Source organism: Cupressus sempervirens, chromosome 7 (genome assembly GCF_028749045.1).
Source record: "Cupressus sempervirens isolate cs-2001-9-10 chromosome 7, ASM2874904v1, whole genome shotgun sequence".
Lineage (NCBI taxonomy): Eukaryota > Viridiplantae > Streptophyta > Pinopsida > Cupressales > Cupressaceae > Cupressus > Cupressus sempervirens.
The window spans coordinates 597,825,736-597,969,914 of NC_143124.1; the positions used below are offsets into that span (position 1 = coordinate 597,825,736).

The window sequence follows — 144,179 nt, forward strand, 5'->3', positions numbered from 1 at the left end:
ATTCCTCGACATCAAAAGGTATCATCAACATAATGCATCATGTATCAATCTAACATGGTACATGCAAAAGACAATGTTCACACAGTCAGTCACACATCAATAGAACAAGATCTAATTAAAGAAAACTCATGAAGACCAAAACACAAAAATTAAATAGTTGAGCTACACTTTGACTAAAGTCTAATTATATTGACCAAAAGTTCAAAATAGATAACTCAAGATGAAAAAAACTCATAATCGCTAGTTGACGTGCACCAACCAAGTCAATTGAGTCAAAGTGAGTTGACAACTTCCTAGAAAATAAGACTCAGTCTAGGTGGGTCGTGACACTTCCACGAAAGGGCTCATATTGCTAAAACATTTTTAACCAATTAAAATTTTAGAAAACTAAATTTAGAAAATTGTTTTGTTAAAAATATACAAGTTGACTTTATTAAATATGAAAATATAATATTATTAAAAAATATGATGAAATTTAATTGGATAAAATTATATATGTTAATCATTGGTTATATTTGTTCGATGTCTATAGTTCCAAAAGCCTACGATAGAAACTAAAAATATTGAGATATTTAATACTTAGCATAATAATTATTTCTTCAACTATTGTTTCTACTAAAGATAAAGTACTTAGCCACACACTAGCAATTGTTTTTGTTTTGAAATGGTAGGGGAGAGAGTGCAATAATGGTGTACTTTAAAATTTTGTTAATGAGATTGAAAACTAAGTGTGTCTAATGGTGTATGAACTACATAGTTAAGAGCACTTAAGGTAGAGTATTGAAATGAGTGACCTCTTTGAAAGTGCTTCACCCCATATTAATGAGTTTGACTCAAAAACTACACAAGCGAGTCCTAATAAATAACACAACAAATAATTACAACAAAATAATACTTCTCATATTGCAATATATTTTTTAAATGCTTGTGCACAACATAATTAACTTCTACAAAATCTGTAGAAATATATTTTATAATAAAAATATTGACACAAATAAATAATTTAGTTTAAATAATTATAATAAAATGATACATTTATGATTTTTTATACTTCTATTTTTTTTCCTTAAATAATATTTTTCAAAGTGTATATTTAGTGACAATTAAATTATCAACTCAAATAATCATGGCAAAACAACATAGATGAAATGACAATCTTTATTCGCACGGTTAATGGATGTGTCTCACTAATGGAGTTGAGAAATATTTGGAAATCACATTCTGAAGACACATGATAATTGTTTCCTTATATTTTAAAAAAGGCATACAATGAGTCAATGGGCCCTTGGTCTAGTGGTGAAGTTCAATCGTTCTAAATGAGCCCAAAGAGATTCTTTGAACCTTCAACAACAAATAAAAATGTGTGTACAATGAACAATCCTATCATACTTAGGAGGAGGATCTCAACTATTGATCCATATTTATTTTAAAATTCTATATATTATTATCATTATTCCTTTAATTCATATCTTGTTATCAACCTAGCCATTGCAACTCCTTTTGATACAAGTTACAATTAAACTACAACTTAAAAATATAACATCTGTGTTTAGAGGAAGCATTGAGTTCATCCTAGGGTTACTATTAGAAAACTCCAATTACATGAAATGCACAAATTTAATTATATTTATATTCTACCATCTGCTACACCATTGCACCTCCTTGTGATGGAAGTGCTAATTATGTGTTATTGTTGCATTCACTTTGCATGATTAACACAATTAGTTAATTGTTTTACATGAATCAAATTTTATTTTTTTAATCTAATTGACACCTTTCTAAAGTTTTGATATTTATTTATGAATTTTTTATGTTATACAAAATACTTATCTACAATGTGATTGGGTGAAATGGTTTGGTCTTATAGGATCCCTTTTTTTGGAGGCTTGAATTTTTTTGGGCAAGATTTTTAGAACATCACATTACAAAATTAATTTAAATATTGATAACATGATTTTAACTTGACAATTCCACTATTTTAAAATGTAAATCTAACAAATTTATTTTATAATGCACATAAAAAATGTAATTCCAAATATTTCTACCTACTTAATTCTTAATTGTCAAGATTAGATCAATACATAAATAAAAAACACTATTATTATCATATATCTCACATAACTAAACATGAATAGAATTTACTAATCATAATTAAATAGTAGCCATAATATTTCTTTGCCAATATTTTATCATTTCTAATCTCCCAAATTTGATTGGATAAAATAAAAAATTTAAATTCATTAACTATACTAATTATGAATAAAGCTTTATTAGCTAAACAGAGTTGGAGAGTCCACCATGATACCAAGGAATGAAGCTCTATTTGGAAACATAAGTACCTTTATGAGGCTCCTTCCTTTGCTGATTTTCTTTCCTATCCTATTGTTCCTTCTTCTTCTGCAATCTAGAATGTGGTTCAAGGACCAAAACATATTTTAAACAAAGGTTGCAAATGGAAAGTAGGTAATGGGAGTAAGATCAGGTTTTGGGATGATGAATGGCTTCTGGATCATCCTCTAATTGAGGATTTTGATGATAGAACTTTTGTAGACAGGTGCAAACAGGTTTATGGTGAATTTGTGGAGAACTATTGGGATTAGAGTAAATGGGTCAATATTGATGACATTAATCAAGATTTTTCTAGTATCCAGTTGGCCCTTAATGTTGTTAGCCTTTATCCTAAAAAAGAAGATACTTCGGTTTGGGGGATTAAACCTAGAGGATGTTTCAAGGTCTCTTTTGTGTTCAAATTGGAGGATAGAAGAAATACTCTTATGTGGGCTAAAGCATGGATTAAAGGGCTTACTCCAAAAATCAAGGTTTTTTTTTGGACTTTGCTTCAAAACAAAATCTTGACTTTGGATAATTTGCCAAAGAGAGGAGTCTACTTGGTGAACAAATGTTGTCTCTATAAGAAGGACTTTAAAGACAAGAACCACCTTTTTTAAACTGTTGTTTTAGCCAGAATGTTTGGAACCATCTTCTCAAATACTGGAATTTAAACTGGGTTCAACATAATGACATTGATCTTTGTTTTCAGGGCTAGACTTGTCCTATCAAGAATGATGATATTAGTTTTCTTTGGAAAATTTCTCTATCTCATCTCTGGTGGGGAATCTAGAAGGAGAGGAATGATAAAAATTTCAGAAATAAGGAGACTCCTGATTGGGTTTTAGGTCATAATATAATTAGAGCTATAAAAGATAATTTCAAAGCTAAGAGGAAAATGTCTAATGAGATTCAAATAAGTAATTCTATGAATGCCAAAGGTACTACTACAAAACAAAAGGATCAAAGACAGAATGTTAAGTGGAGATCTCCACCTATGGGTTGGATTAAAGGAAATTTTGATGGCTCTACCAAAGGGAACTCAGGAAAAGATGGATGTGGAGGTGTTTTGTGAAACCATTACAGTACAGTTGTGGATGTTGTTGTAATCCCTATTGAGAAGTCTACTAGTCATAAAGTCGAGGCAACGTCTACTTTTTTCACTATAAGGATGGTTGTGGAATCTAGTTTTTAGAATCTTTGGTTGGAAGGAGACTCTCTTAACGTCATTAACATGTTGAACAACAAAAGTTTGATTACCTGGAGTATAGAGGGAAGTAAATTGGAAATAAAACTTATGAATAAATTTGATAATGTCTATATTTCTCATATTTATTGAGAGGGCAACAAAGTTGTTGACTGGATTGCTAATCAAGTGGTTTATAGGGAAACTAGGTTGAGTTGGCAAGATGACTTAAGCAAGGAAGTTGAGCTGACGAAAACTATTAATTATGATATGACACATGCTAATGAAGGAAAGATCACACCAGATCAAGGAATTTATTAAGGAAAGTGATGAGTTTGTGGAATTTTTTTTGAGTATCCCTAGGTGGCACTTTTGTATAATTATGGATTGTACTTTGCATGCATGCAAGGTTAAAGGTTTCTTGTAAATCATTAACAATTTACTCTACTTTTTGGTGATCATTTTTTAGTCCAGTTATAGGTGCACATCCGAAGACAATATGGGAGGGGAACCAAGAAAGCAAGAATTGAACAATTGTAAAGAATAGAGGACGAATTTGAATGTTCGAGAAATTCTGAAAAAGGGAAGGTCATAGCTTATATTGAGAAACTTCAAGGGTATAAGCCACATATTATAGAGTCCTTCTTCAAAAATTGGATTGAGGGCAAGGTAACATTGCATAGGGTTAGTATGAGGTTGTTTGAGGAGTTCATTGTTGAGGCTATAGGTCTTCCAATGGAGGGTCTTAAATTCAACAAGGAAACTAGTATCTTGAATGTGACCTTCAAAAAATTCCCCAAAACTAATGAGGAGGAGAAAAGGCTAGAGAAGAATGAATTTTTTATGATCTAAGTTAGATTAAGGTTATCTAGAGGGATGTTCTTTCATGTATTCGTGAGTATTTTATCCTTGATGGTAGAGCAAAGAGAGTCCACAAGTTTTATTTTGTGTTCCTAAACCATTTTAGGTATAAAGATAGAATTTCCTTCCTACTCCACCTTAAGTACTCTCTGATACTAAGCCTCCAAGAACATAGGAAGAAGGAGTCTCATCTTGTGCTTTATGAGGGCTTAATCCTTCTTATTGAAAAGTATTATAAAAATAAGGCTATTAAACCCTCTCGGACTTTGGAGAAAAAAAGGAAAGTGTTTGGTAATGAACCCTAAAAAAAAAGGTTAAAAGTGAGGAAGGCACAATGGTAGTAAGTGTTGACATTTTAGTTAAGTTTGTTTATTAGTGGGGTAAAAGCATAGATCTGTGTCACCGTTTATGATACAAAAACCTGTTTTGGTCAAATCTCATTTCTCTATCAAAACTCAATTTTTTTCAAAAACTAAAAATACCCTTTTATAGATCTCAGATTCAATATCATCATTATATAAATTTTTGAGAGTTTTGATTAGTTATAATATGTTATAATCTCAAAATATTATAAGTCGATATTTCAACATTTCAAAAGATGCTCCCTAAAAAAGAAAAAAAAATAGTAAATCATATCAAAAAAAAAAAAAAATTATATTTATCTCTAAAGGAGAGAATCCTCTTCACGAATATGTAATTTTTTTTCAAGAAGGTATAGATTTGATAGTGAAGTTTTGACAGGAAAAAAACTATTGGATTTTGATAAGGTCAAACTTGAGTACTTATAACAAAGAAAATATACATAAAAAATAATTATTTCTTTTTTTGTGCACTAGCTATACATGTCATCTATAAGATATTTTCAAATCAAAACAAAAAAAAATGATTTGCATATACTTGTTTGATGGGAACCACACGCTATATTTTTTACAGTTAAAAAAGGGACTTCAAAATTAAAAAAAATGAATAAATTCTTATTCAAAAAAATTATAAAAATTATAGGCATAAAATTCATCCAATTCTACACATTTCATCAGTTTACATCATCTTCATATTTTAAACACAGATACCATTTTTTTTGTCATTAATGTTGAACTATCACATTCTGATATTTTGTTTCTTTATAAAAGGTGACATAGGTTTGTACTTTTACCCAGTGACACACATACTTATTCAGATGACTAGTAGCTACCAAGCTTATTGTATTGTTAATAGTGTTAACCAAGTAATTTAGGCTCTACTGAGTTCTACAGTTGCTACTAAGTTCTAGGAACAATATTTAGTTTTCACCGAGTAGTTTCTACCAAGTTGGTGATTATCAATATAAATCGAGCTTCATAGTGTTTACCAAGTTCCTCAATGCAAATTGAGTTCTCTATTGCTTATTGAATTCATAGCTTTAGTGATGTGAATCTAGTGTTGACCGAACTATGTAGTGTCAACCAAGTGATTCAATTTATATTGAGCTCATAGTGATAGTGTTGATCGAGCTATGTAGTGTTAACCAAGTGATTCAGTTTATACGGTGAGTTTCACAGTGTTCATCGGGTCACCAATGCAGACTAAGTTCAGACTACTTGGAAGTGATTAGAGTGAGCCAAGCTTCTATGTCTACTGAGTGCATGACAATACCGAGCATTGACAATGGTTGTCGAGTATCAAAACCTCGTTGAGTTTGTCTTCAAAACCCAAGTACCTGCAATTGGGCTGACTTTGTGTATTTTGGTGAAACTTGTATTGTAGCTGACTTTGATGAATTGTAAGTTAGATTGGTATATATGTAATGTATTGTATCACATCCAAAAAGATATAGAAGTATGAAAAAATATGTATTAAAGAATAGGAGTGCAAAGTAAAAAGCTATAGTAGTATAAGGAGCAACATAGATTTATCTATCACAGCAAGGTGATCATTACACTTAAAGGAATGTCATTCAGTAAATCAAGTTGTAGATTAGAGATCAACCACTGGTTCATCCTAACAGGTGGAACAATTAAATCTTTTCACAAAGTAGACTTAATAGTCTTTTGTAAATCTATTCATCGAGTGCATACTTCATTATATGCTTGTAAATCCTTGTGCAAGGTGGACCTAGTAGTCCTTATTACTCCTAATAGGGCAGATCATCAGAAGTGATCATTATAAGCCTTAACAGGCCAACTTTATACTACAGTACTAAAGCTTGTGGGTATCATCCCCACCCTAGTTTTACTTTCTATTTGGAAGGTTTCTGGGTTACCATATTGTGTGTCAAAGTGTTATGAATGTTTTAATACTTTCAATTTTTCATGCATATAATTAAATTAGAATACTCATGAAGGATTAATTGGTAAGTAAAGATTAAGTTTTACTAGTTACTAATTCACCTCTCCCCTCTCAGTAACTTAGCCTATCATATATTTCCAACAATTGGTATCAAAGCTTTGTGGTTCACAAAGAAAAAGTTTAACAACTTGAGTAAAGATCAGAGGTTATGGTAGTATTTAGACTTGATAAAGCTATTAACAATGAAAAGCTAGATTTGGAATTGGCTATTGGGCAACTTAAGAAAGCAAAGGAGAAACTCTCTCAATCCTTAACAAGAAGAAAAGATCTTGTAGTACAGATGAATGAAAAACTCTACATTGAAGAAAAAATTGAAGATATTCATTCAAAAAGTAATTCAAATGAAGCTAATGAAGCAATCAAAGAACTATTAGATAAGAATGGTACACTTCAAGAAGAAATAAGAAAGATGAAAAGAGAACAAGAAATTCGGTCAATAAAATTGTGTGAAGTCATGGAAGAGAAAAAAAAGATAAAAGAAGAGTTAGAAGGAAAAAATAATGAAATTCAACATCTATCCCTTCAATAGGTAGACTTCATTGATCACCTTACTAATGCAAATGAAGAAATTATGAATTTAAGATCAGAAAATGAAAGATTGCAGAATGATCTAAACACTGAAAAGAAAACCAATGAGAGGATGATGAAATCTTAAGAAGACATGAATTAATTGAATGAGCAAAGCCAATGCAGAAAAAAAGGCAAAGTAGGAGTTGGATATACAAAAGAAGGTGAATCATCCAAGCAAGGAGCTCAAAAGAATCAAAGACCTACTTGCAATCACTATGGTAAGTTAGGTCATACATCAAACAAATGTTAGAGCAATGGTAAAGCTAAATTCAATGGAAAATGCTACAATTGCAATAAGAATGGTCATAGAGCTAATGAATACAAAGAAAAATCTAAATTTGAAGGCAAATGTCACTGATGCAAGAAGCATAAGCACAAATCTTTTGAATGCAAAACTAAGATATTGAATCTAGTAGAACAAATTGTGATAACTATATTTGGTTAGGACTACAACACTTGGTGAAAATGTCACTACTGTGGAGAATTTGGACACATTGGAATAAATTGTGTAAAACCTCACATGAGGACAAGAGACACCACTAGAAGATGTTTCATTTGTACAGAAATTGGTCATCTTGCCAAGAACTGTATGAACATTGGAAGAATAAAAGATGAAAAGAAAGCCAAGGTTGATAACATAAGAAAGCAGATGAGACAGTAGTGGATTCTAAAATTTTTAGAGAATACAAGTTCGAGCAATGAAGCACATGTCACTCAAGAATTGGGTGACTCAATCATTTTTTCTTGATCTACCACAAGAACAATTAGAACTAAGATTTTAAAGTAGATATCCTATGTCAGTTCTAGTCAAGAAAGATCCATATCAACATTCAAGATGCAAAGGGATCACTGAGTGTCTAAGAAAATTCTGGACCTTATTGAGCTAGGTTGAGTTACAAGACTCTACCAAGCAAGGTCAGAAGTATCTAAGTCATTGTGTGGGCTTTGAGTCATGAATGACTTTATTGAGCAATTAATTCAAGCCAAGTGGAAGATAGTCTGTCATCAACCAAGCAAGTATACCAAGCATTTATGGTGATTGAAAGGTGAATTTTTTTGAGAAGGGCAAAATTGAATTCATTTGTCACCATAAATTTCCAAGAGTTATTTGTGAAGAGCGATTTCTATGCATCCAAGCGATCTAGGCAAATTATTGTTGAAGTTTTTTGTGTTTTCAAAAACCCTACTAAGAAATGGTATCCTCTAGTAGCAAGACAAAGAAAGGGTCTTAGATGTTAGTTCGAGGAGTTGAATGGAAAGCACTAGATTTCAAGTTGAGTCCAGCTATTGTGACAACTCTTGATCCAACAGGAGCTCAATCTCAAATTCCATCTAAGGTGCTTCTGGTAAATGATATTCACTCACATTTTTATTGTTCGATTCAAGATATAGGAACCCGAGAAATGGATGAAACTTTGGAAAAGTTGTGTGTGAATGGTGTGTTAAAACTAGAGCATCAACACCTAGAAGCCAAGAGTTTAACCCACATTCTGCACATGCCTCAAGAATTTCAGATAAAATGGATAAAGTTTATCCTTAGACATGTGCACAATGGGCAGTTATGGTTGGAGCAACCTATCTTGATAATGAAGAAAATGATTCATCGGATCACAGGACTTCCAATGTTGACAAAGGCAAAAACTACCAAAACCCTAAGTCGGGTGGAACTGGAGAAGAAAACCCTTGCCAGATGGGATGAAAGGGGTATGAAGATCAATTGTGTTACTGATATGGAGCTAAAGTTTGGAATACATGTAATTGCACACAAGATATATAGCTCCAATCAACTTGATATTGTATCATGTGAAGTAGTGTATCTCACTTTCAAGGTGGTGAAGAACAACATGTCCTTCGACCTTGCCAAGTTGATGTTGAACCAATTCAACAAAAACGTGGAAAGCATGATAACCTTAAAGAATAAGCCTTGTAAGTTTGGTTAACTTTTAACCTATTTATTTTTCTTTGTACAAAAGTTTTTCCCCTTAAAAGGTACAGTTGTATGGAGAAAAGATGTGCCTATTCTTTACCAAATCAATAAGTACATAGAAGAAATGGGTGAAAATCATGTCAGTATCATGGACAACTATTTTTATGCATTCAAGGATAAGCTGAACAATAGATTCAAAATTCCAAAGAAGCTTGTAGAAGACTACAAGGATGATATTTGTTTTATGGTAGATTGTGACAAAGTCTATATACAAGTAGTAAAATTGAGAATTGTATGGGTCAAGCCTCTAGGTTATGAGGTCAATATTGATGACACCAGGGACATTATTAAGGCATTGTTAAATGAACCTGTGGATCCAAAGGCCACATATTTTGGAACATTTGATAAAGCTAAAGAAAGAATTAAATTAGAGATAAAGCTTCCTCAGGCTGTCAACAAAGGAAAGAAAAGGATAGCTAAATTGAGACGAACTAGCTCTACTCTCCTATTGATAGAAGGTAAAGGAGATGATATAGAAGAATATGATGCAGAAGATGAGGCACAATTAGAAGAAGAAGAGCCAGTCAAGAAGAAAGGTAAGGTTATCATAACCAAACTTGCCAAGTCATCTACTGTAGTGTTTACAAGAAGAACATCTAGAAAGAACTGAAATTGGGTGAAGAAGTAGGAGATGTGATTTTCAAATGACCTCCACCCACATTTTAAGAGAAACTGAAAGAGATTGATTCTAGAGTTGGCATGGAAAATTTTAAATCATAAAGGTATGAAACCAAAATTGCACAAGAGAAGAAGTAAGTTGAAGACATGGTTACGTCTAAGATAGGTAAATGGAAATATTCACTAGACCAACTTGCACAATAGATTCCTAATGAATTAATGGAGAAAATTAAGCCAAGATGGGAACATGCAAAGAGAATTTCCAAAGATATATATGAGCAGACTTTGAGGCAACTCATCTCGAGCTTAAATGATAAAGAAGTGAAAGAATCCATCAAGCAAAATGAAGAAAAACTTACTTTGAAATTTAACACTTGTTTGATATTGATCAATGACATTGAACATATGGTAAGGAATGCCACCAATACATGGAAGAACATTTACAATCTTCATAAATAGAGGGTTTTTGTTGTTCATGTTAGTGACAAGGATGATGATGAAGATGACAAGGAAGAAGAGGACAAAAATGATGATAAAGAAACAATTGACAAGAATAAAGATGATGAGGAACACGAACAGGAAGCCACCAAGGAGAATCTCCCTGAGATTCAGAGCATTGAGGAAACTAACCCTGAGAAGATTGTAGCAACGGTTATAGCCTTACTTCCTCACTCTCCAAGAAAATCTTTAAAGCCATCTAGCTCAAAGAAAGCTACTGCCAAGTTGGTTGTGTCAAACACTACAAATCCAAGCACTCAACCGATCTTTGCACCTATTCAGCTCAGTACTTCATTGACTGAAGTGACCATCATTTCATCTACCAAGCAGTTAGTGCTTCTTCCTTCATCAATTTTGGTTACTCAGCGTCAAGGTATTTCTTCAATAAGTGCAATATCTACTTTTATTTTCAGTCCTTCCATTTCCACTATTGTCACTATTCTAAGCATGAAAATAATAAGTACAAAGACAATTGAGCAAGCCTCAACCGAGTACAAAATTTTCTAGCAAAGGAAAAGATAAGGAAGAAGAAATTGATCTTGATGAGGATATAGTTATCCCAAATTGGGATATCTCTACTCTAAATCCTGATCAAATACATATAGTAGGAGAGCTTTTGTAGAAGAAAGCTAAGCATCAAAGGCTTAGAGAAGAAAGGAATAGAGAACATCAAGTACTTGAAGATGCAAAGAACATTCTTGCAAAGGCACTCAGCACTGAGGCTGACACTTCTCAAGGGTAAAAGCATAGATTTGTGTCACCGTTTGTGATACAAAAACCTATTTTGGTCAAATCTCATTTCTCTATCAAAACTCAATTTTAAAAAAAAACTAAAAATACCCTTTTATAGATTTCAGATTCAATATCATCATTATATAAATTTTTGAGTGTTTTGATTAGTTATAATATGTTATAATCTAAAAATATTATAAGTCGATATTTCAACATTTCAGAAGACGCTCTCTCAAAAAATAAAAAAAAATAGTAAATCATATCAAAAAAATAAAAAATATATATTTATCACTAGAGGAGAGATTCCTCTTCATGAATATGTAATTTTTTTTCAAGAAGGTATAGATTTGATAGGGAAGTTTTGACGGGAGGAAAAAATTGTTGGATTCTGACAAAGTTGAACTTGAGTACTTATAACAAAGAAAATATACATCAAAAATAATTATTTCTTTTTTTGTGCACTAGCTATACATGTCATCTATAAAATATTTTCAAATCATTACAAAAAAAGATGATTTGCACATACTTGTTTGACGGGAACTACATCCTATATTTTTTACACTTAAAAAAGGGACTTCAAAATAAAATAAAATGAATAAATTCTTAGTCAAAAAAATAATAAAAATTATAGGCATAAAATTCATACAATTCTACACATTTCATCAGTTTACATCATCTTCATATTTTAAACGTAAATACCATTTTTTTTTTCATTAATGTTGAACTGTCACATTCTGATATCACTTTTCTTTATAAAAGGTGACACAAGTTTGTGCTTTTACCTTCAACCTCTTTTGGCTCAATTAGTAGAAGTGGTCTAGAAATTCAATGAAGATTTGAATGGACAAGAGAAATTGTTGCAAAGAGCAGAGAAGAAATTTGAAAATAAAGTATTGGAGCTAGTTGCACAAAAGATTGTCATACACCAAGTAGACTTGTCTACTATTCTTAGCTCATTGGAAACCTCTACCAACAATTTCACCTCTCTATTTTTTAAACTCTGTGATACATCCATCTTCATGTAGGAAATCAAAGATAAACTCTCCAAAATAGATGAAGATCTGAAGGCAAGTGTACACCAGCTGTCACTTGATCCAAGATGCAGTTTTGCTCATTACACAAAGACCATATTTTTTACTGATATGAAAGCAAAATTGCAAAGGGAAGAAGCCAAGATAAGGGCTACACTTGTAGATATACAAGGCATGATTCTTCCAAACATGGATGCATTGCAGAAACATATTGCACATGCTAAAACTCTCATCCATGATAACAACTTTTTCGTAGCTCATCATATGATGGAACTATCAAAAAAAGTACAGATTGCATTGCATGCAAGCATGGTGTTGCAAAAAAATTGGGACAAGATAATGTCACTAATTCTAAAGGTACATTCTAACTTCTTGTCACATTTTGGCATTACTATGTAGCATACACCTTTGGCATTTATGTTAAAAAGGGGGAGAAGATGTATATAACATGAAAAGTATATTGTAAAAGGGGAGAAGATGAAAAGATGTATATAACATGTAAAGTATATTGAATATACATGTATGGGGAGCATCATAATATTATACATGTATAGATATCCAGATTAACATCTCTTACAAAAGCAATTCTGAAAAACCTCAAAATAGAGCATGTTATTGAGTTGAAGGCACGAGATGGAGACTAAAGATTGTTTGAAACTTTTTTGAGAATTTAATTTTGATTGATAAGTATTTTTGTCACTAATGCCAAAGGGGGAGATTGTTGACATTTTAGTCAAGTTTGTTTATTAGTGACACACACACTTATCTAGATGACTAGTAGCTACTAAGCTTATTGTACAATTAACAATGTTAACCAAGTGATTCAGGTTCTATGGAGTTCTACAATTGCTACTGAGTTCCAGGAACAATATTCAGTTTGCACTGAGTAGTTTCTACCAAGTTGGTGATTATTAGTGTAAATCAAGCTTCATAGTGTTTACCGAGTTTCTCAGTGCAAATCGAGTTCTCTAGTGCTTATCAAGTTTGTAGCTTCAATAATGTGAATCTAGTATTGACCGAGCTATGTGGTGTCAACTAAGTGATTCAGTTTATATTGATCTCGTAGTGATAGTGTTGATCGAGCTATGCAGTGTCAACCAAGTGATTCAGTTTATATGCCGAGTTTCGTAGTGTTCACCGAGTCACCATTGCAGACCAAGTTTAGACTACTTGGAAGTGATTAGTATGGGCCAAGTTTCTATGTCTACCAAGTGCGTGACGATGCTGAGCATTGACAATGGTTACCGAATATCAGAACCTCACTAAGTGGGTCTTTAGAACCTGAGTACCTGTAGTTGGGCCAACTTTGTGTATTTTGGTGAAACTTGTATTGTAGCCAACTTTGATGAATTGTAAATTGGATTGGTATATATGTAATGTATTGTATCACATCCAAAAATATATAGAAGTATGAAAAAAATATGTATTAAAGAACATAAGTGCAAAGTAAAAAGCTACAATGGTATAAGGAGCAACAAAGATTTATCTATCACAACAAGGTGATTATTACACTTAAAGGAATCTCATTAAGCAAATCAAGTTGTAGATAAGAGATCAACCATTGGTTCATCCTAACAGATGGAATAATTAAATCCTTTCACAAGGTAGACTTAACAATCTTTTGTAAATCTCTTTACCAAGTGCATACTTCATTGTATGTTTGTAAATCTTTTTGCAAGGTGGACCTAGTAGTCTTTATTGCTCCTAACAAGGCAGATCATTAGAATTGATCATTATAAGCCTTAATAGACCAACTTTATATTGCAGTACTAAAGTTTTTGGGTATCATCCCCACCTCAGTTTTACTTTCTATTTAGAAAGTTTTTGGGTTACCATATTGTGTGCCAAATTCTTATTAATGTTTTAATGCTTTTAGTTTTCCATGCATGTAATTGAATCATAATACTCATGAAGGATTAATTGGTAAATAAAGATTAAGTTTTATTGGTTACTGATTCACCCCTCCCCTCTTATTAACTCAACCTATCATATATTTCCAACAAGTAAGAACACTAAAAAGGGTCATAAGCAGGAGATTAAAAAGAAGAATGTTGAGGAAGTGACAAATTCTGAAAATTTTGCTGAGGATGACAATAAGATAGAAATGGGAGACCTTAGCTCAAACCTAGAAGGCTACTTTGGAAGTAAGGGCATGTCTATTGGTAAGGACCAAGTGGAGGAGAGCAAAAATAGAAAAATTGAATCAAATGTTGAGTCTGAAGCTTTAAAGGATGATGAGGGGAAAGATTAAGTTCTTTCTTCTCCTCCTAATACTAAATCCAGCGAGGAGAAAATGGACATTGACACAAAGATTTTTTTTTTCATATTTGATAAATTAAATTTAAACAAATAATATTTATTAATCTATTTAAAAGATTTTAGTAAATATTATGTTATTTAAATTGAAAATTATTAATAATCTAATTTGCTCACATAAGATTATATTTTAAATCTCCACTTTTAACTATTATTTTTCTTTTCCTATTTATTTAAAAACTAATTATTATCTCATGTTGTGATCTCTATTTATTTAACTTTTAATTTTTAAAATTTATTTAGGTTTTAGTTTTTAAAATTTATTAATTTTTTTTTTAGATATTAGTTTAATTTTTCCTTTCAATATTATCTTTTTGTTTCTATAATTTATTTAGGTAATAGAATATTTGTTAGAGACGTTATTTTTTCATATTATTTTTTCTCATTTCTCTATTTTTTTTTTATAATAGATTTTTTGATGGGGATTTTTTAAATGATTATTTTTCCATATTTGATAAATTAAAATTTAAATAAATAATATTTATTAATCTATTTAAAGATTTTGGTAAATATTATGTTATTTAAATTAAAAATGATTAATAATATAATTTATTCACATAAGATTATATTTTTAAAGTTTTTATTATTATTGAGCCAATATGGACTTATCAACTGCTAGTAATATACACCAAATATTTAATTTGAACTTATTTTTATATTATATTGAATAATATATAATAGATGTAAATTATAAATCCTATAGCTAAAATTTAATATTATCTAAAAAAAATAATAAATTTATTTAAATATCTATTGTTTTTAAGTTAAATATTAAATATTAGTTTTAATTTATTTTTCTGGAATAATTTTTTTTTTCCACTAATATTAAGTGCAGTTAAATTTATAATAGATAAAGGTGGGGCTACCATATTTGCAGAATTGCAAAGTCTTACTTTTGCATAAAGCGAACTATAAAATTTGTTATTATTACATGTCAACATTATAATCAAGATTCATAATAGAAAGAGGATATGTGAAACTTAAAAAAAATCATAATAGAAAATCTCAAAAATATGAAATAAATTAATAATAATAAGAATGTTTTTCTGCGTTGTATTAGATTAATAAAATCAGGGGTTCATCTCTAAATGCTACCAAAGGTTTTGGACCCACAGCAATGTGAAGAGGTTGGAGATACGATTGTGGGTATTGCGGTCAATAGAGAAATATAAGACGAGCGCAAGGAAACGGGACTTGTTTGCTTTGCCTCGAAGGATTCGATTTCCATTTTCCTAGAAAGCAAATGAGTTAAACGAGAAGAGGCCAGAGGCTAGAGAGAATAATGGAGGGCGTAGACAGAAATAGAAACATGAATGGAAATAGGAGTGATTCACAGGACCTTGCAGACGACGCCGATTATGCAGCTTCGCAGCGGCAGGTTTAATTTTTCTTTGCAGCTTCATTTTCCATTCGCTTTACAATTGAAACTGTGACAGTACCTCCTGCTCTCGTCATTGCATTTATTTAACATCTGGACTCTTTCCTTTTGAATAAAACCTTGAGGAACGGCTGTCAGACAAACGAAAATGTTATTATATAAGACCTTATTATCGAATTTTTATTGCGCCCAGAGTTTTACAATGAGTTCACTCTTGAATCTCTTTTTTGGGCTGTTTTCTCACGTCTCATTGATTACCAGAATCTTTACGCTTCTGGATTGAAGTTTTTGTGCTTTTGTATAGCCAATTCAGATCGCACATTGTGACCCATCTATCACCAGGATGGAATTAACCTTGTTCAGGTTAGGAACACAATTCTGTCGAATTGTCGTTCTAAAGTCGTGGATTACGCGTTTTATGGTCAGGAAGTCAATGGGTTGATCTGCCCCGGGTAGACCATGTGGTGCATGAACCTCTTTACAATCTCGAAAAGAATTTACCTGTACTATTAATCATGTTTTTCGTGGCTGTTTGAGCCATACGTGAGAAATTTTTTTAGGGAGGGATGTTCCGTCCTCTTTTGAAAACATCCCATAGTGAAAGAGCGTTGGCCTTCTAAAGGCAGAGGTCTCTGCGGGGTTTACTGTCGTTGATGAAATCTCAACCTTTGAAAGGAGGCAGACTATCAGGGTCTTCGGGAATTAATGATTGCTTTGTGTGTAAGGTCCTACCCTGGTCGCAACTAGTTTTTTTTTTAATATCATCGGTTAGATTAGAAACTCAGTCTGAAATATGTTCAGACTCAACAAATTAGTTTGAAGCAACAGAATTACATAAAGAGATATTACATCTGATCTCTATCAGAGATTCTATACTTTTACATGGTATTAGAGCCATCCTGATAGAAAAATTCAAACCTCAGAATATCATCAATATCAGATTCTAAATATATTCAAACTCAAAATGGTGAATCTCGTAGGGTTAGAGAATAGACTTGCAGGAGCTTCAAATTTTGCATCGTGGAAAATTCGAGTTATGATTATTCTATGAGAGATGAAATTAGAAGAATATATAGAGTCAAATAAACCTATACCAGAAAATGATCCAGACAAAACAACATGGAAAAGGCACAACAACAAAGCCATGAAGATTATTATAGATTTTGTGAAGGATCACATTCTCCCCTCTATATCTAGTCTTAAGACAGCTTTTGAGATGTTTTCTACAATTAAGAATACTTTCGAAATCAACAACACATGTAGATTACTAACATTGAAGCAAGATCTACATCAAAATGAACAATGGAGAATCAATTACGTCTTATTTTTTAAGAATCTCAGAATTGAAAGATCAACTTGCAACTATTGGAAATCAAGTAGATGACAAAGAACTTAGCATTATAGCCCTAAAATGACTACTACTATCTTGGGAAACATTTATTCGTGGTCTAAGTTCTCAACCTGATCTTCCTAAAATAGAATTAGTTAAAAATGAATGTACGCAAGAAGAATCAAGATTAGTGTCTAGAGGAATTAGTTTAAATCAAGAGGGAGACATTCAAACTCTTCAAGCCAATACCCACAATAAAGGAAAGAAAGAGAAATTCAAATGAAATAGAAAGGAATTCAACAAATCACACAAGAAAAGAGATTGGTCAAAAGTATAATGCTTCAAATGTGACAAATTTGGTCACACTTATATCTTCTACCCAGAGCAAAAGAAAATTCAAGCAGCTCTAGCAGAAATCAAAGATGAAAAGGATGAAATCTTTGCATTCTATCTAACACTCTCAAGTGAATTGAACTCCAACAAAAACACTTGGATTATAGACAGTAGAGCATCACGTCATATCACATGCTTTAGAGATAAATTTGAAAGCTTGAAGGATACTACTCTGAAGAAGTAACCATTGGAGACAACTCTACACACCCAGTAAAAGGTATTAGAACATGTTCAATTCAACTAAATTCAAGTATTATTCTTCAACTTAAGAACGTTTTGTTTGTACCTGGTATAAAAAGAAATTTGGTCTCCGTCGGTCTTGCTAACCAAGGGTATCGAATCACTTTCCGAGAAGATAAAGTACTATCTTGGCCAAAGAATTCCAATATCAAGAAAGCTATATCCATTGGATTTAGAGATGGAGGTTTACATAAACTTTGTAATTATCAAAACTTAGCCCTAAATCATGAAGTATCCAACACAAAAGAAATATGGCATAAAAGACTAGGTCATCTTCGTTTCCATCTCTTATCATCTATAGGAAAAATACTAATAGTAATAGGGTTACCTAGTCTTAAACCTGATTATTTAGGCATTTGCAAAGGATGTGCCCTAAGTAAAAACACAAAAGGGTCCTTTCCCAAAAGTGAACACAAATATAATTCTATACATGAACTCATTCATACTGATCTATGTGGTTTTATGTCTGTAGCTTCCCTAAGTGTATGTCTTTACTATGTGATCTTTATAGATGATTGCTCTAGGAGAACTTGGATATACTTCCTTAAACAAAATGAATCAATCGAAGTATTATCCAAATTCAAAGAATTCAAAGCCCTAGTTGAAAACTAATCTGGTCAGAAAATCAAAACCCTAAGATCAGATAATGGAGGTGAATACATCTTAGAAAATTTTAAAGATTTTTGCATTTCTGTTGGGATTAAGAGAGTTCTTTGTACCTTATAATCCTCAATAGATTGGAGTCACAGATTGGACAAAAAGATACATTTTTGAATCAGCTAGAGCTATGATGCATGATCAAAATCTTCATACCTTTTTTTGGGCTGAAGCTTTTAATACTGGAGTTTATATTCAAAATAGATATCCTCACTCAATATTGGAAAATACAACTCCTGAAGAAGTATTTACAGGCAACAAACCAGACTTAAACCACTTAAGAATATTTGGGTTTCCTATTTATATTCATATTCCTAAAAAAGAAAAGAGAACTAAATTAGAACCATCTGGAAAGAAGGGTATATTCATTGGATATAGTGAATCAACCAAAGGTTATAGGATCTATGTCCCTGGACAAAAGACCATTGAAATCGTAGAGATGTAAAATTTGAAGAAGACATTGCCTTTAATCTTTCCAAGAACATTGATGAATCATACTTAGAACCTACTACTGAAATAGATGAGAATCCCTCAATAGAGAATAAGAGGGAGAATGACACTGAACATATTACACCTTCCATCCCAAATTCAGAGAACATTGGAAATCCTAACAATAAAAAGAGACCACTTTGGGCCAGAAAAATGATAGAAGAAAATCATATAGAACCTGATGAAGTATTTAGAGAAAACAAAAGAACAAGGGATCATTCATGCCATGTAGCTCTACTTTTTGAACTCATCAAAACAAAGCCTACAAATGTTGAAGAAGCATTATCATGCAAATCTTGGAAAGATGCAATGATTGAAGAATACCAATTTATACTAAAAAATGATGTGTGGGATGTTGTACCCAGACCCAAAGATAAATTAGTCATCTCTCCTAAATGGTTATGCAAAATCAAGCATGCACTTGACGGTAGTATTGAAAAATACAAAGCCAAATTTGTAGCTCGTGGTTTTTCTCAAAAGGAAGGAATAGATTATGAAGCAAATGTTTCTTCAACCAATTTGCAATGCTTATCCTTCATGCAACATTCTTTCCGCTTATCCTTCATGCAACATTCTTTCCTATCCACAAACCAGTCAAGCCTTGGACTGTTAATATTGGAATACAGCAGTGTTGCTGGGCTCCTTAAACATCTAATGACTTTTGTGGCAAACTGAAACTAACAGAATATCAAATCTGATTTCATTATTCAACAGTCCACATTAGTATACCGCCATGCCTAATTGCTCTATAAAAGTGATGTTTGCATTAGGAATGATGAAATTGTTGTTGGTATCACTATCTACAGAGTGTTTTCTTGTACTACTGCAGTCTTGGTCAGGTAAAATCAATACTGTACTGTCAGAATTACCTTGCAATGCTGGTTACTCTTGAAGCATCAATTTTCGGTAAAGAAAGAAGTAGAGGATCTTTTATCTTGATGACGTGAGGCAGATAATATATGAACAGGTCCCACTGTTAACTAAGGAAGCTGACAGGTAATGAGACACGCACAAATTTCATTATCACTCTGCTTGGTGCTTGATTGTTGATAATTTGTTTGTGATTATAGAGGAGCAAACTTGTTGTAAAAGAGATTGAAATTCTTTTCATAATGTGTTGTGTGGCTCGTCATCTATGGAATTCTTGATGCCACATGTATACGGTGGTAGTGATCCTACTGTCAGCAGCCAAGGAGAATCATCAGTCTACTTGATGACTGTATGAAGTCAAGTGGACATGGTTGCTTTTGTAGAGAGAGCCAAGTGGCTAGGTGGATTTTCATATGCCCTAGACTGGTGTCTACTTAAATCTAGCTGTATCATTGAAAGATAACTTGTTGTGGGAGTTCAAGATGCTTTTGCTTTTGTTTTGTCATTTGCATTTGTGATTTTTTTCATTGAATGTTTCACAAGTTAAATTTTAAATTTGATTACATTATTTTTTGCTGTTCATGTTAATATTCAAACAGCTGGACGGAGTCAATATTTTAGGTCACTTCCATGATATTGTCAAACCACCCAAAATGACCCATGATATTTTGTCTAAATACCAAAAGAGAAACCACAGAAATCACATATCTTTTGTGCCTTGAATTGTTTTAATGTTTTGTATATAATAAAAGTGGTACAATGATGATTAGAGGCATAGAGAAGAAAATCCCATAAAACAGATCCGTATCGAATATAACAGATAAGATAAGACAAGATAATACTATTAATGTCCAACGAAAGACCACAGAAGGGTCTATGGGACTGAGATCTTACAGCAAGAGAGCTGACAGAAGCAGGAGCACGAAACAGTGTCTGAGAAAAAGCAAGAAGCAAGAGGAGAAGTGCCAAGGCAAGGAAATGAACCCTTAATTTAGAAGATATATTCTAAAAGAAGATTCTACATTCAATCAAATTAAAGACTTAGAAAAGTGAGGAAATGAATTCATGGGATGGTTGAATATGTCATTGAGCAGGAATAAAAAATGTCAGTACATAGGATAACTATAGATATTGTAGTGAATATTTTACTATAGTAGACTTCAATTTTTTTAATCCTACAAAGTATGTTGAGTGGGAATAATTTGACTTAGAGTGGCCTTGTAAAACAAGGAATGTGGGGCAAGTATATTAGTGTGAGATGCACAAAACAAACAAAGTCTGATGTGATTAAACATAAGTGAAGGAAGATCATAGAAACAAGTGCTGCATGCTCTTGAGATCTCACCATTGGATTTCATGTTGAATTATTGGCCATGGATTTCCCTTCCACTTTAGAGTGAACTACAAATAAGAAGATCCTACTCTGTTTGAAGGGGGCTCTATGAAGAAGATTGGCTGCATCCTTGGCATTCTTGGCATTAGTCTACAAATTTTGGTCTAGGATCTCTTGTTAGTGCTAAATGGATCTTGCTGTGCCAATAATAATGTTGCCTCCTTTTCCCCAGCTGCAAGCAGTCCTTTACCTTCTATGGGTCTCTAGGTCCGAGTGTACTTTCTAGATGTTTGATGCTTAGATTGGAGTCCATAGATCTATCTTTTGATTTTTGTAATATGAGATAAGTTTATGTTTTGCATTATTTGTTGGTTGTCCCTGTAGACTTGCTTATTTCCTATTTTGGTGCATCACCTACTTTACTTTGAAAGAATGTTGGGTAAGCGGAAACAGCTCCATATGCAAACTTAATGCAGGAGAGGGTTGCAAATAATTCTTCAATCCCTCTAGCATCCACAGTAATAGTGCACATTCAAATAAAACATGTATGCAATGCAAATCATGACACATAGATTTATGTGGGAAAAGCCTTTCAAAAAAATACCCACACTCTGAACACCCAACTCAATCGTATTTTTTACAATCAGCAACAAAATAATAATTAAATACAATAACAGAGCTTATGCTCTTTGGAGTTATCACTTTAAAGTTTATACTCAAGATTTGGAATTATTCCGGCAGCATAAAGTGTCTAAAAAAATCTTCAAGTCATAGAAAATGAACAAACGCAGAAAGTATATATAGGAGAGCAATATGAGCACCCACGAATGCCGTGTCACTTCCACATTCACTGCTGATATGCAACTGCTAAAGAAAGACAAGCAAGGCATCCACATATGCCTGCTAATCGATAACTGAAAAATCTCAATATGCATAAATTTAAACTACAATTTGTTACTTAAAAATCTCAACATGCATGATTTCAAACTAGAATTTGCTATTAGAAACAAGTCTTACCCAACACTAAGATCCTTATCCATATTTTGAGCATAAAAAATATACAAGACCAAAAGCTGCTCATTCCTATTTAGTTTTCTTGTAGAAGCTGCTGATCAAGAGTCTTCAGTTGTAATAAGAAGTTGCCATAAATTGTTTTAGTGCCAGTTTGGAAACATATGACAACTAGCTCCACAAAATAAGGACCTCCAATAGTGGGCACCAACTTCCGAAATAATAGGGGTCTTGCCATGTCTCATCACCTGCCATGTAGAAGGTGTGATATCCCCTTTCTAAAATGGAATTTATAATACCTAATAATAATAAAACTAAAATATTACAATAAATAAAAGAATTAATGAATAATAATGATAAATATTCAAATAAATAATAATGAATTATAAAATAATCACAATCTCCAAGAAGAATAACATTAGAAACAGCAACTTGTTATTATTGCCAATTGGATGAAATATATTGTCGATGATAGCAGAGAATTAATAGGGGCTTGGTATCAGAAGACAATGATATTAGAAGATCGAACAAAAGAATAAGGCCGTGAATAAGAAAAGGGTAGCATAAAAGACAGAAGTATTTTATCTTTTTCAGTGAACACACAAAACAGATCAAGCCTATGCTGCATACTGCAGGGAACAAGACAAAATGAACAGTGAAAATATAGGTTGATAATAATTGGTGGTAGAAGATGAAAATAATAGTCGTGGGAAGGTAGCAAATGAATGAAACTATTGAGTCTTCAAATGGCAGCATGTTAGCATCAGATATATTTCTAAGGAGTAATTATTAAAGATCAATATGCAAATCATAAGACAGCGACAGGTGGTAGATACAAGAAAATGAGTTCATGGGATGGGTGACTATGGCATTGACACTAGAATAAGGTTAAGATGGCAAAGAAGATAGTGTTAGCAAGTCAATCAAAGTTATTAAAAATTTAAATCAATTAGCAACATGGGTAAAAGACCAACTAACAATTATAAACCAGTCATTATTGGCAATGACAAGGCATGTCTTATAACAACCAAGGCAGCAGTTAACCTATGTTGAAACAATGATTACTAATTATCATAAAAGGATATGTTTTTAGTCTTGAAGAGGTACTTTGTGGAAATGACATCTTATGGGGATTCAAGAAGGGCAACTGTTGTGTTTCTAAGATGTATAATCAACATCCAAACTGTTGTCAGCAGCATGGAATATAAAAATACGTTAATTACTGATCAAAAGGAATTTGGATCAGATGAAGATGAAAGAATATACAATATATTTGATGTTCTCTATAGGAAGAGATAAAAATGGAAGAATAGATAACATAAAATAGCCGTACACTGATCATTCAAGAATCAGAAGATATAAAATACATTAAACTCTTCACAGGGGTAATGGATTTAGCTTGGAAGTTATTACTTATGATGGGAAAATAAGTATTATCAAATACACTCTTTTCTTTTCACCAGAAGGAGATTAAAAGGGAATGAATGATATATTTTGTTGGCAAGTATCTTTGAGTTGGGTTCAGATTATGGAGTATTATGTTGAAATTATATTGGGAATAAAGAAATATTCTATGGTCTAAGATATATATGTATAAATTTAATATATATTTAATAGATATATAGACACACACACATATATAATAGTAAGATTGAAATAATAAATCAGTTTTGTTATATATATATATTCATGCACAACTTTTATTTCGAAAACTCTTTTTAAATCTTGATCATACTATGTAAGCTCTAAAGAAATGATCTGTAAAACAAAATGACATGTAATTGTCTCACTGACTATATGCCTCATTGGCTATTACTTTTTCCAACTTCTTTGCAAAACAACACAAAGTACTAACACTGTTTCTCTTAATAACACACGTATTCACTTGATCTAAGAATACAGACACTATATCATTGCATGTATTTTATACCGTGTCTACAGCAATACACTTTATGTATTCTTCTATCAACTCTGTATATTGAAATCAATACAAAGCATTTCATCTCTGAAATATGTCTCAATAATCCCCTCTGCCTCTCTATTTATTTTTCTCTGAACTGTACATTTTAAGTTTATGAAAGTAACATATAATAACCTCTGTTTCTGAATTGAAATAAACTGTCATACTGATCAAAATTGAATGATCATCTTCTTCTCAAACTAAACACAAACTGCTCTTCTTAAAAAAATGAAACTTAATAATATTTCTTCATAATCTTCTTGTTACCATAATGTTTTGTATACCTGAGCAAGAGAAGAATTTCAAAAGTATCAAACACTTACCCAAAAAGCTATGGTTCAAGGATAAAACTTGGCTGTTGACAGAGTAGAAATTAACAACCCAAAATTGAAATGATGAACATAAGCTATACACAGTTTAGCAAACTAACTCAACAATCCTTAAACCTTAGTTAGTGTTTACATAATTCTAAACAAAAGTACCATTTTTCGCTGTTGTTCCACATCAAGAACCACAGGCACCATTGATAAATAAAACCCTAACAAAGGCTTAAATTCTCAAAACGAAAAAATAACCAAGCATGTGACCCATGCTAGCACACTATATGCCAAAATCCATAGCAGACAAAAAGAAGCAAGAAACCCTTATTAGGGTTTGAGAGAACGACTTGTCTCTTTTAGGATTATCACAATAATCATAGACAAGAGGCAAATAATTTCTTCACAAGACTTGAGAAAAAAAATTAAGACTTATAGAACATGATGCTTGAATGAAATAAAAAGGAACGGAAACACCTGAGAAATGTTTGTTATACAACTTCTTGTTCTATTATGCTCTCCCAGTGACACTGCTTCTTCCTAGTGATTTCAAACCATAACTTCTTGTCATTCCCAGTCCAATTTATCAAAACAAGTTTCAGATGCTGCCATCGAAGACAAACTGCATGTCTTGGTTCATGTTCTAACTTCATTCGGCTGTGCCCTAGCTCGAGAACTCGAACTTCTGGTTTCTCAAATAAACCATACCATACAAAGTGCTGATAACAAAAGCCTCACCAATAATATTTAAACTGTATCATATGTCATATGTTGATAACAAAATATTAAAATTATTCGATTCCCTTCATGTATGCGATACCGAGCCAAAAGGCATTTGCATCTTATTTTCACCTTTATCAACATATTCAATGCTGATGAGATTTTGTCCTACTTTTAATTTTTGCAAACTATAACATCCCCAAGACGATATGTTTCCCAATTATTCACAAAACACAATACATAAATTTTAACAACAGATTTGCATGCAAATAATTCCAAATCATTCAGCAAATACCAATATCCAGCTGAAATATATATATTCTGAAAATAATATTGCTTTGCAATCCCTCAGAAAAGGAATGCAATTCAACCTCGTCGAAAGTACTTTGTGTTGGATGGCTCCAAGAGAAATATCCTTTCTTCATCAAATTTTTTGCATAATGGGGCCACAAACTATGAAAGCTCTTTTAATAACCTCCTATAGTAGCTATAAAGATCTACAAATTCCATCAAATGTCACAAGTTTCTCAGTCTAGGCCAATTTGGAATTGCCTTGCTCATCCATTCTTACCCGTAGGCACTAAATTCCGGTCAAACCAACACACAGTTGGATGCTTTGTTGTAGATTGAATGCTTCCTAAGTATGCCAAACGCCTTGTCTATGTGCCTCATATGATCCTCCTATGCTTTATTGAATTGAAGATGTTATCAAAGAAATCAACACAAACTTTTCCAATTTCTTAATACATACTTGATTTATTCTTGACTAAAAGGTGGTGGGTGCATTGGTCGACCCAATGGCATAACTAACAACTTGCTGCGCCGATGGTGACATTTGAAGGTTGTTTGTGGACATCGTCACTTCTAGCCTTTATTTACTTATACCCTAATTATAAGTTGATCTTGGAAAAGTATGCCACATCATGAAGCTCATATCTATTAACCATAGTTACACCGCCCTGGGGGATGGGGGGATAGCGGAACAAGGGGATAAGTTTTTGGGACGGTGAGACAAAGAGGTCTTAATTTGGGGACGACAGCAAGGGACGGGAGGGGTTGTATATTGTATACATATGGTACTCAAAATTCTAGTTATGAAAAGATGTATTGCAATATAAGATATAAAGATGGGTTTCCCCTCCCACGACTCCCTACTATCTAGAGTAAATAGTTGAATATTGCATTGAATTGGAACATCGAACATTGAACATAAATAGTCGAATCAACAAGTAGTCAACATTGGGATGTCTCCCTATCTTTGATGAAGGTGGCAAAATTTGGTGGCACTGCTGGGGATGGGGGAGCAGAGTCCCCAAGTCCCTGGTGCATCCCTTTCTTCAGGACGTGGGGCAAAAAGGGAGGGACACATCCCCATTAATGTTACTATGCTATGAACTCGTTGATTTTGGCTGTGGTAGGGATACTTGATGGTCTATTTGTTGAGGGTTCTTTAATCAATGCACATTATCATACTCCCATCTTTTTTTTCCAGCATTACAAATGAAGCAAAAGGGCTAGCACTAGTTTTTTCCAGCATTACAAATGAAGCGAAAGGGCTAGCACTAGGATATATGCATCACATATTCAACAACTCCTTAATTAGTTTCTTGATCTCTTCCCTGTATCTCCTAGGATGCTTGCAAGTAGTAGTGATAATGGGCTCTTATTCCCATCTTTTTTTCTCAACAAACATTACAAATGAAGCAAAAGGGCTAATACTAGGATGTATTCGTTCCATATCCAACAACTCCTTAATTGGCTTACTGATCTCTTCTTTGTATCTGCTAGGACTCTCATAAGGAGTAGCGATGATGGGCTTTACTCCTTGAAGCTCAATCACATGCTGAAAACCTTAATTTGGTGGTAGACTAGGAGGACTTTCCATGAACACCTTGCTATGTTTATCCAAAATGGACTCAACATGGTAGGATTTCCATCCTTCGATGAACTATATTTGTGAAAAGTTTTCTCCATCCATTTGGCTGAAACAACCATGGGGTCTCCACTAAAAAGGCCATGAAGAACTACCTCCTTCCTATTAGATTTGAACTTAAACTCCATGGTCTGATAGTTTTGCGCGTTCTTGCCAATTGAGTGTAATAATCCCACTTTCAATGTTTTCTCTGTTTCCCCACTGCTAATTTTGTAGTAGTCATCTCGCATCTTGTTTCCCCCTTGAGTCAACCTTAACTTAACTATTGAATCGTTCAGTTGCATGAATATTATACTCATATATTGAACCCTTCAAAATCTTCTACCCCAACCCCATGTTAGCCACTAACACTTCATCAATTAGACTGTGGATGGCCTCACTAATGATGAACATTGCCACACCTTGTTTTGTAAAACTTCTCTAATATGAAAGAAGTGATATCTAAGTGTACTTTTTGGAACATCTTTCACCTTATGCTCCAACTTCTTTACCACAATCTCAGGCACATACTCTTGAACTTTATGATCGTCTGAGATGCTACTTCAACATAGTTTACTTGTCTCTTGCTCGAGCATCTATGCTTGGACTCCCATGTCTCTCTATATGTGAAACACAACTTCCTTCGAAGCTCATTCTTAGACACTTTTATCATGTTTGGCTTTGGGAGCAGTGTCTTTGGTAGCTAGACATCCTTGTGGAGTTTTTGTAGGGTGGGGCTTGGTCTTCTTGTATCTTCCATACTCAAGGGCCTCTAGATAGCCTCTTGCATAGGTGTACTCTTAAAAGCCACGAATAAGCCTCAAAGTGAATTAGATAAACCCTCAATGAACAAAAACGTAAGCCTTTTTTCTGTAATATTTGGCCCCATGATTGAAGCTCTTTGAAATTTTGCTTTTTAGCCCTCCATCAATGCATGTTGTCTATGCATCAATTCTTTGAAATGAGTCTCAGGATCCTTCCCATCAAACCTTTCTATGATCTTTTGTGTAAAAGGAGGCCATGTCACAATGTTTTGCTGCCTTGTGTGATTAGGCCATGATGCCTGCATCCGTGTGTTGTACCATCCATTTTGGTGGAAGGTCTTTCCACATACTCCAAAGGACTCTTGGCGTTCTAGAAGTCCATCAAGTGATCAAACCCAAGACAGTAAAGCACTGCCATTTCAGCTCCTTAAAAATCTCGAAAAAAATTTCGTCCAAATTTTAACAAAGGGAGGTGAGCTTAAGGTGTCCCCCTAAAATCAACACTTTCCATCCAAACTAAAACACGACTACAACTTTTAAAAGAAAATTTTTAAGACCATTTTAAGGTTTGTGACTACAAGTGGGTTTAGATAGGAAGAATACATAGAGGTCCTAACTACACTCGTAAGATCATTGCTACATTGGTTTAACATCATGACAACATCCTTTCAATTCATGTTGAGGAGGTTGAGGGCTCAACACTTTGCCGCCCTCCTGATTTCTTGTTTGTCCAATTTTCTCGACACTTATTGAAACACCAATGCAGTCATAGAAATCATAGTGAAAACATTGTATCTCCAGTTCTGTTAGGCATGATAAAATTGTATCCAATTCTATTTGTCGTTATTCAATTTCCATATATACATTACATCACTAGTTATTATTTTATTATCTAGCAGTATTATATCGTCTATATTTTTGTAACGCTATTACGAATGCAGACCAAAGTCATTCATATCTGCCTAATTAACACACCTATTCATTTCGATTTTCAGCAATTTATTTGATTGCTATCATTTTTCATTAATAACTAATAAGTAATTGTAAGTCGGAAGACCTCAAGGAGCTCCAATAATCAAACAGACTAAGACACAGTCTATGCATCACATCATTGGTTTTAATCTAATATTATGGAATGATTCTTTAATTATCCAAACTTTAGTCTAGGAACTGATCTGCAGGAATACATTGTGATTTAGTTTTAAAGGCCAAACTATTTGCTTAAAAAAATGATCAAAGAATTAGAATATAAAGAATTCACCACACAAATTGAGGCAATAACCACAAATTGATCATGATAAGTTATTTCCCTTCAAACAACATTATTTTCATGATGCAACTATTCACTTGCCACAGTAGGCAGCATCAAACAATTAGAGCACAATTGCATGTTAACAAGTATTTCTATGGTTCATGCAAGGTTTCACCAAGACAGCATGCAAATCACAAGTGTGTCAAAATGTAACTTTTGGGATCTGTACCTTGGTATTTCATGGCCATGATAATTTTTGTTTAGAGAAGCAATTGAAAGAAAACATTTCAGGAATCTCACATGTATGCATGTCAGATTCATCTGACGAGTTACTAAATTGAAATTTCAAATTTATTTAAAATGGAACAAGCATCATCAGTATACCCAAGCAAATTTTATGTCTGACTTAATTTAGTAAAGATCAAACATGAAAGTATTCATGATCATTCAATATCACAAGGTTATAAAAATTCTTATCCTCAAGTAAGTTAACTTGAGTCACAGCTGGTGCATTCCTTCCAACCTCCTAGACTTTTTCTGCCAATGGCATGGTATGTTCAATGGGTCTGCCTTGGAGGAAATCAGCTCCTGGCTCCTGCCCCATTTTTGTTGGAGCATATGGAAGGAGAGAAACAACCGGATTTTCAGAGACAGGGAGGAGCCGGCTTTGGTTGTTGGAAGGAAGATCTTCAGTAACATAAAGGAAAATTTTTCCGTGAGGAAGGGGGGAGCTTTTGAGACAGGAGGTAGGAATAAGGAGAAGGTAAAAGACAAAATGAGAAAAAGACAAGAAGCCAAGTGGCTCCTCCCCCCTGAAGGCTGGCACAAAGTCAACTTCGACGGAGCCTCCAAGGGCAACCCTGGATCCTCGGGTAGTGGAGGTGTGGTTAGAAATGAAAATGGAGATAGTATTGCGGCTTTCGCTCTCCCGTTGGGTTTCCAAACAAATCATTTTGCGGAAGCCAACGCTGTGTGCAATGTTGTTAAACTGGCTTTTGAAATTGGGGTCACCAATTTATGGCTAGAAGGGGACTCGAATAACATTATTAAGTGCATCAATGGCAATTCGTTTACATCTTGGACGATTGCAAATCTTATCAATGAGACTGGAGAGACCCTTACCAAATTCAAAAAATTCCACGTCACCCATACTTTTCGAGAAGCAAACCCGGTTGCCGACAGGTTGGCAAATATAGGGGTCGGCACAGACCAAAAATTGACTTGGCTTCCCGGAACTTCTTTGCCGGCGGACGTCAAGTGTCAGATCGACTTGGATAAAATCCAAGGAAGTACGAAGGATATCAAGTTGTAATTATGAATATGAAAGGGTTAAGATATATGGGTACTTTTCATAATAGAAGAGTGGGAATTCGTAAATGCAGATATCCTTCATTGATTAATTGCCACGCTTTGTGGGTTGTTTATTGCATTCGTTTCAGGGGCAACAGTAAAGTTATTTTTCTCTGCTCTTTGCTTAATCTCGGTGGTCCATTTCAGTCTCATAGTGAAGAGCTTATGAGTAAAGCGGGTGCGCAGTGTGCGAAGATGGTGGGCGAGAGATGCAAAAAGGAGCCGGTGGGGGACTTTGAGAAATGGAAAAGCAGGCCGAAAGTTTGGGAAAAGCTGGATGAGGGTGGGGTAACCAAGTATCTCATGAAGCTGCACGGTTTTGATTAGGAGGTGACCAATAGTATGGTGGGGTCCTGGAAAGATGGCAGGGTTAAGGTGAATGGCATCAATTTCTAGATTACGGAGGAGGTGATTGCCGCTGTCACCGAGATCCCTATCGAGGGTTTCAAATTCTTCAAGGATAAGAAGCTCTCAGCCAATGCAGTTAAGGATTTTGTGGAGAGTGAGAAGGAATTGAAGGCGTTGAAAAAAACTGACACCTACTATGTCCTCGACTCCATGAAGAAGCGGGGGAGGTGTTGGTTCCCAAAACCGCAGATTGGAATCCTACGAGCCTTGCCTACTCGATGCTGGGATATCCAACTGGTTAAGGCCAACTTGACAGGATTGATCGATGCGATCTAAATCCCCTGCGCTTCCGGCTCTGCAAGACCGAGGCGGGTGCACCTAATCCTGGATGAAATGCTTAGATCCAAGATACTTAAAACAGATCGATTAGAACACGAATACAATAAAAGTTTACCAAATGGCAAGAACTATAGGAAAACTTTAAACTTGCAATTTCTGAACTGAGAACAAAAGTAAATGGTTGAAATAATGTTTAGATAAAAAATAAATATAGATTAATGCAACAGATGAATATATTAATTCCGCAAAGGCAAGAAATGAAACATTTGCTAGCATATGGATTATGAATTAAGAAAAAAGACCAGTGCCTAATAAAATGGGCAATCAGAGTCAACATTATAAGCTGAGATGTACAACTTTATAAAGTTCAATATATTAAACTATAAACAATTTTAATAATCAGACGCGATGGATCAATTATTTGAAATGCAATTTTAAATAAGTCTAAAATGCACTTTAACTCCTGTGGAGACAAATTAGACATAAATACAGAAACAATAAAATATTTCACAATATTTACGTTTATCAAATTTAAAATGCAATAATGATCCAATCCACTTATCTGAATATTAAAATATTTATAGAAAAATAAATAAAAAACATTTACAAAGGACACAACTTAATAATAATTTAAAACCCCGAAATAAAAATAAATAATAGTATCGAAAATAAAATCACAATAGAGACATTCCTTACAGAAGATCCATCTATTATGAACATATCCGGATCGCACAAAATCTACTCAGTAACTCAAATCCACGGGCTTAGTTCAAAATTCCATTTCTCCGCCAATTGGAATAATATATCACAGGGCATAGGTAAAATTTTTAAAATATAAGAATGAATATGAATATTGTGTCTTGTTTGATTTTATCATCGTATATTTATAATAGACGGAGAGGCATACCTCAACCATCACACCTTTTCATAAAAAAAACTAATCTTAAATCAAAATTCCATTAAACTATTGGCTCCTTATGTCAAACTGATTTGGATCAAGGAAATGTAACTCATATAATTTTTAATATGGTTTGCATTATAACCGGTGGTTCAAATATTTCCTTCAATTTGTTTCTATATCGGCAAATGAAGCTTCTGATTACTCTTGTCGGCTCACGCATAAATCTCCATACTCCATATTCTAACGCCCGTCTCCATATCTGCGCATTCCAAAGGCCCAAGGAAAATCCGAGTCCACGCTACAACCTGCAGATACACAAAATAAGATTAGTTTTCGTATCACTGAAACCACTACTTCTAACACAAAAATGCGATACGCGGATCTCTTTTCCGTGCGTATTTCCTTCCATCCGATCACTCGTGTTGGGTCATTCTATGTATTCAAATAGCGATGGTGGATTAGCAAGTCCTCATTCTTCAGTATTCACAGGTGCCCTGCCTTCGTGAACAGCTTCATCCTAATTATTTCAACTCCATGTTGTGGTAAACATTCATCAAAGAAAGTTGGAGGCCAATCCTTCAACTTCAGCATTTGAGGCCCGCCATCATCATGAGCAAGACCCTCTAAATAGCCTTCCCCATCGTCATGGGATCCCAGCACAGACCTGCTGAATGTCCTAACACATTTTGAACTACCACCGGTTCACCTCTGAGCCAATGTTTCTGAAAATGCTCAAAACCTTCATTCTTAATGTCATGCTCTGTTCGGGAGAATAAAACATTATCATCTCCAGACTCCCTATATGCTGCTTGACGCAAATTTCCATCAGGTATGGCATTCTTTGCATAAGAGTCTGACTTGAAGCAAGGAGTGCATCGCTTAAAAGTATTTGAAGCATCTGGAACTTTACAGCTACTTGCCATTTCTGTTGCATTTTTCTTCTGTTTGGCAATCTAATGCGCTTTATAGCCAATAACTGACTGCCACAACCACCATACTCCTTTAATGGGCAAGGAATACTACCATTATTATTCGCTTTCCAAACAGGTAGCATGTGTGAAGACTCCAAAATATTCTTTGCACAGTGAGGCTAAAGCTCCCAGCTAGGTCTTCCATTCAGTAATTTCAAGCTTTTTTGTTTTGTTGGATGCTGATGGGAGATATTGGCTTCTTCACATCTTGGTTTGCAGCCTTCTCGAAGCTCTTGACAACATGTGACACAGAGATCATAAAAACAGCTTGGGCAACTTCTGTGATAATTGACAATTGAAGCATAACAATTATCACAATAAAGCACTACCTCCATACTGACATTGGCCTTGGGTACTTCCAGCTTTGATGTTGCTCCCTAGATTCTGGCCTCCACTTCCTCTTCTAAGCATTGTTCATGGTAAATCTGCTTCAGCATAGGCAGAACCAAAGAAAGCAAGTAGGGTAGGTGCCGCATCTTGTCTGCCCTATATTCATCATTTCTACTAATATTGTGCTGGTGGATTCAACTTGGATTTGTTTGTGTTCTTGCGAATTCGTCTTAGGTATGTCATGGTTCATTTGAAATAAAACCACATTGAAAAAGTGTGCTCAATCAGAAGCCACACTCAGATCAACCTATAATCCAAACCAGGCTCAAAAGCGATCGAAATCCATGGCCTGAAGAGCCTTTTTGGCATAACTCTTTGCCAACTTTGACTTCGAATATTCCCTTTTGCTGGGACTTGGAAGCTTATTCAATGTCCTTGTATCTTCTGATTCCAAACTAGATTTTAAATTTATATCAAGAACCTCAACCTTCACACCAAACAGCTGTTACCAGCTACCAGTGGTTGAAAAATTAACTCTCACAACCAAGTTCAAGAGTACATATTGGAGTATAAATCTGGCATTTGCTCAAATAAGAAAATAATAACCTTTGACTGGAATAGATTGCCCGCTTCATGCCAATGTATTATAGAAAGTAAATATTTGCTCACACATACATCACTCCTGTATAAATTCCAAATGTCTTCAATATATACACTTTGATGTTTCGTTGGATGTGGTATAATAATATCCATCTGCTTCAATTTGTGATATGAAATCATACTTTGCTGATGTTTAATATCTCTATGATTAAAACATATGATCCTTGTATTCTGAAAACAGTTTCTTATGTATTTCCTTTGTGATAAACCACTGATATAGTGGTATAGTTTTAAAAGAAATGTACATACAAACCAACTTTCTTCTCCACATTATCCTGACCATGGCATATTATTTGAATATATGAGATTGGTGAGATCTGAAAATTGTGTCTTTTCCATGGTGCTTAGGAATCAAATTTTATGAAGATTTGGGTTCCATCAGGAGGTATGTTCTAAAAGCTGTTATTGAGTATATCACTCTGGACCCAAGGTTTGATAGAGCCCGAACCCACCACTTTGTTATTTTAAATCATTTTCGGAAGAAAGCTAGAATTTCTTTCCCTTTTTATCTGTTAACCTCTATGAGTAAGGCGATGGACAGCTTCAAAAAGAAGCCCATTGCTAACCCGGCTCTGCATGAGGGACTGCTGCTACTTATCCATGAGCACTTCAAAGCTCAGACTATTAGCAATGCCCCCCCTTAGACAGAGATAGTGGAGTCTGGAAGTTCCAGTTACTCCTCTGACTCAGATGATATTCAGAGCCTCAGTTCTGAGAAAGGCGGGATTTCCTCTTCGGGGAAAGCAGCGACTTATCATGTCAAAAAATCCCCCCCCCATAACCCCAAGCAGAAAAAGCCCTAGGGATCTAGGGCAAAAGCAGGCTAAGAAGGCTGAGGAGGGAAGTAGCGAAGAAGAGGAGGATTCGGAGTCTGAGGAGGTGGTGAAGGAGACGCAGGAGGAAACAAAGGAGGACACTGGAAGGAAGAAGCGCAAGAGGGAGAGTCTGGAGGATGTGTGCTCTCAATATGAGGAGGCGTCTGTGCTGCCCCTTTCTCCTGTCCATCTCCACCTTGAGGAGCAGAAAGAGGAGAAAGATGGGTATGCGGAAGGGGAAGTGCAGACCAATAACAAAAGGAAATCGTGGATCAACTTCAATGTCAAAACAGCCAAAATGGGAATCTTTAGGGAGGCCATGAATCCCCAAATCCTCATGGATAATCAAGAAGAGCAGCGGTTGGAAGAATTAATTGATCCGACGATTATGGCTATTTCAGACAGAGCCAGGGAGACAGGGATGAACCTTTTAAATAATGCTCGCAATAGCATGATTGATAATTTCAGATCAATCAAATGGCTTTTCCACGAGCTTGAGGAGGTTAAAGACCAGATGAAACAAATTGAGGCAACAAGGAAAGGAATGGATGCCAACAGGAAGACGGATGTGGCTGATAGGCTCACTCTGGCGGAACAGAGGATACACAATCTGGAAAACTACAATCACAACCTTGCGAATCAGATGTTTTCCTTATTAAGTTCCATCAATAACAACATCATCTCTCTCATGGGCTGGATCAAAGACAGAGAAATGCACGATGATGAGGATGGAAATGACAGGGTCGAGGCCAGAACGGAGGACGACACTGAAAAGGACAACTCCACTCCTGCTCAGGACCAGGTGAATCAAAGGGCGCAACAAATGGAAGCGGAGGAGAATCAACAGGCCTTTGAGGCTGCTCAGGTGATGCATGATCTGGAGCGGAAGAACGAGGAATAACTCTTGCCTGTTCTTTTGTTTATCGTTGTCTTTTGGCTTTTTGTTCAGGCTTTTGGTCGTGGCTTTGTTTGTCTCCTTTTCTTGGTCTTTTCTTAGTACTCTTTCCTTTGGCTGGGCTTAATGCTTATTATCAGCCTTTGAACTTTTACATTTTTGGCTGGGCTGTCACGCTTATTATCAGCCTTCTTATGTACTAACTTTTGGGTTTCAGGTTCCCTGTAAAACCTGTTTATCTAATCAAAAACTTGAGTCACAATAGAATTTAATATATATAATTTTTAGAAATCTTAAAGTAAGTCACAGTAGAATTTAATATATATATGGGTAACTTTTAGAAATTGGTTAAATGATTTTGGTTTCATTTTATTGCATGTCAAGTATTTAAAGAGCCTGTTATACAATATGGCATATCATACAGAGATTGTAATGTCATCATAATTTTTAAGGTTTCTGTAGTGAATTGGTCCATCAAAGACACCCAAGCAACAGATTTCTGTGGATGGATGGGATGATTTCTCAATAGAAGTAGTAGCGAACAGGAAGCACCAGGATTGGGTTTTCTTTATGTTGCAGACTTCTAAGCAAAAGCATTGATATCTAGGAATCTGCAAGATATTCTGTTCCCGGTGGGGGAGGATTCCCTATATAACACTTTAAGAAGGTAGTTGGTCAAAATGTCAAAGATTCAGTAATGTCCTCCGTCGAGACTTCACTTAATCTATCTCACATTTCTTGATTAGGGTTTGGATTTTAATATCCATGATAGGATTAGTCATTTATCTCATTAGATTTAAGTTATATTTAACACTTATATTTGACCTTATTACTATTTCAACTCAATGAAGGAAGGAGTAGCTGTTATCCAAGTTGCCTAGAAACCAACAATGGATTCCCTCAAAGTTTAGAGGTCCAAGTCCGTATCACGAAGGCTTATGGACCGCTGACCCCTACCCTCTCTTGATATAAGATCCATTTGCTTGGATTTATACAAGCCTCTACTTGGTAACACTTTAGTCTTCCCTTCTTAGCTAGATAGTAGTAGGATTGAATCTGTTTCTCAGTTTATAAATATTGACTTGAATGTTTAAGTGTATTCATCAATGGTTTCCTCTCCGATTGTATATATATCAATTTGCTATGAATATATATTTTTATTGTATATTATCCTGATTTTATTATTATTACTATACACCTATACATTCTTACCTATACATATACATATATATATACATATATATGACATCATATGGTTCTTGGCCCATCATAGATCAGATACAACATTAGTATGCTGTCATACGATACTTTGTCAGCCATATAATATAATAAATAGTCTTTTGATGAGTGCAAATGATAGGTATTCAATACCAAATATAAATAATTATGTCCTTATTGATCCTTTCTTGTGATCAATATAAAATATATTTAATAATCTTCTAATCTCATGTTACCTTTTCTGTAATGCTTAGAATGTTTTTTCAGATCAATCTGATCTGCTATTTTTGATCAATATTAATTCCTTTATAATGTATTTCTTTTTATGATCTCTTCTCCTGTGATCCCTTTGATACCTGATAAGAATGCATTCTTATACTTTCTGTTTGGGATGACAAGACATGTCCCATGTCCCTTCATACTCGGTATCTTTCTTAACTATTTCTAAACGCACCTTTTCGGTATTAATCACTGCATTCCAATTAGTCTCTTCATTAATTGATGTCTGCTAATGTGTCTCTTAATGATATTATTGTCTCACCGACTATGACTAGTCTAGAAGCTTTAATTATAATTGTATATGTTATTTCTTTGTGATCTTCTATCCTTAATCACTGACTGTAATTAGTTAGGAACATCACACTCATCGTGCACCTCTCTAGATTCTCTTTATATACTTCATACCTTACTTTTACTGGTTCCTTACAAATCATTGCTCCTGTCAACCTTCAGTAATAACTTCTACACTTAATAGATATTGTTTAATACAATTGGTGTTCATAATCGCTGTTATATATTTGCTGCTATATCGGTAGTTGTATCATTTGATGTAATTATATCTGTAGTTATAATATAATACTGATTATTTCTATATTGATCAATATTGATAAATAGTACTGATTAATTGATATGTTGGATATGGTTTATTTCATAATTATAGATATATTTATGTAATTACTCATTTATGAATATTGTTTATCAATTAATTATCCATTTAACAATTAATGATGTATATTTGATATATTTATTATTTATTTAACAATAACAATTATTAATATGATAAATATTTTTAATTAATATACTTTCAATAATTAATTCTTTAATTAATGATTATCTATTTATATATCAAATTCTTAATACAGGCAGGGAATATCACAGATTCGATTGTCTTGTCACCTCTAAATGATGAAGGCCGTGTCATTGTGTTCTCAGAATACATTATGAACTTTTTTATGTATATGGCTCATACTTGTATCCTAAAGCATGGATGAGTTGAATTTTCCATGAGTGAGGGACCTTGGTGCTGTAGATGCAATAATGATCATTGATTCTATAGTCTATGTGTAAGTTTACTTGATTAGAATTCTCACGTGTTGTCAGATCTTGGCTCTGAAATTTGTTGCCCCATTGCTTCTGCAGGTGTCAAGAAACAAGGAGAAGAGTAAAGAACAGTTAAACACCTCATCTAACAGCCCTGGGTCTGATGGATCTGAAGTAGTATATGTGAAGGACAATGTATCGATTCATCCCACTCAATATGCCTTTGAACGGATAAATGGCCGACTGCGTCTTATCAAACAGGGCTCTTCACTGTTCATGGTCTCCTATAGCTTTCTGAATGCATATAATTTGCTCCAGTTCCATTGTTCTCAATTATGCTGTTGCATGTGGAAATCATTTGCTTAATAGGATATTCCTTCTGATGTTTATTGGATAGAATTCTCACCTATGCTTTTTATATCTATTTATGGCAGACTTGGATTCCTTATAAACAAAATACATCTGTAAGGGATGGCATGGCTCGTATATTAAACAATAAGACAACTGAGAAAGGTATGATGAAATGTTTGCAATTGCCAGTTGTCTGGACAATGTTTTCCAATCAAATTGCCAGTTGTCTGGACAATGAAATGTTTTTGACATTTTAGCTTGGTCAAGTGATTGTATTTCTATAAATCTATTATCCTGAAATGTGCAGATAGAAACCTGTATACCATAAGGGCCGTGCCACTGGCAGAAGTTAAGTCTATCCGTCGGCATACTCCACCTTTAGGATGGCAGTATATTATTGTTGTTCTTATATCTGGTAGGGTACATGCATATACTGTATTTCAAAAAAAAAACAATTTGTTGAGTGGAAATGTTCATTGAGTATGATTTGATATTTGATGTCCAATACATGCTTTGAAACATATGCATATTTTTTAGTTAGTGAAAATCATTTTATGTATTTTGATTTTGTAAACAGCTAATTTTTATACAAAAACAAAATTTTCATAGCTTTGCCTTGTTTTGATATGTTGGATGGATTTTGGAAGAATATGTTTGCATAAAAGTGTAACTTACGAAAATGTATGCATGCATAAAATTGTTTTATGAAGTTCAAAACTGTAAGCGTTAGATATAAATTCCTAGAGTTTATAATTCTGAAAGGTACATCTTGAATTGTGAATATAGGTTGTTATGAGTTGTTGCCTGCTACTTGATTTAGGTCATAAAATACTCTCCTAGTTAGTGAAATGCTGTTTTTTCATATTATGAATGTAATGAAATGTTATATTTAAAGCCATCATATTATAAAGGGAAAGTTTCATAATCAAAGTTGTTTATCCTGCATTTTGTAAGTTAATTATATTAGTGTATCCAGAGAGGAACTGACCTTTTAGTGTTTCATGTTTTTAGGACTTGCATTCCCACCATTGTATTTTTACAATGGGGGTGTCCGAGAGTTTCTTGCCACATTAAAGGAGCATGTTTTTCTCGCCAGGTTACTTCTGAATTCTTCAACCATTTTCTTATTCTGAAGTGTTAATATCTAGAAACAGTTTTTTTGTCCATGTACGGAAATATCAGAAATTGTGCAACATGAAATTGTGTTATTTTAAAATTTTGTTAACTAATTCCACTGCATTTCAATCTCCACTTTGTGTGATTGGGGCTGGGTTCAATCCCAGGTGACAGAGATGAAACAGTTCTCCTTCTGGTGTTTGAGTTGAATGGGTGATGGAACAGTTTATCCTATAAAGAAAACAAAGTTATAAGGTTCACAATAATTCTTTAATTGTATATCTACGGAGATGTCTGTGGAATTCACTAAAGCTGGAATGTTTCCGTAGGCCCTGCCCTGAATGATATGACATGTGGCATGATAGTAATTTGTAGAAGTCAATACTTTATAGGTTAATGAGTTTGCTTGTCCTCACCTAAGGAAATAAAATAAAAATAAACATTATGTTTAACAAACTACTCTGACATGGCTTCTCTCATGTAAACAACTGAAGTGGCTTCTCTCATGTAAACAACAGGAACTCCTTAAGTTATAGATGATGCAGTGGCAGTAAAGTGTTTGGATCAACGTCTGGCATTGTTTGGCTGAGCAGAAGAGGCATTGAATAGGTAAATGGTCTGTTGCATAATGCACGGTCAGAGCTGGTTCCCTTTTTGGAGACACCCAATACATTGAACTATTAGAAGTTTCTTCCTGTAAATAATGCAGGAAAAAATGATGTGGAATTGTTTTACGTGAAATCTCTGAAAATAATGATGCAGAATGGTTCAATGCAAAGTCTCTGAAATCAAAGATGCGGTTCTGGGGCATTATTCTCCCAACATTCCATTTTCTTCTTGGGAAAGGTACTACTTAATGAACAAGAGAAACGTGGAGTGCCAAAATATAAAAATCAATAGAAATATACCCATTTGCACAAGGCTTCTTTGTGCTGCTCTGTGAATCTCACAAAGAAAGGTCTTTTATTTGAACAAACAGAGGCCCGTCTTGGGATAGGCACATTTTAATGTATCTCAGGAAGATAGATCTTATACTCTTAACAAACATCCCCCTAGTCTTGTGATTTACTTGTTTTTAATGGTAAAGCCATAGTTGCCAGGTTTCAAGCCATTGAACAAAATGATTTCTATTATACCACAATAGGTTTGTCCGCCTAATCTTCCTTAGCAATTCTGGGCAGGTACGTTTCAGGGTTTAGGGAGTAGGCAATACTTTAGGCAGATTTATGGCTTTGGATCTGTAGAGGGACGGTCTTGCCCATTCTACCTCTGCTTGACTACAATAGAGTTGGATATATGGCATAACCAAAGGGTTGCTAAGTGAATTAGGTAGTTTTGGATAACGAGAATGTTCCTTTTTTTTGTAGGAAATTTCAGTTGGCATCTGACCTCTGTGTGTAAGGTTCATTAACTAGCTAAATCAGCAATGTGGTGGAAAAGTTCTAACTATTTTCATCTGATAGCGAAAGTTTGGCTACCTTTTCCTCCAGAGACTCCTCACTGCCCACTTCGGTAATCTTTCACCCCAGCTAGTTGCCCGATAGCAAGAAGTCAACACCTTACCAGTAGCTGCCTTGTTTTTCTGATGTTTGCTTCTTTCAGGCTATAAGGATAACAAGGTTTCAGTAGAGAATGGTAAGGCTGTCAATTCTGTAGGTTTGCAGGAGGATAAAAGATAATACTTTAGCCTGATACATTTGTTCTAAAAGTTAAAAAGCATTGAGGAGCATTTATTGACAAAGAGACCTACTTCCTGTCACATCCAGAAATTGCATGGTCAGATATCTTAGTCCCAGAGGAGGATGGGGTGTAGACTTGTATGTTGCAGACTCAGTATTGGATTCCAATAAACAGTCTCCTGAGATAGGAAATGTATGCATGCCCATTCCAGGACTTACCCATCATGAATATAAATCATGGAGGAGATTTAAGGAAATCAAGTTGGCCATCATTGAGCTAATGAGCGATGAAACTCTCTTTACAGTAAAATGAGTGCGGATCATGTTATACGGCAAAAATATGGAGAGGATATTATACGTTTTGTGTATGCGCAGTTTTCAAAGATGCTTATTTAAATACAAAACAAAAAGCTGATTGATATGCTGAGTTTGTTGAATACCATGAAGGGGGCATAATGTAGTTCTTGGATGGAAGGATCAATTTTAACAGAAAATGTAGCAACCATGGTCAAGTCTTTATTGAAATATCCAAAAAAATGTAAAAGAAATCAATGACATAGGATCTCCACAATATTGTTTGTCCTCTAAGGAGGAGCTTTTCTCAATCAAAACAATTTAATTGACATTAGATTTCCACAATCCATTGATAATATTCTGGAGTTTTTCTGGAATTTGATTGTGTAGCATTTTTTAGCATCAACGTTTCGGATCACACATAGTGATCCATCATCAGGATGAACAGCTGGAGAATAGAACAGTAAGTTAGCAGACCTGGGGGGAACCAGAGATAAAAATAGAGGAGGGAGTGGGTGGGGGGGCACGAAGACCGAGAGGGGGGGACAAAAGGAGAAAAAGAGGAAAAAATTAATAAAGAAATAAAAAAAGAATACAAGGGAAAACAAGAGAAAAGGAAGAACTTAAAAAAGAAAAAAGCTACTCCCTACTTGTATAAAGGTTATGGAAAATAAAAAATGAAATAATATAATAACTTAAATAAAGTGCTGGAAAATTAGAGCAATACGAAATATAAAGTAATAATATAATAAAATAGAAAATAAAGTATAAATCTATATAAATAAAATAAAAAATAAAATAATAATAATAATAATAAAGATATTATAGAATTCCTATAAATAAAAAGTAAAAAGAAAGAAAGGACGTACTAAACTCATAATGTGTCCTTACATCATAATGTTATTATTATGAAGAAAGGACACATTGAAAAATGAAGACAACAAAAACGAAGAAACTCAAAAAAACCTAACTAAATACGACAACAAAAAAAGAAGAAGACCAAAAGCAAAGATAAAAAGAAGAAGAAATCCAAAAAATAAGAAGAACGAAGAACAAAAAGAAAAGAAAACAAACCCTAAAAAACCTAATAAAAGCGGGGGGGGGGGGGACCCCATAATGAACAATGAGAACACATAATAAAAAGGAAAGAAAAGCAAAAATAAAGTAAAAAAAAATAATCAAAGAAATAAAACAAAACATGAACAAAAAATTAATAAACGAAAAATGAAGAAACAAATGACTAAGCCCACTAGAAATATAAAGAAAGAAGGCAAAAAATATTTTATTGATTCAAATGAAAAATCAACCAAAAAAATTAATAAAAATAAAAACTAAAAAATCAAAAAACCAACCGAAACATTTTATAAATATAAATATATATAAATATTTATATAAATACACACACACACACACACACACACATATATATAAATAAATATATGAATATATATATATTTATATAAATATATATATAAATATTCATACATACATACATACATATATATATATATATATAAATATAAAAATATAAATATATAAATATATAAATATTTATATATATATGTATGAATATTTATATATATATTTATATAAATATTTATATATATATATATATATATATATATATATATATATATATATATATATATATATATATATATATATATATATATATATATATATATATATATAAAGGAAAGATTGAAAAAAAAAAAAAAAAAAAAAAAAAGGAAAAAAAAAATAAAAATGCCTAAAAAAACACAACAAAAAAAACTGGACAAGAGAAGAAAACCCCAAAAAACAACAAAAATAAAGAGCAAGATGCAAAAAAAGCACAACTCTGAGGATGCTACCCATTAAGCGAGCGCCAAAATAACAAAAGAGATGAAAAGGAAAAAAATGAAAACAAAGCAAAATGTCATGCCCAAAATACAGGGCAAAAACACACTAACAAATCTGTTTTAAAAAAGAAAAGAAAAGTGATAATAGGATAAAACGTAATACATAAGTATTCAAATAGAATTACTTAACTTCCTCATACTTAGGTATAATTACGAAATTTAAATATAAATCAAATGCAAACTTTCTTAACATATTTTAAAACTTAAATTGCGTAACTTAATATATATATAAATCATCATGTATTATAATTAACCTCAATCAAATGAATAGGATTTTTGAAACATAAGAATGCCACAAGGAGGTGAAGCATCATTACACATCTAATTTCAAGAAACATATGCATAAACTGAAATACCAGAAATATCATAAGTAGGAAAATTACCCATATTTTATCAACAAATGTGGTTCAGTCATTTCTCATTCATTTTATTGAATCACCTGATTCAAGGGCTCCATCAGGAAAGAACTAGGAAGAAAACCCGACTTCGTTGCCATTTCAACGATAAGTCTAAATAACATTTTTACACAGGATTTCAATCCCGAGGAGAAACTCCCAATAACTTAATTACAATAACAATTTGAATTTTCTTCTTGGCCCTTAACAAGGGATCCATTTCGAATTCTACAAAGCATCATTGAGATCGTGGAGAGAACGAAAATTGACCAGGTAACAAACAAACAAATTATGAAGACAAATCAGACATTCACTCCCATCTTGGGTTTGCACAACAGGTTCGATATTGAATCAAACTAGGGAGAAGGTGGATTTTTTCAACAGGAGACGTTGGCCACATCACTATAACATATGCCCAGTCGGGGCTAAAATCTCAAGTTCTTCCGTTCTTTCAAAAATGCCCTTTCGAGGCTAATATCACAAGGATTTCCATTCTTACATTCCAAAACTGATACATGGTTTGTGCTAACGAGTAGGGGCCCATAACACCCTACCCTTTCTCCCTCTTCTCATCCTGAGAAGAGACTCTACACTGTTGGAGTCCAACTAAAGCTTTTCCCCCGTACATGGCCACTTCTTCCCTATCCAAGGGTGAGTAATGCCAAAACAACTCACAAAATTCCTTCAAACAAAAAAAAAAAAACCAAAACAAGAAGGAAAAGCATTCAAGAAAACATGTTTCAATCCCTCCCAAGCATACCCAACATACATACAAGCATACCAATGAAAACACAATAACATATGCATGAACAAAGCATGAACAACATAAACAAAATGAGCTGAAGAATCCTACCTTCACAACAAGGTTATGGCCAAATGAACCAGTTTGAGAAGAGCATTCCCTTCCTTCTCCTTCTCCTTCAATCCTGGATTTCCACTCTAAAACTAGAGGTTGGGTGAACACTCCAAACCCTCTCAAAAATGCCTCTAAATAAGATCAAAACTCAACCACCTAAAAAGGGCAATAACTTCCCCCACTTGCCTAAAATTCTAGAGGCTTCTAGCTCAACTAGACATAAGGCTAACCTCAAGGTGGAGTTAAAGTCATTCAACCTATGATGAAATCATTCAATTTTCGCACTAAAGCAAAAATGGAGTTTTTGAGTGACCATAAAAGTCAACAAAAGGGGCTGGGGGGTGGAAAATGCCCCCAACCCATACCCATACCCCTCGGGTACTTAGATTTCATGATTTTAGGTCTTAAGGATTAATTAGGAACTTATCAAAAGCTAGGAAATTTTAGGACTTACTAACAACCTTCAAAAATGAAGATTAAACACTAATCCAAATTTGGGGTAATTAATCTTGATTAAAAATTGATTAGCAAAAAAGTCACTAACTTAGTCCGACTTAGATCTTAAGGTTATTCGGTTAACTCTAACTATCATGCTAGAATGCATATACAATTCACGAGTGTCAAGCGGCACTATAAAAACACTGTTACGAAACATTAACATTTACTGATTACAGAATGATACATTCATTCAACCCACGACTCAAATAAAATACGAACAACACAGTTTGCATCTTTCATCAGATTTAACCTTGGTTTACACAAACGGTACATAGGATTCAGTTCCGTTTCTGTGTTGGATTTCCCGACTAACATATCCTGCACACTCATTGCACACATCAGTAGCTCAAGAAAATCACATATACATATATTCAAAACCTATCTGGATAGTTACATAAATCAAAACATGAATATATAATTAATTGTTTAATTCATTTCTACTCACATTTAATCATCAATAACCACATAATCCAAATAACATAACTTATTTATTAATTCAGATTAAAATACTCGAATAATCATCGTTAGGTATGGATATACCTAACATCATAAACATCACCAATTAAGGAATACTGAACTGTCTGAAAGCATAAAACCTAATCATCAAGGTACCAAAATCAACACCCTTATCATCAGGTGAAAACACTTCACATCATGGTTAGTGAAATTTTAATGTTTAAACCGTCGAGATAATGTAGTTTGTTCTTGAGTCACTGAATATTTAAAACATGAATGTATTAGCTGATCTCATTTTTCATTGGGTCATCAAAACATAAAACATTACTTCATACTCATTCTAATCTCCTATAACAGATTTAACAGAGAAATTCATATTTAAAAAAAAAAAAAACTACATGCGAGGAGGGACCTTACACAAAAAAAAGAAACTACAACATAAAAAACACCAACGGGGAAATGATAAATTTATGTAATTGTTAACTAGAAAATATGGATGCTTGACATTTCTGATATTTACCATCAATTGTAGTCTTGCACGATCTCAAAGAAGAGCTAACAGATGTAATAGCAGTAATTTGAAAATGATTACACAGAAGCCTTATATTTGGGTTTGGCAATACACATTTTTTCTCAATGGATTAAAGTTTATTATTAAAATTTTTAAGGTGACCTAGTAAAAGTTGCCGCAAAATTTTGTTGTAGATCTGCTGATGATGCTGACATGTTTCTTGTGAATGACATTCAAGATCCACTCCAGGTTAATATTTCTTTGGCAAATGGCTACAAGCCGTTTTTTATGTAGTTTTTTCTCTCTACTTATTTGAGGAATAGTCTATTTGTAAATTTTAAACTTCCCAATGTTTGGATTAATCTTCCCTGCAGAGAAGTCTATCATCATTGGAGCTAACTAGAGCTCTTCCAACTACAAACAGCAAATCCTCATTTCATGTGGAAGGATCACCTTCTGCTGTTGCAAATACGGAAGTTGCGATAGATAGAAATCACCATAACAAACATTCTGGTGGCTCAAAATTATTTGGAGATCATCATGAGCGCTTGAGAGATCCTGCCCGTGACATCTCCATTCATGTATTGGAAAAATTCTCGCTGGTTACGAAGCTAGCCCGTGAAACTACAGCTCATCTCTTTGGTGAAAGTCGTTATTTGGCGAACATGGATGGTTCAGAAGAAACTTATTCAACTAAGCTTGACGAGAAACATGAAAATACAGAACCTGATAGTTCAGCAGAAAGTGGAACATCATATTCATTGGATGTGTTGCAGGTCATCCTCTAACCTTTTGAATTGTTTGGTAGTGCTATTGTTCAGTGATTTTGTTCTTCTGCCTCATTGGTTTAAAACTTAAATGTAAACCTAATTAATAAAATTGTTCGGACATTAGTTTTTAAATTTTGATCATTACTTATTTCTGTTTATACAGTATCTATTGTCGAAAGTCAAGTCCTAGCATGACAAGAGGTTGAGCAATCTTTATCGTGCTTGACAGTCAATCAGAAAGCTTTGTTTGTTTAGTCCATAATCTCGTTTACATTTGAGAGAGAAATTACTACAAATTTTTTTAATGCATTAAATTCAGATATTTTGGTCTTTACGTATTTCTATTCATAAAATATAGTCCAAATTCAAGCCTCAGCACAACAATGTGGTGAGCAATTATTTTGTGGTTGGTAGTTAATCATAGTTGCATTTTTTTTTCTGCCATCATCCACTTTCACATTCAAGAGAGTAAAACCTGCTCACTTAGCTTAACGTGATAGAGGTTTACTTCTGACAAAATTATTACTCAGAATTGTGTTGACTTTACCTTGACACGTGTGACTGTTTCAGCTTCAAAATTGAGCAATATTTAGAACAAATTTTTCCTGTTCAGATGACTCTTTAGGGCAATCAGAAAGATGAGGAATTTTCTCAACCAGTTTGACAATTTAAAAAAAAAAAATCTATAAATGAGTAACTCAATTAATTGAGATAAAAGAAATTGATACACCTCGATTATATCAAGCTAGTTTGTTTGGTTCAAATAAAAGGTCTGCTTTGGCATTATCTGTGGAACTATTCTGAAGGTTTGGCTGGCCTTACGTGGGCTTTGTTTGTCATTCTATGCAATTTTCAATGTGTTTATCTTGTGCAGAGTAGGAAATTTTTTGTGAGGCTATCTGAGATAATTTTGCCTGAATCGGTCTGGTGCAACATTGAAGAGTTTTGTGGATCTGTATTGGGGTAGTTCTTCGTTTGAGTTAAGATTGCACCATCTATACATATTTGGCTAGGGTTTACTAGTAAAGTTACTTCTAAGGCATGCATTTCCCCCAAGTATGCCCAACCCTTGATTGGGGACTCGCATAGGGTTTGCCTGGGGATTGCCTAGGATAAACCTGGCCCATTTGGGTTCTAACTAGGTCTTCTTGGGTGTCAAATCATGCCTTATTGTACTTTTCAACTTGGGAATCATCTAGGTTATCCTTAAACTGGTTCTTGCATGAATCTGTTTGAGAATTCAACAAACTACATTTCTATCCAGCTTGGGTTCTTGCTTGAATTGCACAGGATTTGCTTGGAGACTCTAGTACTAGTACTTAGGAATCAACCTAGGATCAACCTGGTCCACTTGGGTGCTACCCAGGTCTTGTTGGGTGTCAAATTGTGCTTTGTTGTACATTTCATCTTGGGAGTTGTGTAGGTTATCTTAGGGTGTTTCTTACCTATAGTCTGCTTAAATCAACCTAGCTCACTTGGGAGTTATCTAAGTTATCCTTTGGGTTGCTTGCATGGCACTGACAATTTGGGGACTGCCTAGGATCAACCTGGCCCAGTTGAGTTCAATAGAGGTCTACCTGGTTGTCAAAACACGCCCTATTGTATTTTTCAACTTGGGAATAATCATCTAAGTTATCCTTAGGGTGGTTGCATGACTCTAATTGAGAATTCACTGAGTCAACAACTACAACTTAGTCCAGCTTGGGAATTACAATACTCTGCTTGGGTTCAGTTGCAGTCAGTTGTAATTTGGCTGAGTTATACCAGGGTTTGCATGTGATCTTCTGTAGGTCTGCAAAAGATCACATGGGGTCCTGTTTGGCATAATTTTCATATTCCAAATGTTACTTTTGTTTGAGTTGTAAGAAAGGTTGGGTGTTTCTAGCATGGGCTCACTTGACATCCTGTGTAGTGCGGTTACCATGTTAAATAAGTTCAGTTTTCTGGAATGGGATGAAAGTTCTAGAGTTTGAAAAATTGAGTAAGGATCGGTTTGATTAGGAATATTCTAAAAGTTAATTTTAATGATAATCCTTTATTAATGAAATGAAATCATGTGCATTTATATTTCTTAAAGCATTCTTTAAGAAACTAATAGCCTAGTAAGTGCTGACATTTTGCTTAATTTTAATGTACTAAGTGTTATTTCCTAAATATTGTGGTTTTTGTCCAAGAATATAAATGATAAAAGACAACTTTGTCAATATAATGCATGCTATGAGTTCTGATACATATTATTCATCAAACGTTTTATTATATGTAATAGTACTAGTACTTATTGGTCCTTGGCCAAACAATTTTATTTGGTAGAAAGTTACTTTTAGCATAGCAACTGATTCAATGACTTCATTATTGTTTGGTTGTACTGATTTTTGATGTTCTTGATATTCTCTTATTAGGTTGGTGGAATGGAACCTCTCAATTATTTTAATTATTGAAACAAGCACAAATGTTACAACTTGTAGTTGCTTGGTCTTTATGGGTGAGCGAGGGGATGAGCTTGAGATGTCGCCTTTTGTGATGCTCCCTTCCTAATTTGCCCTAGTATGCACCCTATTATCATGATTGCAAAAAATGAGGGTTACGGTTTCATCTTACCAAGTGAATATTTCTTTATATAATGGGATCTTGGATTTGAATCCTGCAATCATAGCATAAACAACGCACTTATACACACATATATGTTCAATAGCTAGGGTCAGATAAGATCACATCATAATTATATGTTGTCAATAGTATAATGCAAGCGTATTAAAACATAATAAGTTATGTTGGGCCACCATTTTATGCAAGTGCACTAACCGCACAATAACTGGAATGCACCAGTTGCATAATAGCAACATGGTTTTCCCATTTTACCCGAGATGGGGAAAGCTTCATGAACAAATCTAATCCATGTATGTGGATGGCACAATGAAAATACAGCAAGCACACAGGCACTCCATGTTGTAGACATTATATGTACTTAATCAAACCAGCGGTGGGACATGACTTATACTTGTGTGGTCTGGATCTTGTTCCATAGTGCACACCTTAACTTTGCAAGGTTAATATGAGTCATAACCCAAAGATGAGGGCACAAATCTAACATGCTGCTCTGGCAAAGATGTAATAATTGAAGTGCACTCTCCTCTCATGTAATCATGAAAAGTAATCATCAATAACGTCTATACTAAAAAAGTCTGAGACGACTGAACTCAATGCCATGTAATATATTTTGCCAAGTCATCTTAGTGAAAAGTGAAAACGACATCAACTAATTTACTGCCAATCATATTTTGGACAATGGAAAATGAAACCCGAGATATCCCTAAATGATATCCCAAAATGAAGCAAATTAATCATCATCACAACATTTCAATCTACTGACTAGGGAATCCCTCTGTGGTTGCCTAGTGAAATCATAATGTTGACACTTGACCTCCAAGTATCAAATGAAGAGTTCTGATCACACAACACACCCAAACTATTGCATTGAACGTGACACCATCCCAAACAATGCTTACCATCTCCATGTAGTGTCTATAGTGATTGCCACTTGCCAAAGAGGAAGACTAAATTTATAAATTGTGTTTGGAAGAACACTCCGAACGAACTTCCCTATAGCCTGCCAAGGCTTAATGACCATCTCCATGTAGTGTCTATAGTGATTGCCACTTGCCAAAGAGGAAGACTAAATTTATAAATTGTGTTTGGAAGAACACTCCGAACGAACTTCCCTATAGCCTGCCAAGGCTTAATGACCATCTACATATGAAAAGATTTCTCCTTAACCAACACGAAAATGTAAGGGCAGTAATAATCAATCTGAAAATCTATTGAAAATATGGGAGCTATGAATATGGTAGTAACTTAAGGGACATCACCTATGATCAAATCATCTTTACCAACCAGCCACAACCATAAAGTACTCACCTACTTGTCTGATGAAGTCATCCAATTCATATTCAGTATATCATTAGGCAATTCATATTCAGTATATCATTTGGTGGATCAGAAAGTGAATAGTAGTACTAACACTGAGATTTTGCCCACAACTAGAATCCTCAACATATCTCCTCAATGTGTCACCTTATGTCATACCAGCAAATGCAAATTCTTCCACTCTTCTTGCTAAAAGGAAAACAATCATTTGCAAGAGTTCAACAAGCTTATCATCAAAGAACCTTAAAGATCTAACATGCCTCCGTTGGACTATTTTGATACAATCCACAAGACATGCAAAACCTCTCACTATTCCTACTCTAAAGATTTCTTATAGATGACCCAAAGCATGCAAAAGTTCACTTCCATGAATGATCACCGATAGTAGGCCACCAAAGTTCACAACACAAACCTTCATAAGATGAGCTCTCGCAGTTTGGAAGATTTGAAGTAAACATAAAGTATCATTGCTCAAAACCAAAATTAGTGAAGTACAATCTGATTTTGTGGTTCTACACAATTGACAACAGCAGTACTAATGGTCTTCATGGCTGCAATAACATCTTCATTGTGTTCTTCCTTGATTGTGACCAAGAAATATTGAAACATGGTGTGTATTAAGTCATATAGTTTCCAAGTCAAACATAATATTATTCAATCTATGCTTTAAGTATGACAACTCTTCTTGAGAAATGATGACCTCCGATGTCTCCAAGATATTGGAAGCTATCAACGATTAGCTGAAGCACCGATTTCATTATGTTTTCTTTATAAGGTTCTTGAGGCGCTAAGATTCTTGTGAGCTCCATCAAACAAGAAGCAATCAACAACCTTATATCACCATTTGAATGCTCTAACCATTTGTGTTGCTTCAATGCAGTCATTATAGGAACACGAGCAATCTGTAACAAATCAGAGGGTGATTACTCTACAGTGGTCAAACATTCTTTCAGTTGGATCAAAGCGATGAGATTTTTTTCCCTTCATTTGTGATCCCAACCTCAGCTAGTTACTAGTCTCACAAAGTACCCTGGCCAAACTATCATCTAATGCCATTTTTAAATCTGCTAATCTGATACCACTTCAGCTGTAAGATGCTTCCTCTGTTTGAGTGATTTTTCTTTTCCTCACACTAATTTGAATCTATGTACCACTTTTAAATCAAATCCGACCAGTATTCAAGAGAATCTGAATTCAGTGTTATTATCATCAGCTAATACCATTTCTGGCATCTATGACTGAACAAACACCACCACCCAGTTATGATTGACTATTCAAGGACCCCAAATCAAAGTCTGGATCTGCTAGTATGTTCAGTCAGTCTGAAGATATATATGACATGTCCCCTCTCCGCACTACCTGTAGTTTTATTGCTGAACACAAAATCTATCCCTTCCTTGCACAACTCAGTGCATTCTCATCAACAATAATCTTTAAGAAACGGTGACCAATGGTATGCAAAACTTTCACCTTTCATCAATATTCAATGAGATGACATTTTGTCCAACAGTTTGAATGCATACAAACCATGAATTCAAGCGACCAAAAAATATTGCAACGATGCAATGAAATGCAAATATTATTGAAGTTCATAATGAGATGGCATACAAATTATCATCATCCTACCTGAAGGTTATTTACAACGGGATATTAAAATACAATGAATTTCTGACCTTGTTACTGGAGTTGATATGTTTAATGACTGTCCATAAAAAATAATCAGAATGTGATTCCTTAGTTAGCGGCCCGCTGCAGTGCGGGCATGCTGCATCTCTACCGCGTCCCCAAGTCAGGGGTGAATACCTGCTGAGTTTAAGCATATCAATAAGCAGAGGAAAAGAAACTTACCAGGATTCCCCTAGTAACGGCGAGCGAACCGGGAAGAGCCCAGCATGAAAATCAACGGCCGCGCCTGTCGAATTGTAGTCTGTAGAAGCGTCCTCAGCGACGGACCAGGCCCAAGTCCCCTGGAAGGGGGCGCCGGAGAGGGTGAGAGCCTTGTTGGGCCCGGACCCTGTCGCACCACGAGGCGCTGTCGGCGAGTTGGGTTGTTTGGGAATGCAGCCCTAATCGGCTGGTAAATTTCGTCCAAGGCTAAATACGGGCGTGAGACCGATAGCGAACAAGTACTGCAAGGGAAAGATGAAAAGGACTTTGAAAAGAGAGTTAAAGAGTGCTTGAAATTGCCGGGAGGGAAGCGGATGGAGGCCGGCGATGTGCCCCGGTCGGATGCGGAATGGTGTGAGTCGGTCCGCCGCTCGGTTCGGGGGACGTGCCAGCGTGGGCTGTCGCGGCAGCACAAGTGCAACCTTCTGGTCGCACAAATACTTCTGTCGCGGCGGTCGAGGAGCGAAGTGCGCTCTTTTACGGCCCACATGGTGAGATGACTTGGCGAGCGGACCTGGCTAGCCTGGTGGTGAGATGACTTGGCGAGCGGACTTGGCTAGCCTAAATGAACTTAAAGAGTCGACTTGGTGAGAGTATTTGGTGGGCGGACCTGGCCGGGTGACTTGATGAACGAACTTAAAGAGTCGACTTAATGAGAGTACTTGGTGGGCGAACCTGGCCGGGTGAGTTGATGAACGAACTTAAAGAGTCGACTTGGTGGGCCGACCTGGCGGGGTGACTTGATGAACGAACTTAAAGAGTCGACTTGGTGAGAGTACTTGGTGGGCCGACCTGGCGAGGTGACTTGATGAACGAACATAAAGAGTCAACTTGGTGGGCCGACCTGGCAGGGTGATTTGATGAACGAACTTAAAGAGTCGACTTGGTGGGCCGACTTGGCGGGGTGACTTGATGAATGAACTTAAAGAGTCGACTTGGTGGGCCGACCTGGTGGGGTGACTTGATGAACGAACTTAAAGAGTCGAGTTGGTGAGAGTACTTGGTGGGCCGACCTGGCGGGGTGACCTGATGAACAAACTTAAAGAGTCGACTCGGTGGGCCAACCTGGCCGAGTGACTTGATTAACGAACTTAAAGAGTCGACTTGGTGAGAGTACTTGGTGGGCAGACCTGGCGGTTGATTTGATGAACGAACTTAAAGAGTCGACTTGGTGAGAGTACTTGGTGGGGTGACTTGATGAATGAACTTAAAGAGTTGACTTGGTGGGCCGACTTGGCAGGTTGACTTGATGAACTAACTTAAAGAGTCGACTTGGTGGGCCGACTTGGCAGGGTGACTTGATGAACGAACTTAAAGAGTTGACTTGGTGGGCCGACCTGGCGGGGTGAGTTGATGAACGAACTTAAAGAGTTGACTTGGTGAGAGTACTTGGTGGGCCGACCTGGCGGGGTGACTTGATGAACGAACTTAAAGAGTCGACTTGGTGAGATAACTTGGTGGGTCGACTTGGCCGGGTGACTTGATGAACGAACTTAAAGAGTCGACTTGGTGGGCCGACCTGGCGAGCGGACTTGGTGAGCGAACTTAAAGAGTTGACTTGGTGGGTGCACTTGAACTTTTGACTTGGTGAGCCACCTTGGCGAGATGACTTGGGGAATCGAGCTGGAAATCCGACATGGTGATCAGACTTCAAGACGTGATCGGGTGGGGCAACTTGGTAAGGCGACATGGTAAGTCAGTGTGGTGAGTTGACTTGGTGAGCAAACTTAAACAGTCACCTCGTTGAGGCAACTTTCTGGGGTGACTTGGCGAGCCCACATGCTGAGATGACTTGGTGAGCGGACTTGGCTAGCCTGGTGGTGAGATGACTTGGCAAGTGGACCTGGCTAGCCTAAACGAACTTAAAGAGTCGACTTGGTGAGAGTACTTGGTGGGCGGACCTGGCCGGGTGACTTGATGAACGAACTTAAAGAGTCGACTTGGTGAGAGTACTTGGTGGGCGGACCTGGCCGAGTGAGTTGATGAACGAACTTAAAGAGTCGACTTGGTGAGAGTACTTTGTGGGCCGACCTGGCGGGACTTGATGAAAGAACTTAAAGAGTCGACTTGGTGAGTGTACTTGGTGGGCCGACTTGGCGGGGTGGCTTGATGAACGAACTTAAAGAGTCGATTTGGCGAGAGTACTTGGTGGGTCAAATTGGCGGAGTGACTTGATGAACGAACTTAAAGAGTCGACTTGGTGGGCCGAGCTGGTGGGGTGAGTTGATGAACGAACTTAAAGAGTCGACTTGGTGAGAGTACTTGGTGGGCCGACCTGGCTAGGTGACTTGATGAACGAACTTAAAGAGTCGACTTGGTGGGCCGACCTGGCGAGTGGACTCGATGAGCAAACTTAAAGAGTCGACTTGGTGGGCGCACTTGAACTTTTGACTCAGTGAGCCACCTTGGCGAGCTGACTTGGGGAATCGAGCTCCCGATTGCTACGTGGGAGCTCCCTAAGGTTGCCTCTGTGCAACTCGATCGGCACAACATTGGGAATGGTTTGACAGCGGTTGTCGTTCCAATGTGTCATCAGGATGTCTTGGAAAGTGGTCTTTCAAGGGCGAGCTCGTGTCTAGCACTTGGATTGTGCGTCGTCACAAGTCAATGGGGAGATCTCTCTGTGAACGGCGGCATGGTGATTGCAAGAGAAAATTGACTTAGTCGGAGCATTGGCCTCGGGCCATTGTGATGACCTTGCAATTTCTCTTTAATTGCAACCTATGTTTGCATAGTAGCAGAGTTCGCATGTAAGATTGGCCTTGTTCTTGATAGTTCCAGGAGATGACCTCCGGAACTTTTGGATTGGGCCCCTTCAAGGTGAAATTCATCCAGTTGATCGGATGAGTTCGATGTGCTTGTATCTATTCCGAGACAGTAATGATGGTCATTAATCTGTGGCGGTGAGTATATCCCATTCGGTAGTACCATTATTTGTAAAAGCTTTAACTCCCAAATCTGCCTAGAATATTGTAATTTGTGCCTATGGTTTGCCAATATTACCTTTTTAATATTGCCAACTCCAATAGAGGCCAACTCCAATAGAGTCCAACTCTGATGCCAAGGAAAATTACTTCACCAAGTCTCGTGCAGGTCTATTCCAGATATTGTTCATTTCTGCTAACAATTGTGATGTATTGCAGGGGAATGAAGGCACAACTGTGCTCGTCTTTTCCGACCTTTAAAAGATTTCCCAGCTTATGCCGGTGAACAACTGCTAACTGCGGCAGCAGTCATAAGTAGTTATCGTGATTAAAAAGTCAATCAATGCATTTCACGTACCGTTAGTACGCTGAACACTCACAGCCCTTCGAGGGAAGGTTTCACTGGGCACTTTGTATCTGTAGTATAGATTTCAAGGTTCTCTTTGATAGTCACCTCCAGAGATTTCAAGGGCGATAATTACGATCTCTACACATCATCTAATCTTCAGCTAACGATAACATATTATATTTCTTCTCAACTTTTATCATCGGCTGAACCTTTCAGCTATTGATTTGGAATTGGTAACTACTGGACTGAAGTAATTTCAAACAGCATCACTGAAAGAGGTCCTCTGTTTTTAGCAAGTCTTTCGCATGTAGATACAGCTATAGTTCTCAAGTTTATCGATTCAGATGCGCGTATGTATTTTCTGACTGCCGTCGAAGGTCCAGCTATCGATAACGGCCACTATACTTCCCCAATCAGCCTCAGACTTCACCATTTTCGTTCCATATTCTCTCTCCAAGATGCTCAGTGCTTTCTCAATACAATAGTTACTCTTCCAGGGGTCACGTGCGTAGAAAGCTTCAGGTCTGTGATGTGAAAACAACCCTCTAGGTAAACACCGAACAACCACTGTTCACCGGAATGCAGGGCCACTGTTTCCCAACAATTTCTTGCTTTCAAACTACGAACTCTCCCTTCTCCAAGAGTCGTCTTTTGCCAGCAAATTCCCCTTTAATGGTTCGTTACTGATTCCAAATGGAGCCACCAGGTGAAAAAGAGTAATATTGGCAACACTTAATTATTTTCCTCAATCTGAGTATATAAATTCAGGGCCAATATGGATGCCAAGTGCTTAACAAAAAGTCTTTGCACGGGAACGGGAGATGGTTTACCAACTTCTAGGAATAACATTCACGATAACCAACTAGGGGAGAGGACCCCGTAGTTGAACACCCTAACTTCACGCATATCAAAATCTTACGTAAAAATTTCAAATCGCTCTCAATTTTTTACAGTAGCTTACTTGGTGAGTCGCCTACTTATAACTAAGGTTTCAAGTCCACGTCACTTGTTATAATGCCACATCAGCATGCTTTTTGCCAAGTTGTCCAAAACAGGCCAAAAAAAAAGTGAGACCAATAATAGCGCATAAAAATAACCCATAGTTGAACAGCTGATGTGGCATCACATCATTGGTTACTTTTTAAAACAAAAGGTACATTTTCATTCAATTTTGAGTAATCATCATTGTACTAACAACTTTAAAGTCACAAGTATTGGTACAATTTTTTCAAAAAAATTGGACATTAAGTGAACAATTTCTATCACAACAATTGGAACCCGTTCATCTACTGGGTCCTCTCCCTTCGTAACATATTTAGCAAATACTTTTAATGCAGCAATAATTATTAAGGCTCAATCTTATACTACTCATGCAGAACATGACGATTTACGGGTAATAAACAATCGCTAATCACTAATGAGGGTTGCATATTTTTTCTTTGATAATTATGCGCCTACTCAAGACTATGTAATTCAACACGATAGCAAAGAAACGACAGATGAAAAGTAGTTATCATTAAATAAATATTTCAATCTTTCCACCAGACGTTAATAGTTGTCTCCCACAAATACAAGTTAGCCGCTCAAAAATTCATCAAAAACAGAAACTTGTCGCAACGCCCAATAAGAAACATGATCACACGTCGTCCCTTCAACTGAGCTTTAATATGTATCAATTAATTCGTTGTCCCGACACATATGTTAAGGAGTATCGATAATATTATTTCTTTCCTAATATTGGCCCCTTAAAACAAGAGCTATGGTCGACCTAGAGTCACTGCCTTTTGTCTAAAATAGAAGATACATTTTGTATGAGCACATGAGTTGTTAATAAGAACCCAAATTAAATAATAAAAAACATTTTATTAAATTTAAGCAAAGAAATTTTTTCAAGATCAACTTGTATAAATGTGTTTTTTGAAATTAAATAAGAAGTCATACTTTTTAGGTTGAATATGTCCCCTAAAATGTTCATATCAAAGTAAATGCATTTCAATGCTTGAATTGAAATGTGAGATGTTAATGATATATTAATAACACTTAAATATATAAGTTGAAGTGAGAAAAAAGAGAGAACATAATGCTCTAGATGAAAAAGACAATAAAATAATATAAAATAAAAATAAATAAATAAATAAATAAATAAAAATCAAACAACATAATAAAAGATTAAAAAAAACAACATAATAAAAGATAAAAATCAAGTAGGTTTGAAAATTAGAGAATTAAAAAATATATATATTATTTTAACTAAAAATAAAATAAATATATTATAATATATATTTTATTTTTCTTATAATTTTTTATTTGATTTGGAGTTATGAATCAGTGAGGCCACAAACGGGGGACCTCATCCTCTTTAGATTTGAACCTTGATAACAAGGATAACAACTCAACAACTTAACCATACAACATGCCACTATTGACAAAAATTTTTGTATTCATTTGATGTTGATTATTCAATTATATCAATGTTTTTTTTGTTGTTTAGTTTTTTTCACTTTTTATTTTGATCTTTTATATTTTTAAAGTGGAATTTATATGACCCTTTCTTTCCTCTAACTTCTATTTATCCATTAACCATGCTCATTCTCTTTCATTTATTTCTCATAGTTCTTCAAAAAAATCACACAATTAGATAGTAATACATTATATGTTTTCCTAACTATGAAAACCTAATTAGTTTAACCCTTAAATGACATTCTTGTTTTCGTTTAATCAACAACATATACAACAAAGGTCTCAAAACAAGCAAGCTAGAAAAGTTAAAAAAATATTAAATGTTCTAAAAAAAAATTGTAAGTCCATCCAAAATATCCTCATGTGACAGACTGCCACTTATTTCAAATGGAAGAGATTCTAGCTATATTCAATTATATTGGATAAGTTGAATTAAACAAACTAATTATTAAAATAATTCACATTGGTGGATGCTATCTTGAATCATTTTTAAATATGAGTTAATTTAGAACTTAACATTTAAAAACAAGTGTATTTCATCAAGTTCGGTAAGCAGAGTTCCGCGGAAATATTTACAGATAAATAAAGCCATTGAAAAGAACTTTTTGTTGATTTCAACATCTTGATAGGAACTTGGTTTCCATTACATTATATAATAAGTGTAAGAAAATGGTTCATCAATTCCTAAACAAAGAGTTTTTACATAGGGATGAATTGGCTAAGTAGCTCATCCTTGAGAGGAGATTTCTAGGAGGTATTCTGTCAAACAATTTGCCTGTCTTCTCTTTGCTTCGACATTTTGCAAGCATGTCAACCAGCGCATTTGCAACTAAAACATCTGACAGTGGATATGAAAACTTGTTCCAAATCTTTTATTTCGACACAGGCTGCGAGGATGGCTGCTGGAAAAACTTGTTGAGTTTTAGTTTACACCTGTAAATTGCATATGCTTGAAAGTTTCCAATTCCTTTTCAAAAAATCCCATTTTGTGCATAGCTTTTATACCTCTCAATCGCATTTGCTTGAAAGTTGTTAAAGCTTTCTCAACAATTTCATTTGGTGAGTATCCCTGCAATTAGGAAATTCCATGAGAACAGATTTCTTGGAGGAATTCGGTCAAACAGTTCACATTTTTCGTTCTGCTTCTTCTACAGTGTGCATAAATACCCCAGGTTATGGTGTTCATCATGCAGCTAATCTTTTGCCAGACTTCCAATGCGGACATGAGTAAAATACTGGCTGCTTCCTTGCTCCGTGGCATGAACAATGTGAAATCGGGGTTTGGCGCAGTGCTCAGGAATCCGGCCGCTCTTGGTGAGAATCTGGGTTCCTACCCGTGCTCTTCATGCTGCCCCTTCCCGTGATCATGACTGCCATAGCATCTTCCCCTGCCCACTCGGTCATCATTCATGCCCTGATGATTTCTTCTTGGGCACTCCCGGTATGTCTTTCAATGAGAATGGAATGGCAGCTAAGGAAACAAACAATGGAAAACTGAGAGGCGTGAAATTTTTAGACATTTGTGAGGTGAATTTTGCTCTCAGGGAAACATGGCAGGGTAACTGCATCACACGAAGCAAGTTGCAGCCGCCATTGACACTGCATAGACCAAATTTGTTTTTGTTGAAACCTGACTTCCATCTGTCTCTCTTCATCACGTGGAGGCATAATAATATCGCCACTGCCCTGCTATAAAAGCAGTAAAGAAGTGGGCATGTGTTGGGAAACCAAAAATGGAGAGAAACATGAGAGGCTTGATGCTACTGTTCTTGTGTTGCTGGTCTGTTGCAAATGGGCAATAGCAACAACAGAGGGAACGGCTGATGCAGCAACAGTAAAATTGCAGAACGCAGGATGCCATCAACGATGACAGTGATAGAACTTTCTGGACTTTTATTTCTTTAATTTTTGATCTAAAAATATCATTTTTACCCCTAGAAAAAATGCAACCAGCCAAAAGAAAAATAGAAATTAATTAAAAAATAAATCATTTTTGAACCTTGCCATTATACTGACTTAGGTAATAAAAATTAATTGTGCACCATCAACGGAACATTAGTTCCCTGCCCTACAGGGACTAACAATTACTTTCCATGAGAACCATCAAAACAAAGTGATTTCTCCAGATAAATATTAATGTCCTCCTTCAGAATTTATCGACACCTTTGCAAACAGCTCGCTCGAGAGTAAATTTCACTACGAGCTAATATATTTGCGATAATTTCTGCAGAATAATGCTCCAATCTATTAAATTGACATCATAGGGCCCGTAAATATAAATGAATATCTTTGCTTCCGACAAAGAACATTTGTATTGACGAAAAATATTATTTTTATTTCAATATCTTTCACCACATCAGAGTCAGAGAATATATTCAGTGTATAATAGTTTCCCACCTCGACTAAAAGAGGCCAAATTATGAAATTCATGTCCATAAAATTCTGATTTTTTAAATTCTCAGAAACCTGATTTAAAATATTCAAACCAATAATCACCTTTTCTTTAGAATTTGTGAATTAAATATTTAAATGGAGCCATTCCCAAAACTCCAACGTCATAGAACCTTGGAATGGCAGAATACACTACTCTGCTACCACTGTAATAACCATCTTAGATATTAATTCTAGATTTCTGCCATAGAGATTTAAACAATAATTTGCAACTAGACAGCCATGCACTTCTTTGTTACTCATAGAACCTAGGAATGGCAGAATACACTCCTCTGATACCACTGTAATATCCCCCTTAGATATTAAGTCTAGACTTTTGCCATAGAGATTCAAACAATAATTTGCATGCAATTGATTCTCAATTTATCCAACACATTTTATTAAAATATCCAGCTGAAATAGAGAATTTGAAATGAGATGTGAAAATTGAATTTAAATCTTCAGTAGAACAAATACAAATATCCAATTATAAACACAAAACTTACAGTGAGATTGGATAACCAGAAATATTGATTTGAAAGCACAAGTGAGACACTTGAATGCTATCTCCAATAGACAATGGGTTTCTATCCATTGCCTCCAAGCTTGAGGGTTTATGTCCTCAAACGGAAACCTACTGAAAGCTTGAAGTTTCCAAATTCTCCAAGAGAACAATAATCAAACTACAATCCAAGTATTTTTCAGAATTAGCCTCTCACTGTTCTTTTAATGCGTAATCCTGTGACTTTTAATTTCCCTTCTGCCTGTCTCTTCATATTCCTTTTTTGTCTTCAATGTTTACCCTTTTTATCTTACAATGACTTTATTAATTTTTCATGAGGCAATTAAATTCATTCTAATACTTAATTAAATAATTAAACTAAGTTCTCATTTAATTTTATATATTTTGACAACTCAAAATTTAATTATTTAATTGGCTTCTAATGTTCCACATAAGTGAACGTGTCTCACATATTTGTGAGTTATTGCTCACAAGGCGTTTCTCCATATTGTTTCGTGTGTCTCCGTTGTTATGGCTCCATTTTTTGTCTCTTGTTCTTAATAACAAATTGATATCCTGCCAGTAATAGACACGTTAATTGCTTCTGTAATTCACTCTATGCACATTTCCACAAGTTCCACATTTTGCTGACCAACCTAAGCAATATACGTTGTAATTTACACATCAGACAGTGGAGATTTCAAATGTTCCTTGGGTTCAGTTAGTCCACATACTAAGTGATAGATCTGTGGTGATGTTTAATGCCTTTATAAATTACAAAGTTTATTTTTGGTATACTTTTTATAATAAGTTTATTAATATATGAGAGTTTTCATTTAGGATAACTGACTAATAATTCAGCTAAGTATGATAAAAACTTGTTGGTGATTTATGATTTCAACACTCAATTTCAATAAAATCATCTCATTCGGGTTTCTATTTTTATGTTCTCCTTTATTTTAGTCTACCATTTCTACATGGTATCAACGTCCATTATGCATCTCTGAGGGTATAGAATGTTTTTGAGGTTGATGTCAGTGTTTGAAGTTGAGGCATCTGTGGATGGAGGGAAACCGTCAAATACTAATGGGTTGAACAGTATATGATCAATAGATTGGATCTCTACCTCAAAGTGCTTACCCCTTCGCTTTGAGATGACCAATGTTCACGTGATCAGAAAACCTCTTGTCCAGAAACATGCCTCATTAGTGTTGAGACAAAGAGGGAGGGAACCCTGAAAAACAACCTCGTTAGTGTTTATGCCACGGAAAAGGCAAGTGAATCCTAATCACACTCTAGAAGCTCAGCCTGAAGCCCTTCACAATTTGCTGATTTGCTGGTGTATAATTCTGCATTGATTTCTGAATTTAAATTTTATATCAACACAAGCAATATCATAGTCGAGAAAGTTCCAGTTTTTAAATAAAATTTCATGTCAATTGTATAAAGTGAAGAAAATCATAAAGCTACCTCCTGTTAAATGTGATTAGAATGTGTACGCCCATCAATGTGACGGAGGATTTACTGAGCAATAAACCCCTCTTTTGAATTTTTGGGGTTTCAAATATAAGTAAAGCTTGATTGAGTTTATTGAAGATCTTTACTATAAGTACAAAGTATAAAGAGATAACAAAATGCAATTAGAAATGTAATATTGTCCAGTCATTCGGTAGGAAAGGTCTATTAAATCGACTAATAGTTTGGTTCTGTTTTATTAAGCATATTATTGTAGCGGTATTATATACATTTAGTCAAACATAGATTGTACCTGGAAAAGAGGGTGAGTCCAGTGCCTATTACGGTGAATATATATTTCACACATGAAGTTACAACTGAATATTGTTTTCATATATTTTGAATACAACACTCATTCTCTTTTTGTATTGGATACTGAAGCTGTGTTAATCTTTTTTGTCTTTTCCAACATTAGCATTCTGATACTAGATAACTGAAAATGTCGAACAGTGTCCTGATCATAGAAATGGAAAAATTGATGGAGAAGCAGCCACTAGTGTAGGCATCTTTGAGCTTGTGGACGGGTCACAGGTACTTATATGCTGTCTGTTCTCCATGCTTTAGCTGTTGAAAAGTTCCCACCTGTAGACCTTGACTATGGAACTCTGGGGTATCTGACTCCATAAAAGAGCATGGGCATGCTCAAACAATTTGGTATTCTCATAAATGTTACATTTATCTCAATTGAAGAGATAATAATCTGTTAGAAATATTGTCCATTATTTTTTCTATACAGCATTAGCAAGAAAAACTAGTTCGATTGGTTAATGTACTTTATATCCTGCTGTTAATCTACTAAGATTATTATAACTACTGGGGCTTGTAGAAATAAAGACAACAATGGTTATGGTTAATTGGATGAGATTGTAAAGACACTTGCCATTTTTAAAGAATATGTTTCAAGGACAGGAAGAGAAGAACAGATAGGCTAATTATCGGGTTCATTTGTTTCTTTCTGTTTTCCCTTCGCTTAGTTTAGTTCTTTGCTCTCTCCATAATGGGCTTTTGCTATTTTTTAGAAAATTACTCTTATAATTAGCTGCACAAATCTTGGAAACACTTAAAATATTTTGATATGCTAGCTTGTGTATCTTTTTTTGAAGAACATGTACATTTTATGGATATAACACACCTCAACCTAATTGAGTTTTACTTACAGCATGACGAACCAACACTAGTGTGGGGAAAGCATCGACAACCTCCATTGGGAAGTGACGAGGTATAAAAGAGAGTGTAATTTCTCGTTACAATGTTTTTTTCATTTCGAAGATTACAAATACAGAGAGTTGTCAAGAGTTTTTATAGGCATGAAAACTATTTTCCTTGATTCCTTCATATATTTGATTGGGAGGTGAGTGCATTTTGAAAGTGTTCTAAAAGGAGCATTTGTTGGTCAAGAATTGATCTTTAAATCATAGGAAATCTCAAAGAGTAAGAAATAAGGATAGATTTAATTGGTATGTATGTTTATTAGTTTTGAAATTTTTGTAGTGGGCGACATTTTTGGATTTTGAAGGAAGGCTAGTTGATCCAAAAGCTTTGAAGAAAAGGATATTCTATGGTGGCATTGAACATAACCTACGCCAGGAGGTTTGTATTCCCTATTCTGGCATGCTAATTTGATTGCATTTTACCTAGGTCAACCATATACTTCGCTTTAACAGATTTTCCTCTTCTTAGAGGCTTTTCATTGTTATAATATTTCTTATTTCAGGTTTGGAAGTTCTTACTGGGCTATTATCAGTTTGATTCAACCTATGCAGAGCGAGAATATTTAGTTTCAGCAAAAAAAGAAGAGTATCAAACACTGAAATCACAGTGGCAGGTGAGAAATCAATGTGGAAAAATTGACTTCATTGTCCAGTTGAAGAAAATGACCTATTCATTCCTATCACTATTCTGCTCTTACATGCAGGCCTGATAAATATGCCCCTTTTTTGCCTTATGACAAGCATTCCATCTAATCGAATGAGGGAAAACAGAAATTAATTTCTAATTTGCTCGACATAATCTATAAAAGGCAGCTTATTGACTCCCATTCCATAAACTTTGCACAAGGAGTTGCAATATGTATTCTTAACTTATAGATGTTATTACTATATTTGTATACTTAAATACGAGATCTGACCATGAAACTATGTTCCCAGTGTAAATCAATCAGATCTTATAACATGAAGAACCTGATATTGCAGTGGCTCTGGTTCCTCTGTGCAGTGAATTATGCCAGCGGTTAGGATTTTTTAATTCACTAATCAAACCATTTGTAACACACTTTTTTGGTCCACTTCTCAATTCCTGAAGAGGAATTCATGCCACCTCAGCAAATGCTTCTAGGATCATTAATCTTATTCTAACTCATCTTTGACTCATCCTAATCCTATGTTTGACATTGGTAATTCTTATGGCTTGCTGCCTCTGTTGTATTTTTAATGCTATTAACATGTTGGCATCTAGGTATGGTTCTCTCCGTTCACATTTTTCTCTTTGATACTTTCTGTAGCTGTAGTCTTTCAGTTGGTGTTCCCTACAAGTTTCCTCTGGAACCATGCTCGTTATCATGAGTTACTTGAATGCTTTTTGAAATTATCATGATACTGTTTTGTGGATCATATTCTCCTCTAAACTCTTTGTGTAGAAGTCAGCATCCTTTTCTGTCTATTATAAGTTTTATTTTTGATTTCCATACTTTTCATTATCTGGAAACGGATTGTTACTCTTAATCAACTAATTCTAGTTGCTAGCTTCTCTAGGGTATGTGCAAATGATTGTCTTGAACTGAAGATGTCCAATTTCTTATACCAATGGTAGTGCTATTTTTGACAGCCTTCTGTTGAGCTGTAAATCTTCTATGTTGAAATTCACATCTTTTTTGATCAGTTACTCTTACTATGGATCTTTTCTCACCGGTATCTTGTGCCTTGATATTCTCTGTCCTGCTTTACTGGTACCTTCAAGCTGACCGATGTTGGGTTTTATAATATTGATTATCCTACATTATCAATTTGTTGAGTTTGACCGGTGAGCTGTATGCTTAGACATTACTAAAGGTGTATTTGCATTGTTGTGGCTTCCAGAACCGTTGTGCATCATCCAAACTTTGTAATGTATTCATTCTCTCTGCACATGAATACTTATTCCTTATCTTGACTTCGGCAGACTCATTTGCCATAGCTTATGTGTGCTTCAGCTTCATTCCTGCAAAACAACTCCCAAGCTTAGGATGTGTTGTAAAATTTTACAACTGTTTAGTTGGTCATTTCTTTGTGGTTGTGTTCATTTCAATTGTATTAATATTCCCACAAATCCATAATTGTCCCCATTTCTAGTTCTGATTGCAAACATAATCTTCTACAAACAGCGTATTGCATTGCCTTTAAGGAAAGTTCATCTATCGATGGTTCATTTGCAACAGGTTACCACAGGCACGTTGATCATTAATCAAATGCTCATCCAGATGTAAATCCATCTGCATTGTTCTTGACAATAGTTTTCTGTTGAACTTCTGTCTGCATGGTGCATTCCGTGAATAATTAATTGGTGCTGGTTTGTGAACTAGATTGATCTGTCAGAACAGTCACCTGATTATCTTTTGTGCATTTTTTCATGCCTTCTATATGTCCATTTCTGTTTTCATTTGCTTCAATTTAGAGCCAATTACCTAGAATGCAGAAGAATATTGTTGAAATTGGTTGGTTGGTTTACATTATAAAATCTGCTTTTGTATTTTGTAGTCCACATTTTCATCATAATGTTTGTTCATAATAAAAACATGTACACTAATGCCTTAATTTTGTACATTCCAGAGTGTATCAGTTTCACAGGCAAGGCGGTTTTCAAAATTCAGGGAGCGTAAAAGCCGGATTGAAAAGGATGTGGTAATGCCTAAAATTATTGCTCATAGTTTTTGTTTGGACAATTGATTGATTGCGGTATATAGCTTTTGGCAAAGCAAGGACATAAAGTTATGCATAATTTCTTTCTGTTAAACTTGTTGCAGGTGAGGACTGATCGAAGCTTGCCTTACTATGATGGTGATGACAACCCAAATCTAGATCGTCTAAGAGACATATTGCTCACTTATTCATTTTATAATTTCGATCTTGGTTACTGTCAGGTGATTATGGTTTTTTTCTGGTCTTGAATAAACCATTCTAAAAGAGGACTTTAGAAATAATAATCAACATGGATTCATGCTATGCATTTCTCACTTAAGTAAATGTGCACCGAGTTCAGCAAATTTTAAGCATATATTGATAGATTCCTTTCAATTTGTACTAGAGTGCCTTTAAGCCCAACTCTATTTGTGTGATCTTTTTAGTATTGGATTGGACTTTTTGAGTCTAACTTGATTTGTGGGATCATCATATGCTTAAAATTGTTCCTTGTGGTTTTCTGTTTCTTCAAGAATATTTTATAGATAAGTCTTTATAGTGTATACTGCCTCAACTTTATAATGAGAGCATGAAAAGTGATATGGAAACTATAAAAAACATTCTATAGATCAGATAAGTTTTATGCCATCTGGATCCCATAAAAATATCTTGAAACTGAACCTATTGTTTGGTCACTGATCGCCCTACTTTGATTTCACAGCTGTTTTGTTGCTTGATTTGACCTGTTTTGTTCACACTAAAGTCTAAACTGAGTTTTCTCAAATTAGAAGATTCGGTATAATATGCAGGGAAATGAATGCACTATGATTTATGGCACATATTGATGTGGTTTTAACTTCTAATATTCTCAATCATGCAGGGGATGAGTGATCTACTCTCACCCATTTTGTATATCATGGAGGATGAATCAGAGTCATTCTGGTGCTTTGTCTCTTTGATGGAACGCCTTGGTGCAAATTTTGACCGCGACCAAAATGGAATGCATTCACAGCTTCTGGCTCTCAGAAAGGTTGGTGAATACTTTCATATATACTTTTGTCTGTATTAGAATATCATTTCTAGAATGAGTTTTGATGTCCTGACTGTTTCTGTTAAGCTTTGCAGTCAATAATAGTAAGACAATACAATATAACTTCTACATGTTAGAACTGACCTGTTAATAGTAGCATCTTCACACTTATTCTTAACAATTGGAAAACTAGTTTTAAAATGCTAGAGACAAGAAATTTCCTGATGATAGAAGCATGACTTGAAAGAGCTTTGTTTTCATAAATTTCAGAAAATGATGCAGGATTGTAGTTTATTAGGTGAAAGGAATTGTTGGGGATGTATGAAAGTTGAAAAGGGAGCGAATGAAATGTCCCTTTCTAGAAATGATTCTCCTTCAAACTATGATAATGATGGCTTCATCATTATGATTCTTGAAGTTCTTATAATATCCTGAGTTATTGGGTTTGCCTATGGTCGGGCCCAGTTTGGGTCCAGTTTGCACCAGCTCTGGCAATTTTCTGTTGCACCAGCTCCGGCGATTTGCTTTTGCTCCAGCTCTGGCATTTCGCCATTGCTCCCATTAAAATATCTGCAACTGACGAGAAGGTGGGAGATAGTGAAGCAAAATTAATAGAAAAAGTGTGGAGTATGCAGTTGGGTGGATGCAATGGTGGGAGATCATCACTTACTTTGATCTTGTAGTTGATTTCTTTAATTTTTGTTTTTATTGTTGTGTTTTCTAAAATTTAGCATATTAAAATATATGAATATCACTACAGTTTTAATTTTAGTATGCTTAAGTTTAATATTTTATAAATTTAATTTATATTCTTAAATAATAAGTATATTAAACGCAATATATTTAGTATTTATCTATGTTGCCTGTGTACGCGTACCGACATCGGCGGGACACATACCCACGTACTCAAGTTGGGTACTTAGCGGAGAGCATCATAGCTAAGGACCTTGATTAAGATTTCTGATTTTTGTTTGCATATCAGTTTGTTTGTCAAACTTAATTCAATACATAATCAGTTTGAAACTTTGATACAATACTGATGAACAAGCTTTATCACTGTTCAAGTCAAAAGTTTATAATTTGCATTACGTCATTGTTACGTGATTTACAATGTTTTTGTTCATGTTTTTAGTCTGCCATAATTTTTAATTCATCTAAACCTTTAGCATACATTATTATTACAAACATATTGCAAATCTGAAACTGAAAACAGTACATTACATCTGCGAACTTCATCACTATTCTTGTTTTGAAAAACCATTGTCATGACTCATATTTCAGATTTTCTATAGCTATTTAATTACATTAATTTTTTTTGATGTACCCCCGTCCTTGTGCAACCTTCGTATTTATAATGTGTATACTAATTTTTAATATATTTATCTTCTAATATTTATTTATTAATTTATATAAGTATGATTTGTTTTCTTTGTGGTCTCTTGTTGGACATTAATAGATTTATCTTATTTTGTGTGTGTTTGTGTCTATCGAACTTCTAGATTTTAGCCTGGCCCAAGTCCAAAGGACGTCACAAGGGGGAACTCCTCCCCAATAAACATATTTAACTAAGAATCCATGTACTCAACTCAAATCAACTCAGAAGTCACAATGGAAGTCCAAGAGCCACACTTGACTTTCCAGCATGAGATATCACTTTGGGGATTTGAACATGGATCTCCAGCTTGAGAACCTTTGTAATAACCCCAATGGAATACATGGCCAAATTTCTTACTTATTCTTCTAAGAATTTTGTCAAACAGTTTGCTTGAATGCTGATAGGATGCTCCAGTTTGTGCAGTGACGTATGCAGATGGTTGGATTACAAAGAAGTAATTGAATACATTGCAATAATTCATGTTCACAGATACATCTCATACTGCAAATGTGAACAAACACAAATTTATCTACGAGCAGCAGATGTGAACAACATATAATCAAAGAATTTACCGATTGAACAGCAGAGAAACTACCACCAAGAATGAAAGCACCATAAATCATTGAGAAGAAGTCTACAAGACATTGAATTGAATAGATTCTGCTGAAGATGAAACTTAGAAACATTATACAGCTGATATCCTTATATGCATATATCAGCAACTAATCATTATTGTGTCCAGTAAAACAGATCAGTAGTACCAAACACCAAGGCAACTTAATACTATCCAGCCAAATCCTTACTTCAGGCCCATTAATTTGCACGAACCATCTGTCACCTTCTAGTCGAGTTGAGAAACTTAATACTATTCTGAGTCTTGACAAGTTCCCAGGCGAGTGACCCTAACCAAGTCCCAATGTCCTGTGACTCTCCAGAAACTCGACCTAGGCACAACTTCCCAGAAATCAATTCTGTGCCAAGTCCTGCAGAATTTTTGCCGAGTCCCGAGTCGAGTCAGCCTGACCGAGTCCAATTCCAGGAACTATATACTACAGCAGTCCGAGTCCGAGTCCTGCAGATTTTTTGTCAAGTCCCAAGACCAGTCAACCTTGCTGAGTCCGAGTCTGCAAACTATATAATACAGTCCGAATCTGTATACATTATCGCAATTGCAGACAATCCTACAGCAGTCTTCAAGGTTTTGTGATTCTAAAATTGGTATGGAAACACTCGAATCATACATAACAAGTGTTAAATCTCAATTATGCCTTCCCTTTCCTGATCAGGTCCAATTAACTATGTTATCCCGAGTCAACTCAGCCTTGCCGAGTCCAATTCCAGGAACTATATACTACAGCAGTCCAAGTCCGAGTCCTGCAGATTTTTTGTCAAGTACCAAGATGTAATGTCCCCACTTTAGCAGTTGACCAAGTGTGTGTGCGTTAGCCTAGTTCTACATGGTCCTGAGGACTAACGAAGGGTTTAAAGAGATCTTAGAGTGTTTTGGCCTAGTCATATCCAGTTTGGGCCAAAACGGAGTTGATTTACTCAATTTCATGCATACTTACTATTTTTAGTAAGTCAGTAGGACACACGGGAGGCTAGTTTTGATGATTGAATTTGATACTCCACGGCGAGAGCTATCACTCATGCTATTTGAAGTTCGATAGCTAATATATTTTTATGCCTGAAGTATTATTAAAGTAACAAATAATTTAGTTGTAAAATATTAGTGTTACTTTAATATTAAATTTTATGGGGATGTGTGCAAATCAAAAGGAGTGCCTAAGGGAGACATAAGTGATTATTTTAATATGTTTTATATCGCACATCTTTTATCCCACATTGCTCATGTGAGTGGAATGGACCCTTGGAGAAAGAATAAGAGGGAGCATTAGTGGCTTCATTCGGGAGATGGAATATGAGAAGAAAATTGATGTGTGAGTTGCAGATCCGTTCTTGGCATTAGAGGATGTCTATCCTCTCTTGTGACATTCTAGACGTCATTCCCTTGGGGTTTGGCCTTTGGAATTCATTGCAATCAGCTTCATTAACAGGTAGATTGGGCGCATTTCCAGCTATAGGCGGATTGGGTGTTTGCTCATTATCATTCTCGCTTCTTGTCCGATGCTTATGCCATTGTGAGGGGATGATTTTATGAGGGTCTTGGACTGATTGAAGGCAGATTTTACTGTAGCAGCACTGTAGCTTGGCACTATTCATACTACTGTAGCAACAAGATGGGAAGTCATTACTAGAAAATTATGCTGGAGTAATTAGTGAGTTGAAAAGTCTGCTATGTATTTGATTTTATTAATTGAAAATTAATATTATTTCAGCAGTAGTTCAATCTTCATTTGCATATTATTATAAATTCCTTCTTGTTCATGTTATGTGGTTTCAAATCTATGCAAAGACGTAAAAACAAACAAATATTTGATTTCCAGAGCCATAAAAGGGTTTAAACGTTTAATGAAGAAATTAAGAGTTGGATGCAAATTATTTGACTAAATTCCTATCAGCAGTTGGTTTAGTTTTTGGGCAATTCTAGGGTGTCCATTACAGAAGACCAGTCAAACTTGCCGAATCCGAGTCTGTGAACTATATAATACAGTCCAAATCTGTATACATTATCGCAATTGCAGACAATCCTACAGCAGTCTTCAAGGTTTTGTGATTCTAAAATTGGTACAGGAACACTCAAATCATACATAACAAGTGTTAATCTCAATTATGCCTTCCTACTTTTGATCAGGTCCAATTAACTATGTTACCCCAGGTTCCTAGGATGAGGGGATGGGGGATGGGGAAATGGATTTCCGGGACTTTTTGTTTTGTTGGAGCGGGGGATGGCAGGAGATGGCAGTGGGAACAGCTATATAAAAAATAGGGAAAATTTAAAATATATAGGGGAATCATAAATATTCATAAAAATATGGATAAAGCATGCTTATAAGATTTATAAAACCTTCTTTGTCTTAAATAACTAACTTTAGAGTTCAGATGAGAGTGGAAATCAAATAAATTATCAAAACTGAAACGTTAATTTTACAAGACAGCCAAAGGAAAGGTCTCTGGAAGTTTCCATTGACAGGACAAAATTTGCCGGAAACACGTCTCTGGGTGATACTACCAATTTACTGTTCCAGAACTGATATGTGAAGGAAGCCAATTTTATGCCGTGGCCAATGGCAATCATGTATTCAACACACATCTGAAAGTTTTCTTCTAGAACCCACAACTCAAAGAACTAGTCTCCGTTATGTAAGAGGTCACACAAGAAAGCAACATGCAGGGATAGAGGCTTCATCACAAGGAAATGAAGATCACACTTGCCAAAAATGAAGTGCACATAGTAATCCCTTTTGAAATTCAGACATGGGATCTTAGCTCTACTGGGATGGCTGAGAGACAATCAAACACCCAGCTTGATATGCAGTAAATTTATATGCCAGACATTAGAAATATTAATCACCAAATATTAGAAATATCAATGCCTTTGATGAACTATTAAAAGTAGGCCACTGATTAATCAAAATGGACTTTGCAACATTTATCTTAATATTCATTTAGTCACGACTTCAGAATAGTAATCTTCCTCATGCCAAGACGAAAAATGAAACCAAATAATGAATCTGGTTCCACAAATGATGTGCCAATATGATACTCAAAATGAAATAATCTTTTTTTTCCCAAATCAGTTAAAAATACCTCAGATCAGCAACTTTATTATTCCAAACTTTTCTCCAAAGGGGACTTCACTAACTTGCCCAATACTGTCTGCTGCCTTGCAAATACTCCATGTGAAGGGATGGTTTTTGTTCACACCTTTAACTCCAAGGGTTTTTGTGCTCAGAAGTTCACTCAAAGGAAATGAATCATGCATCAAATTCAACAAACATCTGAACATGTCCAATACAATGCAAAACCCTTTCTTACAGAGGACCCCAAGAAATATCTAGAATATTAGGCTGACTTAGCCTACTTTAATTTTATTCTTAGTTCTGAGTGAATTTCATTTATTCAAGTGACATTTCATAACATTTTATTATTATTTTGTAATGTCCCCTACTCACAGGCCGCCAATTTTCAACGATTAGTGTATGTTACTATGCATCCAATTTGAATTTATTATAAAAGTCAACACAATTAAACCCAATTCTTTCTTATCTCTTAAACATGCCAACCTTAAGGAGGGTGGGAATTCCCATGTCACAGGGCACTGGACACCAATCTACTAGTAGGCTTCCTCAAGACATTGGGACTGCATGTTCGTACCCATAAAGGCATTGGAAATACATATCCTTACCCATCTTAGTATTCACTTATCTTGTGAGGATTTTTTACACTGCTTCTCCTGGGTTGACACAAACTGTACTAGATTGTATTGGTGAACATTCCCGTTTCACATGGAAGTTCTGAACTGAATGCTTTATCTCAACAGAATTTGTATGTTATTCAGACAGATACATTGTTGGTGCTTCTTGATATGCTGAAAGTGTCATATTTTGATATTAAACGTGGCCTGCATGAATAGACAGTAATTTATTATTGAATTGAGATATTTTATGCCTTGTATTGCATTTCATTCTGTAATTTTGAAAATAGTAATGGTGGTTCAAGTTTTTCATTTTAGTCAAGTCTCAAAAAGCAATGGTAAATTTTTGGTTTATATTTTGTTTCCCCTTCAAAATGTTGCAGCTAGTAGAGCACTTGGATGCCCCTTTACATAACTACTTCAAGCAAGCTGATTGCCTCAACTACTTCTTCTGCTTTCGATGGATTCTCATACAGTTTAAAAGGTTAGGAAATAACTACAGAATTCTATGGAATTTGCCTTTCTTTGTTTTATTAAATCCAAGAGGTATGCCAATACATGCAGTATTTTCCTTTTCCAGAGAATTTGAGTATGAGAAAGTAATGCGACTCTGGGAGGTTTTATGGACACACTATTTATCAGAACACTTTCATCTATACATGTGCGTTGCAATTCTTAAGCGGTACCGGAAGAAAATCATTGAAGAGCAAATGGACTTTGACACACTCTTGAAGTTCATCAATGAGCTCAGTTGTCACATTGATCTGGAAGCAACATTGCGGGATGCAGAGGCACTTTGCATCTGTACTGGTGATGCAGGTTCTGCATGTATTCCCCCTGGAACACCTCCGTCTCTGCCTGTTGTCAATGAAACATATTAAAAGCTGTGTAGAAACAAAACTCAAGTTCAGAGCAATTATTTCTATTGAGTTTGTAGCAGCTGGTGAACTAAGAATTGTCTGTAAATTATTCAAATTAAGTGCTTTTATATTTTTTTGGGAATTAGCATTCAATATATTGATGATATCTCAATTACAAATGTACATAGGTTTTTAGTTGGTAATTTGCAACTCTCCAGTTGAGTTATAAAATTTGACTGTTTTTACACATTCTCTTCCGGGGGAAATGTTGGGGGTACTTTTCAGTTACATTTCATTGGGCTTTGCAGACTGAAATAATAAGTTGTGTTCATGAAAATAATGTTGATACAAGTCACATTTATTTATAAAATGGTTTCATCGTTTCAAAGGGCACTCAAATTGATCTTCATGAAGGGCTAGAATGTATCCAAAAGAGAGTTTTCATGTGAATCAGTACATATGCAAGTCTATTCTTTTTCTTATAACTGTGCCTGTAGGCTTACTGACATACTTATTGCGATGAGGCAAGCTAAAAGGTCAATTGTTTTGGTTATGGTGTAGCCTGACAACAGCCTACCAACTACGAACATGCAAAAATAGAACAATGAAAAAGAGACTAAAAGATAGCACTACCACATCTTTTTGAGTGTTTCAGCTGACTCTAGCTTCTGCTGATAAAAGCTCTTGTTGAGCTCAGTCAGACCGAGTAGCATTCTTTTCATCTTCAAAGGATTCCGTCATGCTACCACGAGTACAAGAACTCAGTCCTCCCTTCTCGGTAGAGAGACTGACCTGCTTACCCTTATCCTTTTTCTCACCAACATTCTTTTCCCCAGTATTCGAAGCCCACACAAGGTGTTCTTCTCTGAGGTCCTTCGACTTCTCAGTCAAAGTACAGATCCCTTCATGTCTGTTATGGATGGTACATTTGCTAACTTTGACAATTTTGTCCAGTTCCTGATTGACTTGTTGCATTGTGTCCTCCTGCCCCTTAATGCAATTTTCATAATCATTCTTCATCACACTAACATCTTTAGTCATAGCATTTAGCACACTAACATTTTTAGCACAGAATAAATCTTTTTATCCTCTGCCTTGTTTCTGAAAGTATTCCCAGTCCCACAATTGGAGATGATCTTATTTTGCATACAACGCAATTTAACATTAATTCTATTGATTTCCAGAAAGAACCACTAAGAGAGCTTGAATTGGGCAACAACCCTCTCTCCGGCAAGCCCAAGGAGATCTTCAATTTTCTCTGTTCACGTGGAGATAAGTGAAATCCTCCAAGAGCCCTTGAGGAGGAATACCTTCTTTTCATTTGTCAGGCTTGAAGGTTGGGCTTTTACTTGTTATCTCCCATTTTCTCCTTCCCTTTCGTTTTAAATTCCTTCCGTGAGCCTAATCCTTTTCTTCTTATCAACAGCTGGTTTCAAATTTTAACCAGTATTGTGTCACCGGTGTTGGAACCCCTTGTCATTAAAGTTGAGCTCTTTCCCTCTTCTTCATTGATTTCTTTTTCTTGGCTTTGTCTTTCTCCGACGGGGTTTTTCAGAAAATTTCAACATAAAACCTTATTCTCTTCCTCAACCGCCCAGTTTTCATCTTCGTCCTCAGAACCAGCACTCATATCAGAGTAGTGAGTAGTGATAGGGGCATAATTCTAGCAGGCCCTAATATTCTTCTTGATCTTAACAAAAGGGTAAACAGTTTTCATATGTTCCACAAACAAAAGAACCACACCTTCATTGTAAATAGAATTTTGTATTTCTTCTTTTAAGCCAAACTCCAAGGAAGCTAGGAGGCAACATAGAAAAGACACAAGCTGTTTATGGTGGTGAGCACATGCTATTAGAAGACACATGCTAATTACATTTGAATTATGTTAAAGATTATTGTTCTTTCACAACAGTTTCCAGTTGTTAAGTACTTAAAGGACCAGCCATTTCCATATAGTCCTGTCAGCAGAGATACGAAGAATTGCCTAATAAATAGTCTATAACATTGTGACAGCTTTTTAATGTCTGAACTGCATAGACAAGGGATAGTCTTAACAAGAAACATGACTCTGACATGACTTGGTGATAAGGACAACTTAGCAACGTAAAATTCATCTGCTATTGGGATAAAATCTTTGCTAGTGTATTTGAAGATATTATTCGCATAGACCTGTTAGTTTTTTGTTGTTTAGTTCGGAAGGTGGAGAGAAGTTGTTTTAAAGCAACTTGAGTTGGATATTTAACAATGTTTTTGTTTAGTCTCTAACAAAATATTTCTAAGTTTGTGAGTCTGAGAAAAACAAAAAGTGATTTTATACATGATTTAAAGCCAAAGAAAGTAAGAAAACAATCTTTTCTTGCAAGCTAAGTAAAGCAACTGTGCTCTCTCTATATATAAGATTGCAGTAGCAAACTTGTAAATTAGGTTCTATTAGACTTTGAGAGAAAGTCTGTTGTTAGGTTGAATAGGAGATTCATTAGTTGCAAGTTTTTCCCCAAACTGGGGTTTCGTGGGTATATCTGTGTTATTGTCTATATGCGTTTGACTTCTATTATTTTGCTTCCACTATTTAGTTTCAATTAATTAGCCCAAAGTATTAATTGTTATAAATCAAATAGTTTTTCTTTCTGTGAATTTATTGTGCAATTAATTTGTAGCTAGGTTATAAGGAATTAACATGGTATCAAAGCTCTACTCTGAATATAAAGCCAAGATCTATGACAGATTACAAAAAAGAAAAAAAGATTTGTCTCCAATTTCTTTTATGGCTACGGCAACCAATGATCGAGTAAAGATAGGTTGCAGGATAGCTATGGCGATCATCCTTTGGCATAGGGTCTGCATGGTGTGGATCCAAGGAGCAAGGATGGGTTGTGTAGAGAGATTGAGAGACATTGAGGAAGAGATTTCCTCGATATATTAAGAGGAAGGGGTTTCCTAGATATGTTGAGAGGAAGAGATTTCCTAGTCATATTGTAAGGAAGAGATTTTTGAGAGGAAGAGATTGTGCACATTCAGTGAGTTATTTTCTTAGCAAAGAGAGGACTGTGAAGTTGAAGTTATTTTTGTATAACTATTGTGTTAATCTTATAGTTTGTTATTGCTCTTGAAGCTAGATAAAAGGCGTAGTTGCAGATTTTCTTCATCAGAGATTGTGTAGAGAAATGGATAGTGAAACTCTGGTACTTTACTATTGGCAAACATATAGCAGATATACTAACAAAGCTTTGGTGAATAATAAGTTTGCATTCTTTAGGGATAAGCTAGGTGTTGTGTAGAACACCTTTCTCGCTAAGAGGGAGTGTTAGTTTTTTGTTGTTTAGCTCATAAGGTGGAGCGAAGTTGTTTTAAAGCAACTTGAGTTGGATATTTAGCAATGTTTTTGTTTATTCTTTAAAAGAATATTTCTAAGTTTATGAGTTTGAGAAAAACAAGAAGTGATTTTATATATGATTTAAAGCCAAAGAAAGTAAGAAAACGTTCTTTTCTTGCAAGCTAAGTAAAGCAACAGGGCTCTCTCTATATATATGTAAGATTGCAGTAGCAAACTTGTAAATTGGATTCTATTAGACTTTGAGAGGAAGTCCGCAGTTAGGCTAAATAGGAGATCCAATAGTTGCAAAATTTTCCCCAAACCAGGGTTTCCTATGTATATCTGTGTTATTGTTTATATGTGTTTGACTTCCTTTATTTTGCTTTTGCTATTTATTTTTATTTAGTTAACCTAGAGTATTAATTGTTATAAATCAGATAGAGTTTCTTTCTGTGAATTTATTGTGCAATTAACATGTAGCTGGGTTATAAGAAATTAACAAGACCTTGATGATGAAGTTGGCGGTGTAATAAATTATTTTGGATTGGATAATGAGGACTCTAATAGGGTTGAGACATGTGGGAAAAAACTTAATCAATTTGACAACAAGTCACTTAGTAATTACACAACAATTAGGAGCTCAAAGCCATATGATATAAAATTGTTGATAAAAAAAAAGGTTTGAAATGTAGGTTGGGGTAAGATAGAAAATAAAAGCAAACCTTTGGACAACCCTAAGATCAACTCTTACACCACCACACATCAGCTTATGACCTCAATGTTAGAATGTGACCAACAAATTATATCAAATGCATTGTAGTTTGATTTTTGGAATGTGCCCATCAATCATATTAAGTGCATTGAAGTTTGATTTTCAATGAAGATTTCTTCTATGTTATTGTAATCCAATTTTTTTAACGAATGATTGACGACACACCACTTGGAAGCTAGGTGGCCAAGTCAAAGTACCTTGGTTAAAGTGGATGGCACAATATGACCAACACATCATATTAAGTGCATTAAAGTTTGATTTTCGATGAAGATTTCTTCTATGTTATTATAATCCAATTTTTTGAACTAGTGACCAAAGACACATCTCTTGGAAGATAGGTGGCCAAGTCAAAGTACCTTAGTTAAAGTAGAGGGAAGAGCCTATTAACATTAGGTTTTGAAACCCAAGGATAATTATAGGGATATTTTTACGAAGATCACATCTAACTAAAGGGGAGACCAATAAACCCACCTTAGAAACATTGTGGGTGGGACATGTAATCTATGTTTGAAAAGAGCAACATGTTGAATCCCATGAGGATGTCTACCTTAATTTCTAATGAGTACATGATTTAAGAATGTGACATGCCAACAATATGTCTGTTTAGCAAAGCAAAGATTGACACCTAAGAGGAACGCTTTTGTAACGTCTCGTTAGGGAACTCAAGAGAAATTAAAGTAAACATGATATAAAGTTTACTAATTTTTTTTCTTTAAAAGTTTACACAATAACAATGATAATGATGTAAAAGCAATATAATGAAATGCAATGCATATGCATAAATTCAACTCAAGCACAAATTACATTTAACAATGGTTCCATAAGGTAGACTCAGATGCTAGTTAATTAATTATTTAGAATAACCATAAGTAGAAAGCTTCACATTTATAAATGAATATTAAATACATCACATAACTAAATACATGGATACAACTAATAACATAAGTTATAAACAATGAAACAATGTCCACTGCAAAAGTCACAAAGTATCTAATATTAATCCAAGTACAAAGTACATTACAATGCTCCATATGTATCACTACTCATACAATGACACATGATACAATATACAACATATGAAAGATAATAATAAATCTCCAATAACAAACAAATAGAGTGCAACTGTGACAAGGATCATCCTAAATTCACACACACACACACACACACACATTGAAATATCAAATGGTAATATAATCACTACCACTCAACCACATAGAACTAAATGTCCACTCTTTTCATGTTGAGGAGATAGCAGCAGGCCCCACTCAGATATCAAACCAAAATATAAACAACATAAAATCTAAACAAGGAATTATGAAGACTCTGTCACATGAGTATTACACATATTACAAAGGCGATGCAACTAATCCTAGAGGCAACCAACACATGCAGGAAACTTAAAATGCATATAGGGAATTGCCATCACATGAATCGACTCTAAAGTTACTTTGCTAGTAGTCTCTTTGGACCTCGACCCCCAAGTGATTCTATGCAAAATAACCAAACCTCTCGCATAGACAAGGTCACTAACTATAATATATCCAAGTCCTCTTAGGACGACACACATAATCTTTGTCTCCCATCTTAGTGTCTACTAGTGCTCAAGGCATGGGCGAGGAACATAATTATCTTATTAGTTCATTTTAAGACCCCATTTAGTGTATTATCTTATCACTTATTAAATTTGCAATGAGTTATCCTAACAACCCCTTTAGGGTCCTGACCCTCATTGCAAATCACTACCCCTCTATACACTTATATAACTTACCCTAAGCTTATAAGTCAAATGACATCAAAATGATAATAATTCAGAATCAAATCTGTAGTACAATAGGAGTACACTTGTTCCCACAACCAAAATAACACATATACACTCACAAAGTGTCCACGATATACATGAGCTTCAAACAAAACAAGGTTAGGCACGAAAGATTGAAACAATGATAATGTCACAACACATGCAAACACATATGCACCAACTAGAAAAGAATAACTGCATCTGGTAACAATCCCCTAAAGCCCACTTAATTTCCCCATTAACAAAAATAGATAATACAACAAGTATACAAAGCAACCAAATCAAATCACACGTACAGTTATTTAAGACAATCACTTTGTTGATCAAAGTCTAATTTGACCATATTTATACACACATAAGAATCCATGCATACATGTATAAATGTATACATAAATATTTTAATTTAAACCCCTTGTACATATATAAAAGTATTCATGCATTTTAACACCAAAAAAAAAATCATAAATCACCTCAAAATAAATGTTATTTAATAACCCAATATTCAATATCAATTTTAAATCAATGATAACTACTAATCATCCTAATATATAATTTAAAGTCATATGGTAAAAATTGATAAATATTAAAATAATATTTAATATCTTTTAAGGCAAGAGCCTATAACACGATCGTAACTTGTGAGCCTCTCATGTGGGAGGCCTTGAGTTCTAGTCTACTCAAGCTTAACACATAATACTAACTAATTATAACAAATAATAAGAATCGATCTAGGCTTCAACCCATTATCTATCAATTTTTTTTAAATATTCTTAATTATTGAAACAAAGTTAATTTGAATTTTTTACTCGATGAATGACTTTTGCCCATATATTATTTATTTCTTAAAAAAATAATACATTTTGCCCGATTCAAAGTGCAAGCACCGGGGAAAAAAGAATGGGGTAAGAAAACTTCTAGTGTAGCCTAGGACACAAGTATTTTGTATAACTATGTTGAGTACATTTTCCCCTAATCTATATGGGGACTTAATTCAGAAGACACACGTTCTCTTACATATGAGATTTTAATCACACAATTTTATAGAAATCGATATTGGTTGCCTCGAGTAGTTAAATTTTGATACATTTGTCCCTTGGTTAAACTGGGGTCTTTGGGAAGACATACCTTCACTTATATATAGCATAAAACCATACTGCATTATTCATTAAGCTTATGTACTTTTAATTGATCCTTTACTCCTAGTCCTCCTGCACAAAATCATCATTGGCTAAGATCTTTGTTAGACATTTAATTTTACAAAGCTTTTATAAACTTATTTCAAATATATATGATATATCAAAATCGATGAAATACCTTGCTACATCTACATCTATCATAGAAGAAATAATAGTAAGCCGTAGATGGCTATAATTCATACCATATACTAAGATAATTTACACTCTTACAAAGGGAATTCCTCTGTGTTTTTGTGGTCTTGTAATCTATACTTGGATGCGAATGATAGATTATCAAGGTTGAGATTTGCTTTCTGGATTTGATTGTGTGACCAACTTTTTTTTTTACATCAACGTTCCGGATCACACTCCGTGATCCATCATCAGGATGCATACAATATAAGAGAAGGATAAAAGAGAAAGTTAGCAAACCAGACTTCAAATAAAAGGTAGGGGGTTGGGGGGAGAGGAGGAAGAAAGCACACAAAACAAGGACAACTACCGAATAAAGGAACCCAAAAGACAACCAAGCCAACATTCTTTTCCCCTTTCGTTGTTCCTTTATTTACTTAATTTTTGCTTTTTCATGGTGCTTTTGTTTAACTTACCTTTGTTCTACTTCTTTTCGTTTTGTTATTCTACTTATCATTCTTTCCACTTATAACTTAATTATTAACTAAGTTATTTATTTCTTTTGATTGTCTTTCAATTTATTTTTTATTCTCTTTTCCTCTCTTTTGCTTATTCTATCCTAATTTTAAATTTTTTTTTTTTTTATTCCTTATTTTTCTAATTATGTTTCAATCTTTCTTTTTATTTTATATGTTTATTAATTATTTTGTTTTTTCAATCTTCTAATTATTCTTCTATGTATATTTTACTTCTTATCTTTTTCAATTCATCCATTTTTAATTCTCCCTCATTTTTATTTTGATTTTATTTGGGGTCTTTTCTCTCTCCTTTCTATTTAATCATTTTTCTTAATTTATTTAAGTAGATATCTTTATTATTCTTTTGGTTTTTCTAGTCTTTTAATTATTTAATTTTTTCTTCTTTTTCTTCGTTAGAACCTCTTTTAATATTTTTCAATTATTTTCTATCTTTTTAATTCACCCATTATCTTATTATTATTAATTTCTCCTTTTTATTTTATTTTTTATCTTTTGGGGTCTTTAGGTTGCTCACTAGGATCTTCTCTTTGTGTCTTGCACCTCTCAACTCTTTTTCCTCTTCAGGTTGGCTTGGTTGTCTTTTGGGTTCCTTTATTTGGTAGTTGTCCTTGTTTTGTGTGCTTTCTTCCTCCTCTCCCCCCAATCCCCTACCTTTTATTTGAAGTCTGGTTTGCTAACTTTCTCTTTTATCCTTCTCTTCTATTGTATGCATCCTGATGATGGATCATGGAGTGTGATCCGAAATGTTGATGTAAAAAAATTGGTCACACAATCAAATCCAGATAGCAAATCTCAAGATTATCAAGGTTACAATAGCATAAAAGAGGAATTAGTGTATCATCAAAATATATTACAAATTAATTATTTAAAAACTTGACATAAACTTAATCAACTATTAGAACCTTAGACTAAAAGTTAGTTAACTAGACTTAGGTGAAAATTGGGTACTTATCAACATATTTCCTCTCATCTCAGTGATAGAAGATATGAAAGATTATTAGATTGTGAATTAGAGGGGAAGAGAGACCAAATGAAAGCTAAGAGATCAATAAGAGAGGGGAGGACCTAGGAAGATATAAAGGGAGGGAAGAGGTAGAATAAGGTGGAAACATCATTAAAATATTGGGCACTGTCACCTCGAATTGATACATGTAAGAGATTATTCATAATTTAGAGATACTTTAGAGATTTGTTGATAAACAAGTCTAGTAAGGACATATGTCAGAGTTGCTTAAGTAGCTAACTTAGAGGAATATTTCTTTGGGATTACTAGTGCTTATTATGTTGGTTTGAACTGTTTAAAACATTTTTTTTCTCACTTCCTTTGTGATTAATTTGAATCCTTTGCCAAGATCTAGAGATTGATACTAAATTGATGCATTTATTATCTAAAAATTGATAAGGTAACCCTGAGTTATAAAACTATTATTTTATATAACTTCATGCTATTACATTTGAGACTTGCTGGGCAAAAGTACAAAGTTGTGTTACCTTTCAGGTTTACTTATTAGAATGACTGAATTTGAGTATTTCTATCTATTTTTTTTTCAAACATATGATCTAGATAAATTCATTATAGCTAAGTTATATATGGTCTCACACTTTTCCAATTGGAAATGTCTATTAAATGCATGTTTTGTACTAGTTTGTGTCGAATTACTAAAGAAATAAAATTATTTCGGAAAACTAACATTTCAATAACTCTTACTTTTATAGAGCTCAAAGTTAAGAATATTGTCATCTAGAGTTTATAGTGTTTTACTTAGATATAGTATATTGTAATTTAAAAATAATACAAGTACATATTTTAATAGTTGAGAAGATGTTGATTTTGAGAAAGAAAAAAAATAGTAAATCTTATTAAAGAAATTAAAAATCATATGATGTTTTAGAGGACAGAGTCATCTTCCAAAATATATAATTTTTCTTTTGGTTAGAATAGATTTGTTTTGAAAAATGTGGTGGGAGATGAAAACTATCGATTTCAGGTAAGTTGAAATTTGAATTGTTATAAAAGAGGAAATATAAGTCAAAAGCCATTTTTTATTTTTGATTGATTTAGCTATATATGTCATCTATAACATAATTTGAGATAAAAGGGAAAAATGTTTATTTCCATATAGTTTTTTGGTGAGAACTAGACCCCCCATTTTCAACGTTTTTCAACAAATAAAAAACTATCCTTAAAAATTAAGAAAATCTATCAATTCTTATTCCAAATAATCATTAAAAATAATAATCCTAAACTTCACTCATTTCTACGTATTTCATTAGTTTACTCCATTTTCAAATTCTAATTAAAATACCAATTTTATGTCATTGAAGTTGAATGATTATACTTTTGTTAGCCTTTTCCTTTATAAAAGGGTGACATAGGTTTGTACTTTTACCTTATTGTATATATTAGCCACTTAAAGTAGAAAAATTGAATAGAAACTTCTAGTGTCAGATTGGTACAAAGAGCTTACATAGCTATTGCATATTTACAAAATGCCCTTTAAACCAAAAGTAGAGATAACTTCCTACCTTCAACCATAGTACCGATAAAGTATTATACCTAAATAGAAACGTAATAAGCTTATATCAGGACTACTTAGACCATAATCCTTAAGGAGCTTGTAATATAAGTATAATTTGTATAACATAAGAATAATATTTAAAATTTATTTGAATTTAATTAAAAACTACTAATAATAAAAGATTTTTAATTAATTTAATTAAAATAAATTTTATTTATTTTATTTTTAAATTTTTATTTAAAGAAGATGGAATTCACGACATGCAGTTCTACCTTATGGGGAGACAGACTACAAACCATTCCCCGTACCTACATTATGCAAGGGTCCCACACAACCAAAGTTTGTGTGTATTTAGATGTGCCATGGGTCAAACCCCACATATGTGCCATGGGTCAAACCCCACATATCAAGATCTCCCAATAGTTATTCATCAAATAGTTCACAATATAGACTAGCAATAAACTCATTATCAATGTAAAAACGGTGGGCAACTATTATAAACATAGTCACAATATCCTCATTAGAGAAAAACCTATTAAGACAATTTATGTATTGGGTTCCCAAACATTGGAGAATTGATCTCCAAATTACTTTGTTCCTAATAGAGACAAACTGCACAATTCTTTCTATCTTAATGAGGTGATCAAAGGCCATGAGATGAGCAGGAGAAGGAAGCTTAATAGGTGTCCATGTTTTTGAATGCAAAGAAAAGCCAACATTCCTTAATAAATAGAAATAAATAATTAACTAGTTATCAGCCTTTCTCGGGGAGATAAATGAAATTAAGGCCTGCACAAAGATTAGAGTGTTAAATGCACAACAGATGATTGCCACCCTATCTAAGCATTTAATAAAGTACATCCAAGATTAAAATTAAATGAAAAAAGATACTTGGGAGAAGCGATAAAGGTTCCTCATATACTAATGCCATCGAGTTCTTGAGAGCGTCAAGGTTAATAAATGGAAAGTATGTATGCAAATTTGTGAGATAGGATCCTCAACCCCACCTATTCTAGGCTTGAATTTTAAAGTTACTAATTAAAATTGTAGATTGTAACACATGTTTGTATATTTATTAAATAACATATATTAAAAGTTTAGCTAAGTTTTAAATAGAGGATTAAGTCAAGGAGGGTTATGGAGGGAACACAAAGGTTTCAGCCTTCCCTTCTATTCCTTCATTAGCCAAATTATCTGCTAGGCTATCCCAACTTAATTTCCAAGTAGCTCTGTTAGAAAAATGGATTTAAGGCTATTCTTCTATTAATATCATAGAGGTCATAAAGAGGGAAGTATTAGGATATCCTCATTTATGTAATTTGAGCCAAGTTGTCCATCTAACTAGATGCTTTGAATTATACTAGTTTTATTAGTTCCATTAGCTCCTTCATTTTCCAGCTAATTCACAAGGTTGTCCATTCTCTATAGACATGGTTAATGGTTATCCATTTGAATGATTGAAGGATCTCTTAGGATTTCACTAGTGGCAATTCTAATTTCTAATTAGGCATGGAGCCCTTGTGGAGGGCATTAATGATGATGACAATGTCACCCTCTATTTCAATATATTTGAAATTGAATTTTGAACATAATTATAGGCCTTCCACAAGGGCTTTTAATTCTGCCTCATTATTAGAGGTAATACCAATAAATTTACAACATTTGAGGAGAATGTCCCCCTTATGGTTCCTAATACAACAACCAATGCCACCAACTCTCGGGAAGCTCCATCAAAATTAAATTTCACCCAATTGTTTGGGGTGGAGTCCAGACACACATTTCCTCTTCTTTCTTATTCTTCCCTATTCCTATAAAGGGAGGAGGTTTAAGTCCTGGCTATTTATTTCTCATAGATCCATCCCATTGAGTCATAGGGTTATGAGATCCTCTATTACAAAAGACCTTACTATTGATAAATTCAATGGTTAGGGTTTCAATTTTTACTATTAGCTATTGATAATCCATCTTCATATTCGTAAAGATCCTCCTAGCCCTCTCCTTCCATAATTCTATTAGAATTATGGAAGGAGAGATTATCCGTAACCCTCTGAAAATGTTGTCTTTGTTTAGAATAGGCCAGAATAAGAAGAGATGATTGATAGAGTTTGGAAGAGTTATCTTCAAGGATTTTTTTTTAAAGAACTAGTTCCAACACATGATAGCATATTCACAATTTACTAATAAATGGTTGGGATCCTCCTCTTCCTTTTCACATGGCATACAATGAAGGGGGCCTTCATATCCCATTCTTCTAAATTTGTTTGAAGTCAAAATTTTCCCTTGAAGAGCAAGCCAGGAGAAAGCTCCTGTTTTGGGGAGACAAAGTGTATCCCAATACAAGGTATGGGGTAGCTCTATTTTGGGATTATTTCATTTTTCCATCAGGTAATTATAACCTTCTTTTACTGTAAACTCCCCTTATTTAGAGCCTTCCCAAATCAATTTATCTTCTCTACTAGATAAATAAAATGTCATGTTTTTTAGGATGGATAGAAGAAAATCCTTTTCTGATTGGGGAACATTTAAGTTATGGAAGGATTTCCATTGCTAGCCTTCTGGAGATGATTTGTCTATAACCATGTAATTATAAAGGTAAGGACCCCAAGAATCCTCTAAGGCTTCTCTTATTATGTGGAATTACCGATCTTATTAATAATTGGACGTCCTTCCCAAGAGTCTATCTAGAATCTCACCTTATCTCCCTTCCCTATTTTCCAAGTAAATTTGTTTGAGATGATAAATTTGCATCTGATCATGAAATTGCATATACCAGATCTCGTCAAGGGAGATTTGGACTTGAGGAGACTAAGGGGATCACTTGGATCAAGGTATTTTTTGTATAGTATTCTTTCCCATTTCAAGTGTGCATTCCTAAATATTCTCCATACAAGTTTTGGCCCAAGGACTAAGGCCTAATATTTGAGGTTTCTTATCCCAAAACCTCCATTTTCTTTAGGCCTACATACCTTCTCCCAAGCCATTAGTGAAATTTTATTTTTTTCATCAATTCCTTGCCATAGGAATTCCCTGAATATTTTGTTCAAAGAATCTCTTTTTTGAGTCGATAGGCTAGAGATTGAAACATGGCAGATAGGGATACTAGTAAGAGCTGATTTTTGCAAGGTTAATCTACCAACCAGAGTAATCCATTTTTCTTTGCACAATCAAATTCTTGCTTTTCTATTTCATATTAAACCATTCCGACTAGTTGAATGTTTCCACCCTATCTCTAGATGGATACCAAGGTATTTGAAAGGAAAAGTTCCTTTTCTGATATTTAGGGCCTTCCCGACACATACCTCTAATGAAGGATTGGTGTTGAAAAAGAAGACTTATGATTTGTATTTCTCTGCCTAAGAATTTTGACATTAGGATAAATAGGAAAGAAGAGAAAGGATCCCCTTGCTTTAGCTCCCTTGAGGGAGCAAAAAATCCATCTGGGGGTCCATTAATTAGCGCTGAAAATCTTGGTGTGGAGATACATTCGAAGAGTAATTTAATCCATGTTTTACTAGAGCCAAATGCTTAAAGAAATTTACATAGGAAGTACCAATTTACTTTTCTTAATTTTTTCTTATGTTCAGTTTTGTGACCATACCATGTTTTCTGTTGGATTGTAGGGAGTGCATAATTTATTGAGCAATAACAACCCCATCATATAGTGATCTGCGAGGGAAAAAACTAGTTTGTTCTTCACTGATGTGAGATGGTAATAGCTTTTGAATCCTATTGGCTATGGTTTTTGTTAGTAGTTTATATAAAGAATTGCAAAGTGTTATAGGTCTATAATCCTTAAAGCTCTCAGGGGACTCTTGCTTAGGAATTTAAGATAGGAAGGTGTTATTTACCTCCTTGATAAGCCCTCCTAAGTTACAGACTCCTAGAGCCTCTATAACCTCTTCTCCTAGGAAATGCCAATATTTTTGGAAGAAGCTACTAGGAAGCCATCCAGGCTAGATGACTTTTCTAGGTTCATTTGATTTATTTTTGTTTTTACTTATTCTTTATTAAATCTAACCATGAGGGATTTTTTTTGATCCAAGGAGATGATATTTGGAATGTTTTTGAGGAATTCTTGTTGATTTAATTTTGAGGAGTTTTAATTGAGAGTATTATCAAAGAAGGAAGAGGCCTCCTCTGCAACCTTTGAGGGATCCTCCAAATGAGCCCTTCGAAGCTTCATCCTATTATGAAAAAAATTGTATTCTTATCCCCTTCTTTGAGTCAAGTCTCTTTAGATTTATGACTCTAGTAGACTTCTTCTTTGTCTAGAATTTCTGCTAGCTTTATTTTTAGGTTTTTTCGTGGGTATAAAGTTCTTCCCTCATACCTACTACCATGACTTCCAGGTTTACCTATTGTAATTCTTCCTACACTTCCCTTTTTTGATGAAAGATTTTTCTGAACTTATTTTTATTTCATTGAATGAGCCAATTCTTGATGATTTTTAATTTTTGTACCACCTTATACATTTTGGACCTCGAGATTTCTGCTTCCTTCCACTAGGTTTCCAATAGGGGTAAAAGAGAGGAGTTTAGAGAGAACATTTGTTCAAATTTGAAAGGGTTTCTAATTGGGGCTTCTCCCATATTAATCTTAAGGAGAACTGGAAAATGATCAAATCTTGAAAATGGTAAGGTTTCTAAATTAAGATAGAAAATTTGATCCAAAAAATTTCCCAAAGTAAAAAAATCTATCCAATTTTACCACTATTTGACTAAAGCCTTCCCTTCTATTGTTCCAAGTAAGAGAGTTTTCTAATGAGGTAACTTCTACCTAGGCATTGGTGTTTATCCAGTGATTGAAATCTACAAAGGTTTGAGGAATTTTTATCAATCCTCCTCTTTTTTTCCAAAGATGAGAGGTTATAGCATTAAAATATCCTCTTATGATGAAAAATTGATTGAGAGCCATAAATGTGTCCCTAACTCCAACCATAAATTCCTCTTATTAGAGGTAGAAGTAGGGCCATACACACTGATCAATGAAAAAACCAAATTCTTATTAAAATCCTTAACTTGAGCTATCATCCAATGGTTTTTTGCATAAATAGGATAGATGTTAATATTATAGGGGCTCTAGATGAAGGCCATACCCCCTGAAGTAGACCCTTCTGCCAGGCTTCCCCAGATACTTCTAAAATCTAGTTTCTTTTTAAAATTAGATAACTTTTCTATATTCATTTAAGTTTATTGAATAATAGCTACATCATGTTTGTATTTATTAAGACAACACTTTAAAAAGTGTTGTTTGTTAGGGGCATTGAGGCCCCTAACATTCTAGGTTAGCACTAAAATTTTCCCTTGGGAAGGCTCTTCCCCTTCCATGCTCCAAAGAGATTAGTTAATTTTTTCTATCCTTCAACTTCTATAGCCTAATATCTTAGTTCATTCAGGAATTTACTTCCCCCTTTTTGGTAACTCTGTCCAAGTTAGGAGAGGATGGAGGTACATCTAATTGTTCAATGCCTCCTAATTTGTCTAATTTCTCTAATTCTAGAAGATTTGCATGAAGGTTATCCATAGTATAGCCTTCCCCACCTAAGGCAAGTAGTTGATCAATGCTAATCCTCTTGTGATGATCCAAACCATCTTTGACTGCATCCTCTCTAAAGGTGTTAATAAGAAAAACAACCCCACCCCTCCAGAACCTGGACAATGTATTATCTTCAACACAAGATTACAATACTCTTGCAATGCAAGTTCAACATCAACAATAGAAGACTCCAACAACACCTCAGTACCTGTAAACTTTCATCTATCACACTATTGCATTACAACATGCAATACTCATTTTATGAACATCTTAAGACCCAACAAAATGCCCACAAAGGAGTTGGGCATTTTTCATGGCTCAACCACCAAGAAACATGCACAATGCCACATGTACATCCAATACCAAGAAAAGGGCATCCATCCCTTGAATAGACAATGACAGCTTGTCATAGAATTCGCCAGAAATAGCGGTCACAAGAGAAGTGTAAGGGAATCCGTCATACCAACCTATTTCTGGCATATTCTCTTACACACACCAACCACTCATTCTTGGGCGCCCAAATAGGCCTAATTTCATAAGATGCTCTTACACCTATCATAGCTCATTCCTTAAATAGCTCTTATGCATCATAGGAATCTGTCATAACCATTTCAGCCATGATCTCCTTCACACACTTCAAGATGCCGACACATGTAAGTGATCAACATGCCAACTAGACATGTACACTCACATTTACATATTATTTGCAAAAATACATTTTACAAAACAAATAATAATAAGAATAGGAATTATACAAGGTTGAGACACCTTATTCCTAACATTCTCCCACTTGTCGAACACCTTGTAAGAGCAACAGGAACATAATAGGAACTAACCACTATAGGCTGAAAGGCCCATAGACTCCGAACACCATCTAAACTTCTCAATGCCCGCTGGTTTCGTTAATGCATCTACAACATTCTTCACAGTATCTACCTTCTCCAAATTTACCTTTCCATCTTCCACCATATCTCTCACAAAGTGAAACTGCACATCAATGTGCTTCATTCTGGCATGGAAAGTTGGATTCTTCGCAAGGCAAATAGCACTCTGACTGTCACACCAAATAGTAATCTGTTCTGCATCAACACCAACATCAGAACACAATCTGTTAAGCCAAATGGCTTCCTTACAAGCATGAGTAGCAGCCATGTACTCAACTTCTGTAGTGGACAAAGCAACCACAGGTTGTCACTTACTCATCCAACTGATAGCACCACCAAACATAGTGAACACATAACCACTCATGGATCTCCTGCGATCAATATCACCTGCCCAATCTGAATCCAGAAACCCATGAATACAAACTAAATGCGGAGATCCAGAAGAGTTACCATGATAACATATGGAGTAATCTGATGTACCCCTCAAATATCTGAATACTCGCTTAACTGCATCCCAATGTATCTGTCCAGGATTAGCCATAAATCGACTCAAGACTCCCACTGCTTGGGCAATGTCTGGTCTAGTACAAACCATAGCATACATAAGACTACCAACTGTACTAGCATAAGGTACTCTACTCATGTCCTCCACCTCACTAGGAGATTTTGGACAATCATCTACAGATAACTTTGTTCCCATAGAAATAGGAACACATAGTGGTCTACAATCTGCCATGCTGAACCTGTCCAACACAGACTTCACATACTTACTCTGACTCAACCAAAGTTTTCTATTAGACCTGTCTCTACTGATTTCCATACCCAAGATGTACCTAGCTGCCCCAAGATCTTTCATCTCAAACTGTGCTGACAACTGAGATTTAAAATCAGAAATCATACCCTTACCCTTCCCAAATAGCAACATATCATCAACATATAATGCAACAATAAGAAGGCGATCATTTTCAACTCTAAAATAAACACAATGATCTGATTTTGATCTTACAAATCCAATTGACAACACAAAGGCATCAAACTTAAGGTACCACATCCTAGGAGATTGCTTCAAACCATATAGAGATTTCTTCAATCTGCAAACAAAGGATTCTTTACCTTTAACAATGTAGTGCTCAAGTTGTGACATATAAATCTCTTCCTCCAAATCACCATGAAGGAACGCTGTCTTCACATCCATTTGTTCTATCTCTAAATCATATGATGCAGCAAGAGATAAAAAAAATCTAATGGATGTCAACTTTGCAACAGGAGAGAATATTTCACCATAATCTATTCCCTCTACCTATGAATACCCCTTTGCAACCAATCTAGCTTTGTACCTTTCAACACTGCCATCTGCACATAATTTCTTCTTGAACACCCATTTATAGCCAACAGATTATCTCCCTTTAGGAAAAGGTACAAGGTCCCAAGTTTTGTTTTTCTCTAATGAAGCCATCTCATCATCCATAGCCTCAATCCAGGAACCTGCATCTTCCATGCCTAAAGCCTCTTTCACAGATCTAGGCTCATCAGTGTTAGTAATCAAAGAAAAAGCACAACTGGAATCTAACATAGAATAACCAAACCTTTCTGGTTGCTTTCTTTCTCTCGTGGATCTCCTCAAGGGCTGAGGTTGAGGTTGTTCTTCCTCTTCTTCTGAACTGTCAGAGTTGCTAGAGCTCTCCTCATCATTATACCCAAGATGGTCTCTCTGTTCAGTCTTCTTAGGGGTAGGAGGCAACTGAACAACATCTTTTTCCTTTTCTTTTTCATCTGGTTGTAGCACAATAGGAGAAGATGTTAGCTCTATAAAAATAACATTTCTTCTATACAACACCTTACTAGTCACAGGATCCCAAAGCTTGTATCCTTTCACACCAGCACTGTACCCGATGAAAATACATTTAACAACTTTGTTTTCTAACTTAGATCTTTTCTCCTTTGGAACATATGCATAAGCTTCACAACCAAAAATACAAAGATGTCTAATTGAAGGCTTCTTACCAGACCACACCTCCATGGGTGTCTTACCAACAAGGGTTGATGTAGGAGATCTGTTAACCAGATAGCAAGCAGTGACTACAGCTTTGGCCCAAAACCTTTGTTCTAAACCAGCTCCACTAAGCATACTCCTAGCCTTCTCCATCACTATCCTATTCATTCTCTCTGCAGCTCCATTTTTCTTCGGGGTATAAGGAGTTGTCTTATGCCTCTCGATACCTTGTTCTTTACAGAACTGTTCAAACTCTGCTGAGCAAAATGCACCACCATTGTCAATTCTCATACACTTAATCTTCTTACTAGTCTGATTCTCTACAAGGGCTTTAAATTCCTTGAATCAACTAAAGACTTGTGTCTTACTTTTAAGGAAATAAATCCATGTCCTTCTACTGTAATCATCTATGAAAGATACAAAAAATACAGACTTGGAGATCGAAGGAACTTTTACAGGACCAAATACATCAGAATGAATAAGATCCAAAACATCAGAAGATTTGTGAGAACTAGAGTAAAACTGAACACAATTTTGTTTACCATATACACAGTATTCACAAAAGTTGAACTCGAGATTGCAATCATTTAACCCCTCAACGAGATTTTTGTTTTTCAAGGTTCTGAGACCCTTCTCACCAATGTGGCCAAATATCACATGCCACAACATTGTCTTTTCTGCAGGAAGCTTTCCTTCCAAAGTGTTTGCATTTCCATCGGAACCAATAACCATAAAATTCTTCACTGCTCGTTCAGATGGTGAGGATGAAGAACTGTTACATAGAGGAATACATGCATCTAGCTGAAACAAAGTACCTCTCCTAGTACCCTTAGCAAGCACCATCGATCCTCTAATCATCTTACATCCTTCTTTTGAAAAAAAAACTTGCACACCTACATCGTTCAACATACTTACAGATAATAGGTTTCATGCTAGACCTGGAATGTGCATAACTCCATTGATTCCCTTTACTCGTCCATCAGGAAATTTGATAGTGACCCTTTCGCGTCCAACTATCTTCAGGTGAGAATCATCACCCAAGTACACCTTTCCACCATCGAACTCTTCATATCTTGAGAACCAGTTTCAATGAGAGGTCATGTGAAAAGATGCACTCAAGTCAACCAACCACACATCATCAGATGCATGGGCTGCCAAAGCTACGATGAATGCATCGCCATCTTCTTGAGATTTTTTAGATCCAGAATCTGAGGCTTTCTTCTTCTTCTTAGGCTCTTTACAGTCTTTACGAAAGTGCCTAGTCTTATCACAGTTCCAACATTTTGCCTTGGACTTATTGGAAGTCTTTGACTTCCCACGGGATTTGGATCTACCCTTATTGTCATTTTTCTTTCCTCTTTTTGTGGATCTCCCACGAACAACAAGGGCTTCTTTTTTCGAAATAGAAGCCTTTCTCTGCATCTCCTTTGATAGCAGTGAAGACACCACATCATCCATTTTGAAGGTGACTAATGTGCTTCCGAGAGCCATCACAAGATGGTCCCATGAATTCGTTAAAGAACACAAAAGTGTGTAGCAACGATCCTCCTCCTCTAACTTGACACCAATAGATGTCAACTGTGCAGCCAGTAGATTAAATGCATTTAAATGATCCGTTAAGGATCCACCTTCCTCCATTCACAGCAAATACAACTTCTTCCTCAGGAACAACTTGTTCACTAGAGATTTGGCCTGATACACGGCCCCAAGTCTTTCCCACAAACTATATGCGGTTTTCTCATCTAGAATGTTCAGAAGGACTGCATCAATTAAACAGAGTCTTATGAGACCCTTAGCTTTATGGTCTTTGATATCCCAATCTGTTTGAGTTATAGTTGCTGGTCTTGTAGCACTTGTAGTCGCTTCCCATAGGTCACGATCTTCCAACATGTCTTCCATCTTGAGTTTCTACAACTCGAAATTAGTGCCATTAAATTTCTCCAACTCCATTCTTCCATATGATGAACTCGCCATCTCAATCTGCAAATAAGATTTAGGATGCTCTGCACAAGACTCCCACTCAACTTGAGATTAGCTCAAAAAACCCTACCCAACAACTAGGATCAAAAGTTGATCAAGCTCTGATACCACTTGTAAGGAAACTCAGGTGCGAAAACAACTTCCTACACTAATCTCATAAGAAAAGTATGGTGCAAATCATTTAAAAATCTTCTACACTTATAGATTCAATATCATGTAAACAACATTATTGCAGCCAACCATGCATACAGAAAATAGATAGAGAAAGAAACACATAACACAAAGATTTGCCGATGGGGAAAAACCTTTCGATAAAACAACCCCACCCCTCCAGAACCTGCACAATGTATTATCTTCAACACAAGATTACAATACACTTGCAATGCAAGTTCAACATCAACAATAGAAGACTCCAACAACACCTCAGTACCTGTAAACTTTCATCTATCACACTATTGCATTACAACATGCAATACTCATTTTATGAACATCTTAAGACCCAACAAAATGCCCACAAAGGAGTTGGGCATTTTTCATGGCTCAACCACCAAGAAACATGCACAATGCCACATGTACATCCAATACCAAGAAAAGGGCATCCATCTCTTGAATAGGCAATGACAGCTTGTCATAGAATCTGCCAAAAATAGCGGTCACAAGAGAAGTGTAAGGGAATCTGTCATACCAACCTATTTTTGGCATATTCTCTTACACACGCCAACCACTCATTATTGGGTGCCCAAATAGGCCTTATGTCATAAGATGCTCTTACACCTATCATAGCTCATTCCTTAAATAGCTCTTACGCATCATAGGAATCCGTCATAACCATTTCAGCCATGATCTCCTTCACACACTTCAAGATGCCGACACATGTAAGTGATCAACATGCCAACTAGACATGTACACTCACATTTACATATTATTTGCAAAAATACATTTTACAAAACAAATAATAATAAGAATAGGAATTATACAAGGTTGAGACACCTTATTCCTAATAGCTAGGTTCTTATCATTATTAAGATCCCCCTTTTGCTTTCCATCAACCATAGATGAGGGATTACATCCTCCTTCTTTAGAAATATTCTACCCTCTAATAATAGAAAATCCTCCACTTGAAGGGTTGAGAGCAACATTAAATTCCACATTGTTACCCTCATTTGAGGGAGGATGGGAGGAAGATGGCAGGATCTGATTCAATGCATCCCCTAAATTATCCTTATTGTCAAGGATAGGGGTAGCTGGAGAGCTAACCCTAGGGGATGATCTACTAATCTTTGTCCAACAATCACTGAAGCAATTGATTATAGGGAAAATACCTTTAGTAAAATGATTATTAGAACTATTTGGTAACCACAATGTATGATCCTCACAAGTACCCATGAAAATATTTGGATTGAGATAGTATATAAATTGATTTGTGATAATTCTAAGGGGTTTTAGACAAGATTCATCAATATTGAGATTAACCAAAATTTTGACATAAATAAAATTTAAGAAATTTTCTTCTAACCCTCGAAATCCCCCTAAAGAATTACCAATTTGACACAAAATGTCCTCTTTGAGGAGCTCTACGTGATTTTTTTTTTGAAAGTAACCCATTTCATTATTTTTTGATTATTGAAATTTTGAACATTAAAATTAGGCATCCATTCAATAAATTTTATATAATTTCCTTCCACAATAAATGAGACATCACAAAGCAATTTATCTCTAACTTCCTTAGATTTACAGTTGATAAAAAGAGTATTATTGAACAAGTTAGAGATACTTACCTGTTTGCCCAACACTAATATCATTCATAAAAAGAACTTTGTCAAAAGTGGACTCGACCCATTCCATTTGGTGAAAATGCCTTGGGTTTTACATTGTTCCCATAAATTCTCTATATTTTCATTGTTGAGGATTTCTTCTTGCCTATTTAAGGGGGCTTTTGTTACCAAAGGTGACACTCGCTTAAATTATCGATGAGAATATTTTCCATATAATGAATCTAGCTTTTCATAAACCCTTCACTGATGATCAATTTTAACTTTCTTGCCCTCTACTCCATGCCCTAACAGAAAAAAATTGGCTCTTGTAGCAACATAAGAAATGTGTGTCAAAATCAACCACAAATTATTATTTCTAGCTATCCTCTAAATTTGAGGAAGGACATCCCTTGGAGCAAAATTTTGGAAGCCATTAGGAGTTTTCTCTATTTTTCTTCATTGGGAAGGACGATGTTCAATAACTATAAATGCCTTACATTTAGCCATAACTTGACCAACAGTCCCTAGACCCTTCGTTGAAGTAGGAAAATATTTCTCCAAAGTTAAAAATGAGTTCCAGGTAGGAATAGAAGCCCATACACTATCGTATTTAACCATAGGAATTTGAGGAGAAGACTTATTTCCCCAAGGAGCCGAAGAGACGCAGGGGTAACTACCTTGTGTATGCCTCACCTACCGAAAAATAATAGGCCTTGTCACTACTTTTTTTGCAACCATTTATATTTGCTTAACATATAATAATAATAATCGATACAAAAAAAATATAATAAAAATAATTAATCTTAACAAATAATAATCATAAATCTAGGTTTCAACCCATTACCTATTAAAAAATAAAAATTATTAATTATATATTATTATATCAATTTTACATTTTAAATTTTAATTTTGGATTTAATATTTAATTAAATCTCTAAGTCCATAATTAGGTTTTTATTTAAGTCTCTCAAATAAATATAAGTAATTAAATATCCTTATATTTAACACCTCAATATTAATAAGATTTAATTATTCAATTGCATAATTATTCCTAAATTAACCCTTAGCCACATTATACAAAACATTCACACCAAACCACATGACAACAACGATAACATAAAAAGTCAATCAACTCAAAAATAACAATCATGTTCAAAGGAAATATTCATAGGTTCATGCCACCTTGAAAAATTTAGATAGGTAGTAAATCAGATTACTTGTCCACTATTTTCGGATAAACGATAACCTAAGTTAGAATTCAAACCTGAATATTATCTCTCATCTTATTATTGAAATAATGCAATAGAGAACACTCATCCTTAAAATTGAGGGAATATAATAATCAAAATGTAATTTCATACATCAATATCCTCAAATATTATTGAATGACTAGCACACAAATGAAAACCAACCTAAAAGAGTCTGATAATATGAACTTAAAATCAAATTATTAATAGGCACTACATCCACCCCCTTCAAATTAAGCTTACTCCTGAAAGCCTACCAACAAATAGAGATATAATCACATAATATTGTTAGATCTTGCTAAGTCATAATGGACTCAACGTGTGGGTCCCATCAGACACTTTCTCACTCTATGGTTCAAACTGTGAGAGTCATTCCCTTCTACAAGGACATTAAATCCAACGTAGGTCCTTGAATAGAAGACTCACTCATGGTATCTTGGTGCCTAGTCAAATGGTGATTAATTCTTGGAAAATCCTCATGGGATCTACTAGCATCCCTAGTTGTAGGCTTAGAAGCTAGTGGTATCTGTCTTGAGAACTATGTTGTAGGCTAGGGATAATTGGCCACAATATATAATTCCAAAACATGGAGCATGTACAAGAAATCATGAAGAAAAACACAAGGGAGATATCATAATACCATATATCATGCCTCTAGTTACCTACAAACCTCAAAAATATTATTCAAATAATAAATCTCCAAAAAATGGTGGCTAAATACCCTAGGAAACTACATGACAATTTTCACAAAAAGGACTTCAAAACTTTTAAATAACTCTAGGAATTGAAAGTATAGATATAATACATTATGAGAACATATAAATAGATCTATAGTTTATCAGATAAATAATGGAATCAACAAATTCAATCCATACCTCAAGTCCTATGAAGACTCAATGAAAGCAGGAGAAAGGAGACAAAGAAAGGAAAATAACTCCAAATTGATTTGAATAATTCAAATCCTCTTCACTTTCATAAATCTCCATGGAAGAAGAAGCAATTCCACAACAAAAAATCCCTCTCTCAACCCTTGAAACTCTCATATTTGACTCCCCCCCGAAAAGAAAAGAAATTTACAATTCCTTAAAGAATTATACTCATAAACCCTCCCTCACATATCGTAAGTTTTTCTCTAAGAGAATATCCATGAAAAATACAACCAATCTCTCCTTTACATTTTAGTCATCACCGCATTCCATATTTACCTTTTACACTACATACATATGTGATTGAATAGTTTTTGTACCCCTTTAGGTGAAAAGGCACCACCCTTTTGAGTAAAAATAATTCCAAACTCCAAAATTGCCTTTGTTTATGCAATTAACTACCATTTCACAATTTGTTTAGGCATATTAAAGGCATGTTAAGAATATTTTACGGGTATATAATGGATAAATGGTCCATAAATGATGTAAATACCATCTTTGGTGCTTCATAATCCATTCTTTATGCCTATCACTGTATTTATGTTCTAGTTTGATAGTTTTCCATATAGGTAACACATATTAATTATACCTTTTACTCTTGAATGCATCTTATAACCATCCTTTGTATTTTAGGGGGATTTCAAAATTTGTAATTATTTTAAGTCACAACATGAGCTTACTTAGGTATCAAGTTTTCCTCTTCTTTTAAATACTTAATTCTTTTTATTATCTTTTAATATGTAAGCATATTATAATATGTTCACATATAATTACCACCATACACAATAATTAAATACCTTAATTATGCAAATATGTATATTTATAAAGGCATATATATGTGCACCCATATATTCTTATATAAATATACAAAACATATATCATAGACACATCACATGAAAATCCAAATATCTAGTTCATGAACACATAATTCTACTACTAGCACGCACTGATAAAATCATCAAATGAAATGATAACAACATAATCTTTTGATTATGTGACTGACTTCTTATTAGAGTTCTAAGGATATAAGGGCATCTATATGGATCATGATGTAATCTCCTTATCAACAACAACTCATTCAAGGATTTTAAGGCACACTAAGACCTGTGTAGCCAGGAGGAGTTGGTGCCCAATATCTACAGATACCTGTATTATCAACTGACAACACACAATATATATACATACATAAATACATATGTATGTACATACATATACACATGCATACATACATACACACACACAGTATGCACCCTAAAATGGTTGCCTAGACTATGGGCCCTCATTATTCAATTTATCAAATTTTCTGAATCAATGGTTTGCAATATTCTATTAAATCAATTCAAATCAATTTCTTTGGTCAAATTGTAATTAATTCAATTATTTCAACATTTCCTAAGGTTTGATCATTTTATCCTAATTCTTATTTAATTAAAAGAAAACCACTCTTAAATTAAATAAGTATTCCACATTTAATTAATTAAGAGAAAAACCCCTCCTTTAATTTAATTAAATATTTTCTATTTAATTAAAAGAACTTGCTCCCTTTTAATTAAATAAAATCCCACTTGAAAAAGAAAAGAAAATAAATAAAAATAAAATAAATTCTTTTTTTCCTCTACACTTAAATGCACATATTTCTAAGTGGGATTCCATTTAATTTTCCTCCTCTTTTCTCATTGGTGGAATTTTGTCTCACATGAATCATTCTTTCTCCATCCTTGATTATTGCCTTTTAATCTTAATCATCCATTCTTCTTTATAAGAGAGAGCCCTCTCCTCATTTTTGACATTCGTGATTATGCTATTATTATGCTACAGGTTTGGAGAGCGATTTTTGGAGGATTTTGAGCATTAAATATTTTTGTAGAGAACTTCTATCTTCTTGTCTTCTTCTATCATGCATCCATGGCTTCTATCATCATGATCCATCCTTTCATTTTCATATTAGCTTAGATCCATATTCGCTTTCATAGATTAATCTTGCATTATTATTTCCTTTCATAGATTAGATTTCCTTTCTCGCATTGCTTTGCATTGTTATCATTTAGATTAGCTTGCATCTTCATTTGCATGCATATTTTGATCTTTGAATCTCTTATTTTATGGTGTACTTCCATGGGCACAAAGTAGGTCAAAATGAGGGCCTCCATTACAAACCCTTGCACTCCATGAATAGAGAGCTATGAGCCGCCATTTGAGACCTCATTCTTGAACAAGCTTGGATATAATGACTCATAGAAATGTATCAAAATTTTAGCACACATTTTTGGTGTCCACCATAGGGCAACCCACATTTTCTTGTTGGTTTTAGATATTTTTGGAGCTAACCCCCTTATGTGGATTTGTTTGGAGACAAAAAATCTTAGATCTTAAAGATTTGATCATATCTTCCAAACGGCTTGGTGTTTGGGTCTAAATTTTTGTTTATAAATTAGCGACATATCAAAGAAGCTTCAGTGAAATTTTTAGAATTTTTCAAGGTATTTTTTATATTTTATAATTTTTTCTTAATTTTTCATGAAAAATCATTTTAGGGTTCAAATTAGCATTTTTTTTGGAAAATTTTACATTTTTGGAAGGATCTCTAAATTATAAATAGGGTTGGTTCTTTATATTTTGATTTTAGATATCATATTAAGGATCAATAATTTGAGTTGAAAAAACTTATTTATTTTGACAAAATAGCTCCCTAGGGCATAAATGAAAAGATCTTTTCAAAATTCTAACATTTTTGGGAATCTCTCTAATTTTTGATAGGGGTCTCTTTTCTTCATTTAGGGTTTTGGATCCAAATTCATATCATATAAGTCCAATCTTGTTGACTAGGTCAAAAATCAATATTAAAAAAAAGGACATTTAATGAATAGCTTGCATTTAATTTTCACATGGATCAATGCATGATGTGATCTTTTATTTGAGTTATTTTCTAGTTATTATCACTCTTAAAAATTAGATTTTTAGATCTAACCCTAGTTTTGTATAAGTTGGATATATATTGCATATATTGTGTTTGCTTGTTTTGCTTGTTGCTTTGTTCATTGTGAGCGAGTGTTCAAGCATAAATGAAAGGTAGAATAGAGAAAAGACACATTGCAAGGATTACAAGATATTTTGTTGGATCTCTATAACATTTGGATTTGGAAATGAAATGAACCCTCTCATGTGTTTGGCTTGAGTTCTTTTACATGCTTTCATAGATTCACACTTCATTTGGTGCTTTGAATTTCAATCTAGACTTACTTTCATGCATATGTGTTTCACATAGTAATACGCCCTATGAACACTATTTGTGGAGTTTTTGAGGGAATGTGCTTCATTCGCTTGCCTTACATGTGAAGCTCTTCTCGACAATAGATCCCCTTATAGGTAGGGAAGGATATTTTTTATTATCTCACTATTCTGCTTGGGTTTGTCCTCAACATCTATTGTTACTTTCTCTTTTGAGATTAACAGTGTTTGTTGATGGCTTTTCCATAAATTTGGTGAGGTGATTTTGAATTATCATGTCAAAAAATCGTGTTTGCTATGTTTGGGTAAGGTGAAGAGGCTAGAGGAGTATGCTCTGTTCCCTTTTGGGTACATCAGAAACTTGGAACCCTTGAATCCAAACCAAGTCCCCATGTGGTACAACTCTATGAGTCTTCCTTGATTAGAGAGGGTTAACCATAGTGGACATTCACTTTATTGTGTCAACCACATAAACAGAATCTCAAGCAGTAATAGCCATTTTTGACATGGTAGTAGCAACCACTATATAAATGTCCTTGTGGGAGAAATCCTCACGGGTGTAGTCTTTTGTTTGGTTGTCAGATCTCATTAGTATCTTTGATTGATTAAATTCTCAGAATATATCAAAACCCTGGTGTGCTGAGATTGGATTTCGCCCACTCTAGATTGCAAAAGTTACTGAGTTGAACATTACTAAGAACCATAATGCTGCCAAATTTTCTTTTCTAGGACTAGGTGCATGATTGGAAAAAATTTTGAGAACATACATAGTGATAGTTTTAGGGATTAGACTGGTACTATGACACTATTCTTGTTCATTTTCCAGGTTGCTTTGTCCCTTGCTCATTGTTTGAAGATGTTTTCTTGAAATTCTTGATTGCTGTCTTGTGTTCCTAGTTCATGATTCAAAATTTATCACACCTAGTTGGATATTTAAAACAAATAAAATCTAAGTTCTTGAATCGAGACTTTATGATCAAACTGCTTTGCTATCCTGTTATTTCCAATTTCCCTAGGTTGATCCGATTCAAATTAGGCTACTTACCCCGTTGTTAGTCAAAGCTTGTTTGCACCTTGGGTTATTGTGCTTTGACCCCTTGAATTAGTGATTTTTGATTTCACAAGTGACCTTGTTTGGAGTTAGTGAGTTGGAGACCATCCTTTTTGAGAAAGATATACCTTTGGGTTCTTTGATATTATGCTTGAAGAGTCTTAGTAATCTCTTGTCCATTTTTTTTTTTAAAATTCAATTTTAATTATTTATAATTTGGGTAAATATTCCTCTTGGTCCATATGTGCTACGGTATTCACCCAAAGTTGTGGGCACCTTTGTTGTAGTGTTGGTTTATGTCTATTATAAAATTCTATCTTATCACATCTCTTTTGGACAAGTGAGTGATTTTACTATCCTAGTTTGGTACCAACATTTCTTAGGGTTATCCTATCACCTAGTACCTTTTTTTTCATGCCAGTTACAAGAAGATATCAAGTAGATCAAGGAAAGTGACCTCAAGTCATCTTTAAAAAATTACCTTTAATTCAAACTTGTCAAAGATGTAAGGGAAAAGAACCTGTGTTTTCTCAATCACCTAAGAATATTCTAGAGGCTTTCTTTGACCCTCGTAGTGACCTTGTTGAGTTGAGTGCACCCTTAGCATCACCTTACTCAGATATGGATATGAATTTTACAATGGCTCCACAAAAGAAGAATTGAAGTGGTGAATACTATTTTGAACTTTTGAGTGGTGATCCCGATCGTGAAAATAGACCAACCTCACCCCATATTGAGGATAGATATTTGGATGCACACCAAAGGGATGATAAAGCTAAGTATTATACCTACCAAGAAGAGAAATCCCAATATGATGATTAAATTAGTGAGCCTTCTAGCACTTGTATAAATGCAACATTTATTGGTAACTGGTTTAGACTATTAAGATCGTGTACAACACTCATGACACCTTCAGGTTATGTGAGTGATAGACTCAAAGTACTTGAGCATGAGAGAAAAGCCCTCCTATTGGAACAAGATAAGAAGGAAGAAAAATTTAGAAGCCTAGAGGAAGAACATCAAGTTATGATTGAGATAGAAAGGAAAGCCCGTCAAGAAGCACAAGACCTTCTCATGGCTTTGCAACTTGAAAATAAATTCAACAAGTGCACATTGGTGGTGGAAACAACTCTCCTCCACTCATTCCTCCTGAGACTCCATGAAATAGGAACATTGGATAATACCTTCACCATCTCCTAGTACTAGAGGAAGGAGAGCTCTAATACATGATGATTATAGGAGATCAACACTTCCTAGAGTCTCAAGATAACCTTCACAACATGATCATCATGATTCACAATATAGAGGTGGTAGATTGAACTTTGACCAAAATTCTTATGATTTCATGGCTATGCAACAAGACCCATATTTTTAGTAACATATGGAACAAAACAGAGATGCATGCTTTCAACATTTAATCAACAATGGTGCTAAGGTCCCTTACAACTTTGATGTACACAAAAAGATTAAAAGCATGATCCCTCTATGAAAGAAGAAATTGACCAATTGAAGAAACAACTGAAGCAAATATCAACACCCAAGAGTTTTTTTTCACTTGATTTAGTTTGTCCTAATCCTTTTGATAAGAGTGTTGACATGAAAGATTTTCCTAGAAAAATTGAGATCCCCCAATATGACAAATATGATGGAAATGGGGATCCGAATGATCATGTGCATCAATTCTATACTATGAGTTTTGAGTTTCATCATGACGACTCATACTTTATGAGATTATTTCCAAGGAAGCTTAGGGGTCAAGAAATGGAATGATTTACCAATATATCTCCTCCTGTTAAGACATTCCTTGAGTTAATTCAAAGATTTTTTCAACACTTTGCATACAATCTTTCACAATATATCTTGCTCTTGGACTTATGTCGCACAAAGCAAAATCAAGGAGAATCCTTTGTTACTTTCTTGCAAAGATGGAGACAACAGTGCTCTTGCTATCTAGGACTATTCTTGAGAAAGAAAAGATTGAAATCCTCATTAGTAACATTGTTCCTAAGATGAAGTATGAAGTTAAGAAGATGGTTTTTGAGCCCTTTGTTACCATGGTTGAGGCCACATTTAGAATTGAGGATGTTTTGAAAGAGCAAGGCATTTTGACAAAAAATGGAAACAACAAAAACAATGGTTAGAATAATAACAACAATAACAAGGATAAAGGAAAGAACACATATTGGAATAAGAAAAAACAAGTAGTTAATGATGGAGTTGTGGATTCCTCTAAGCCTAAAGACTGAGTTGTTCTCCATTTGGCTAGTGCCAATCAACAAAGTAATAAGCCAAGATATCAAGAAAGGCTTAAAGGAGAGAAAAGTAACTTTATACAATTGGGTGAGTCATATAAAGATATATTCATGAAACTTGCTTGTAATCTTGTGCACCCTTATAATGCTGAAAAGTTCTACATACCTAAAGTTAAGCCATGGTGGTGGGATGAGAAGGCCTATTGCAAAATTCATAATGGGCATTGGACACGATATTGAAAACTGTGGGAGATTTAAGCATATTGTTCAAGATCTTATTGAGAATGGAAAACTTGAAATATATGGATTAAATACCAATGCTGATCACACAACATTCAAAGAGCCTTTTCCCAAGTATGAGAAAGCAGAAGCTTCCCAACCTTATAATGACAAAGCTACAATCAATTACACTTATGCAAACGCAAAAAGTATTGTCAATATGCTTGAGGTTGTAGAAGAAAGTATCAACATGATGGAAGATAAAGATCCCAATGGTTATGATTTAAATTTGAGCTCTCCTATCCTTGGTGAAAAACTTGTTTTGGTGCTAAGGGGTGCTCACTCTAGAGAGTCATCTTAAGGTCCCCTTGTCATTAGAGGACCCAATTCAAACCAGTCAAGTTAACCTAAGAAAGTGTCTTCCCAAAGTCTCAATGCTATTACACGAAGTCAAGGTCCCCCTGTTGTCAAAGGACCTAGTTCAAACCAACCAAGTAAGCCAAACTAAGTGCAATCCAAGTATGTTCCTTCAAAAATAGTTGTTAATCCTAGGCTGAATTATAATTTTTTGATCAACTGCAAAGAACCCTTTCTCAAATTTTGATCTTTGAGCTTTTAGAGTTGTCTCTGAGACACAAACAAGTCCTTAAGGATGCTTTGCACATGGAAAATGTCCCCAACAAATTAGATGTCAATCAATTCCAGAACATGGTTAATCATATTGCTAGCCCTCATTACCTTTCCTTTTTGGTGGAAGATGATAAAGCTTTGAGCCATCTGCACAATCTTTCCCTTCATATTGAGGTCATGATCCATAGAACCCATGTTAGGCATGTGTTGATAGATGGGGGATGTTGGGCTTAATATTTGTTCTTTGAGTCTTTTAAAGACATTAGGTTATTCTAAATAGTTTATTGATACTAGAAGGAAGATTACTACCAAAGCCTATGATGAGGCAGAGAGAAGTTCAAAGTGGTTGGCTGTCCTTCCTGTTAGGATTGGTCCTATTGAAAATGATATTTTATTCCAAATAATTGATGCTGGACCCCTTGCATACAATATTTTACTTGGTAGACCAAGGATTCATGATATGCAAGCAGTGCCATCTACCTATCATTAGTGTGTTAAGTTCCCTTACAATGGAACAAAGATTTGTATACCTGGAGATAATACTTTGTCTATTAACTCAATTTCAGAAAGTACTCATGTTCCCCTCAATACAGAAGAAAATGATTTTGATGCAACTTTAGTTGAATGTAAAGATAAGTTCAAATCCATAGACCTTAGCATGGGGGGATATCAACTCAAGTCCATCGCAACATTACCAGGTTTACCTAGGTCTTATGGTAAACCTTCACAAGAGATGAAACCTTCCTCTTTAGCTATGATATTATTTGACACATTTGTACAATTGTCAATGCCTATTCAAGATGAGAAAGAAGATGTGGCTGTTAGAGATTGGATTTATAGAGAAGAGAAGTTTATGCATAATGAGAACTTCACTCCCTCTCCTAAAGCTTATGGAAGAGGGTATACTTTTTTCAAGAAGATGGGCTATCCTAGACATTGGCCTCTTAGTAATACATTGGATGCTAGAAATGGACCCCTTGATTTTGGTCTTTTCAGATGCAAGTCTAAGAAGCCGATTGGCTTAGGATATACAAATCACAATAAGAATGTTTCTCTTATCCTTGATAAGTTGGATAGTGAAGAAGAACAAGAGTACATACCTAATTTGGAAAACCAGCAAGATATGTGTGAAGATTGGGTCCCTTCTAGTAATATCCTTGGGGGAGATTTAGATAGTCTAGTATCTCATGAAACAATTGCAAATTTAGAACAAGAGAGTGTGACCCTTGATGATATTAAGGCTTCCATGTCCAAACATCCCAAGTCTTCATGGTGTAAACATCCTAGTCGAGATTCATAAATAGATTCCAGTGAGTATGATTGGGACTCTCTCTTAGAGCCTTCTATAGTTGATATGGATATTGATGTTGTTCATACATATAGTTCTCAACCCAAGTTAGTCGATGATTCACATGTAGGATTAGATGATTTGAACTCACATGTTACCTTAGTGGATGATTCTTCACTTGTTAGGATGAATCCCAATTTGGGTAGTTTAGGAAGTTACTTGATAGACTCTGACTCTTCGATCACCATAGATATCATTCATTTTCATAACCTTGAACTAGTTATTGATTTACCCCTTGTTCATTCTGATTTGATTGATTGGTCCTAACACAATCATAAACCTGAGCTTTTAATATTTCAAAATGATTATGAGATAGCCTTCTATTTGAATGCCATTGAACCCGTAGCCTCTTCCACTAGTGAAATGACTACCAACATGATAGAGCTAGACATCAAGTACCTTAGTCACAAAATAAAAATAAAATAAAATAAAAAGAATAGGAGTTCTGATGGTGAAAACCAGTATGTGGTGGTGTTAGAACCAAAAAAAGTAAAAAGAAAAGACGTATCCAAGGGTGAAAACTTCTCTGAGGCACCTAAGGATGAGGTACTTGAATATCTCCCTAGTTATTTTCAAGACAGATCTTCAGTGCTTATTGGACCAACACAAACATTCAATTTGTGTATAGATGAAGCTCACAAATGGTACATTTGGCTTAGTCTCTATGATCACAAGAAAAAGAAGCCTACACTAAATTCTTATGAGAAAAGAAGATCAATTTTGCATGGACTTATTTAGATATGCCAGGGTTGGACACTAATCTTATTATGCATCACTTATCCATAGCTCTAGGTGTTAAACCAATTAAGCATAAATTGAGAAAGATGTATCCTCACATAGCTCTCCTAGTCAAGGTAGAATTAGGGAAACTCCCTAGTGCAAAATTCTTAAGAGCTATTGACTAGTCTGAATGGATATCAAACATTGTACCAATTTCAAAACATGACAAAACTAGTCAAGTTTGCACAAATTTTAGAGATGCTAATAGAGCATGCCCAAAGGATGATTTTCCACTTCCTAATATAGACATGATAGTGGATATGACTATGGGTAATGAGATTTATTCCTTAGTGGATGGTTTTTCTGGATATAATTAGATTAAGATAGCTCCTGAATATCAAGAAAAGACTGCATTCACTTGTGCATGGGGTACCTATTGTTGGAACGTTATGCCTTTTGGATTAAAAAATGTAGGAATGACCTATCAACGAGCTATGAAAACTATTTTTCATGATATGATGTATAAAAACATGGAAGATTATGTGGATGACACCTTGGCTAAGTCTAAGAAAAGAGTTACACAATAAGATGATTTAGAAGTCATTCTAGATCGCATGGAAAAATTTCAACTAAGGTAAAATCCTAAAAAGTGTGCATTTGGAGTCACCTTTGGAAAATTACTAGGATTCATTATTTTAGAAAAAGGAAGAGGTGGACCCTAAAAAAGTTCAAGCAATTATGGATATGCCACCTCCTAAAAAAATTAGTCAAATGAGGAGTCTTCAAGGGTGTCTTCAATCTATAAGAAGGTTTATTTCATAGTTGGCAGATAGAGGTCAACCTTTCAACAAAAACTTACATAAAGGAGTCAAATGTGTATGGAATGAAGAGTGTCAAAAGAGCATAGATCAAATCAATAAACACTTGGAAAATCCTCCTATCCTAGGGAAACCACTTATTCTATACATTTTAGCGACAAAGTCTTCCTTGGGGGCACTATTAGCTTAATTGGATGAACATGGGAAAGAAAGAGAAATATACTACATTAGTCATACTCTTGTTTCATATGAGGTTAATTACACCAGTATTGAGAAAGCTTGCCTCACAGTTGTGTTTGCTTCCCAAAAGTTGCAACATTATATGCTTGTGCACACTATACACCTCATAGAAAAAATTGTTCCACTCAAGTATTTACTAGGTAAGGCTGCCCTCATGGGCAGACTTGCTAAATGGATGATGATCCTTTTAGAGTTTGACATAGGGTATGTTGAGCATAAAGCAATCAAAGGGCAAGCCATAGCAAATCAATTGGCTGATTTCCCACTACAAGATGATGCAGCTATTCAAGTTGATTTCCTAGACAAGAACCTCATGTATATGACTAAAAGAACATGGAAGATGTTCTTTGATAGATCCTTTATGAAAAATGGTTTCAGAGCTGGTGTGTTGTTTGTTTCTCCTCATGGGTACACGATTCCTAAAACTTACAAGTTATTATTTCCATGTACAAATAACATTGTTGATTATGAATAATTACAAAGCTTTAACAAATGGACTTAAGATGGCTATAGAATGTAGAATTATAGAGTTACACATCTATTGGGATTCATAGCTAATAATCAACTAAGTCAATGATTATTATTTAACAAAAAATGAGAAATTGGTACCTTCCAAGAAAATGGTTGATTTCTTTAGATGCTACTTCACATTTGTCTCATTTTAGCAAATCCCTAGAGTAGAAAACAAAGCATCTGATGCTATGATTGCACTTCCTTCACTTCTTCAATTAGAGCAACATGAATCAAGATTTGAATTTTGAGTGGAAGAGATGCATCACCCTATCTACGATTCCCAAGAAAGTCATGTTATTTGTACCCTTGTTGGTCATGAGTCATTCTGTTATGGTGCTATTTATTCATAGCTTCATGATGGAATTATACTTAAAACCTTTAACTAACTTGAATGCAGAAACCTTATTCAAAATGCCTCTCACCATTCCCTTATCTCTGGTGATTTTTATAGGAGGGGTCTAGATGGAACACTTCTTAGATGCTTAGAAAAGGAAGAATCTGATCAAGCATTAGTTGACATCCATGAGGGCATCTGTGGGGGACATTCTAATGGTCTTTCCATGGCTTGAAGGTGTGCAATAGCTTTTGCAAAGTCATGTGAAAAGTGTCAAAAATATGGTAACTTGATACATTCTCTAGGCAGGGAACTCATTCCTTCTGTCTCTCATTGGTCATTTGAGCGTTGGTCCTTTGATCTTGTTGGGTAGATTCATCCCAACTTATCATGTGGACACAAGTTTATTATCACTACTACTGATTACTTCACTAAATGGGTAGAAGCTGTCCCACTTTCTGTTGCCTCGGGAAAAATAATTTCTCTATTTATTTTGAATCATATTATTTGTAGATATGGAGTTCCTTCTGAGATTATCACTGACAACAGAGGCTAGTTTAAAAATAAGAACCTTAAACAACTCTGTAAGAAATTTAAGATAAAACAACATTGGTCCTCCATTTACTTCTCGCAAGGAAATGGTCATGTAGAAGCATCAAATAAAACCATTCTCAAAATCTTACATAAAATAGTTCATAAGAATGGTAGAGATTGACACTTATATATAAATCTAGCTTTGTGGGCCTATAGAATGAGTATTCGTACTCCTATTGGGACTACTCCTTTTGTCCTCCACTCAGAGTTTCCCTCAAAGGTCTAGTTATAGATGGAGACTACCAAGCCATGAGACTTCAAGAGTTAAAAATTATAGATGAGAAACACCAAGCATCATTTGACAATATGAGGGTCTATCAAAAGTGCATGTCAAAAACATTCAACAAAAAGGTTCACCCTAGAGAATTCTAGGTGGGAGATCTTTTCCTACATGAAAATCCTAAGAATCAATAGAATAGAGATCAAAAGGGTAAATTTTAACCTAATTGGCTTGGACCTTACATTATTACAACAATTTTTGGGTCTAGTGCCTATTTACTATCTACAGTAGAGGGAGAGTAGCTCCCTGATCCTATCAATGTCTTTCACTTGAAGAAGTTCTATCCATGATGCCCATTCTATCTGGGGGCATCATTTTACATATTTATTAATCCAAAAAAATCATATACTATCAAAATTCTAAAAATTGGAAAATATCCTAAAAAAATGATCATTTTATTAATAAGCGCTTTGATGTATCTCCAAAAAAATTATATATTCCAAAAAAATAAAAATAAAATAAATTACAATAAAATCCAAGTGGTGAAAACCAAGATATGAGTCTACTTGAGGCCTTTGTACCCCTGTTTCTTAGTGCGTGTCTTCGACACTTAGCCTTTCTCCATCATTCCTTGTCCTTGATTCCTTAGTATGGAATTGGTCTTTGTCTTTGTCTAGAGGGCATAACTATGTTAGCTTTGGTCTCTTGGCTACATTAGTGTTTAGGACACCTCGCAAATGGTGTTTTTCAATAACACCCCAACTGTATTTTTTAATACAACTCCTAACATTGAGTGTTTTTAAACACTTATTAGTTTGGCCTTACCCAATTTCGTCATGTATTAGTTAACACACTTATATTTTTAAACACAAAAACTTAATGCTTGACCTATGTCATAATCTTTTCTTTGTGTGCTAATTGTTATTGATTTTCATTAAGTGTCCTTGTTTGATAAGTCTCTCTGGGATGCATATCTAGAGGACTTGGGGCATGGGGCATGTTTTTATTTATTTTCTACTTGTTTATGTGGTCTTGAAACTCCAGAGTCCCCTTGAAACACTTAGGAGATTTGAGGCATCATCCTTGACTGCTTTTGCACAACTATTCTTAGGTCATATTGGCATCTATTCCTTGATGTGAGTATGGTTTTGCTACATTAAATTGGGTAAGCTAACATCGAGGTCATCTTGACTAGTATGTTTTTGATGCTTATGTTAGAATATTTCCACATTCCAATCCGATATAAATCACATTCATATCTTCATAGTTGCGCTTGTGACTAGTAATGATTGTGTGATTTTCCAATGTCTGTTAATAATGGCCCAATGATGAAAATAAGTTCTTTTACATTCTCTAATGAATGATGAACACAAAATCCCATGTTACAGTTGCTCTATTGCAAGTACACCTTTGCATTTTCATGTAGCTTGCATTATTAGACTTCATGCTAGTTTGCATTATGAATTTGAGAGGGTTTTCCCTTCATCTTTCTTGTGGACTTTTAATCAACTGTGGTCATGTTTTGATCTTCATTTTATTATCTTCTTTCATGATCTCAATCAAAGTTTCTATCTTAAATAGTTGATTGATTTTGGTGCATTCTATTTCTTATGGAAAATTTTCTTTTCTTCTTTCTGTTTCTTTCCATATCTTCCAAATTTCTACCTTCCATTCTTTTTCACCCTTCTTTTCTTCTAATTCACATTTGGGGAAAAATATTTCATGCTTGATGATCTACCTTGGTTTTGTGATTCTTAAATCTTTCATCCTACAACAAGAATTTTATCTTTTGTTTTATTTGATCTAATTTATCAATTTGTTGTTTCTCCTCTATCTCATTTCGATTTTGATCACGAAGGGGTAGTACCTATCAACTTCAATCCTTGATTTAGTTTTATCAATTTTAGCCTCAACTTTTTAAAGTCAAAATTCATTTGTATTCTTTGTCCTGATGTGTTCCCGAATCGACCACACATCTGGGTTGTTTTGTGATCCCAAATCAATCTCACACTTCAATTTCTTTCTTTGACTACATGTGTTGCCAAATCAATCACACATTAGTCAAAGAGGGGAAAATTCATGACCTCTAAAATGGTCACCTAGACTATGGGCCTCCATTATTCAATTTATCAAATTTCCTAAATCAATGGTTTGCAATATTTTATTAAATCAATTCAAATCAATTTCTTTGATCAAATTATAATTAGTTGGATTATTTCAACATTTCCTAAGGTTTGATCATTTTATCCTAAGTCTTATTTAATTAGAAGAAAACCTCTCTTTTAATTAAATAATTAATCCACATTTAATTAATTAAGATAAAAACTCTTTCAATTTAATTAAATATTTTCTATTTAATTAAAAAAACTTGCTCCCTTTTAATAAAATAAAATAAATAAAAATTAAATAATTTTTTTTTCCTTTACACTTAAATGCACATATTTCTAAGTGAGATTCTATTTAATTTTCCTCCTCTTTTCTCATTGGTGGAATTTTGTCTCACATGGATCCTAGGTTTGGGAGATAATGTCACTAAGCTTAAGGACATAATCCCCCAAACCTAGGATCGTAACTCCATTATCATGCATAAGAGCATGAAAACAAAGAAAGATAAAGTGAAAGAAAACAAAGCCAAAAAGATACAAAAAGGAAAAGAGGTTAGTACTAAATCCCAAATTAGCTAGTGAAAGAGACTTTAGTTAAGGAAATATCTTACTTACAAATATCATATTTGGAAGGATATTACAAAACATAAGAGATCATATAAGAAAGGAAAGAGCACCACACAGGACTATGTCCTGAGAGAGAGAGAGAGAGAGAGAGAGAGAGAGAGAGAGAGAGAGAGAGAGAGAGAGAGAGAGAGAGAGAGAGAGAGAGAGAGAGAGAGAGAGAGAGATTTGTGTCCCTTATCATGAATCAAAAAAATGAGAAAGGATTGAATGGTCAAGTAGATTTGTGTGCCTAATAGTCAATCCTGAGAAATAAAAACAAAAAGTAGGATCAAGTGGTCTAGTGGGTTTGTGTTCTTGGTAGTCAATCATGTGTGCCCATCGATGTCTTATGCATGTGTATGTGTGTATGTATCCACCCATAGATAAATTTCCTAGTATTACTATAGAGTGATTATATGTATGCATTACCCTAAGAGGGATTTACCAAAAAAAAAAGGATGTGTTTCTTCGGGATGCATAAGGAATATTAATACCCATAGAGGATTTAGAAAATGCACATGTGTTACCCATATACATGAGATTTAGCATATGTGCTTATGTGTACAAAAGAGAGGCATGAAACCATAATGCATAAATTTAAGGATGACCTAGAAATCATACCTAACAAACAAGGCTAAAGTACTCCAAGCCATACTAAAAATTTGACTTCATGGAAACTATGTACTAAGATAGCATATATATGCCCCCCTCCTTATGACGACTATGTAAAAATAGGAATTATATGAAAGAGAACCAAGGATAACTAATTTTATTGACAAGGAGTTATCCTCTGTCAATAATGTATACCACAAACTTAGCACATAGAAATGACTCTTATAAGCTAAGAATATAGATAAATCATGAAAGGATATGTCACAAATGAGAATAACCTTGAATTAAGATATATTGTATTCAAAATATCTACGTTCAAGATGAGTGTCATGAAAAAAGATACAACTTCAAGACAAAGTGAGGAAGAAGAAAAAGAATGCACCTATTTAGCCTCGTATGTACAGGTGGATTAGGGATTCTTGGAAGAAGGATGACAAACTTCAAAGCACATAGTAAGAGTAAATGCTAAATATGAACATAGGTTTGAAAATAAATAAAGGATGATAATGAAGGACATGCATCTATTGTAGAAGAGGGAGTAATGATCAAAGCACCATTCCTTTCACAAAAGGATGTCACATAATAAATAGATGACACTATACTAAGGAAAGTCAATCCTTAGATAAATAGAGAGAAAGAATATACAAAAGGCTTGCCCCCCTCCCCCAAAGTGTGAGACAAGAAATAAAGTTTATGATAAGATTATGCCACAAAATCTCATAAGATATAAAGATGTAGGCAAGAACCAATAGTATGTACAAAACATCCAATATCAACAAGAAATATTATAGAATAATTTCATACCATAGAAGACGAAGAAAACATCATAAAATGCTAAGAAAAGATATCACATATGATGTAAGCCATAAATGATTACCAAATTAGAAAAAATAGAATCCAAGATATCAAAAGATATTAACTAGGCAAAATAGACATGATCCTACATGCAACAAAAGCTTTTCATATCCAAAGATAGAAATGTACCATAAAATAATACAATCGATAGAGAAATAAGTAAAAAGATAGAAGATAAGTGTGTTATACCTATAAGAAGAGATAATATGAAGAAAGAAGATAACATCCATCTAAGTGAGATCCTTATAATATGCAAAATCAATTTAAAAATATTAAAAAATACCCACTTAAAAAGGATAAAAGGTTAAGGGATGACATAAAAGGAAATGTCAATATCAAATATGCTTTTTTCGAGAAAGGATATCAAGGTATAAAATAACCAAAATAGATCCATAGAAAGGATGATCCTTTCCCCCCAGTGAAGGTAAACAAGGATAAATTCCTATTGTACCACTCCTAAACATATTATGCAAAATAACAAGGAGTGGTGACAATAGGGGTTATAAATGATAAGTATTTTATGAAGAAGAAAGTAAATATTTTGTGTATAAGAACATTTACCACCTTCAATGTTACCATGAATATACACAATAAATTATATACAATCATAAACAAAATGTTGATTATAAAAATGGATATTTAAATATAGCAACAACATTCATAATCAATGTTTGATATTGTATTGTAGGATCTTGCGAAAGGTGAGGATAAACCTTTAAGGCTAAAGCTTCTCTAGTATTACTAGGAGAAAGATGTGGAACCAAAAGAAGAAGGTGTAAAGGAGGTTGGGGTGGAGAAGAAGAAGATATATTAGTGGAAAGAGGAACATGGCCAAGACCTCACTTATGATGTCATGTAGGAGGGTCAATAGGGTTATTAATACCAAGACCTAAACCCTTATAACCTTGTCCAGTAATAACTTAATAACCATAGTATAAGTAGAAAAAAGGGTGGAAGGAGGGAATGTAGTATCAAAAGAATTATGAGAAAATGTAGTATAAGGAGAAATTATAGGAGAATTGGTTTGAAGAAAAGGGTGAGAAGTAGTAGGAGGTGATGGAGAAGATGGCTCATATATTAGGATTAGGAGGATCACTAATAAAATCTTGAATGCCATCTAAAAGGTATATGAAAAATCCACATAAAAATATAATGATATCCTTGAAATATGCTCTATCCAAAAACCTTATATTAGTTAATCATAAACAAACAAATCCAAGGAAAGAATGTAAATACATGAATAACATAAATGGACTAAAGTGGTGAAATTGTTGAAACTAGCCATTTGAATGGCTGCTGCTCCCATTCAAAATTTTGGTTCTCTCACCCCTGGTCCTGTTCAAAATCTTGGACCTCCTACGTTTGGTCTTGTTTGATTTCTTGGATCTCTCATTTTTGGTCTGGTTTGAGCTCCTAGATCTTCTGCTCATGGTCCTGCTCATACTCCTAGATCATCTGCTCCTGGTCCTACTCAAAAACTTGGTTCTTTCATCCATGACATCCCTTCTTCTAGTCACATGGGTGGAGGTGTTATTTCTGGAAAGGAAGTTGGCTGTGGTAGCAGCAAGGACACTGCTAGGGTTTCTAGAAATGGTGGTGTGGTGGCTTCTGCATCTGCAAAGGTCACTGGAAATGAATGTGGGAAACAAGGTGCAAGGGTTTATGAGGCTTCTGAACCTGGCAAGGCCACTTGTTGTGGGAATGAGAAATCTAGAAACAAAGATGTGTTGGCTTCTGATTCTAGCAATGTCGCTAGCTATGGAAGCAGATCTGTGGTTTCCCCTTTGATCCCTTGTAAGCTTATTTCTCTTACTCTTGGGGAAAAGTCACTTTTAGAAATTGAAGAACGATTGAGGGATCTTTCCAAAGATTCTATTATTTGTCATTTTAAAGGTTTTTGGCCCTCTCTATCAGAGCTCCATGCTTGGATTTCTAAGAATTGGGATCCATTTGTTACAAATACGATTGAGATTTACCCTTTGGTTAAAGGCTTTTCCATTGTTACTTTTATTAATCCAAAGGACATGAATGCTATTCTGTGTGATCGGGTCTTTTTTTGGAAGAACCGCTATCCTTTAATGGTTAAACCATGGCACCCAGATTTTGACCCTCAAATGGAGACTTTCAAAATCTTGACTTGGGTAAGGTTACCTAATCTTCCTGTTCATTTTTGGGTGAAATTTATTTTTAAGGTAGTTGGTGAGGCTTTAGGGGATTTTCGTATGGTTGATCCCCAATCCTTTGAGCTTTTCCATTCTACTTATGCAAGGATTCTAGTTGATATTGATGTTTCTAAGGGTCTCCTAGCTGAGATTCTTTTACATCATTCAAAGGGATCTTGGACTCAGTTGATTGATTATGAGGGCCTCCCTTTTAGGTGTAGAAATTATTTCAATACAGGTCATTTGGCTGCTAAGTGCGAGTATAGGAACTCTTCAAACAAATGTCCCTCCTCTTGGTGGAAGGGTGTTCTAGAACAACATTATACAGTTTCCAAATGTTCTCCTGTAGATGAGGAATCTGGTTCTGTGTTGGTGAATGCTTCTGCCTCCAAGGTGGATGCCCAAGATGGTTGTTCTAGTCCTCTTGGTGTAGATTCTGGTCTTGTTGACAATGTTTTGGTTCATATTGTAGAATCAGGTCAAGACTTTGGTCCTGAGGTTGCTTTGGGCTTGGTACACTTTGTTTCTATTATCTCTGATCATGGTGCTAATTCTGGTACCCATATTTTTGAATCTGGTTGAGATAATGTGACTGTTGATTCTAGAAAAAAAGTGAATGTATCTAATCTTAGTGATAATTATGGTTCTCTTTATACTGGTTCCAAATTGGTGGATGATTTGAAGGCATATTTCCTTGGTCAAAAGGATGTATGTCCTTTTGATGCTGTTGCTGGAACTGGTATTCAATCCCATGGTTGCTGTTCCAGATTGCTGGATGTTGTGATGGCTGATGGTCCTAGCCATAGTTTGGATGATTTTCCAACTATTATGGATGCTCAAAAGTGGCAATCAAAGGTTGCATTAGTTGAGGAGGGATAGATACCTATCAAAACAAAAAGATCTAAAAAGTCTCACCCTCAATTTGATATGATTTTGCATTCTCATGAAAAGGGAGTGAAATCAAAATCTTAGTCCTTGCTTTTCTGGTCTAGGAGGTTTCTCTGGTTTATCCAGTCTATATTTCTAGGTTCCAGGGTTCTCTCTGGTTTTTCTTTCTAAATGTTTTCTATTGGTTTCAGGTCTTATACCTGGTTCTAATGTTCTGCTAGTTTTAGGTCCGTTTAAAACTTGGTTGAGCTTCATGGTAAATCTTTCTTTATGATGTAAAGGGTTTCGAGGCCCCTTCAAAACATGCTTTTACCTTAATCTAAAGCATAAATTGATAGAAACTTTCATAAACATCATAGGTATGATAAGGAAATGAAGAAGATTAGTAAGCACGATAGAACAAAAGAATGCTATATGTGAAAATAAGAGCTAACCACTCAAGAATATTAGATCTAACTCCAAAAGAGATTAAACACTTAATACTAATCAAAATGAAGGGGGAAAGAAGTTAGGTTTATCAAAAGGAAGGTAAACACCTAAAATGAAACCATCTAATGCCAAAAATAAGGGGGGAGAAGTCAGGTTCACAAAAAGAAGGTAAACACCCAAAAATAAAATAATCTAACTCCAAAAGGAAAGGGGGACAAGTTTGTTCACCAAATGTTTAGGGGGGAAAAGGAAACACTTTAGCAGGGTTGTAGCTCCCCACTTATTTGGGCCACAAAGCCATTAAAATATGTATTTGAGGGAAATAGGGAAATTTCCAAATATGACTCCACTTATAATCCAAATTAGATTAGCTAGAAGCCAAAAGAAGAAGGGCACTAATACCAAATTCAATTTATAAAGGGGAATGAAATAAAAATAAATGTACTCTTTGACCCTTATAGGATAATGTGTATGTAAAATTAAACCAATTTTTTAATAATGCAAATCTAAATGCTATGTGTATACAATAAATGCAATTAAGATATAAAAGCTAGGGTAAAGATATGAAAGGAAATAAAATATAAAAGAATTACCTTGAAATATGTAGAGTAATATGTAATTACCTTTATTTGAATATCTAACCATGGTTCTTAGAATGAAATGATGAAAGGAACAAAACCTAGAAATCCTTTAGCAAGAAGGAAAAAAGGACTAGGTTGACTTGTTGGAAGGATGTACTACAAAATGGTTGATGTAGTTTGATGACACTGCAACAAACTCCTCAATAAATCTCCCATAGATTTATTTCTAGACCTGCATGTGAAATCTTGATATCTTGCTTCTACACATAGAAATAAAGGGTCTTTGTGTTTGGGTTGGATGAGGGCTTTCCTTGGTCAAGCCTTAGGTTAAGGAATTAATTGTGAATTAAAATGTAATTGATAAAGGAAGTGCTCGTGTGTAGTAGATTTGAATAATATCAAATTAAAGATACAATTACCTTCAAAGCTACAATTGACTTTGATATACGATCAAGTATGTAAATATAATAGCCATGCATCAAATAAACCAAAAAAGAAATCAAAGAAGCCAAAATCTCATGTATGGGAATGTATGTGACATTCCATGTATGGATAATAGAAGAACTTGAATGGATTAGAATGATATATCTATTAGAATATATAGTCCATCAATATAACTGAGAGGGGGGGGGGAGGTGAATCAATTATCCAACTAATATCACAATTATCAACCTTATTAAACTTTAACCATATGAGCAATATAATTAGAAACCATAACAAGATACTCATACACAATAACACAAGATATCTTAACTAGGGAAACCCTTGATCAGAGGGAAAACCCCGATGGGAATGGTACCCACAAGATGATGTACTAATATAAATATTCCTTGTTAGAGGATGGACCCTATTAGGAATCTATAACAACATTCAATACATATCAATCCTTGCTAGGAGACTTTGAATCCCTGTTAAGAGATTCCAACCCTATTAAGAGTTGTGGAAGATTCACTGCCCAAACAACGTCAAGGGCAAGACCAATGAACCCACTTTCCAAATGATCTCTATATTAATCCTTGTAGAATAATTGAAATGAATAGTGATTCCTTCCTCTTCCCTATCAACCAGACCTCTACTCCTTTTGATATTGTAACCAAATAAAAAATCTCACATCTAATAATACCTTGGATCGCGTACTCACATTCAATAAACACTTTTCTCCTTTTTGCACTTTGCACTTCATACAATATTGGATACACTTTACAAAAAAGAAAAACATCTTTCCTTTTATACCATATCTTTAAAATAATTCCTTGAGTTAGCCTTGTAGCTTTCCCAATGAATTATAATAAGATAATTAATTACAATTATAATAGCACTATCGGTTCATAGTCTATACAAAAATTCACACATATGATACTAGGGCTTGCACATTTTTTGACATCATCATCTGATTGTCCTCTATCACTATCTAACCAAACATCTTCTTATTACATCTCAGATTAACAATTTAATACAAACATCAAAAACTACTTTCCAAGCACATTGTCTCTGAAGTACTCTCTGTAAATCAAGTACAACTTTTGTATATCTTTAACTTACATGTTGCTTATTGAACCATGCCATAAGGACACTAAAATGAACATGTCCATGACTGTGCATCACTAGACAAACAAAACCTTGGTCATACAACTAAGATCTCTCTTTGCTATTTAGCTAGTCTTCATAGACTTACTGCTATGTTGACATTAATGACAAACAAAATCATGAATGGAACATGTCAATACTCTCCAATTCTTAGGATACTCCCCCAAAGTAGTATCATTAGTATTCATGCTAAAAATCTCTCCATTTGGAATTGATGGCAACATAGATGAAAAATATATAAGTTTCACAAATACCAAAACAACACTCTGTTGCTATTGTTGTTGTACTTATCTTCTCAAATCCTCTTCATCAATAAAATCTGAAATCCTTAGGAACACTATTATGTTCTTCTTCTTTAGGATTTACAATAGTTGTTCATAGTAAAAAACTCGCAATACATATCTACTCCATGGAGATATTCCTCCTTCTTTCTTTTAGGAATCTTTCTAAATCTCCCTAATAACTATCTCTCCCCCATTCATGTACATATCTCCCCTATTCGTACTTAGGAGATTTTTTTCACACATATTCTACCCCTCATTGACATTGATGAAAAGTCCTCATTATGTTAATTTACTACTCCAAGTCTTCAACCAACTCAAGTGTCCAAAGACAGTGTTCAAGACCAAATACTAGTAGTCCTCAATGACCCAATTCATCATAGATAATCCCCCATATGAGAAGCATCAACATTCAATCCATTCTAACAATAGTACTCTGTACCACTAGACTAATGCTGTAATGCCCCACTCAGAGATCCTTGGAACAAGGATTCAATACAAGCCAAGAAATATTTTTTTTTTTACAAGTATGAATGCACATGACAATATCATACAGGGATCACAATGATCACAACAGAAGACTTCACCACAATTCTGGCAACCAACAGATCTCTGAATACCACTACCAAACTGACACACACGAACAAAAGCTAACAACCACCACAAACAAGATGAGGGCTCAAGAAATGACCACTCATCAACAAAACACCAAGCTGGGGTAAAATGTAGAATCCTAAAATTTGTCTAAGCCTGAAATCTTGAAGCCCTAAAAATTGGCTAAGTCTGGATTTCTAAAGCCCTGAAATTTCTTAGAATCTTTATTTTATCTCCGAGAGGTCTTAAACCTATCTCAAAAGATTCATCACATATATTAAAATATATCTTAAGTATAAGGAAACTTATACTTAAACGATATATTTTAAACCCTAAAGGACTACAAAAGAAACACGCAAAAAGGAATTCAAAGAAAACAACCTAAATCCAAAAAGCCACAACATAGGGTCGATGAACACTGAAAAGGGCATCCAAAACAACTCTCAAAAAGTTTGGATCAAATCAAAAAGTGCCTGCTGTCAGCCCACGCAGGTTTTTACAAAACCCGTGTGATACTTTAATACAACACTAAAAAGTATCGCATGACATTTGTAAAGGAGGGTGACACTTTCAGAGTTTGAGCAATACTTTTCTCAAGGGCATGCAATACTTTCAGGGTATCGCATGACATTTCTCCAAAGGAGGTGCGATACTTTCCAATATCACACGACATTTCTCCAAGAGGTGTGCGATACTTTCTAGAATTGTACGACACAGTTTCTATGGGTGTGCGATACATTTTTTATGTTGCACCATGCTGATAAAATGTCGCCCATAGAAACACAAAAATACTTAAGGAAAACACAAAAGGGAAAAAATAGAGAAAAATAGAGTTTAGAACCTCCACACTGGGGAGTACCGGATCCACATAGAATGAGGAGCGAACACTTGAGTGCATAATCAACAAGATGCCAAGATCAAGAGGGAGATACATCTATCCATCTAAAACTACAGCAGGAAAGAATGTATTGAAAGAAACATCATAGTGAACATAAGAAACATTGCAATGTATAGAGATAATATCACAATTACAAAACAACCAAATTAAGTACGCAGTTCCTCCCAAGCGTCAATAGCATCATAAGACCATCATGGATCCTAGCCATCCTCCGCGTGTAACATCCCAAGCCAGCGATCGGATCATCGGTACTATCATAATAGGGATGTCACTATTACACATGCTACCAACATAAGAAAAAGGAAATCTAACATGCTACTAGTAAAGCATCAGATAATCCTACAAGTAGATAACATCACCTATTACATGTTGAACATTGTAATAAGGAAATCTAACATGCTAAACCAATAAGCAATAGATAAACTAATACATCAATTCACATCATCTAGGCATATGCTAAACATCATAATATGGAAATGCGTCAAATAAACTAACATCATCTAAACATGATATCCAAGCATTCCAATGAAAGCATAAATCACAAGAAAGCATACTTCGAAACCTGAAGTACCAAGTGAAAACATCCAGCAATGGTCGGACTAGTATGAAAGACTGTCTCTGTACACTGGTCCCTAGCAGTGATGAAGGTAGCTACACCTACCAACCACGTGGAACCCGTAGGTCCACACCTGCCATGCTGATGGAGATAATGACCCAACCACAACCATAGATAAAGCTCAACATCCAAGGCTAACAATCATGCCAGACAGTATGATGGCTGCAACCAAGAACCTAAGACAATGCAAGGAGTACAAGTCTTGGTCAGACACTCAATAAGCTACTATGTAGGGGCTGACATCATGAAGAGTCACTTGGCATCCAAAAACTCAAGCTAGTATAGGTAGCTACTCTTCTCAACAGAAGGTGCACAACCTAGGGCAACAACTCTTCATGATAGAAGGTGCACAACCCACACATTTTATTATCTTGTATTTATTACCACCCAATGTTTTAATTTAATTATCACTTATATAAAACTTCCTCTACTAACTGAGGAATAGTCACCAAGTTGCAGGATAGAAGCCCCTCCATATGCTACCCTACCCTACCCATGCTCATCCTATGACAAGTGCCCATGGGCATGTGTACTCCCATCCCAACCCCAATGATCATAACTCCCAATAAATCCACAGAAGATCAGGCCTCACAAGTCACCCAACAAATGTATGCGCATGAACTTGTGTGTGGCGTACCACCATCACGAAGATCAAACTCAAGGATAGGATGAGAACATAATGCAAAAAATAACACCCAACTGAAAGCAACATAGGAAGGATGGATTCTACACGAATCCCAAAGCCAATAAAACCATACATCACAAAATCACTCAATCGACCTCAATCCGAGAGTATGGATTTTACACAAATCCCAATGATGTAACAAGACTAAACATCATGAACTCACTCAACCAACCTCAATCCGAGAGTATGGATTCTACACAAATCCTAGCCCTCATGAAACAAAAGCAAAGGTCTAAAAGAAACAATAACACCAGGTATAAAATCACTCAACTGAACACAACGTTAGGAGTACAGATGCAACATGCATCCCAATGCAACATAAAAGTGTAATAGTGGTTTGACTAATATCCAAATAGATCATCAAGGTCCACGACCCACATTGTGCCAAGAAAACCCAAAAAAATAGGGCGGCACGTAAAATGAGGTAAAAACCCCAAATTTTGAAAAAACTACAAAATTAAAACCCATTTGGCCTTTGGGCACAAAAACCCCAAAAATCCAAAAATAATCAAATTTGGACACCATATGCAAAAATGGCTAGCATAATGGTGTAAAACCTCAAACCCTCATCTCAAAAAATAAGGAAATGTTCATACCCACCCAACTAGGTAGAACTAACATATAGAAATAGAGGGGAACATTAGTTCTCAACCTCCAAACAAATGGCTACAAAATAGAAGTAGAAACAAAGTCGAAACAATAAAACAAGAAAGCCCTACCTCACAACCAAAAGGGCAAAATGGGAATCTGAACCAGAAAATAAAACACTCGCAGAAGTGGCCAAAAATTGCGGCAGTCCAAGGTTTCCTCGAGCTGGATCCAACGAGCTCAACCTCGCGATGATCCCATGCCCGTAGCTCCCACAATGAACAAAATAGTAAATCCTCATGAAGAGGATTTTGGGTTTTACTCTCCAACTTTCTAATTCAAAAGTGAGAAGTGAGGAATTAAATTCCTTTTTGGATATTTATTCACTTTTTGAGTGAATAATCGATTAGGACAAATAACTAGCCAACCTAGTTAAACCTTGAATCAACCCAAACGAAAATAGGCTATTCCTATAAATAGGAATTCATCTATGGAAAAGCTGCCATAAATTAAAATAAATCAATTAAAAATCCTAAAAACCCAAAAACACATAAATTTCTCAATAACTTTAGTGACAATGCAAACCTCTAAATGCACAGACACACTTACTGGTCTAATCACATAATGCAAATGAGTTTGAATTTAATAATCACCAAAAGGTTTAATTTAAACATTTTAAAAAAGGATACGTCAACCATACAGGGACGACACTGGTAAACTATGAAAGGTTGAATCACTAACTCCATGTGCCACTGCCAGGGATATAAATCTTGCACACTAAACAACACGATCAAGTGCAATTGCATATAATAACATAGACAAAGCAATAAATGCATTAAATCACCTAATTTAACCATTTATTTAATTACATTAAATAATCTATTTACATCACTCACGTTTGCATAAAGCATAACAACACAGGAATGAAGTAAATAACCAAATAATCCAACATGAACAATCCATTTCTAATTACTTAAGCATGTAATAATGATTGATTAAAGAATTAAAAAAAAGGCACTTAAAACACATAAGCAAACACAGTCATAAACATGACTAATCACTGCTACAAGAACCTAGTCCAGTGTAGCATGATAAAATGTACACAGTGCAATCTCTGCACACATCTCAAGGTAATCATAGAACAACCTCATGATACCACATCGATCCTAGTAACCACTGGCACAAACCTCAGTGAACCATAAATCACATCATAATCTCATAGATCAGTCAAAAGCATAATCAAAGCAACTGATACAAAAACATAAATCCAATCACCTCAATGGTGTAGACCACTCATGGTCACAATCATGACCCATCACAACAAAAGATCAACAAGTTTTCATCCATCAGGATGACTTACAGAAGTCAAATGAGAGAGGCACTACATATGCACTCTCTGCATCACCTACTCAGAAGTAGGCAAGGGCATAACCCCAAGCATACCTCTTAAGTACTCAAATGTATCTTAAGGTAAAGGCTTCATAAAGATATCTACAATCTAATCTTTAGTACTTCCATAGTCTAGTTTGATCGCCTTTTTTGTTGCTTTCTCTCTCAATGCATGATACTTAATAGATATATGCTTAGTATCAGAATGCAATATAGGATAGTTAGACATACTCACTATACTTGTGTTATCACAATAAATGATACCCGGTTCTACAAACTCAATTATGATATGCTTCAACATCTGTTTCATCCACATAACTTGATTACAGTTATTTGTTGCTACAACATACTTTGCCTTAGTTGTACTCTGAGAAATACAATCTTGTTTCTTGGTTAGCCAAGAAACTAGTCTTTATCCAAGAAAAATGCTCCACCACTGGTGCTTTTTTTGTCATCCATACTACCTACCCAATCTGCATTAGTATATGCACATAGAGTGAAATGACTTGATCTATGATACCAAATTCTATAGTTAGATGTTTCTTTCAAATATATGAATTTCCTCTTTACTGCTACACAATGATACTCCTTAGGATCATCTTTAAATCTAGCTACAATCCCAACTACATTTTCTATGTCTAGTCTAGTGTGAGTCAAATATTGCAAACCTCCAATCATGGATCTATACTTCTTCTGCTCAACTGTGGGTGTCTTATCCTTGCTAGATAACTTGTGACTAGTTATCATAGGTGTTCTAATAGTCTTACAACTTTCTAATCCAAACATTGTCAACAAATCTTTCAAGTACTTAGCTTGTGAGATGAAAATACCATCACTATTCTGCACAATTTGCACTCCTAGGAAAAACTTCATTTATCCTATCATGTTCATTTCAAATTCATTCTTCATTTCTTTAGAAAACTTATCACTTGCTTCATCATTATCTCCAAATATGATGTCATTAGAAAATATTAATATTATCAACAATCCATTCTCAATTTCTTTCAAATAAAAGCTACTATCTGCCATACCTTTAGCAAACCCAAGTTTTTCGAAATAGCTATCCAATCTTTCATATTAGGTTCTACATGCTTGCTTTAGACCATATAGAGCTTTCTTTAGTCTACATACCATATATTTGTCTTTTTTCAATGCAAAACCTTTAGGCTGCTCAATATATACCTCTTCTTCAAGTCTTCCATTCAGGAAGGCCAATTTAACATCCATCTAATATACTTTGAACTTCTTATTCATTGCATAAGCCAAGAACATTCTTACTGGTTCTATTCTAGATATAGGGGCATATGTCTCCTCATAGTCTATGCCTTCTTGATGTGAATATCCCTTGCATATAAGTCTAGCCTTGTTCCTCACAACTTTACCCTGCTCATTCATCTTGTTTCTGAATACCCATTTGGTTCCTATCACATTCTTATCTTTAGGTCTAGGAACTAACTCCCATGTTTCATTCTTCACAATATGATCTAATTATTCCTTAATTTCTTGAATCCAACGATCATCTTTACATGCTTCATCTGCACTTTTAGGTTCAACTTGAGAATTCAATCATATCTCTTCATTAACTTTGTTTCTTATCATCACACCTTTGTCTTTTCTTCCAATTATCTACTTTGGAGGGTGATTGTTGTCAGATTCCTATTAGGGGTAGGAGTTGACATCTCAACTCTTATCTCATCTCTAGGTTCAGACCTCTACTCTCCTCTTTTCTCAATAGTTAATATATCATTCTATAGATCATTGTTAGTATCAAAGAAAACTTCAACATTTTGTTAGACAATTGTGGAATTGTCTTCTTCTTCATCTGAATTGTAATCTAACATCTTTTCCTTCATTCCAAAATTTTCATCAATCTTTACATCTGCACACTCAACTATTGTATTATTTATATGATTAAAACATTTATAAGCTTTTCTTTTCAATGAATAACCAAGCAACATAACTTCTCACTTCTTGGATCAAACTTACCAACATCATTATCTCTCTTAATATAACACTTCCTTCCAAATATTATAAAATACTTAATTGATGATGAATGACCAAACCATAGTTCATAAGGTGTATTGCTCATATATTTTTTTGATCTATACTTTGTTCATAGTGTACACTGCTATATTGACTACTTCTCTCCAAAATGTCTTGGATAGATCATTCTCAAATAAAATTGATCTTGTTTCCTCTTCTACTGATAAATTTCTTCTTTTTACAATCCCATTCTGTTTAGGTGTCCTAGGTGAAGATAGTTGCCTTTTGATTCCATTCTCTTCTTTGACAATTTTGTTTTCACCTTTTGTCAAGAGCTAGTAACCCAAATCCATGCACAATAGATGAGTCTTCATCTCCTCCTTCCAACTATCATATTTGGCCCCATTAAATCTAGGGCTATCCTTTTTGAAAATATTCACCATCAATCTCCCAAAACTGTTAAGCTTATCCTTTAAGGACCTAAGGCTCTGATACCAATTGTTAGAATATATAGTCCACCAATATAACTTGGGGGGGTGGTGTGAATCAATTATCCAAGTAATATCATAATTACCAAACTTATTAAACTTTAACCATATGAGAAATATAATAAAAAACCAAAACAAGATACTCATACACAATAGCACTAGATATGTTAACTAGGGAAACCCTTGATTAGAGGGAAAACCCTGGTGTGGATGGTACCCACGAGATGATTTACTAATATAAATATTCCTTATTAGAGGATGGATCCTATTAGGAGTCTATAACAAAATTCAGTACATATTAGTCCCTATTAGGAGACTTTGAAGCTTTGTTAGGATATTCCAACCCTGTTAGGAGTTGTGGAAGATAGCTGGACCCATTGCCCAAAAAACTTCAAGGGCAAGACCAATGAACCCACTATCCAAATGATCTCTGTATTGTTCCATGGATAATAATAGAAATGAATAGTACTTCCTTCTGATCTTGTAACTAGATCAAAAATCTTGTATACAATAATCCCTTGAATCACTTACTTATATTCAGTAAACACTCCGCTCCTTTTCACACTTCACACTTCATACAATGTTGGATACACTTTAAAAACAAGGAAAACATCTTTCCTTTATACCATATCTTCAAAATGATTTCTTCAGTTGGCCTTGAGGCTTTCCCAATTAATTATAATAAGATAATTAATTAATTACAATTACAATAGTACTGTTGGCTTACAATCTATACAAAACTTTACATGTGTGATACTAGGGCTTGCACATATGCTGACATCATCAACTGATTGTCCTTTGTCACTATCTGATCATGCATCTTCTTATTACATCTCATATGAAATATATAATATAAACATTAGAAACTACTTTCCAAGAACTCTATCTTTGAACTACTCTATATAAATTAGGTACAACCTATGTAAATCTTCGACTTATGTGCTACATATTGAACCACATCATCAAGACACTAAACTGAATATGTCCATGACCATGGATCACTAGACAAGCATATCCTTATCCATACAACTAAGATCTCTCTTTACTATTCTTCTAGTCTTCATAGACTTACTACTATATTGACATCAATGTCAAATACAATCATGAATACAACATGTCAATACTCTCCAATGCTTAGGATACTCCCCCAAAGTAGTATAATTAGCATTCATGCTAACAAGATCTTCTTCTTAGAGCCAGACTCCACTACCACCTTGAAGAAATAATCTTGATGTAAGAAGGAGATGCTTAGAATTGAATTCTTGAAGATACTTGCTCAAGGAAGAACACCTTGATTGTTTTCTTACTTATGGATGTCTTTCCAAGTGAAATAATATATGAAAATGAAGCCCCCAAGGCTCCTTTTATACTAGTTTTGGATAGGAAAACAACTTAAGATGACTAGGGAGTTAAATAAACTAATTGGTAAACTCGAGGAATTTTAGGCCTGAAATCCCAAAACTACCCAAGACTAGGTTGACTTGGTCAAGCTAATCCTAGGGGAGGGGATAGGTAGGCCTTAGAAAGGTCCATAAGGAGGTGTAGATGAAACTAAAAAATAACATATTGATTAGGAGATATGGTCAAAAGGGTATCAAAGAAACACCTAGAAGACCATGTGAGAAAGTGAGAGATGATGAAGAAGCATGAAATGAAAGAGGAGAGGAGAAAATTAAACCAAAACCATGCTAAGGAGGTCTAAAAGGTTTTAAAATGAAGTGAGTCCATTTTAAGATGGTACATCTTCTTTCTATGATTGATAACACATTTAGAAAATCGTAATTGCACAATTAGACTGAAAGTGCAAATTTCTAGTCTCATGCCTCCATCTATCAAAACATGTATGAAATGAAATTTATGGATCATGACTTAAAAATGAAAAGTTTTGTTATGTAGATGACTAAAAGGGTTACCATTTTCTTTATAAATGGACAAGTAGTGAGGAAAGGTAAGGCTAACTATCATGGATTGTAACTAATCCACATCTAAATCTTAGGTACATTTTTGGTTGTGATGGATTTTTCCAAGACTCTCTACCCTACAAGTAGTTAGAACTTTGAGTATTTAAAATATCATAATATGAGGATTGGCTTGTTGTAACTATTCTAGAATACTATAGCTAGTAGATTTTGATCAGACATTTTTTAAGATTTCAAGTGTTTTAAAGCATTTGTAGTTGGTTGTTTAGTTGTATATGTAGGTTATTTTGTAGATATTTTTTGATTTTTACATGAAGGTCCAACATCCTTGAGAATAGTCTTTTCTTGAGGTCACAACATTTGCAGAATCAAATTCATTAGCTTTCTTTTATATAATAACTACATTGTAACGTTGAGGTTAAGATAATTCAAGCATGTTAATGCCATTATCATCATATATGTAAGTGGTTTTGAATTTAGAACTTCCCTTAGGTTTAGAAGATGAATATTCTCCCTTTTCTTACTTAGGGAAAGGCTCTTTGAGTTCTTTGTGATCCATATTAATATTGTATCTATCAAAAATATTATCATTGCAGTCAAAATGATCTTAAAATAACATGTTTTAGTTTCATGTGGTTATTATTCTTGGGACCTTTATTTTATGGTAGTCACTGTAATCATCATCATTCCACCATTTAGTTTTAGCATTAGGTTCATAATATTTAAAATTTTCACATAATGTGATTATATTTTTGTTCAAAAGAGTCGTGAAACATGACTCGAGTGACTCTCTCAAAGGAGTAAAATTGCATTTAGGTATGTGTACCCATGACTTATTTTTTAAGAAGCCACTATATTTCATAGGATTTTATGTTACAATATCAGTAGGCTTGGTTTCTTGGAGACCACTAGTTAGATTAAAAACTATTGATTTTGGTTTAGGACTAGCAATATAAACCACTCCTTTGATAACAATTTATTTGTTGTGTTCCATTCTTTTTTTTTGTCTTTGTTGAGTTCTAACCGTGCTTATCTTCTTTGTAGAGGGATATCCCACCATTCTTGATAAGTATGTTTTTAATTCTAAGGAAACTTTTCACCATCTTGTCAAATACATGTGGTCCTTAGAGTTGAATGTTATAGTTCAATTTGAGAATGAGATAATTTATAAAAATGCCCATTTTTCAGGTATTTCTTATGGATATTGAGAAAACCCTCCTCCATATTTGATGGAACATGAGGAATGGATTCCCTATATTCTATTTCATATTGCAATGATCTAGCATTGTGACAAGATATTTATGTAGTATGAATAACTTAATTAGTTTGTCAAAACATTAATTCTGGTAGGTAGTTTTGAAAACCATTTGATTGCTTGACCACAAATACTTCATGAGAAGAGACACATTAGGTAAGTTTGTTCATACATAAAATCCATAAAAGGGGCATAGAGTTCTTTTAATGCCCCACCTAGTAATCCTTGAGAACAAGGATCAATATTACTTTAACATATTTTTTATTTAAATGAATCATAATCACATGCATACATCAATCAATAATAGAAAGTGAAACACTTAACCAACTAACCAATAATTCCCAAGGCAATCATTACGTTAATACACATATAATTTTTTCATCTAGATGGCTAGATGATTAACATAGAAGGTTCATTCATTATCCAAAATTGCATAAGTTATGACATTATTTTAAAGACCAAATACAAATTTCTAGATGGTTAATGATAAATGTTCATTTCCCATTAAAAAATATTAATAATATAAGATATCTTCTAACAGAACCAAAAAGTTATCACTCTTTGATCTATTCTAACTTGGGAAGGTGCAAAACCCAAAAATTATTGATATATGATCTATTCTAACTTGGGAAGGTGCAGAACCCAAGAGGGTATCCAAAAATCAAATTTTCACTCTTAGAACACATATAAAAAAAATCATTTTTTGTGAAATGAAATTTTAGGATTAATCCTTGTACGTATGAGCTAGAATAAGCTATAGTATGAGAATTCTCAACAAACCATATGAGTTAGTACTAGAGTTGTATGAGGCCATACCTCCTTTTCTGAGAGTATGTCTTTTTGTATGAGTGGATGCATCATTCATACAATGAAATATGTTTTCATATGATATTTTAATGGCAATGATCAAGATAATTATAACAAAAAACTAAAATTAATCAATATTCACATCAAGGAGTACCCAAATGCACATATCAAGGGTATAAGTACTCAATTGCATCCAAACACATAAATAACACAGAAATGCATGAATCTAAGCCATCTAACATCATAGATATATAATCTAATCCATCATAATGAAAATAATACCATCAAGTATGAACATGTGCATCAATGTGTACAATAATGTAATATCCAAAAATTGTATAAACTATCAAGTAATAACATACATTAAGGATACCCAAAGAATTAAAAGAGGACAAGAAGAGAGAGGTCAATGAAAGATCATACATGTGGAATAAAATCATTCATGTTCTCCATCCCAAGTAGTAGCATAGTTAGCAACACCTCCTAACTACATAGAACCCATACACCACCCTGTCATGCTCATGGAGATAGTAACCTGACCATAGTCACATAAGACAAAAGAATATGTGTCTTATACACATTTCAATTAGTGCATGAATCAAGAACTCAATGATCATGAACACAACACAATACATTAGGTATCTAGCAAGATAGAATATAGGATAAATTTGTAGGAAATCTAGTGGAGTGTAATTGGTTGGCTCGTACTAGCCTAAGTCTCATTAAATGATATGGTAAATCAACTCCCTCAAGAGGCCTTATATTGTTCCCTTATTCTAATTTATGTAAAAGAATAGCTACCATCTAGACATACCATCTTCGTATTGGCTCCCTTGGGAGGCTCAACTACTATCTAAATGGGTAGATATCTTATCTTTTACTAAGTTCTATTATCCCACGTTTATTAATTAGTTATTAATTGTTTAGAACTTCTTCAAGTTACATTGTCAACTACTTTTGGGCCATAGTACCTGAGATAAACCACTCTACACATCTACCTATACATATACATGCTCATCATAAAATGAGTACCTATAGGAAATGTAAATCCCCAACACAATTCCTAATTGAAAAAACACTCAACTGACCTAAATCTGGGAGTTTGGGCTTCAAAATATCTTACCATATGTAGAGATTACTTTAGTGGTGAATCTTCACCTTTTGACAATTCTGTCTCATGGGTCAATCGTCATTTGATGAATATCACATGCAATGTAGGCCAACCACGTTGTTAGATATTTATCAGATTTGGGTCCAACACCTATGGTAGTCACCCATTAGTTATCACATGATTGGTCAAAAATATTGGTCTAATTGCCAATGCAATATACATTTTGGATACATTTATTTTAAACATTTCACCAGCCTTTGCATGTTTATTTCTTATTGGCCCACGTTCTTTCACCATTATTATAACCAAATAATTTTTCCTTGGGTTGGGCATCACCTACCATTTTTATGACATATGTTGACCACTAGCCCCATTTAGCCAACTGTTTCCTACTATGGGCTTGCATAGGAAGGTGCGCTTCACCTATGTTTGACATTCCTGCTTGTTAATCCTATGTAATTTGCCAACCTAGATTAGACTATAAGATATTACTATTCTACACAATTCACTCTTTTCTAGTTTGGAGATTGGCATTTCTTATTGCCGCTATAGTTTCAGAGTGCTAAGTGCATTGCCCATTGACTCATGGACCCTAGTTTTCATAAAAGGCAAGTGATTTTTAATTTTTTTATGTCGACAATGGTACTACCGTACTAGTATAGTGGTACTGGTTATTTTTTAGTTTTACTATCCAGTGTCCACTGGTGACTGGACATCTCACATGCTAAGATAGCCTATAGGTTTGCGAACTATATTGGGTAGTACTGTAGCAGTACTACCCTTTTTTGGAGAATGAATCATATTATTGTTATTATTTGATTCATCACTATTTGAGTCTTTTGTTCAACAACTAAGTTGATTTATTTTTTATAGCCTTTATTGGTTTGCAATGTAAAATAAGAGGGGTAATAGGGGCTCTCGTGGGATTCTTGAAAGCCAAGAGAGGCCACCATTACCAAAACACAAAAGCATAGCAACATATTTTTGTGGTGATATGCTGGCAACCTACAAGGTTCACAAGTTAGATCTCCAATGCTTACTGAAAAAGGAGATTCATCACAAGTTGGAGAGTCAGACCATATTAAAGTTCAAGTTGGTGAACCTGATATCTCAGTCAAGGATGAACTTGAACATGATTTGGAGGCACTTCTCTTGAGTAGGGAGTCACAAAATGATATTATATAGTTGGAGTCAATCTCGGACCAGTTGAGTGAGAAAACCAAAAGTGATTCCATAAATCATGTTCATGCACAAAAGGGGAAAAGAAAATTGGAATCAAACAAATATTGATCTCATTGGGATCTATCCAAAAGGAATTTTCAGTTAGAATGGGTGGAAAGGTACTAGTTCATTGAACTAGTGGCTAATCCAATTGATGGTGAGCCTCCTGTAGAATGTAGATTTAAGATTTTCATAGAGATAACAAAGAAGGAGAAGAGGTTGTAGCTTAAACTTGATACCATAGAAAAGCATGTTGGTAAAGTTTACAAAAAGGAAACTATAGATGGAGTTGAAAAATCCATGCTAACTTGGAAAATAATGGACAACTATCTGCATATCAAGAATGCTGAAATATATGAGTTACACCAATAATTATGTGGCAAGCATTCTGCAGTAAAAGGTTCCATTGAAGATTTCATTGGGAAAGCAATGGAAGTGCAAAATATGGGAAAAGTAGTTCAATTAAGTTTGGTATTTTATATTTTGAGTACAGGACATCCTATGATGGACTAACCTTCAATTACTACCTTATTGTACTTTTTCAAAGTTTGAAACTATCTGAACAGTCACTGGTCAGTAAACAATGGGTGGGAATGGGCTAGATGTCTTGTATAGATTGAAAAAGAAGATATGAAAGAAAAAATAAAACACTCAAATTTCATTTCATTGTCTCTAAATGAAGTTAGAACAATTGATAATACTTCTTGGGTGTGCATGCATGTTTATACTGTAAACAATCTTTGTCATCAACCCTTTCTACTATCTATTGCTAAATTGAATTGTAGTGCAATAGTTGAAAATTTATATGATTTATTAAAGAGTACTCTAATTGAATGTGGAGGTTTGGATAAAATGGTGATTTTCAAAAAGTTGGTGTGTGTTGGAGCAGATGGAGCTTTGGTTATGTAAGGTCATAAAGACTATCTTTTCTAAAAGATCAAGAATCATTTGACATCCTACGCTATTCACATTCATTGCATGACCCATCGAATGAATCTAGCTTTTGGAATTGTTAGTTATTTTGGTTGTGTAAGTAAAGTGGAATCTCTAATCAAAGAGATTTACCAATACTTTTGTTGAAGTCCAAAATGAGTCCAAAAATTTCAACACTTTTCTCAAGGACTTACTGATGGGAGGAAGCTTCTTAAAGACAATGATACCAGATGGATCTCTTTGGATGGACCAATGCATTGAGTAATATCTGAATATCTATCATTGCTTGGACTAATCTACTCTGTGTGAAACATATTCCCTTGGCTATATTCAAGTCTAACTAATGTTAAGATACTCTTAACTTTAGCAGCTATTCTCTCCATGTTGCAGGACATGAGAAATATTATAAAAAAGGTTCAACAAAGAGCTATACACATTGTAGACTATAATAAGCTACGTAAAATGACATGTAATAGCCTAGATACTCTGTATTGATTACTACCATTAGATGAATCAAAGTTTGCAAAGTGGATAGAAATCACAAATTTGAACAATCCTAAGAATTTTTTACATATTGGTGCAAATGATGAGGTATATGCCAAGGTACGTGAAGTTGACATACCAATGCAGTACTATGCCCTTGTCAACCTTGACTATGACCCCAATGAAGCAGGAAACAAATTTGAATAAAAACTAGAGAAGGTACTTTCACGTGTTACAAGTGAAGACTTCAAAAAGATCAAAGACTCTATGCTTGACTCTATCAAGAGAGTTTGCTACAATCTTTCATCAGAAATTAGATTGAAATTTCCTCTAGAGGAACTACTCAAAGTAATGTCAATTATTTTTCCACAATATTGGTCTCTAAACTATTTGAATAATTTTTAAAGAAGGATGACAACTTTGATTCAACATTTTTGTAAACCTAAAGTAATCAATGAAGTAACTATAAATGGAATTTTAGATGAATCTCGACTGAGAGATCAATCATATTCTTTTACAAACATGATGAGGGAACAATATGATCTTATGGAGAACCCAAATGAAGAGGGAGTAGTAACAAAGCTTTCAAAAAACCTTGGTGAGAGTAATTAGTTGAGAGAGTCAACACCTGAATATTTCAAGCTTACAAATTTATGTTTGACAATGATATTGGGTTCAATGGAGGATGAGAGAGTTTTCAGTACTTTGGGCTTCCTAAAGTCAAAGGTTAGAAACAAATTAGACAAAAATTTGGATAATTGTTTGACGCTCTATAATTCTAGGTATGAGGTAGATAGTTTCCCTTATGATAGGGCTCTCAGTATTTGGACAAACCAATGTGAAAGAAGAGGGATTTCCAACATTTCAAAGCCAAGTGGCAATGGCAGTGGCAGTGGTTCATGTCCTGATATTGGAAGCAATGAAGATGCTATTGACTTTGGCATGCATACTGATGCTAACAGTGAATTTGAAGAAAAAATAATGAACTATGAAATGTTATATGCAATAAATGAGGAGGGTTCTGATGATAGTGATGCTAAGCTAGTCTAGGCAGAGTGGTAACTATAGCAGCTTCTCAACCTCAAGTTCTAACTTTTGCGTGTGTCAAGTAGTAGGCCAGTAGCTCTGATCTAAGACTCTACCCAATAATTAATTATGTTTGTAGAAGTTAATTTATAGCCTTCATTTTCTATCCTTTTATAGATGCTCAAATTTTTTTTTGAACATGTTGATGTTACAAACTTACATGTTGAGATTTTCACTGATTGTATTTTTTAACATGTTGAGATTTTTATTGATTCTAGTTTCTTTAAGAAATTGTAACATAATGCATTTAATAGAATAAGCTCTATTTAAAAAAAAATGTATTATAATTTATAATTATAGATCAGCCTGTAACATAATACATTTAACAATTACAAACAATTACAACCCTTTGCAAATGACTCAATGTCAAATTGAAATGACCCTGAATTCCCTTTTGCAAATACAAGGAAGCAAGGATAGCTATAGGTTGGTTTGTAGTTGTATATATAATTAGATTATTACTACATAATACATTATGTGTGTACAATCACATTGCCAATTTGCCACATTGCCAATTGTACAATTTTTCAAGTAGTAGGGAAATTTTTTCCATCTGCTCTGTGTAGTAATAGTATGCTAGTGCCTCACTGCCCAAATATCCTGATATGTTGGCTCTTGATTCCTGTAATAATTAACATTAAACAAAGTTGAAATTAAATCCAAAATTTGAAATTAAAGAGAAACAAGTAACAAAATGATTGTAGTACTATCACTTACTAAGTTGTTACTTCTTAGTGCTATTAGCTATGACTGCCATTGACAACAACAGTGATAGTTTGAGAAGATGACCTAGCTCTAATGAAGTTCTTTAGAGTGCTCCATTCTACATCATTTGGAAGCTCCATTTGTTTGAGGTTGTAGGTAAATAGTTGTAACCTCGTCAACAATGAATACTTCATAGAGATAGTTTTACATGAATTGAGGAATTTATCTATAAATTCATTCATTGTTGATAGTGGTTTGATGCAACTTGCAATTATTTCTAGAGTGATTTCCTCAGGCAAGTTGCCTAAATCAGAATTCATGGTGTCTCGCAGCTTTTTCATATAATCTTCTTTTCCAATGAATCTACCATCTGAGTTAGCTGGATTTAGTAATCCAACATTTAGCAAGTTCAGTATGATGTGATTCATCTTCATCAAGTCTTTGGAAGTAGATTTGTGAACTTCATCTATTTCCATTACTTGTTCACAATTGTGATAGACATCAATGGTCATTACATAGGCATCCAAGTGGTTGTTTATTCCATGGTTTGCCAAATCCCTGTCACTGGATCTTCATACTTTATTCAAAATTTGGTTAGCAAGATTTCTTAAGGAATTGGTGAAGATTCCTCTTTTACTCTAAATATTTTTTTTTTACATTTTCAAAGAGAAGTCTAAGATTTCTATTTAAATCAAGCCATTCAAACAAACTATCACTATTCTTCATTATTTTGTCCCAATTTTCTTGTTTGATAAGCTTAACCATATTTATTATAGTATCCTTCACATGATGGTCTTCGAAAGAGGTCATTCTATTTTGTGCAATTACATTCTCCATCTTTTTCTTCATTTCAAACATCTCTTTTTCACTCTTTTTTAGTATTTCCTCTAGTTTCCCTTGCCAATAAGTTGCTCTCTTCCTTTCATCCTCCAATTTCTTCTTCAAATCTTGGATTGTATTTGCAGTAGTTACCTCTTTTTTCTTCTCATTCTTGTGTTCCCTTTTCAATCATGGATTGTCTTTACAGTGGATTCCTCCTTTTTATTCTCATTGTCTAATTCCTTCTTCAAATCATGGGGTCTTTGAGTAGACTCCTCTTTCTTTGTGTTCTCCAATTCCTTTGTCAAATCTAGGATTTTTTTTGTAGCTGACTCCTCTTTTTTCTTTGCCTTCTCCAATTCCCTCCTCATATGGTGGATTGTGTTAGTGCTTGTAGTAGCACTAGACTCTATTTTCTTCACATTCTCCAATTCCTTCTTCAAACCAATGATTTTTTTTGTATTTGACTCCTTTTTTTTTTTTTCATATTCTTGAATTGCTTATTCAAATTGTGGATTGTGTTTGCACTAGACTCCTCTTTTTTCTTCTCATTCCCCAATTCCTTCTACAAATTATAAATCATCCTTGCCTTAGAGTCCTCTTTTTTTTTGTCATTCTCCAATTATATCTTCAAATTATTATTTTCCTTGACAATAAAGTCTAGGTCAGTTTTCAATTTATTGTTAACCTATGCACTACTCTCTACAGACTTGAACAACTATGTAGTAGAGGCTTTTTCATGCTGAAGTCTTTTTTGGCACTCATCCAATTCTTTAGTCAAATTTTGCATTTGTTCATTCATCTTTTCTTGCTGGACAATTGCCTCTGTAGGAGAAGAATTCTTTATCCTATTTTGCAATTTTTTGAATCTATTGTCTACTATTTTTTCCTTGCCTTCACCTCTATAACTTTTCTATTTTCTTTGTAAGCCTTTTTTTTTCCCTCTCCACTTTCATAAGTGTAGAGTAGACCATTTTGTTGCTCTCTTTTGATATATTGATATTGTCAATATTTTTCACTTTTGACAAATCCATTTGAAGACTGGTAACTTGTACATTGTTATGATTTATTAATTTTTTTGGTAGATTATTATCTCTACCCAAGGGCATAATAGCCATGAAGTTCATCATTTCATTATTTGAATCATATGTTGGAAATATTCTGTTAGTAGATCCCTGACATTCAACAACTACATCACTTTTTAAAATCTTCATAATTTGCCTATTTCTTTTGATTTTCTATTCAAACTTTGATGCAAAATTGTTCAAACTAAAATTTGGGTTTAGTGACACAATTGAGTGTTTGAAAGGTGAATTATTAGTTGTATCATTGTATGCTCCTCCAACTCTAGTTAAACTTACTCCACCGACAATTGTATTTTGAGGATTGCCGACAAACTGAAGATGGCCCATTCCAAATCCTATTGTTTTAGGACTATTTTATGGGTTTTGTAAAGAAACTACTGGTGCATACATTGGTGAAGTAACCACTGACATTGCTTGCGGTGTAATTGTCATAACTTTTTTCTGTTTTGCACAAGGTTCATCCATGCTAGTGCTAATGCCAGTGCCAATGGGATCAACTACAACTAGATTTGAAGATTTAACAAATAATGTGTTGGGATGACCTTCAGAAGCAAAGTATAATATTTTTTTCCATTTCTAGATGAATTATCTTCAATCTTAGAGAGTCCAATGATTGTCTTACATCCTCTTTTGGGAGGGTCTGGTACTGAAACTAGATTCCAAATCCTTTCACCACTTGCACCAATGGGCCCTATACCTAAATAACCCATTTTTTGTATCATAGTTGCTCCTTTACTATACATTTGCTTAATAGAATCACTTATTTGAAGTTTAACAATATCTCTGCCCCTGGTTGACCCAAAATCATGAATACGTTGAATGTCAGCATTAGACTTGAGGTCCTTCTATCTTTCATTATCATTGTCACTACAACTGCCAAAATTATATAGTACAGTTGGATGCTCTTTATTCCAATAATCACTTAAAATTTCATCCTCCTCAATTTCCTCAAAACTTACTGATGTCCTTGGTTCACCCAAATTTTGCCTCATTTTCCAAAAATTAGTCATCTTGGTTTGACACCACGATGTAGATGCACATGCCTCTTTAATTGCTTTTAGCATAGACCTCTTAGAAGGTTCAGATGCTTTCTTGTAGAAATTTAAGTATGTTAGAGGCTCTAATTTTTCTGACTCTGATATGTGCAATTTCATAATTTTGGATGACAATTCTTGCGTTGAAATATTATTCTCTGTTGCATGTTTCTCCATCTCTTTCTTAACCTCATCCCATGAATCTTTTTTAAAAAACTTTTCTATCAATGGCATCTCCTAATGTTGATATTTGCTTGCAGAGTTCCCATTGTCAATAAGTCTCATTTTTATTATGTTTAGTGAATCACAATTCCAATGATTGACAAAATAAAAGCCAAAAAAAGTTGCCAATTCATTTGCCACTTTGAAAGCCTTTCTCTCAAATGTGAGGCCTCCAATTGTGAAAGGTAATGAAGGAAATATCATTTTCTTTTGTCGTCCACTAAAATTTTTATTTGCTTTCTCCATCTACCATATATATTCTAGTGCAAAAACCCTTTCTGTAACATGCATTGGAAGTTTGTAGCACTACTACATTTGACCTCATTTTTCAACCAAAATTTTTGACCATCAATTAAAAAGGTTTAGATTGGTTAGATTGTAGAAGAAATATTTTCTCTTTTTAAAAAATCTAACCCGTGTTGGTCAAAATTTTGACCAACACAGACTTTCACTTTAAAGTGAAAATTCAAATCTTACCTGTGTTGGTCAAAATTTTGACCAACGCAGGCTTTCACTTTAAAATGAAAATTCATTTGACTGAGCACACGAAGGAGCGGGAAGATGGTTAAGGGTTTAAGTTTTAATTTGTGATACCAGGACCAGACACACAACAAGAAATGGAGTGCAAACCTACATATCACACTCCAATCCAAGATCAAATATCTCCGACAAAAAATCTAGAGGAATCAATAGAAGAAGCAGAAGAAAAATCATCCCATATCAATCACATTCACCTTGTGCCTATGGAGGCACGCATAGCGGCCCGAACAAGATCACGTTCGCATTCTCCCCACCCGCAAATTATAGGCCCATTAGAGTGTCCACCCTCTTGACACCCCCCAATACATAGGCTGTTATATCTGCCCCAGTTCTGCAAGTCATAAAAGTTCCACCGTTATTACCTCCCTATGCCTTTAAAGTCCCGATCAAAAGAATCTCAAGCCTTGCAGACATAGAACACTTCAATACTCCCGATTCTGGGAAAACCTTCCTAGGGTTTGTAGTCTACCTTTTCCCCAACGCATACAATCTCTAAAGACTTTTGAGGTAAGTCCCTTCACATTTTATTTCAATTTGTTTAATTTGAATCTTGGAATGGTACGAGTCTAATTTTTTCGTACATTTACCACATCCTAAATGGTGAAATTTTTTCTCCCCATCCGTGAAGATCTTCTAGTCTTAAAAATGTAGAGATTTTTCCATTTTCGCTTGTCATTTTTTGAATATTTGGCTTCTTTTTCTCTCAAATCACAATGATCGCTGCCATTAAATGGACTTCATAATGAGGTAAACCATAATGAGCAATATACAAATTCACTGCTAATGTACTAAATGTGAGAAGTAGACATATTCTTTGAAAATGATGACTCGTTAGGAAAAATAGTAAACAAATCAATGGAGAATTGTGATGAATGTTACAAACTATACATTTCTTCCATTTTAGAAATCAGAAATGACAGTCACAAATGAAAGCATTAAGAAAGCATCAAGACAAACCCGATAAACAAGAAAATGGTAATAATGAAATATGATGCCATGATATATAATTGCTACTATTTAAAATAAATAATCACAAAAATTACCATCATATCCATCTATGTCGTCTGCCTTTGGAATTCTTGCATCACCTTAGCCTGCTCGCCACAAGCTCTTAGCACTTGATGCTATCTCCAATTCTGATGATTTGAAATTATTTTCCAAGATGTAAGGAACCCAAAATTATCTATTTGTTTTATGAAGTTTAAAAGTTAAAACAATTGAAGAATCCCAAATGTACCATTACAAAGAGCTTTAACAACATTTCATTCATGACCAAGCAATCACCATTCAAGTTCATGTTTACTAGAAGGCTTTCTCTTTAAAATTAAACTTTGGAAGTTAAAAATATTAAAAAATTTAGATTTCAAACTTGATAACAAATCATCTAATTGCACCACTTCACCTTATCAATTCATTCCCACTAATTGTTTTGAATGTATTGCTTCATTTCTGTTGCATCAATACTTAAACTAATAAATATGGTTATCTTTTGCCAAGTAACCAATTCATATTAATGGCAAAAATATAGTCAATGACATTGAGACATGACCACCCACTCAACCACATAGAAAATACCTTTTTCAAAATTTCCACATATAGAATAATCATAACGTGCACACAAAACATCAAGAAACCATTACCAACCATTACATAGAAAACAATAGTGTGGACTCATAAGCATAAATTTAGATGCTTGAAATGCTTATGTGGATAAGCATAAATACAAATTCATAAGCATAATGAACTAAAAATAGAAAATACTGGATTTTTTTACTGATTTTTTTGTAGCCAAATAGCTATGAAATAGACCCAACACCATGAAATCTCTTCAATCAATCTATACTTTTGCTGTTATAGACTCTTAGTAATTTTGAATCCATGACAGTGATTTCCTCAAGCTTTTTCTTTTTTATTCTGATACAACAGAATTACCTGCAATGATAATAAGTGACAATAGCACATTATTTTTTTGGGTAGTTGTAATAATGGAGAAAATATTATACATGTATTTGTTTAATAGTCTGAGATTGTTAAAAGATACCTGGTCATTTATTTTCACCATTACTTTTAGTCTTTTAAGTTTTAAAGCAAGCAAGACTTTCTTTTTGCATTGTCAAGAAATAATCTTCTGGTATGGAGAATTATTATGTGTCCTTGTTCATTGTCTTATTTAGCAGAGGTTGGCTTCTAGAAGTAGAGGTGAAGAGCAGGTTTGATCCAGATAATGGTGGTGCCGATCCAAATAAATTTGTTAAGGCTCTCAATTGTCTTGCTTTCAACATTGTCTCTAAGGTTGACTTTGCTGAAGTGCTTATCTTCTAGAGCTTTTTTTTTATTTGAGTCTTGCTATCTTCAAAGTTTGTTGACATTTTCTTTTTTG

At 34.5% G+C, this 144,179-nt stretch overlaps 1 protein-coding gene and 1 pseudogene across 2 annotated transcripts; one reads left to right on the top strand and one right to left on the bottom strand.

Moving 5' to 3' along the window:
* Positions 1–15,648: 15,648 nt before the first annotated feature.
* Positions 15,649–74,745, top strand: LOC149548153 (RabGAP/TBC domain-containing protein). 2 transcript variants are annotated; one of them, XM_089792180.1, is made up of 16 exons: positions 15,649–15,830; positions 38,325–38,504; positions 38,660–38,738; positions 38,884–38,991; positions 39,588–39,672; positions 46,477–46,531; positions 46,657–47,058; positions 63,494–63,574; positions 64,203–64,262; positions 64,535–64,633; positions 64,758–64,868; positions 66,847–66,918; positions 67,041–67,157; positions 67,796–67,945; positions 74,022–74,122; positions 74,219–74,745. In XM_089792180.1, exons 1-16 carry the CDS (start codon positions 15,735–15,737, stop codon positions 74,517–74,519), a joined length of 2,097 nt encoding a protein of 698 aa, XP_089648306.1. In that variant the 5' UTR covers positions 15,649–15,734; the 3' UTR covers positions 74,520–74,745. The 2 variants fall into 2 exon arrangements, with proteins under 2 accessions (XP_089648306.1, XP_089648307.1); XM_089792181.1 differs by lacking the exon at positions 63,494–63,574.
* On the bottom strand, positions 32,229–34,070 carry LOC149548154 (lysine-specific demethylase JMJ27-like; annotated as a pseudogene).
* Positions 74,746–144,179: the final 69,434 nt, after the last annotated feature.

Coding starts and splice junctions, on each gene's coding strand:
- LOC149548153 (XM_089792180.1), top strand. CDS start 15,735: ATGGAGGGCGTAGACAGAAATAGAAACATGAATGGAAATAGGAGTGAT. Junction 39,673..46,476: donor GAGCATGTTTTTCTCGCCAG/GTTACTTCTGAA, acceptor ATTTTGTTGTAG/ATCTGCTGATGATGCTGACA. Junction 74,123..74,218: donor ATTCTCATACAGTTTAAAAG/GTTAGGAAATAA, acceptor TTCCTTTTCCAG/AGAATTTGAGTATGAGAAAG.